The sequence below is a fragment of the Leptodactylus fuscus genome, chromosome 2, assembly GCF_031893055.1.
Source record: "Leptodactylus fuscus isolate aLepFus1 chromosome 2, aLepFus1.hap2, whole genome shotgun sequence".
Lineage (NCBI taxonomy): Eukaryota > Metazoa > Chordata > Amphibia > Anura > Leptodactylidae > Leptodactylus > Leptodactylus fuscus.
In genome coordinates this window covers 182,504,763-182,631,125 of record NC_134266.1, presented here as the reverse complement: position 1 = coordinate 182,631,125, position 126,363 = coordinate 182,504,763, and the positions used below count along the sequence as shown (strand labels likewise).

General features: G+C 42.8%; 2 protein-coding genes across 4 annotated transcripts; one reads left to right on the top strand and one right to left on the bottom strand.

The window, feature by feature from the left end:
* Window positions 1–13,867: 13,867 nt before the first annotated feature.
* NAXD (NAD(P)HX dehydratase) lies at window positions 13,868–55,747 on the top strand. Of its 3 annotated transcripts, XM_075265286.1 has the most exons (11): window positions 34,450–35,525; window positions 39,405–39,770; window positions 43,588–43,738; window positions 47,263–47,308; window positions 49,256–49,344; window positions 49,437–49,545; window positions 49,645–49,695; window positions 49,774–49,878; window positions 50,782–50,902; window positions 53,353–53,473; window positions 54,703–55,747. In XM_075265286.1, exons 1-11 carry the CDS (start codon window positions 34,910–34,912, stop codon window positions 54,851–54,853), a joined length of 1,926 nt encoding a protein of 641 aa, XP_075121387.1. In that variant the 5' UTR covers window positions 34,450–34,909; the 3' UTR covers window positions 54,854–55,747. The 3 variants fall into 3 exon arrangements, with proteins under 3 accessions (XP_075121389.1, XP_075121388.1, XP_075121387.1); XM_075265288.1 differs by lacking the exons at window positions 34,450–35,525; window positions 39,405–39,770 and adding an exon at window positions 13,868–13,950; XM_075265287.1 differs by lacking the exons at window positions 34,450–35,525; window positions 39,405–39,770 and adding an exon at window positions 13,961–14,061.
* Window positions 55,748–59,073: 3,326 nt separating this feature from the next.
* CARS2 (cysteinyl-tRNA synthetase 2, mitochondrial) lies at window positions 59,074–124,037 on the bottom strand. Its single transcript, XM_075265289.1, has 15 exons — window positions 123,794–124,037; window positions 121,304–121,354; window positions 105,850–105,967; window positions 87,032–87,103; window positions 85,618–85,723; window positions 80,667–80,750; window positions 79,719–79,848; window positions 74,533–74,666; window positions 71,723–71,790; window positions 67,552–67,618; window positions 65,734–65,872; window positions 65,472–65,595; window positions 63,575–63,673; window positions 59,979–60,224; window positions 59,074–59,166 (listed from the first exon to the last, which is right to left on the bottom strand). Exons 1-15 carry the CDS (start codon window positions 123,985–123,987, stop codon window positions 59,107–59,109), a joined length of 1,692 nt encoding a protein of 563 aa, XP_075121390.1. The 5' UTR covers window positions 123,988–124,037; the 3' UTR covers window positions 59,074–59,106.
* Window positions 124,038–126,363: the final 2,326 nt, after the last annotated feature.

Sequence of the window (126,363 nt, the reverse complement as noted above, 5' to 3'; positions counted from 1 at the left end):
ATCTGTGCCAAATTCAGCGCACTGTCAGCATAACATGCCCTATCTTATTGGACATGAAAGGTTCTCTTTAGTGATTTCTCAGTGTTTATAATGGCTACAACTCATCTTTCATGTAAACCACTTTTCTACCTGATATTAAACTGTTATATCTGTACATACTGGCAATACACGTTGAGGGACTGTATAGACTGTGTGCTTATATTTTGCTCAGGTGCCAAGCTTCTTGTGTGGGATCAAACACTAAACTTACTTTGCATATGTTTTAAATAGTGAAAAATATGTGAATGTATTAATATGATGGGTGATTATGGCCAGCAGAAGGTTTTCATGACTATATACCACTGCCCCTAGAAAGGAGAAATATTCACAGGATTCCTCTGACTCTTGGTTCACACTTGTGCTGGGGTTTCCGTTCTTCTGGTCTGCTTGGGGACCCAAAAAACAGAAACCCAATCCACTTATAGATATAATGGGATCCGCTGGGTTTCCACTTGAAAAATGCAGAACGAATAGTCCTGCTACATTTCTCTCCACATTTTTCAACTGGACTTGGGAAAGGAATTCCTGAACGGAATCCAAGTGCTTGTGTGAACCCAGCCTTAGTAGTTTCCAGCCTTTCCACATGGAAAAAAAAGCCTCCCATTGATTTCAATGGGTTCTGCTAGCTTTTTTTTTTTTTCTTTTCCTCCACTAGTGGAATTTTCCAGACTAGACTAGACTTTTAACATATACTAAGGCTTTATTCACAAAGATGTCACACAGCCATTTTTCAAACAAATTGGGCAGGGTTTATTATGTCTTCTATACCAGTTTATTGGCCTACATGGCATTAAAAAAAAAACAGATTTGTGAGAACAAATATATAGCTCCGATGTGACTGTCTGGAAACAAACTCAGGTATACAGTTGTAGTTTTTGCTGTGTATGTCTATAAGAATCTGTGATGTAGAGCAGAAATATGGTGTAATAATGGCCTAAACCTGGATGCATCAGCATTCCGTCGCAGCATCCCACATCCCGCAGCAATATCGGGCAGGACGCTTCTTTTTTCCACAGTCTCTGCCTCCCATTGAAAACAATGGAAGGTGGATTCCGGGAGGAATCTGCTCCAGATTCGGGGATGAAATCTGCTCCCAAATCTGTGGCAAATTGCTCCTTGTGAACATAGCCTAAGCCTGCTACACCTGTGTGGCCCCTTGTGATGAAATCTGGTGATACACATTGGAATCATATCAGTTGGAATAGTGGATTGGTTGATCATCTAATGTAATTGGGGTCTCTCAGATCTCCGCTTCTAGCATCTGTTTGGGTAGCCGTGGATCAGGCTGTTGAACCTCAACATGCCTCATCGTTTTGTTTGTTCTTGGAGGAGATAAGCTGCTAGATGTGCTGCCAGCAACTTATTTCCCTCGCCCCATTTAGAACCCGTGCACGTATGAGGGGGGCAGGAAATGATGGCTGCTGACCAAATGAGCATTTCACTCGATAGGTATCAGAAGTGTATTTCCTATTTTAAAGAGGACCTTTCATGGTCCGGGACACAGGCAGTTCTATATACTGCTGGAAAGCAGTGTGCTGATTTCAGTCAGGTACGTCCTTCTTCAAAGCAGCGCCTATCGCGCTGTACTGTGTGAGTGGGGAATAACGCCCCCTTCCTCTGCTCGCAGTGCTCGTCCATAGACAAGTATTATCAGGAGGGGAGAGGGCGTTCCTCCCTGCTCACACTTTACAGCGCGATAGGCGCTGCTTTGAAGAAGGACGTATCTGACAGACTGTGCAGAGCTACGGTACTGGGACCGATAGTGCTTTACTCAGGGCACAGATCGGGAAAGCCGACAGTGTGCTGAATTAAGCGTATTGCCAGCTTTCCAGCAGTATATAGAGCTGCCTGTGCCCAATCTGATGAAAGGTCCTCTTTAAACTGGCTATGTGAATTAAAATGACTGCTGGTTTAACACTCCAATTCCTTTATGAACGTGCCATATTAACATGGATAAATCTACATATGGATTGTAAATCAAATGTCTGACATCTCTGGGGAGACTAGAACATAATAGATAAAAACAAGTCAGTTTTTTTTCAAGGGAAAACTTTGGAGAACGAGGTTTGTTGAAGATCCCACAGAAACTGCTAGGTTCGGTTGACAAAATCTTTATCCAGTTAACTCTATGTTCACATTAGTGTTTGGATTTCCGTTCTTCGGGATCTCTTTGAGACCTGAAAAATGAAAACACTATCCACTTAAAAAGCAGTTACCCAAAAAATTCTACAGGGCCCATACACTATAATGGGGTCTGAAGGGTTTCCGCCCAACGTCAAACTTTTCTCTCCACATAATTTAAGATTGGAAGACGGAATCCCTGAACGCAAATGTGAATCTAGAATCCAAAAATATCATCTTTTCAGAAGATATGTTATTACTGCAATACTTTGTACAATTAGTCCTATGATTTGTCCCGTGCCCTAGTTTTCCTTATGATGTCAACTGGTAATGGTTGTGGAGACAACTGTAGCCTGACTTTCCGCTATGCATATAATTTATACGCTTCAGGAGTGATTAAAAGATGAGTAACAGAAACCAATGTTATGCAAATGTGCAGATTAATCTCGTGAAACTTAGTAAGAACTTCCATATGGCAGTTTTTGGTTGTATTGTGCATCTGTGCTTGTAAGCCAAAGCCAGAAGTGGGTTCAAAACCTGAAAGAGGTGCAATATTCATCCTACATCTGTGTAGGCTCCATTCCTGGGCTGAGCTGCCAAATGTTGATATTGACCAATACTGTTGTGTCTAAGTGGCCTTTTTGAGCCTAATTTTCCTGCAGTCTTTTCAGCCAAATATCTGAAGTTAGCAAAAAATGGGAATGTTAAAGGAAGGACTTATTTCTCCTTTCTGCTAAATCCTCTCTGTGTGGGGGGCCAAATAGGAGCATATAATACTGCCAGGGGACCACTGTGGAGCGCATTGTACTGCCCAAGGGCCACTGTGGGGCAGATTGTACTGTGTGGGGGCCCCTTCATTATTTATACCACATAGTATCTGTTTTATAGCAGACATGATATCAGTACAGGCTGTAATAACATTGCACAGTCACTATAAAACAGCTCATGTTCAAATGTACCAAATGCAAACTAATACCTTTCAGTACAAAGTTGTTTGTATTATTGAAAGCTCTGAAAAGCCCCATTTACACAACCATATATTGTAGGTCTGCAATTGTGGATCTGCAGAATATTAAGGTTAAATTGCCATGATGGCACTTTGTGATAATTTAGTGGCTTTTGGGTTGCAGTTTGGGCACTCGGGCTCTAAAAGGTTCACCATCACTGGTATAGGCTGATTTGCTGATATAAAAGAATGATTACTGGTATCTTCTCTTCTCTTCATGCATTTGTGGTCACAGAATTGTGTTTGTTATGCTTCTGATTAAGGCCCCTACACAGCAATATTGTTGGTCTTGAAGGAATTTTGGAGACTACCTTTTAGGTATTTTTTTTTTTTTTTTTTTTAAGAGAGAGGTGCATTAAACTGAGAACAAATGGGGGGGGGGGAGGATATTAGACAGTGGGGGTTGCTAGAGGGGAACATTAAACTAAGGGCAACTGGAGGAGGTCGTTACCCCATATAACTACTCCAATGGTTTAATGTTCCCCATTATACTATGTGGGCGCTCATTTATATATATATTTATATATATGTATGTGGGTGGAGCAAAATTTGCTGCAACGTGCATACTTTTCCTCTCTCTATCCATTGAAAGTTGGGAGGTATGCCAGATGCCACCTTGCAGAAGAGCCGGACACCACTGTCCACCACACATACTTCATAAATATCCCAAAAACCGCAGTGCAGCAATACACCTCACCCCCTGCAGCACCAAACAAATACCACTCTGCAGAAGAAAATTGTCCCCTGAATCTTCTCCTAATCCTTAATACTGATTAAGGATTTTATTTGAGACAGTCTCCTGAAATAAAACCTCACAAACTTGCACCAAATCACCTCACACTGACAAGAGTATGCTCAGTCTTGTGCTTCCAGTACCAGCCTGTGATGCCTCTGCCTCTAGATTCAGGCATTCAGCCTGCAGGCTTGCTACTGGGTAAGGCAGGGTTCACACCGTTGGATTCCGTTATGAGAGTGTCCGTTAAAAAAAAAAAAAAAAACCTAAAAAACGGACACTAACTGATGTTAGGGCAGGTTCACACTTGCGCCCAGTCTCCGCTTTAGGCAGTCCGTCGGGTTTCCGTCTTCTACCCGAGAAACTGGACAGGGGATGGAAACCCAGCAGTCAGTTTTCAAACTAATCACTTGGTTTGAATGGAGACTGCTGTGGTCCGATCTTAGACTCCGCCTCCTCACAGACGAGCCTCTGGCAGAACCAGCGTTGATTGGCCGAATGCTGTACACTGTATGGCATTCAGTTAATCAATGCTGGCCAATGCATTCCTATGAGAAAAAGTTATCTCCCACATAACGCAAGCTGCCAGCTGCTCTCCCGACTAGCAAGGACGAGCGGTACAGTGTATAGCATTCAGCCAATCAATGCTGGTTCTGCAGGACAAGTAAGGGCTGACTCACATTAGCGCTTGCCTCCTGTCCGGAAGAAGTCTGCAGGAAGACCTCCCGAACGGAATATCAGCGCAATTGCAAGTGCTGTGCAGTTAAAGCACATGGACCCCATAGACTATAATGGGGTCCATGCGCTTTAACTGCACAGCGCTCCTAAACAGTCTCCTCCAGCTACTCGTGGACTTGGTGACTCTCCTTTAGTCGAATAGTGGTTTCCCCTGAAACGAGCATTTTTTCCCTTAGACTATAATGGGATTCGATATTCGATCGAGTAGTCAAATATTGAGGCTCTACTCGAAATGAATATCGAATCTTGAATATTTCACTGTTTACTCATCTCTAGTAACGGACAATAGCCACGGACACTGCTGAGAGAATCCAATGGTAGTGTGAACATCCCCTTTACTGACCTGTGGATTCTTGGCGATTGTCATTACAGGTCCCTCAGCCCTTCTAGTCATAAAGGCTGCCATACTCCATGCAGTTCTTGCTTAGAGTCCAAGCTTTGTGCTGAAGCGGACACTATCAGCATCCTGCGCCTGACTAGACAAAGCTATGCCTTCCCAGTGACATCCACTGTACAGCTTAAAAAGCATTCCCTTAGTATATTGGATTGCTGTTGGTGAATGGAAAGTGTGCTTACATTTACTTGTCAGACACAAAGATATATTTGCTTATTGCTCTAGATGGACAGTATCTGTGGAAAGCTCTAGAAAAAAAGTAAATGGGGGGAGGGACTTAGCTTGGCATGTTAGCAGCAGCAGTTAAGAGCTCCTCACCGTGCCCCATCTTTATGGGTGTCCCCAGCAGCCAAAATGGGCAAAACCAGGACAAAGAGACCAGTGGAAGATCCTACTCCCTCCCAGCTACTGGATTTACTCATTTATGATTATTTTCACCAACGGAGAGGCACATGGATCCTCCAACAGTGAGACTGGCCTGGAGGTGCCAGCGCTGCCATCTTCTCCTCCACTCGCTCCCCCTGCAAGCCGGGTAGACAATGCTTCTTGCTCCATATGCACAGACCTGCACTCCACTGCCTCTGCTCCAGTACCTGCTCATCTGCAGAAGCTCTGTCCTCCTCGCCTACACAAGCCCCTGTTCTCATGCCTGACATGGGTCCAGAACAGTCACCCTGCACTTCACTGACAAGATCAGTGTCAACCCGGGAGCCACTGCTCACTGACCTTCTCCCCCCCCCCACACCCACACCTATAACATAATGGCCCAATCAATGGTCTCCATACAGTATAGGGGAATAGTGAAGGGCCAACTGTATGGGGGAAGGGGTATAGTGAAGGCGCCACTGTATGAGGGGGGAATAGTGAAGGGGCCATTGTATAGGGGAGGAATGTAATATGGGGGAGGACCAGTGAAGGGGCCACTATATGACCCATACAGTGGCCCCTTCACTGGTCCTCCCCCATATTACAGAATTAGGTTAGTACTCACCTGTCTGCTCCATGGTCCCGCTCCTTCTTGCTCCGGGTGTACTGTTGTGACTCACAGGCTCAATGAGGTCTGTGGTCTACAAGCCTGAGAATGATAGCATAGGAAACTGCATTACAAAATCGAGGAGAATCTGGCTGCATCACTTACCTCACCCCACTCCTGCTCGTGGCCTCTCCACTTCTTGCAGAAGCATGGGCCCTGTGTGATGACGTAATACGGTAGAGGGGGGCTGGCTAGGAGCGGGAAGAGGTAAATGAATGGGGGCCATTATCGCACTTCCACTGCCTATGAAAAAAGCAGATGGGTCCGGCAGGGCATGAGGAGCACCATGGGGAATTCACTGGTCCTCATGTGGACCAGTCCGACCCTGTTGCGAAGCTACAGCAAAGGGTGGTCGACCTGGAACAGTTTCATGCCTTGGCTTCTAGCTAAGCCCTACAACAGACCTCTACTGTCCATACCTCTCATTACCACAAACTCATTTTGCATATGGATGATATGGAATATCGTAATCACCGCAATAACCTCAGGATCCGCAGCTTACCTGGCCACACAGACTGCAGATTTGGTGCCTACCCTCACTGGCATTTTTAACTCAATCCTGGGTTGACCCCCTAACACTCACATAGAGATTGACCATGCACATCATGCCCTCAGTTCTTTGCTCTCTGTTGTCCCTCTAATGTCACCCTCTTTTTTGTTCCTCTTCCTATACATGCTTTCTGATATATACTGTTTGAACTGTAAGCCTGTTTGATTTGTTCCTTATTATTGTAAAACCTCAATAAAATTCTTAATGGGAAACTGAATATTCAATGTCTCCAATCATCTGTAGTCATTTGTAGACAGCTCATTTAGTCTATTTGGCTCATTCAGGCTGTTCAGATGGTGGTGTGATCACAGCAGTGTTACTGTAGGTTGTGACGCAATTGTAGATTGCCCAGCCAAGAACAAAGTTCATACTGACTTCATCAGCACATGACATCCATATGGTGGTATGATATATAGCAATCCTAAAGGGTTTTCTGGACTAAAAATAATGATGACCTATCGTAAAAATAGATAATCAATATTATATTGGTGATGGTCCAACACCTTGCATACCCATGAATCAGCCTGTCTTTGCAGCATATACACAGAGTATAAAACAGGAAGCTGACAACACTGTTCTATATATAACAGCAGAGTATGTGATCATTACAATGATATATTTATTTCCTAGCTGGACTGTTTGTGAAGACTCATAGCATATTTCAAACGTGCATTGGCCACCATTTACTTGCTATGCTTGTTACTCGACCTTATAGAGTTAATGTTATCTTTCCAATTACTTTCATCCAGGATATTATAAGTTCAGCTGCTAGAACGGCAGGTGGTCACAACAATCCACTGGAAAAGTAGAGTAGTATTATCTGTATCACATACAAAGGAAATGATGACCACTTTTATACAGGGTTGGACTGAGAATGAGAAGTGCTGCTTGCAACTGCTCTCTACTTTGGATGTATACCCTTGTTTATGCCACTGTCTTATGCATTAACACTTGAAGTGGTCTTCCTAGGTTTACAAAGGAAATATTATTATTCTTATCATCATCATCATCATCATCATCAGTAGTTGTAGTATTTATATAGCAACATTAATTCCATGGTGCTTTACATTTGAAAAGGCTGACACAATGCCAGTTAGCACATCACAAGAGGGCCTGAAGCACATTGGTAGAACACAGACACATGTAAACAGTACATATTTTCTGCTGAGGGTACTTGCAACTTTGTATTCATCTACTGATAACTGTCTATAGTTTTTATGTGTGGTAACTGGTTACCATGACAGTGTTGTAATATAGGTAAGTAGTATGATTCCATAAGAATGTTATGAGTCACACCTATGACACAAGACTCCCAGAACAATCATATACTGGTTCAACAGGTTGTAGATTAGATAATAGTATTCAATATATCATACTAATATTATAAATGTGAAAGTTTGTGTGTTTGGATTTTTGTTCCTCAATCACGCAAAAGCGGCTGAACGGATTAAAATGGAATTCGGCATATAGATAGTTTGCAACCTCGATTAAAACATAGGCTACTTTTTTATCCCAGTAAATGACATGGCTTCACGACTGTTCTGAATATATGTTCTCATACTATATTACACTGCTCTTGCAGCAGCTTATCTCTGTGTAAACCCTAAGCTAACTCTCAATGGATTTTGTACATGCATTTGCATATTATCTGATCATCTCCAGGCAACATGCAAGTCACAGAGTTCTCCTCAAGCGGAGCTGAGGGCGATCATCGACACCAACAACACACTCATTATATGGCATCCCAGAAAGCTGCTGAGATGCCAGAACAATCACATGCACGGTGCAAGGAAAAAGTTCAGCGGCAGGCCAGTCTAAGAGCTGCCGAAACGCCAGAGCATGCGGATCATCAATGCCAACAACACACTCATTATATGGCTTCCCAGCGAGCTGATGAAATGCCAGAACAATCATGGCCACAGTGCAAGGAATGAGTTCAGCGGCAGGCCAGCTTGACAGCTGTCAAAATGCCAAAGCAGGCGGATCATCAATGCCAACAACACTCTCATTATATGGCGTCCCAGCAAGCTGCTCAAATACCGGAACAATCACGGGCACAGCGCAAGGAACGAGTTCAGCGGCAGGCCAGCTTCAGAGCTGCCAAAATGCCGGAGCAGGCGGATCATCAACGCCAACAACATGCTCATTATATGGCGTCCCAGCGAGCCGCTCAAATGCCGGAACAATCACAGGCACAGTGCAAGGAACAAGTTCAGCGGCAAGCCAGCTTGACAGCTGCTGAAATGCCGGAGTAGAAAAACCCTCGATGGCAGCAATTTGCTGAATATAGGCGGATCATCGACTCCAACAACCCACAGATGAAGTCGCGGAAGAGGCTAGTCTCTTATATATATAAAAATGAGTTTCTGTCTGTCTGTTTTTTATGCGCAACCAAATGACTAGACCGATCTTCACCAAATTTGGCACACAGATACATCAGGTGTCTGGGAAGTCTCAACTCTGTCAAACGTACCGTTCCTGAGATACAGTATTCCCAAAACAATGACCTGCATCAGCCAATACAACCTCCAAGTCTTTCACTCATATTCCAACTGCCATACACATGGACACTCCACATGCACACAGCATTACTCCAGGTGTTTCCAACACTGATATCCAAACTGAGATACACACATCAGAGGATTAGATACACAGTTCAGTACACAGTATCGCACATCAGATGATTAGATACAAAGGTCAGCACACATCAGGGGATTAGATACACAGCTCAACACAGTATCACACATCAGAGGATTAGATACACAGCTCAGTACACACCATCACACATCAGAGCTTTACTCCAGGTTTCCATAACAAACCAGCAATTTTCTTCACTGCTGTAGGTCATCTTTAAAGGGGCAGTGCACTGTTGATGACACAGTTACACAAGGTCACATACACACAGCTTTACTCCAGGTATCCATAACAACCAATAGCAGGTTTTTCACTGATATCCAAACTGAGATACACATGATCACATAATGCTTATGGACACACACACAAACTATATACAAAATAGATAAGTGCAAAACTGGGCAATTCTTATGGGGACACTACACAAACAAAAAATGAAATCTACCGTGCAAAGCTGGGTCCTCCTGCTAGTACAAATTATTCTGCAATGTGCAAATTAACTTATTTTGGTCACTTTACGTTCCACAAAAAAAATAACAATAAAAAGTTATCAAAATGTCATACATAACAAACATTGGTACTAACAGAAAGTAAAACTTGTCTTACAAATAATGAGGCCTGACATATCTCCACCAACAGTACAGTAAAAAAAAGTTATAGGTGTTAGAATACGGTGATCCCAGGATATTCGTTCATTTTCAAAGAGTGACATTTTACTTGCAAAGACAGTAAAATGTAATAAAAAATAATATACATATGGTAATGCCTTAATCGTAATGTCCTGTCGGAGAAAGTTGGCATATAATTTTAAATGCAAAGTGAAAACGGTAAAATCTCACACATGCCGTATATGTGACGAGTAGGGATGAGCGATCGTGTTCGGAAAAAATCAGATTCCGATCGGCGATCGAGAAAATTTCACGATCGCGATCGGAATTCCGAACACTATCTGTTTATGTGGGATCGAGATCGGTGATCTTTTCCCACAATGCCTTCACGCTGAGTATATAGTGTATACTCAGTGTGAAGGCTCCGCTGCGGTTCCATAGGAATGAATGGAAGCAGCCGGCACACAGCCTTAACCCCCTGCGTGCCGGCTGCCTCCATTCATTCTAATGGGAGACTAAAGCTACTTACCTCCAGAGATGGCTGGTCCGCTGCTCTTCGCTTCGCTGCCAGTCCAGATGCAGTCCTCTTCTACTCGCTGCCCCCTCCCTGCCAGGTTAGGAGAGTGTGGGCGGGTTAGGAGAGTGTGGGCAGGTACAGGGCGGGGAGACGTGATGTTGCTCTGAAGGAAGCAGTAAAGAACTGTAGGAGAAGGAATAATCTGTAAAGAAGGGGGCAGTGAGAATGGGGAAAGGCTGATGACGCTGCGGTGCTCAGGTAACAGTGATAAGGCTTCCGGTGCTCCGTGAAGAGTAATTAGCATATCAAGAAAACCGGTCTAATTCAAAAACGGCGACACGGATCAATGAATGGAAGGTATGCCTGGAATAGCCTTTCTAAAGGCTATGTAAAGATATGCGTATTTAAAAATCAATATAGCCGATGATAGACTCCCTTTAAGGTTAAATTGCTGTGTTGGCACTTTACGATAATTTAGTGGGTTTGGGTTTCAGTTTGGGTGCTCGGTCTTTAAAAGGTTCTCCATCACTGCTCTAGAGCTTTATTATAGGGATGAGTGTCAAGTATACCCTCAGCATGATGTATTAATTTAGTGTACAGTGTTAAGGGGTTAAACAGAAAATCCTAGAAATAAATCTCAGTGTGATTATTAATAAAGAAGTGCTTCTCTTACGCAGTTTTAAGCAGCAGCTCTACAATGCTTGTCTCACATAATATTGGTTTGTTTTTTCATATCTGCAGGTAAAGTAGCGGACCCTGGAATGGAAGCACAGCAGACCTCATTATAGTCAATGGGAAGGTTTAGGCTTCACAACAAAAGCTGAAGTACCAATGTGACCATTATAGTCATGGTTCTCAACACAAATATTATATATAGAGATATTACATTGACAAGACGAGTTCTTATCAAAATTGTCACACTAGTTGTAAATATTTTTAACCTTGTAAGGGTGAGTTCACACTGAGTATACGCCAGCTTATTCTGAACGTAAAACACGTTCAGAATCAGCGGCGTATAAAGCAGTTCCCATTCATTTCTATGGGAGCCGGCATACGAGTGCTCCCCATAGAAATGAATGGGCTGCTTTTTTCACTACGAGCACTCCCATTGAAGTGAATGGGAAGCGCTCACGTGTACGGCTCGGCATGAGCAGAGCTAGCCGTACACTAGCCGTAACTCACCCTAAGGTGGTACATAAGCACAGCAGTCTGAATAGTCAGCCTGCTGTGCAGGAAGGGTTAATGCCTTCTCCCAACTACGCCCATGACTGTAGTGGAAGTTCAATATTAGTAAGGGTATGTTCACACGGCGGGAACATTTTCTGCTGCGTGAATTCGCGCGGCTAGCCACGACGGGATGCCGATGCAGTGCATTGACATCCCATCACGGCATCCCGCTCCTGATTAGGCCTGAATGAAGGGGCCTTAACGGGAGTGAGTCTCGCACCGCGGATGCCACGGTTGACTCAACCGCTGAATCCGTGGCAAGATAGGGCATGTCGCTTCTTTTTCCTGCTAGCTGAAAAAAATCCCTAGCGGGAAAAAAAAGTGAGCGGCTCCCATTGAAGTGAATGGTAGCTTTTTTTGCAGGTGGATTTGACACGGATTCCGCGTCAAAATCCGCATGCAAAAAACTTTGTGTGAAGAGATCCTAAAGTTTCTGTTCCACAATTTGTCATAGTCTGGTTATTGTTAGGTTATATCATGTTATGCTAGTGTCACCTTAACCCCTTCCTGCCGCAGGCATTTTTCCATTTTTTTACTTTTTTATTTTTCCATTTTTCTGTTTTCGGACACAGGAACATCTAAAGCAGTGGTTCTCAACCTTTCTAATGCTGTGACCCCACAATACAGTTCCTCATGTTGCAGTGACCCCATTCAGTTTGGAATGTGCATCCATAACGGGGTGTGTTCCAGCTGAATAGCGTTGCTGCCAACAGTAGTGCGACTTCTGAGTGGCTAAAGCCATCGGAAATATGTATTTTCTGATGGCTTTAGGCACACCTCCCAACTTTTGAAGATTAGAAAGAGGGACAAAATATGCGGTGAATTTAGCTCCGCCCACTTTTATGTTGACTCCGCCCATTCTCATTCATTTTTCATGTGCTCCCACACAGTATAATCCTCCTACAGTCACCTGTACATTATATGTCCCCTCACCATCTCTCCCCCAGTTTCATATAACCCCTTCATCTGCCCCCAGTTTCATGTCCCCCCCTCCATCTCTGCCACCAGTTTCATGTCCCCCATCTCTGCCCCCAGTTTCATGTCCCCCATCTCTTCCCCAGTTTCATTATCCCCTATCTCTGCCCCCAGTGTCATGCTGTACCCCCCCTTCATCTGCCTAGTTTCATGTCCTCCCATCTCTTCCCCCAGTTTCATGTCCCCATCTGTTCCCCAGTTTCATGTTCCCCCATCTCTGTCCAGAGCTTCATGTCCCTCCATCTCTGCACCCAGTGTCATGCCGTTCCCCCTTCATCTGCCCACAGTTTCATGTCCCTCCATCTCTGTCCCCAGTGTCATGCCGTCCCCCCTTCATCATGTTCCACCATAATGTTTAAAACAAAAAAAAACCACTTATACTCACCTTCCAACGCTCCCCCGCCGCTCTCTCCGCAGTCTATAGTTGTAGGCGCGATGTGACGTGATCACATCGCGGCTACACATGCAGAAGCTGCAGCGCAGCATTAAAGCAGGAGCTGGCTGTGACAGGTCCTGCTTTAATCGCCTGTGTGTTCAACTCATCGGCGTCCTTCGGGCGCCGATAAGTTGAAACTGGGACATACCTCCCACTGACGGGGATGGTTTGGAGGTATGCTTTAGGCAACCCCTGTGTTTTGGTCGTTTGACCCCCACCGGGGTCGCGACCCACAGGTTGAGAACCGCTGCTCTAAAGTGCATGTGTGTGTTTCACTTTATTTTTACCTTTTAATTGTGTTGTAGGGAACATGGATGATTTGCATTATTATTTATTTTACTTTTTTTTTTTTTTTCCCTGTAGTCATTAGACCGTCTCAGGGTCTTGAACCCCAGGGGGTCTGATCACTAATGCAATGCCTTACTATATACCTGCACTCTAATACAGGCAGCATACAGCAAGCTGTAATATAAGATAACGGCAGCCTGCCTGGAAGCCCTCGCTAGGTTCCCGCCTGTCATGGCAATGGATCGCGGTTGAACCAGTGGTTGGAGCGTTACGTACGCCCCTTGTATAGAAACTAATATCTAGGGGAGTTTCTTATGGCTGCCCTCATGTTTATGACATCGCTCACTGTGGCTACAGATCCATGGATGAGGGTCTGCAGCTGCTGACGGAGGAGGTGAGCCCTCCTGCCTATAACACCACACTGAGCAGCACCAGATCACTGCGGGCACGGCTGACAGGCAGCTGTCGCGCTTCACCTGGATGCCGCCATGTGATTGGTTCGCCCAGCAGATAGAGTGCATGCTTTGCCCGCCCCCACTTGGCCGTCCCTTCTGATTGGTTGGTCGCCGTGCCGTTCACTGGGCCTAGCACCGCTGCTGCTCTGAGATTCCGGAAGTGTCCTGATGGTCTTTGCTCGGTGCGCGGCTATAGGTAAGGAGCGGGCTCTCGTCATGTCGGCCTGGGGCTCCCTTGCTGCGTTCACAGTTGCGGCCACTGCGGGGGTCCTGGCCGCAGGTCTGCTGTATAGTCTACAGGAAGCAGGTACTGCCGAGGACAGGCTGCTAGCAGTGTAATGCAGGACACGTGCACTCATGACGTCTACTTATACGTCACCGAGCTTACCTCACCACCGTATTGTTTTACCTCACAGCCGCGTCTATATATACACACACACGCACATATGTGGTTTTTTCTGTAAGCACCAAGTTTGGGTCTATTTATTTGGTAGCCTAAACTCAGGTATATAATACAGTGTGTGTGTGTGAGTGAGTGAGTCTCAGTACTTCCCACTGTATTAGTGCCCTGAAAGACGGTTATAGAGGGAGTACATAATAACAGTATCAGGGCTCGTTCACATCTGCGGCCCGGCACTCCGTACTTAGGTTTCCGTTTCCTGCCTAAAACACAGGCAGGATACGGAAACCTGCAGGAGTCTATCTCACCCATTCATTTGAATGGGTGAAAGAGATGTCCGGCCGTGCGCGGCGGTGAGCGTTTTAGGCTCTCCGCCGCGAAACCGGGTTTTATAATCCGGACACAGAGTCGGACATGCAGTACTCTGTGTCCAGATAAAAAAAATCCGGTTTCGCGGCGGAGAGCCTAAAACGCTCACCGCCGCGCACGGCCGGACCCGGTCTATGGTTTCCGTCTTCTGGCATGCAGAAGACGGAAACCATAGAACGGAGACCCCAAACGCAGGTGTGAACCCAGCGTTAGATCTGCTGGAGTTCTGATACCCAGAACCCCCACAGATCAGCTGTATCCTGATAATGCAGCTCTTGGTATTCTTTATACATATCATATTACATACCACAAGGCGAGCTGCTCACTTTGAAAGCTATGTGTCAGCAATCTGTGGGAGACCTGCAGATGAATAGGGCATCAATGTTTGAAATCAGATAACCCTGTCAAGTGAATGACGACTCCTGGGTTTGTTCTAATCTCTTTTTTTCATCATGTCCACCATAGGGCGGGAAAGGGGGGGGCGTCATAGCTTCTGGACGCCCACCGCTGCCTACAAGCCCTCCTCCTCTTGCTTGTTCACTGCCTCCATCGACGGCGGTTTCTATTGAAATAACGTGCGTGCGCATTAGCGCACGCTCCAGCGCCATTTTCCCGTACAGAACATTGCGAGCTGGAGCATGCGCAGTAGCACACCGGAGGTAGCACACGCGTTATTTCAATAGAAACCACCAACGATGGAAGTGGTGAACAAGCAGGAGGAGGAGGGCTTGGAGGCAGCAGTGGGCGTCCAGAAGCTATGACGCTAAGGGGTGCACGGAACACCCTCCGTGCAAAGGGGAGGAATCAAAAGTGCCGAACCACTGTGTTTTTGCCGTTTCACCTCTGATAAAATAAAAAATTATCAAAGCAATAGACATTCTAGACTTCTATTAAAATATTACTATTATTATTTGCAAAGTTAGATTTTTGTTAAGGGGTTAAAACTATATCAATTTATCCCCAGAATCATACCAAAATATAGAATACAGATGACTTGTAGAGTGAACACCGTAAAACTACACCCGTAAGATAGTCGCACAAATGCACCTTTTCTCCAATTTCACCTCATTCGGAATTTTTCCAGCTTCCGAATACATTATTCTTCCTAATGGTACCATTTTTTATTCTGTACAATTTGTCCTGCTAACGTTAAGCCGTCATATGGCTCTGTGAATGGAAAAATAGAAAAGTTATGAGGTTTGGAAGGTGGGGAATTGCTGGGAAAGATTTTTAAAAAATCGTTTTTGAAAGAGACATCATGATGATCTTGATATTATTTTAAAAGGATCCTATCACTCACACATAATTTTTTCTAGGTACCAGGTCAGAATAGCCTTAAGAAAGGCTATTCGTCTCCTACCTTTCATCGTCTTCTCTGCGCCGCCGTTCGCCTACAATCTCGGTTTCTCTCGGTATGCAGATTAGCTCTCTTGCAGCACTGGGCGCGTCCCCAATGCTGCAAGAGAACTCTCTCCAGCGCCGCCTCCATCTTCGTCAGCAACGTTCTCTTCTTCCGGCGGTGGCTTGTAACTTCTAGGCCTTGGGCAGAGCAGACTGCGTATGCCCACAGGCCACGAGAAAATGGCCGCTTGCACAGTATTGCAAGCAGTCACAGGCCACAAGAAAAAACAGGATTGTAGGCAAACTGTGGCGCAGAGAAGACGACGAAAGGTAGGAGATGAATAGCCTTTCTTAAGGCTATTCCGACGTGGTACCTAGAAAAAATTGTGCGTGATTGATATGATCCCTTTAAAGAGGAGACTCTTATCTTTAAAATTAATCAAAGATTTCTTTTATAGCTGGATTGTAAGAAATCCGCAATAGTAGTAAAAACTACTATATTGCCACTACTAAAGTGCCACCCTTTCAGGATGTATGACGGATCCGTGGCAGGGAAAGGATTAAAGATATGAAGGATTTATCTCAAATCTGGCACATTTTAAGATTGTTTAGGCTGTTTGCATTGTCTTTCACACTAACTATGTATTTTGAAGGCTATAAAACAACTCGTGTTCCATGTGCCACTGCCATTCACAGACGCTATCGCCATCGGCTTTCCCGATCTGTGCCCTGGGTAAAGCGCTATCGGTACCGTAGTGCTTTACAGTCAGAAGGGCGTTTCTGACACTTAGCCAGGGACGCCCTTCTGCCCAGCAGCGCCTATCGCACTGTACTGTGGAGCGGGGAGGAACTCTCCCCTCCCCTCCTGATAATACTCGTCTATGGACGAGCACTGTGAGCAGAGGGAGGGGACATTCCTCCCCGCTCCACAGCACAGCGCGATAGGTGCTGCTGGGCAGAAGGACGCTCCTGGCTAAGTGTGAAAAACGCCCTTCTGACACTAAAGCGCTACGGTACCGGGACCGATAGCACTTTTCCCGGGCACAGATTCTGTCAGCTTTCCAGCAGTATATAGAACTGCCTGGGCCCAATCTGATGAAAGGTCCTCTTTAACTATAGCATATCTGCCGGCAGTTACTCCACTGTGGTCTGTAGTATTGCCAAAGTGGATAAAATATTAAAGTAATCCCACAAATTCAACTTTTGCAAAAGCTGCAGTTGGTCTTGGAGGAACACCTGAAGATGATACAGCAAAAACTACACAATATTAGGTTGTGGCAAAACATGACATTACCTTGTAGGGCTGTTTCTGCATTTTCCAAAGATGTCTGTCTTATTCTACAGTAGAGAATGAATCCCTGCCAGGAGAAGAAATACCCCTAAATCCCTTTTCTGCTTATTTTCATGAAAATGGAAGTTTCTGCTGACAGACTCCCTAAACTGTTCCATTGTCCTCGGTTGAGAGACTATGCCTGGTAATAATCCCAGCATCATTGCAAAACAAAGGCCTCTTGGAAGGTCGAGCATGATGTTAAAGGGAGCAGCCTTTATTGGGCTATTTCACTGAAATTCTGTCTTCCTAACTACATCAGGGAAGACAGGCTTGCACATTCCAGTGAGCGCCCTCTATTGGTTTGCAACACTGAAGCACCTGACTTCCTAATTACATCATGGAAGACAGATTTGCATATTCTTCCCATAGTCCATTGTTCTGTAGGCATAGCTTTCTATACATTAAACACATGCCAAAGGAATGTCACTTGACAAGGTCACATTAATACAGCTTTACTGCTATGAATGTAGCCTCTCACTAGTGGATAAATCTAGCCAGTCTAGAAGTCATCTGTATGCTTCTAGAACACCCATATTTGCTTAAGAAGAAATAAAACACATCCCTCAGTTTTATGTCCGAACTGTGATGTGAATGTAGTTTATGGATTGGGCACACAGTTGACCTCCAAGATCTGTCCATTTTTACAGCTTTCTAATTGTTGATTGATAACTGGTTTGCAGCAAATTTTGCCAATTTATTAAGTTGAAACTATTGTAAAATCCAGATACAGTATAGCTACTGCTGATTTCCCAGTGTAGAGAGTCAGTAGTGAATTTGACTGAATACTGCCACAGCAAAAAAAAAAAAAAAATTGAAAATGGATTGGTTTTGTAATGGAATTCAAAGGGTAATGGCTACAGCAGAGATCGCCAACCTTCAGCTGTCTAGCTGTTATGAGACTACACTTCCCAGTATGCACACTTGCTTGGTTACTCAGAGTTCCTACAGAAGTGTCTGGGGCATTATGGGAATTGTAATTTCATTATAGGTAGAGTGCTGAAGGCTGGCTGCTGTGGTGAAAACTTGCTACATAATTTGAGATACTGTGGCTTGAAAACCCACAGCAGAGGTCAGTATGTTCTGCAGGTCTTTTGTGCTGTGGCTGATCGTACTGCACATGTTCAGTATGCTTGTGTATTTTGCACAAGTGAACACTCCCTGTTGTCAGTGGACCTCATTTGCAGAAACATAAAAAATGTTATAAAACTGTTATTACACGCTACTTGTCGGGTGAATCTCAAAAAAAAAATAAATAAAAATAGTTTAAAACGCATGACATATCTAATTCACATTGCTGGTACTGTTGCTTTGGGACAGGGAATAGCTTATACTTGGATTCTGTATTGGAGGGGTTCTCCAAGGCTCAATATTGATGGTTTGTCATTAGGCTAGGACATCACGTACAGTACATCATTTCTGTAGGGAAGTAGACTGAAACCAGTAGGAGATTTTAAAAGTATTTATCGTTTGTTTGTTCATTTATCATTTTAACAGATTCCCTGCTATTAGTAATTTTTTACATTTTCTTTTGCATTTTTAAAGCTAAGACATGCCCCCAGAGCACATTCCCTTCATTTCAAATGGGGCTTGAAAGTTGAATAACAGGCATAATTGAAAACTGTAGAATTCTCTCTGCAAAGTATAACCAATTTATTGCTGACTGACTCCCTCTAAAGGGCTTGTCCAGGAATTGAAGGTGACAAAGGAAGTGACACACCTTCAATTGCTTTTTTATTTTTTAAATAATATAGCACAGTATTTGTGCAGTATTGTACTGTTAATTGTGCCATTAGTTTGAAGTTTTCTGGAACTGTGATGGTTAAGACCTAACCTTAGGGTAGACTATCAAAATTGGATCTGTGAGGAAACGACAGCTGACAACGCTACTGATCAACTGTATGAGGCTGAAGCCCCACGTGGCGGGAATGCACTATCACATCACTGCCAACAAATGTCCCTCGATAATATATACCGTATTTTTCGGACTATAAGACGCACCTAGGTTTTAGAGGAGGAAAATAGGGAAAAAAAATTTTGAAGCAAAAAATGGTAAAATATTTAATATATGGGAGTTGTAGTTTTGCAACAGCTGCAAGGCCACATTGACAGGTGACCCTTCAGCTGTACGGGGATGCATAGAGTGTTTTTTTTTTTGTGGGGCCAGCTGTACTTTTTAGTTATACCATTTTGGGTTATACCATCTATTGCTTAGATCACCTTGTATTGAAAAAAAACCCGGTGGTTTATGATATATATATATATATATATATATATATATATATATATATATAATTTTTATTTATTTATTTTTTTTTTCTAGGGACAGGAGGTGATTTAGAACTTTTATTTATATTTTTAAAGCTTTTTTTTTTTTTTTTTTTTTTTTTTTTTTTTTTTTTTACTATTTTATTCCCCCCCGGGGGCTTGAACCTGCGGTCACTTGATTGCAAGTCCCATAGACGGCAATACAACTGTATTGCCGTCTATGGGACATTCTGTCTATTAGTATTACGGCTGGTCATAGAGACCAGCCGCAATACTAATACAGCAGTGACAGGCCTGGGAGCCTCATTAGGCTCCCGGCTGTCACCCGAACAGGTCGGCTCCTGCGATATCACCGCGCAGGAGCCGGCCTGCAACTCTACAGGTACAGGGCCGGTGGGGACCGGCCCCGGGGGAGAAGAGGCCGCCGATACTGACCCGGCATCCGCTGTACTAGAGAGGCGGATGCCGGGGAGGGATAGACGCCAGCACAGGTGCCGGGCCTGAGACATCGCTGCGCTTCCTGCTGCTGGCTTCATGCAGGGCAGAGGAGCACAGCGATGTCTCAGGCCCCGGCGTCTATCCCTTTCCGGCTTCCGCCTCTCTAGTACAGCGGGTGCCAGGCGCCACATTCGGACTATAAGACGCACCCTTCTTTTCCCCCCAAATTTGGGGGGAAAAAAGTGCGTTTTATAGTCCGAAAAATACGGTACTGGAGTAAATGTAAAGGAAATATAAATTCCTTTGCTCTTTCCTCAGTGGCAGTTAGTATATGCCAAACTCTCCAAGATTACCTTAAATACTCTACCTTCAGTGAACCCAGAAACTTGAGTACATACTTATATATAACTAAATGCCTCATAAAATACCAAAGTGTAAATCAGTCCATGGAATAATAATAAATAAATAAAATGGGAAAAATGTGACTATTGAAGAAAGGGCAGTTTATTAAAGGGAACCTGTCAGGGCAGTCAGGAGGAATCGGCAAAGGAGCTAAGCACAATATTATATTGATTTGTAGGAAAAGATTCAGTGTAATGTGTCATTGATTCACAGAGATCTCAGCTCTTTCTTTGCTATATAGTCAAGGCGGTGGTCTATCAGTGATTGACAGCTATCTCTATTGTGAGGGGAAAGATAGCTGTGTTAAGATAAACATTGGTTCATTCAGCCATATTGGTCTGTATTGTCCATGTTTAACCTATTGTTAGCTTTCCTGGCCTTCTGAAGTAAGATTTTCAAAAAAATGTGGATTATTGAAAAGGTTTTTACAGTACGTTTTGTTGTTAAAAACCTTGAGAATGTTTCTATGTTCCCTGAGCTTCAGTCTCCTGTGAGACTAGTGATAAGACGTTATGTCTAATTAAAAGTGTTTTATGAAGTCTACAAGGCCACAACATCCATTTTGGCAGACTGTGCTAACCTGATTAGAAGCTAAGATGGCGAACTACATGGATATTCATGTGTTAACTCATGGATGCACGTATTTATCATCTGTAGACGCCCATTATATACTCTGACCAATTATAATACATATTTCTATGTTTCTATATTTCTATGATTTCTATTTTGTGATGCTTAAGCTGGCATAAAGCCATTATTTCCCTTTATAATCCAATGATAATTTGTAATAAACTCAGATCATTTTGTATACAGCATCTGAGTGTATGTCTGTGTTCTCTGACCACTCGCACACATCTTTCCCAGATTCGGAAACCGACAGTGTCTACCCCGGGGCATTCCCCCGACAGTAAACTTGACACTATTTACTCAGTCATAGAGGACCACCTCCTTGAATTTATAACCAAGAAATAGCAGAGATTTCAGTGAATAAATGAGAAGGTATACGTAATCTCTTTTCACAAAAAGATATATATAAATTTTCTCAGCTCCTTCTGTGATATATAACATGATGCCTGCAGGTGGCACTTCATTTTCATGTGACAGTAAAGTTAAAATAAGCATTAAAAATAATGTGCTCATGAGTTTACTTTCATAAGAAGTATTAATACAGTGTATAAATCAAATACTGGGAAAACACAAAAGAACTAACCCCAATGATTGTGATAAGAGGGTGAGGGAAGAGGTCTCCATTCTAGTAAACTGGCACTAGTCCGAGCCCTCAATAAACCTGATATATAAAAAATAAATATCCATTTTATATATATATGTACATCACGGCATTCAGACATCAGGACCAGCAACTCAGTGTTAAATCAATTGTGATTCTGTTCTGGACATTTATTTTATGTAGAAAGTCACTCCCTCTCCAGTCGTCTTTGACAGAATGTAGGGCTGCATATAAACTGGTGTGTCAAAACATGAAATGGTTAGCTAAACCTGTGCGTGTGTATGTGTGCATATATATATATATATATATATATATATATATATATATATATATATATATATATATATATACTGTGTGTGTATATATATATATATATATATAAATACTGTGTGTATATATATATATATATATATATATATATATATATAATTATACATGCTTTGCGAGTCTGCCCATCTACTGGTTCCAAGACAGAGATCTGAGGGAAAGGGTCCCACAAGGATTGTGGGGACCTATGACGCTCGGCATCGGGAGGTGAGGGATGTCCTGAATAAATCCTGGGATATCCTTAAGGCAGATGCTGATTTAAAGGAGGAGATAGGCTCAGGACCGAGCATCACCTTTAGGAAAGGAAAGAATCTAAAGGATCGACTGGTCCATAGCTGTTTACCGGCTGTGACAGCAAATACCACATGGCTGGCACAAGGGAGACCGCCGGGCACATTTAAATGTGGGAAATGCTCAGCATGCCCATTTGTGGATAAAAGCTTAAGCTTTCAGAGTGTATCGACTGGTACGGTATACCAATGCAGAAATTTCGCCAATTGCGAGACAGCAGGGGTGATCTACCTCCTCAGCTGTCCATGCCCACTGAATTACGTGGGTAAAACTATCAGACCGCTGAGGAGGAGAATCAGGGAACATGTCTGCGACATTGAAAATGGTCGAGACACCCCTGTTGCTAGACATTTCACAAATTTTCATTCAGGAAACGCCTCAGGATTACGTGTACAAGTAATGGAGGTGGTAAAACCTCATCCAAGAGGGGGAGATTGGGATACTTTCGTGTTGAGGAAAGAAACCCAATGGATATATAGAATGGAGAGTATGTCCCCCAAAGGATTAAATGAACAGATAGATTCTACATGTTTTGTGGAATAAACATACCGAACAGAGTATGATAAGGATAGGGTACCCAGTATGTTTAATAGTACTGCATATACACATAGTATAGCGCTAGGCAATCTCTCCCCTTTTTTAGGTCAATAATTATATAAATTGGGACCATACAGGTGGTGGTATGTTCTATAATGACCTCCCCCCCTTTTTGTTCTATTATAGGAGAGAAGGGGTGGGTAACAATTTAACAGCAATATTTATCCTCTTGTCTACCCGTCCGTAGTACACAATGCGTTACCTGTGGATTATACAGTGACATCTCACAGTTAATGAATTCAGTCTGTAATATCCCTGTTGGAAGGGACTTATTTCCTATAAACCTAATTCCAATGTCCAACGGCGACATCCTTTTGGGACACAATAGTGCATATCCAAAGGGGTGAATGTGAAGTTATACCCTGTAATTAATAGAGCGGCATATAATTCACAATGGGAGCTGTAACAGTGTTAATACACAGCGATATAAGTCTCCGACACTACATAACTATGTTTTTCAAAACAGTGGGATACAGAGTATCCAGTGGGGAAGTACATGGTATGATGGTATATGAGCAAATAGGATGAGCTGAGATGGAGATACTGTAACTAATATTGTATCATAAGTAGTGACAGCCCGTACAATGAGTCCATACGCATGCGTGATGGCGTGTAATGAGATCTAATGGACACGGTCCTACACGCATGCGCAGTTGTTGATGGACTGGCTGTCAGACGCCGCTCCGAGGAGAAAAATGTTTAAAGTTTATACCAGGACGGTATAAATGCCTGCCAGTTTTTCATGGAAAAGCGAGGTATGAACGCTGAATCGGTGGTGAAACTGACAAAATTCATCCTCACTCACAATTACTTCTCCTTTGGTGACTGCATCTATTTACAACGGACCGGCACCGCAATGGGGAGCAAAATGGCGCCACAGTACGCTAATCTATTCATGGCCAAGCTGGAGAGTGACTTCCTCTCCACCTGCACCATTAGGCCTCGGGCCTACTATCGCTTCATTGATGATATCCTAATCATTTGGACCGGGTCTGAGGAACAGCTGAAAACCTTCCATGAACAGTTCAACCAGTTCCATCCCACCATCAACCTGACGCTCAATCACTCCTTCTCCGAAATAAACTTCCTGGATGCAGTCATCAAGATACAGGACAACAAAATTGAGACATCGCTGTATCGGAAACCAATTGACCGCCCTACGTACCTAAGATGGGATAGTTTTCATCCTAAACACATAAAGAACTCCATTGTATACAGCCAGGCCATCAGATACCATCGCATATGTTCAAACCCTGCAGATAGGGATGAACACCTTGGGGGGCCTCAAAAACACATTCTTGAGGCAGGGTTACCATCCAAGAACAGTTGATAACCAAATCACCAGAGCCACCAGGATACCAAGATCGGAGTTATTAAAATACAATACCAAACAGGAGAACACTCGGGTACCCCTGGTTGTCACATACAACCCCCACCTGGAGACGCTGAGAGGAATCACACGCAAATTACATCCACTACTGCAAAAAGACAACCGTCTAAAATCCATATTTTCTGACCCCCCTCTCCTATGCTACAGACAGCCACCAAACCTCAGGAATATGATTATTAGCAGCTCTCTGTCACCTCCAACTAACAAAGGAACATTCCCATGTGGACAGAAGAGGTGCAAAACCTGCCCCCACATACTGACCACTGACAAGATAGAGATACCAAACTCTAACAGGGAATATAAAATCCCAGGTATGTTCACCTGTAACACACCTAATGTGGTGTATTTGATCATTTGCACCAAATGTTCCACTGAAAATCTGTATGTTGGAGAGACTGGTCAGAAACTCAGAATGAGAATTAATTCACATCGCCATACAATCAAACAACAGAGAACTGATCTTCCCGTGCAAAATCATTTTTGCCAGGAACACCACAGCATCATCAATGACATGAAAATCTTGATCTTAAAAGGGAGCTTTAAATCAAGGAAACAGCGACTGATTTATGAGTACAAGGTCATGACCCTATTCCAGACGTTGGACAATGGGATGAACATCTCACGTGGGTTTATGTCTTTTTATACACATCATTAAGACAGCCATTAAGATAAGAACTGGGGGATCTGGCAATTGATTGTTTGTTGTTATAAGTATATAGTAATAAGCCTCTTCCCCCCCCCCCTTCCCTCCTGTAATCCTAGCCCTGTGTCCTGTTGTACATAAATATGCAGCCTCTAGAAAGTGTTTTTTAGTTATATCTGAAGAAGCAGCTCAGAGGAAAGCTTTGAAACGTCATATTCTGTCATCATTATGAGTTAGCCATTAAAAAAGGTATCACCTACTGAAGACTTGCAAAGTTTTTTTGTTTTTTATAGATATACTTTAAAAAGGCTATTCAAGTGCTATTAGTTTGTAAAAAGACCCCACCGCTGCCTCCAAGCCCTCCTCCTCCTGCATGTTCACCGCCTCCATCGTCGGCGTTTTCTATTTAAATAACGTGCGTGGACAGTAGTGCACGCTCCAGCGCCATTTTCCCGTATAGAACATTGCGAGCTGGAGCATGCGCTTCAGTGCGCTGGAGGAAGCACGCGCATTATTTCATCAGAAACGATGGAAGGAGGAGGGCTTGGAGGCAGCGTTGGGCGTCCTGAAGCTATGACGCTAAGGGGTGCACTGAACGCCCTCCGTGCATGACCAAGCTCATTTGCATATCGATTTCTGAGGTAAGAACGAAAATGGGGTGAGGGGGTCTTTTTACAAACTAATAGCAGAACCTGAATAGCCTTTTAAAAGTATATCTAGTGATAGAGCCCCTTTAAACATTGACATGTCTTGCTTGTGTTTTACTTATTGCAGAGACATTGTACAATATAGATTACATTTTTACTCTCTTGTACTCAAATCCATACACTGTAGAAACATTTAATGTTTTCCTAGTAAAATTTGGTAACCTTGCACACACTACATCTTGCATATCCAAAAAAACCAAAAAATTAAAATCCAGCCATGAGTTGGAAGTAGATTGCATAGATGGGTTCTTGCCGGAAGGAGCCACCTTTTAAAGTAGAGCTCTCACAAACCTTTTTATTCTCTGGACTGTGAGAAAGGTACATGGTGTAAATTGTAGTGCAGGTAAAGTTCTTTTTTGGGAGTAATCTACCCTTTTCTGAGACACAGCTGTGTCATGTGACCAGCGATGAGACTGCAACAACACAGCTTCTCGAGTGTAAACAAGAAAATGGTTTCTCCATTACTTTCTATGAGAGCCTCCTTAAAGGGGTTGGCCACATTCAGACCAATATTGGCAAACAAATGTACAATAAAAAGATATACAATTTTCCAATATACTTTCTGTATCAATTCCTCACAGTTTTCTAGATCTCTGCTTGCTGTCATTCATTCTGTTACTTCTAGTGGATAAAACTCTGACCATGGTCATGTGATTTACAGTCCATGGTCATGTGATGAGTACACAGGTGTACAGCTGATTACCAGGCAGATGTCTGATTATTGTGCTGTGACTATAACGAGCGGGACCTGTGTGCTCATCACATGACCATGGGCCGTAAATCACATGACCATGAGCAGAGTTTTATCCTCTAGAACAGGGGTAGGGAACGTACGGCTCTCCAGCTTTTGCAAAACTACAACTCCCAGCATGCATACTGGCTCTGCTGTTCTGGGAACTCCCATGGAAGTGAATGGAGCATGCTGGGAGTTGTAGTCTCACAGCAGCTGAAGGGCCAAAGGTTCCCTACCTCTGCTCTAGAAGTAACAGAATGAATGACAGCAAGCAGAGATCTAGAAAACAGGAATTGAAACAGAAAGTATATTGGAAAATTATTCAACTTTTTATTATACAAACCATAACATTTGTCTCTCAATATTGGTCTGAAAGTGGCCAACCCCTTTAATGAAAGTCCAAAGTACAAATAAATGAAAAAAACTGACTTCCTGTCCACACATGAGAAGTTGTCAGTTATAGTACACAGTTATAGTGGCCCAGAAAAGAGTAGATAAGGGCTCGTTCACGTCTGCACCCGGGGTCTCCGTTATGCAGGTTTCCGTTACCTGCTTGAAACAGCAGGAGACGGAAACCTGCAGGCATTTTTCAAACCCATTCATTTGAATGGGCTTGAAAAGTGAGCGGCAGTGAGCGTTTTATGCTCTCCACGCCAAAACCTTTTTTTTTTTTTTTTTTTCCTTAACTGGACACAGTCGGACATGCAGGACTTTGTGACCGGTTTAAAAAACCAGTTTCGCCGCGGAGAGCATAAAACGCTCACGGGCGCTCACTGCCGGTCACAGTCTGACAGGTTTCCGTCTTCTGGCTGCAGAAGACGGAAACCTGATAACGGACACCCGAACGGTGGTGTGAATCCAGCGTAACGCACAAATAAGATTACCTGCACTACAGTTTACAGCCTATACCTTTCTCACAGGCCAGAAAATAACTTTTCATGCTGGAGTTTTACTTTAAATGCAAATTATGGGACTTGGTGTAAACTGTTGATGGATTGTCTGGAACAAGTGGGCCTAAGACCAATCCTCACTGAGAAAATGTCAGTGTCACTGATTAATAGGTTCAGCCAACTTCTGATGAGCATTGAATGATAGACCAGTCTTATCAGGAATTAATTGATCCCCCTAGATCTATCCCTGTCTATTTTCTTGAAAATGGATGCTGTATCTAGTTCTCTCGATTTAGTGTACAACAGTTGTAGAACCATCTCTGGATACTGTTTGTCTCTGGTACTGCCCATATGGGACAATGAGAAGTCTGTATGCTGTATGTAACTCTTACTTGTTTTTGGTGTCTGAAATGTGAAATACTGCAAGTTTGAACCCCCCCCTGTGAGGTCTTTAAAGGAGTTGTCCCATCTCAAGGATCCTATCTGTACTGGTAGCTTATGTAAATTGAAGATGTTTTTTCTAAATATATTACGTTAGAAATGCTGCTTCCTTTGCCTGCAATTTGACCTGATTCCTCCCATTGTTTACACAGCGTTGCTATAACCACAGACCTGGGAGATGGGACAAGTGACTTCACTTACTGACAATCTGTTCTTCTAATTGCACTTTGCTGATAAAGTCTTATCTCTCTATGTAAACACACAGATAACACTGAGTCCCTTCTCTACAAGAATGTGCATAATAGCTGATCTGCTGTGTTATGTGTCCCATTCAGAATGCAGGGGGAGGGAGAGAAATACAGGAAGTGAGAAGTAGACACTCCATGCAGCCTGGCTGATGAAGACTGAGATGGGAGAACCCCTTTAAATCTAAATATTCCACTATGTTCTCACTGACATGCAGTTAAGGCTATCAATAAAAGTCAGGAAACTCAAGGATGTACTCCTTCAAATCACCAGCACATTGTTAATATAGTAACACCAGAGCACAAAGTTCTTGCCAACCTGGGCAGAATAGTTGACGTATCTCAATATGGGAGGAATATGCAAATCTGTCTCCCAAGATGTAAATAGGGAAACAATGCCTCTGTTATGCTGCCCTCTATATGAAGCACCCTGAACATCATGCCTGACATTCTCAGAAGCCTTTACTGTATAATGTGGGATTTTTACCAAGTCAGTTTCTCAGCTACAGACGGCCGTTTCGGTCTGGTTGGACCTCGTTAGCGCAGCGTAGAGAGAACTACCTATGTCAAACTATGGCCCGCAGGCTACATACGGCCCGCCGAGGACATTTATCCGGCCCGCAGCATGTGGCCCGCGCCGCCAGGATCGCTCACTAACAGGGAATCCGATTCCCCAATAGTATCGCTGCAAATGCACATACAACTGAAAGCTTCCAGTGTAGGCCGACACAGGCACGATGATGTCATCGCTCCTGCAGTCTGAAGGAGGAGGACGCGCGGCGGTGGCTCTTCATGGGTAAGTATGATAGTATGAAGTGTTTGTTGTACTGAGGAGTATATAATGCAGTGAGGGGGTACTGAGGAGTATATAATACAGTGAAGGGGTACTGAGGTGTATATAATACAGTGCGGGGTACTGAGGTGTATATAATACAGTGGGGGGCGTACAGAGGAGCGTATAATACAGTGGGGTGTGGGGGTGTACTGAGGATCAGATAATACTGTGTGTGGGGGGTGTACTGTAGAGCATATAATACTGTGGGGGGATGCTTCGTGGAGCATATAATCTTACGTTTCTTTTTTTTTTTAAAACTATATTTCAGCCCTCCAGTGGTTTGAGGGACAGTGAACTGGCCCCCTGTTCGAAAAGCTTGAGGACCCCTGAAATAGGACCTTTTGCCATTCCCACCAATTCAAGTTCTTAGCATCTGTTAATCACTCCACTGATTCCAACACAGTTGGGATTTTTTCTTCAAACCCCATTGTTCTTGAGTAACAATTAGTTAGTTTTGATGCCTGATATGCTATTTAAGCTCTGTTATGTCAGGAGGGCAGTGTCAGGCAGGTGGGTGTGATTCAGATCTCCAATCGGAGGCAGCCAGTGTCAGAGCTCAGAATCACACCGCTTGTCTGCTCCTGCCTGACACCACCCTTCTTGCATTCAGAGTCTAAATGGCATATAAAGCACTAAAATTAACTGCACTGATTGGTGGGAGCTGGAGAATAGATTCCAACAGTGCTGGAATCACTTTGTTTATATATATTTTTAATATTTTATGGTCTACCTGTGTAAACTAGATTGGTTTGGAGTTGAATATTAGTGGTTTGTTATTCAATGCATGAATTTATTTATGTATGTATTTGCTTTCCAATTTTATGATTGATTTTGGTAGACAGGTTTATGATGATTAGACAGTTTACAACAATTAAAGAAGACTTTTCACGTCCTCATTGATGTGTGGTATTATATACCGCTAGAAAGCCGACAGTGCGCTGAATTCAGCGCACTATCGGCCCTCTGAGTATGCAGCCTGCTGCTGGAGATATCGATGACTTCAACTTGGCAAGGATATTTTCCCACTGTCAGAGAGGCGCACCTTACAGCCTAGGATCATCGCTAAGTGGTAAGGCCCACCCTTCTGACAGTGGGGAGAGATTGGCACCGATATCTCCTGCTTCATTGAACATACTGGGAAAACGGTCAGTGTGCTGAAAGGTCCTCTTTAAGAGCCTGTGAGCTGGTCTATAAATATAGAATTTCATTAATAGATTGTAGTTGGTCTTCAGTAGTGTTGAATGAATAGTATTCGATCGAATACCTCGCCGGCATAGGAATGCGTGTAATTGGCCAAACACCAAGGGGTTAAACGCATCAAATATTTGAAGCGTTTAACCCTTTGGTGTTTGGCGGATTAAACGCATTCCTATGCTGGCAAGGTATTCGGTTGAATACTACTCGCTCAACACTAGTCTTGAGAGCCAGTGTTTAGTTTTTCGTATTAGTTATTTTTCCATAGGATACGAGAGAGGGTACTGTTGCTCTCGACTACTTAATATTTGGTGGGGGAGTGAGAGTGGCCTTGTCTGGTTTGTTTGGACAAAAAAACAAAAATTTGCCATGTAGCCATTGGCTAAAGCTGGCAATATCCTACATATTAAATATACAGTGACCAGAATGGCCAATTTCAGTCGTTTCAGCTGACTGTTTGCCATGAATGCGAGTACGGAAATATTGTCTGAAATACTGGTGGCTAGCATAATAGGCCGATTTTATTTATCAGCCAATGTGCAGTCTGTGCCTTGCTTTTATTTCTAAAACCACTGACTGCCCCTATCAGGCAGTTTTGATGGTGGCATCGTTCGACAATGACCAGACAGCTGCATGATGGTCCTCTGAAGTCTAATGTGTATGGCCAGCTTAAATGGGTTGGCAGAGTTTTATTTCGTGAGTCTATAAAGCTAGGTTCACACTAGTGTTCGGGTTTTCGTTCTTGGGGCCCCGAAAAATGCAAACCCAATCTGCTTAAAAGTGTTTACTCATGGACCTTATAGACTTTAAGGACTATTCACCGATATATACATATACTAGCTTTTACCCGCGACTTCGTCTGCGGTGATTTGAGAATTAGGCGGATACAGACGTATGAAACTGTAAAAGTGCTTTAAAAAGTTTGGTGGGCTAGCAAATGTGATGTGATGTGTTATATTGTGTATGTCATGATACAATGTGATGTGTTGTATTGTGTATGTCGTGATACAGACAATGTGATGTGTTGTATTGTGTCAGACAATGTGATGTGTTGTATTGTGTCAGACAATGTGATGTGTTGTATTGTGTATGTCGTGATACAGACAATGTGATGTGTTGTATTGTGTCAGACAATGTGATGTGTTGTATTGTGTATGTCGTGATACAGACAATGTGATGTGTTGTATTGTGTCAGACACTGATGTGTTGTATTGTGTCAGACAATGTGATGTGATGTGTTGTATTGTGTATGTCGTGATACAGACAGTGTGATATGTTGTATTGTGTCAGACAATGTGATGTGTTGTATTGTGTCAGACAATGTGATGTGTTGTATTGTGTCAGACAATGTGATGTGTTATATTGTGTCAGACAATGTGATGTGTTGTATTGTGTATATAGTGATACAGACAATGTGATGTGTTATATAGTGGAAAGCTACAGTCCTATGAAAAAGTTTGGGCACCCCTATTAATCTTAATCATTTTTAGTTCTAAATATTTTGGTGTTTATAACAGCCATTTCAGTTTGATATATCTAATAACTGATGGACACAGTAATATTTCAGGATTGAAATGAGGTTTATTGTACTAACAGAAAATGTGCAATATGCATTAAACCAAAATTTGACCGGTGCAAAAGTATGGGCACCTCAACAGAAAAGTGACATTAATATTTAGTAGATCCTCCTTTTGCAAAGATAACAGCCTCTAGTCGCTTCCTGTAGCTTTTAATCAGTTCCTGGATAAAGGTATTTTGGACAAACAATTCAAGTTCAGTTAAGTTAGATGGTCGCCGAGCATGGACAGCCCGCTTCAAATCATCCCACAGATGTTCAATGATATTCAGGTCTGGGGACTGGGATGGCCATTCCAGAACATTGTAATTGTTCCTCTGCATGAATGCCTGAGGATTTGGAGCGGTGTTTTGGATCATTGTCTTGCTGAAATATCCATCCCCGGCGTAACTTCAACTTCGTCACTGATTCTTGAACATTATTCTCAAGAATCTGCTGATACTGAGTGGTATCCATGCGACTCTCAACTTTAACAAGATTCCCGATGCCGGCATTGGCCACACAGCCCCAAAGCATGATGGAACCTCCACCAAATTTTACAGTGGGTAGCATGTGTTTTTCTTGGAATGCTGTTTCTTTTTGGACGCCATGCATAACGCCTTTTTTTTTTTATAACCAAACAACTCAATTTTTGTTTCCAAAATGAAGCTGCCTTGTCCAAATGTGCTTTTTCATACCTCAGGCAACTCTATTTGTGGCGTACGTGCAGAAACGGCTTCTTTCTCATCACTCTCCCATACAGCTTCTATTTGTGCAAAGTGCGCTGTATAGTTGACCGATGCACAGTGACACCATCTGCAGCAAGATGATGCTGCAGCTCTTTGGAGGTGGTCTGTGGATTGTCCTTGACTGTTCTCACCATTCTTCTTCTCTGCCTTTCTGATATTTTTCTTGGCCTGCCACTTCTGGGCTTAACAAGAACTGTCCCTGTGGTCTTTCATTTCCTTACTATGTTCCTCACAGTGGAAACTGACAGGTTAAATCTCTGAGACAACTTTTTGTATCTTTCCCCTGAACAACTATGTTGAACAATCTTTGTTTTCAGATCATTTGAGAGTTGTTTTGAGTAGCCCATGATGCCACTCTTCAGAGGAGATTCAAATAGGAGATCAACTTGCAATTGGCCACCTTAAATACCTTTTCTTATGATTGGATACATCTGGCTATGAAGTTCAAAGCTCACTGAGGTTACAAAACCAATTTTGTGCTTCAGTAAGTCAGTAAAAAGTAGTTAGGGGAATTCAAATCAGGTGCCCATACTTTTGCACCGGTCAAATTTTGGTTTAATGCATATTGCACATTTTCTGTTAGTACAATAAACCTCATTTCAATCCTGAAATATTACTGTGTCCATCAGTTATTAGATATATCAAACTGAAATGGCTGTTGCAAACACCAAAATATTTAGAACAAAAAATGATTAAGATTAATAGGGGTGCCCAAACTTTTTCATAGGACTGTATATGTAAATGTGAGTGAGTAGAGTGAGGGCTACTCCTGAGGTGACAGTAAGGAGTGTGCAGGCAGGTTGAGGCAGGAAATGCCAGGCAGTGTGTGGGAGTCTATAGCTGGGGCTAGGAGTCCTGCTTTTGTGAGTCTCCTGCTAGGAAGCCATGTTGTTTAGTGGCACCAAAAGTAGCCTGTGACTCAATCCTAAGGGAAAACTATGTTTGTGGAAAATTGCACGCAAATCCGTCCAGGCGTTTTAGCGTGATTGAGGAACAAACATCCAAACTCACAAACATCCAAACACACAAACTTTCACACTTATAATATTAGTAGGATATATATATATGCGACCACCCCGGGAGAACCGTGCAGGAGGCTGGACTGTCACGGTGACCTTACAGGCACCAGAACTCCCAGGAGAGGTGCACAGAGAAATAGGCAGAGTCAGTTAGTTGTGACGCCAGTTGGAGTATTGAGACACCCGCTGGTCCCTGGGCTGAGATGGTGATGTGGGTGCCAGTGCTCTACTCCAACAAAGAGCTTTAGCCCAGGGCTTAGCTGCAAGGAAGGCAAGGTCCAGGCCAGGATCGGTACAAGTGCTCACTGCTTTATTGTAACAGGCATCTGCTGGTCACTTGTCCTGTAGCAGTGAGCTGTGGCACAGTGGCTTGTAGCCAGCTGACACCTTCCCATGTATTAGCAGAGAGTCTAAGATGTCTGTAGATCCAGCTTCTGGCTTACTGCAGGGGCTCAGTTACCTTGTAGAGGTAGGTGCAGGCTGCCAGGGTTGTGGCTCTGCTTAGCCTGATATAATCCTGTCCTCTTACTGATAGTGATGGAGGGCGCTGTCACAGCTTCTCTGTCCTGCTGCTGCTGTGGCAATCCTCACAACACAGTGTCTGAAACACGAGATGGCCTCTCCACACTTCTCCTTCCCTGGCTGCTTACAGAATACTACTTCCTCTCCCTGCTATGACTATTTCCTGTTCCAGCTACAGATCCACTCACTATAGTGTGTGTTGCTATGGAGACCACAGCTCACTAGGACAAGTGATACCAGAGAACAACAGCTTAACAACATTACACAAATGAATACAGAATAATCACATACAATCTATCATAACATGTAAGGCACTTCTATGGCCAAATAACCATTAGTAACTCCTGTGAGGGGGTTACATATATATATATATATATATATATATATATATATATATATATATATATATATATATATATATATATATATACACACACACACACACACATACTGACCACAGAGCAGGTACGCATTAGCCAGTACCTGCAAAACAGAAATTGGTGCTAGAAAAGGAAGGAACTAAGAGCTGTGTGTTTAAAAAAAACAAAAAACCCTCCTTTACAGTCCTGTAAAGAGCTGAGCCCGGTTGAAGTTGCTGGTCTCCCCCTCCATTCATTCCCTACCTATATGCAGCAGCCATTTGTGGTGGCGGCTCTGTACCAGTACTGCCATCACTGATACATTTCTACATGCTGGTGTGAGTGTAGCTGCTGTACATGGCCACTAGTCACGTGATATGCTGCTATGGACGTCTCCTCCACTTTTTATCTGCAGTGTCTTCTCTTATAGCCAGTGATTGTTTATACATAAGAACGTGCTGACAGGGAAAGACTGGGCGCGGTGACGTCACTGGCTCCACACACCCTCGTGCTTGTTTTTGTTTATAAGAATCTGTCAGCGTTTTGACTGTCCGAAGCTTTATTGACAAGTGACAGCATGGAACGTGGACCGTGTGACGGGGGTGTAGCGTTCGGCTCCCCGCAGGTTCCCACCAGTGCAGCCATGCATGAGTCCGGGAACTGCTCCCTGCGCCCGCCGCGCTGCGCTGTGTGACGGGGTCACTACTCTAGTGATGTGTGCGCCGGGCACGTCTGCTGAACAGAGCCGGTGGCCTCTCGGGGGTCCCGGCTCTGAGTGAGTTACGGCGGCGGCCGCATTTCCCTGCAGTGTCCGTGTGAGAGCTACGTGTCCAGTCCTCCCCGCTACTTGTATTGTGGGACTGTGCAGTGCTGACGGGCGGGATGTCGGTGTGTGTGAGGCGGCTCATCACCAGCACCCGGGGCTTCCTGTGGTCGGACATGGAGACCCGAGCCCTGCTGGACATCTGGGGGGAAGCAGACGTGCAGTCGGCCCTGGACGGTAATTTCCGTAACAGCCATGTGTACCGGGACGTGGCCGGGCGCCTCAGCGAGCTGGGCTTTGAGCGCACACCGGAGCAGTGCCGCATCCGCATAAAAGGCCTCAAGCGCCAGTACTACCAGGCCCGGGAGGGCTTCAAGAAAAACGGCCACGCTCGGAAGATCTGTCGCTACTACGATGAGATGGACCGCATCCTGAGTACACGGCCGGCCCCGGCCACCAGCGCCGAGCACCCCTGCGGCCCGCTAACCGAGCCCCCCGGAATTCTGCTCCTCCGCCCCGACCCCCCCTGCAGAGAAGAGCTTCCCGCAGACCCCAGGGAGGAGGAGGAGGAAATGGAGGACGAGGAAGAGCCCACTGGCTCCGGGGAGGGGGGACCCGAGTCCTCCCAAGACAACTTCACCGAGGACTCGGGGGAAGGATCTTCCTGCTACACGGAGCACCCCATCAAAGTAGAAGACGGGCCCTGCTTCGCCATCCCATTACCCCCTAACGAAGGTGAGTGATCCTCCAGCCATCACTTGTGTCTTCTGTACTGTCAGCTAACTGTCTTACCTGTCACTAGAATACAGGCTGTCAGCATGGTAACTACAGAACACGGTCTGTCAGCTGTCTCCATAGTTACAGCAGAGCAGCTTATAGGGAGGACAGCTCTTCTATAATCTAGTAGTCTCATATGGAACCATGCATGTCATCTAGGCACAGTGATCACATGTAGAGCCACTCAAATATTTATTCTATAAGAAGGAGAACAAAACAGGGCAGGAGACGGAAACCCATTTGAATGGGTTTGAAAAGTGTCCGGCTGTGAGCGCGGTGAGCGTTTTATGCGCTCTGCAGCAAAACCGTTTTTTGTTTTTTTTAAACTGGACATAGAGTCGGACATGCAGTACTCTGTGTCCGGTTTTAAAAAACCGGTTTCGCCGCAGAGAGCATAAAATGCTCACCAGCGCTCACGGCCGGACTCGGCATGCAGAAGACGGAAACCTGAGAACTGAGTGCCGAACGCTGGTGTGAACCCAGCGTAAGGGATAGACTAGTGCTCAGAGATAACATAAGTACCTGTAGGACAGAAATGGAGAAGTGCACTGAGGTTTATGTACAGGACTGTGTGCACTGTCCATGTGTTTGCCCTGTTTTTCACAGCTAGCACACTTGACCTTTTGTATTCTGTGGCCCTATGCATATGCCTGTGTATTATATCATGGGGCAGTGATCCTGGGGAAAGACTCAGGACCGGTTCTATTCCTGTTCATTTTTCTCCTCCAGCCGAGCATGTCCATTTTCAATCAGAGTGTGCTTCTGGTATAGATTAGAGCACAGGGGAGGCAAATTTATTCAAGGGATCCTATCATTAAAACTTTTTTTTTTTTTCTCATTAACACATCGGAATAGCCTTAAGAAAGGCTGTTCTTCTCCTCCCTTTAGATGTCTTCTCCGCGCCGCTGTTCGGTATATAATCCGGTTTTCGTCAGTATGCAAATGAGTTTTCTTGCAGCACTGGAGGTGGTCCCCAGCGCTCAAACAGCACTGAGGGCGTCCCCAATGCTGCGAGAGAACTCCCCAGCGCCACCTCCATCTTCTTCAGGAACATTTTCTTCCGGCGCAGGCTTCAAACTTCTAAGCCAATGGCAAAGCCGACTGCACATGCCTACCGGCCACAAGAAAATGGCCGCTTACAATACTGTGTAAGCAGCCATTTTCCTGTGGCGGCGGGCATGTCGGCTTTGCGCGAGGCCTAGAAGATTGAAGCCACCGCCGGAAGAAGATGCAAAGAAGAACCGTTCCTGAAGAAGATGGAGGCGGCGTTGGAGAGTTCTCTCGCAGCATTGGGGACACTCCCAGTGTTTGAGCGCTGGGGCCCGCCCCCGGTGCTGCGAGAGAACTCATTTGCATACTGACGGAAACCGGATTATATACCGAACAGCGGCGCGGAGAAGACATCTAAAGGTAGGAGAAGAACAGCCTTTCTTAAGGCTATTCTGACGTGTTGGTGAGAAAAAAATGAGTTTTAATGATGGGATCCCTTTAAGACTAACATATCGTAGGTCAGTCTTAATAAATGTCCGGACTAGCAGCAGGGACTGAGAGATTTATGAAGAGGTCACAATCTGTCAGAGGTCTGTGTCAGAATGGAATTCTATGCCAGTTAGGAACTAGAGTAGATTTGCATTCTAACTCATGCCAGTAAATCAGCCAGGCTGAGACTGTGGTGGGCAATGCACAGATTCCTAGTGCCAGAAAAGTGCCACATTATCACAAATTTCCCTCAGGGATTCGTCTGCGTATGTTTTTGCATTGTACTGTTCAGACACATCGCTGTTAGGCTAGGTTCACACTAGTTTTGGGATCTCTCTCGTTCGGGTCCACTAGGGGTCTCAAACAACCAAGAACCCATCTGCTAAAACAGCGGTTATCCCCCAGATTCATAGATTATAATGTGGTCCATCTGCTTTCTGTGTGTGGTGTTTTTTGTTTTTTTTTTCTACTGAAACCAGCGGAGAGAAAAGTCCTCCGTACAGGAGTTTTCTCTCTGCTGATTTTCGGCAGCTTCCTACAGAGACCCCAACACAAATGTGAACCTCACCTTAGCGTGTATAACAGTCATCTACTGCCATCTCCCTGTCCTATAGATACTCATTTTATCCCTTGAGCACTACTTTTTTTTCCTTTGTTTTGAATGTTCCTTTGTGTTTCAATTTTGGCTGAACCTTAGGTTAGTTCTGGAGTGGAGACTCTTCCCTCTTGATCTGATGGTTCTAGTAATCGGGGATCATATTGTTTGATACTTTGGGCCACTTAAAACTTGGAGGTGGAGTGGGGGATGCCTGTAAGCTATAGTGACCCCTCAAACAACCTAGGTATTTTACCTGATTGTCTTTTTTGGGAGAGCTGTATTTATTTTAATCAAATCTAGTGAAGTAGAACAGTTTTTTTTATGTGTGAACACCTCCCCAGCCTCCACTTTATTATGTTTTGGGGTCTGAAGAGACCCTACAGCAGGGATAGGGAACCTTCACTCTCCAGCTGTTGCAAAACTACAACTCCCAGCATGCATATTTGCTCTTCTGTTCTTGGAACTTCCATGGAAGTGAATGGAGCATGTTGGGAGTTGTAGTTTCACAGCAGCTGGAGAGCCAAAGGTTCCCTACCCCTGTCCTAGCGTATAATAGCAGTTTTGGTTCAGACATGTATAGTCCAAACAAAACTGCAAATATTGTAATAACTGAATCAAAAGAGCTGACCTGAACAAATTTATGTCAGTTATCCCGGCTGATGTTCGGTTTTGGCTATTTTTTGATTAATCGCCCAGCACTAGACTGACCACAGATTTAGCATATCAAGTTGATGCCCCATAAATATCACTAGTTGGGACTGTTTTCACTCATTAAAGTGATGGCAAATTGCTAGGATATGCCATCACTTTATGATCCATAGCAGTACAACTTTTGTAACCCCAACTGATTGAGAATAATGGGGTTCAGTGCTATTTTAGTTTAGTTTCCCCTTCATAGTGTTCCTCTACACATCAATGCTCTTAGCCATCTCACTATGAATGGGGCACAGACGGTGACAGGAACCATTCACCTCCCAGAGTTCGGAACTCCACCAATAATGAAGAGAAAACATTTCCTAGCAATGTGATAGGAATATTCCTTTAGACAGTGGCACTCAGTGATATGTCACCAATTGCTTCTGTTAAAATCAACAGGTGCTTTTTAGCTTTTGCACTACATAATCCTGTTCAGTCCGACTGAATGGTAAATGGACATACTGTGCCATGCTTTTTATTGCCCCCTATACACCAGCTGGTTGGTTTTCCTCAATACATCTATTACTTTACTCTATAGATCTTTAAAGATCACAAGGACAGTTATGTGAGATCTCTGGAGTGCTCCATTTCTAGATTAGACAATTATTATTACAGTTACATCCATTCCTTAGTTGCCTCTTGGTTTTGGTCATGGAAATGCTGGAATATTACTGTAACTGTACCTTGGTTCTCTGCATAATGACCAGACTAGACTGAAAATCAGCTATACAGCAGTAGGGGGCTTCTTACTAGAGAAGTGACATTTTCCTAATAGAGGAAAGGCGTAGTTGTAAAGAGACAAGTGAAGACAAGAATAAAGGAGGCCACAGAATTCTCACTGAGCCAAGATCACAAAAATATGTTCCTAGGCACAAGGGACCGTAGGGTGTCATGTCTGATATTCATATGAACTGTCTATCCCATATTATAAGCAAATTCAATATTCTCCTTAGTAGACTGTCTTCTCTTCCATGACTCTGATCTCTTTGCTTCACTACTAACTTTATGTTAAATGCAAATATTGCAGCATAAATAAACCATGTCTAACTTTCTTCCCCTCTCAGGTTATAAATCTGTCCATGGTAAAACAATTCCAGCTCAGGTACCTCAGCTTAAAAAGTCTAAGAAGCGCCACTTAGGCTTCAGTGTGGACAAGATGATGGAACGTTTTCTTCAGCAGAGCGTGAATGCAGAGGAGAGGTTTTACAAGTATGAGGAGCAACGGCTGCAGATTGAAGACAAGCGTCGAGAAGCCGAGCACAATCGAGAAATCCAAATGTTACAGATGCTGGGACAGTTGCTAAACGGCATATCCACCACCTCTCAGATAGGCGGGCATGGTCATGTCAGCAGTCCCATACGAGGCAATGTCAGGCCGTATGGGGACACAGTGCACTTTACTTCTGCGTCACCATTTTCTCCTCCAATAGGTATAACTAGTCAAAGAACTATGTTTATGTCACTAGCTGACTGTACATTGTAATCAGTGCATGATACAAAACCCGATTTTTGCTGCCCTATCTGAGAGCAGGATATTATATCAGCAGAGAATCTGAGCTCTGTGATATGTAACCTTATACAATTTGGAGAGTTTAAGGATGAGTAAATCCTGACAGGACTCTGATGCTGAGTGCACTATATACCCCACATATGTATAAGCCATCACTTTGTGTGTGTGTGTAGTAGTCAGAACTCAGTCTCTTTATTTACTCTTTTGTTTTTACCCTAAAATCCTGCTCCAAATCATAGAAACTAGAGATAGGCAAACCCCTCAAGATTCATTTTGGGTTCAGTCGTTTTGGGTCGAACAAATTTACGATTCACACCTTAATTTGTCTTAAAACATAGTGTAGAACACTCTCAGGGCTACTAGAGAAACCAGCCAGTTCTGTGGGCCAGGCAGTGTTAGGGCTAGTTCACACGTAAATTACAAGTGGCTTATTTTGGTCCGGAAGAAAAAAACGCTTCCTAATTAGGAAGCAGTTTTTGGACCTTGCCACGTTTTTTGGTAAAAACCGCTTCAAAAAACGCCAGGCGGTTTTCCCATCCCCTAAAGTGAATGGCCGCAAAAAAAAGCCTCGCGGTTTCGGTCGCTTTTTTTTTTTTTTTTTTGCAAAAAGAAAAGCTAGGTGTTTTCCACCTCCCATTCACTTCTATTGCCTTTCCTCGGGCGGAAAACGCCTGAAGAAAGGTTTTGTCGCTAGTTGTCTACATAGAGCACCATTGTATGGAGGCGGATTTTGAGGCGAAATCCGCCGTCAAAATCAGCCTCCATAGTCCCGTGTGAACTAGCCCTTAGTGGGGACCACCGCTGATAATAGCGGCATTAGTTCCTGTATCATCTATGATTCCACACTAGGATGCCACTGTACAGAGATTTAAAAATTGGTGGCAGTGGGTGAAAAGAAATTATAGCGGAATAACTGTCCTATATTGCCAATGGTGGCCCTGCAGTGTATAGACACTTTGACCAATTGACTGGCCCATTTGGCACATGCTTTGGTGCTAATCACAGGCGAGCTGCTTCTGCTGTTGAATTAAAATAGTATCAGTACCTCTTCTGTGGTAGCAGGCCTACCACTGATAATAGCAGCAGTGCCCCCGCTATCCTTTTTTTTTTTTTTTTTTTTTAAAACTCGTTTTATTGAATTTTGTACAACAAAACATACAATACCAGAATCATAATACAAAAAGCAGGATATGTATAATAAAATCTGTACAGGAGACACCAAACTTAAACTAGTAATTCAAAAGAAACAGTCAAAAACCGTTTCTGTGGAGTCCATAATGTATAGTTCCTGAAAGTCCATAAATAATCCAAAAATCCGGAAGAAGGTAAGCAGAAGATTCAGACGAACCAACCTGTATAGGACAAGGTAGTACAAGAGTCAGTCAGAGAGCAGAATATTTCAATCTGGTCAACTTGGTCCGAATAAGTCTAGGGGTACCGCAGAGGTCAGGAGACAGGTGAGGTCACAAGAATGTGAAGTAGGAGCACCCAATTATGTTATAAACGTGTCAAGGGCTATACGAAAGGAAGGGGCAGTATATTACGTCAACGGCAAGTTACACCAAAGACCCCAGACTGTCAAATTTGTAGAACATCCTCTACCTTTATATACCTTCACCAGTTTTCTCCATTGTGAGGGGGAGGAAGAGCGAGGAGCCATCCAGCGTAAAGCTTTGGCTTTCCTGGCTAAGAATAGAGCTTCCCGTAACATAATACAAGATTGGTGTGGCCATAGCTCCTTGTCCGGAATGCCGAACAGGAAAACGTCAGGGGTGAGTGGCACAGGGGTCCCAAATTTTTCAGACAATACACCCACAACCTCTGCCCAGAAATCTCTAATGATCAGGCAATCCCATATCATATGCCAGAAGTCTGAATACTCAGCTGTACAGCGTGAGAAGTCAAATAGCATTGATGTATGATAAACACCTGAAGCATTTTAGTTAGTCCAAGAAGAATCCTTAATTGTTTGATGTAGTCAAAAACCGAACAATTTGGGTCAAATCCAGTTCTCTAATATATGTGTATATCACAATGCTCAGCTTCTCTCCCTCCATCACCTGCAAGATCCTTTAGTAGAAACTGTATGGATTACCTAAAGAAAATTGGAAAAGACTAAATGACAGTTAAAAATATTTTGTTAATTAATAAAATATGTTTTGGTTTCTTTTTGACTTTCAAGTTCAATAAACTGAGTTTTCAGGTTAATGTAAAAACAAGGTCACTAGGTCAAATGTGGAGTGAGGCTATCCTGAGTAATGTGGCATACATGGTAAATTGTGCGTGTAGGGGTTGTCTCGTCGGATTTCCCTATGGTTCCCCTGGCGCCTGCACAGTATTTCAGTGAAGCCAAAGTCAACCCCTTTTATCTTTGTTCTCCTTTAGTTGCTTTTTGAGTCCCAGTTTATACCGCCTCTAATATAGCATAATTCCCTTATTGTGTATCAGTTCTGCATTGTACATGGAAGCAATATAGCTGAAAAACTAACATTTTATTGATTAGACATTAAAACATATAACTGCAAGACTATTGTTTCCCTTACTGAGAGGAATATAACTTTAATGTGGTACTAATAAATATCTTACATGCTGAAACCTAAAATTTTATACAATTTTCACCTTTCGGTATGTACACGTGGCCAAATATTCATTCAGATTTTGACACCTGCCAACATTTGTATCAAACCCAGGACTCGTTTTCAGTATCAGTCACGTGGTTTGTACATGCGTAGAATCTTTCACTTCAGATTCTGCTAATCAAATTGCAAATTTTCGGCAGATGTCAGAGAGTTTCCCAAGTGGTAGAGGGCTATTCTCTTATAAGAACAAAGTCCTGTTGAAATTGAGCAGCCTGAGGGAGAAGGAAGTAGCACCAGAGGTGTTTGTTTTCGACTTTGCCTTTTACCTAAAGAAGTATCTGTCTATCCTATATGTTTTTGTTTTTTTTGTTCTTGTTGCAAATGTAAAACGTTGAGAATGTTATGTAAGCTATCACATTTATGTCCGGTTACTGCTTTCCAGTCACACACATGCTGCTCGTACCAGAAGAAAATCTTATCTCTGGCCAACTTTACACAGTATATTACTGTTAAATCACATGTCTAAAGCAAAGTGAAGATAAAAATGGTCTGTCACCATTGCAATCTGTATGTGGATATAGATTTCTAGATATAGATTTGACGTAGGTTCATAGCAATGTGTTATAAATATAGCAAAGTCACTGTATTTTATATAGATTTAAAGGGTGCTTGCATTCCACATATGGGAAAATCTGTCAAACATAGGTAGGGAGAAGGCAGACTGGTGCCACATATTAGGCTGTGTTTACAGAGGAATCTGCTATGGGTTTGGGAGCGGATTTGGCCCACCGAATCCGGAGTAGATTCCTACTAGAATCCACTTCCCATTGTTTTCAATGGGAGGTAGAGATCGCAGCAGGACATCGAAAAAAGAAGCATCTTGCTTGCTAATCTGCACAGCAAATAAAGAGAAATTCCTTAGACAATCCCCCTATTTTGAGCTTACTGTTTTTTTGTTTTTTTTGTTTTGTTTTGTTTTTTTACCTATCTGCCTATTCTGCTATCTTAACTAATGCTGTCCTCAAAGTGTGAAAAGTGGTAAGTGGGGCTAGGCATCTCATGTATATACTGTCAGGCGGTCATCTTAATGTATGAATTGTTGCCTGTGATGATCAGGGCCTCCAGTAAAGACTCATTTTCTTGTTTTCCATATTTTAGTTTTGGAGAGATCCTTCTCTCTGCGCCCCACACGTCCAGCCAAGGACATGGAGAATGTATTCCAGCTGGTCAGAAATGTCATACCCCCACTTACTTCTAAAAAGCACAAAGGTCAAGATGGGAAGATTGGCGTTGTTGGAGGCTGTCAAGAGTAAGTACAACCTATGTATTGAATGGCTGTGGTTATCTTGGTGTACAATGTTCAATAATCAAAAGAAGACCTAATAGATGCTGGATTACCTTATAGTTAGGTAGGAAAGTATATCAAATGTACATGCAAGAGTAGAGAATGCAGCCCAAAATAGTATGCGAACACACAATGTGCCAGAGCTTCTGGACTATTGGATAAGGAAAGTGCTTTTGTAAAGTGTGTTCACACAGATGTTTTTTCTGTTTTTTTTTTTTTTCTTTTCTTCTATTGATGTAGAGGAGGAAAGTGTCACAGTCTTTGGAAAAATCCAAACTGTCTCCTAAAGTAAATGTCTCGGCCTTGGTTTTCTCACCAGTTTTTTTTTTTTTTTGCTAAAATATTAGTTACTAGCATTTACCCGCGACTTCGTCTGTGGGTCACGGTTGGGGACGATGTTGCGGCGCCCGGGGACCCCCCGCTGACTCACAAATCCCTGTTTTGCGACGACCCCTCTCGCACGGCACACCATGAACTCCTCCCCTCCGTGTCCTCCCTGCTTCAAAGCCCTGTGCACCCCACTGTCCCCCCTAATCCCTAAAGCCTCCACACGTGCCCCTCCACCTCTGGCAGGGCTGGAGCTTACTCCGGGTGGCGGGTAAGAGACAGAATTTGGCGGCGTTGGGAGACAGGGATACCTAATATGTATTTAATAACTTTTGTATGTGTTGTAGGGATAGGGGTGGTGAATGTTTTTGTTTTTATCCTTGGTTGCTGTTTTTTTTTTTTTTTTTTTTTGTTAAATTTGTTTGTGCATTTCCTACACTGTGTTTTGGGGTCTTGAACCCCAGGGTGTGTTATGAGCAACGCAATGCATTACAAATGCTTATGCATTGTAATGCATTTCATAGTACCAGGGCTTCTATTGCAGGCCGCATAGCCTGCAACGATGGGCGACATTAACCCTTCGTGCGCCTCGGTCAGCTGTCACTGAGGCGCCGGAAGGGTTAATGTCGCCGATCCTTGCGGCCACCGATAGGTAGTATGCAATTCCTCCGGCAGCGCGTGGGCGCTGCCATGATCGCTGTTATCGCCGGCTCCTGCAGGTTGAGGCGGGTGGCGGCGTCATGTTGCTATGGCAGCTGGGAGTTTTGCGCTGGCTCCTCAGCCTGTCACTCTTTCGCTTCGATTGCAGCCTATGGCAGGTAGACTGCAATTGAAGCGCCGCTTTTATGCAATGCACTGCATAATACCAGCGCTTCTACTGCAGGCTATGCAGCGTAGGCTGCAATAGAAGTGAAAGACTGATAGGCCGGGGAGCGCAAGGCTCCCGGCTGTCATTGCAACCTGACGCTGGCCCCAGAGACTCCTCCAGGTGCCAGCATGGAGAGGGGACATGGCTGCGCCCATGCAGCGACGGAGGAAATGTGTTCAGGGTGAATGTGGTTGATCCCTGGGGACACCGACCTAGGGCAAACCCCCTACCCATCGACCTGTATCCGCTGCACTGACCAGTTATTTGTTATGTCGGGTACACCATCATGTGCGCTCCTCTTTAGCCGTCCGCGAAGTGACAGTGTGTAGGCGGCCTGGGATAGCTGCGGCGTCGGGACCATGTGGGCTGCCGCCATCTTCCTCACTGTTTCCCTGCTCAATCGGCACGCGCACATTCAGCCCCCAATGTATGGTGCCGCAGCCCTGGCTCCATAGCCAGCCCACACCCAGCCATGCACCAATAGGAGGTACATGGACAGACCAGCGCTGGCGGAATGCCAGCTTGTACAGCAGAGCCGGAGGGTTCTTTGGAGGGTCATGGTGGCGATTTGGGGTGAGTGACCCACATTTAAAGTAGCCTATCCTTCCTTCCTGGGCAATATGTCTGTGTGTGTGAAATTTCAACAAAATCCATTCAGCCGTTTGGCTGTGATTGAGGAACAAACATCCAAACACACAAACCCACAAACGTCCAAACATACATACACTCACCGGCCACTTTATTAGGTACACCTGTCCAACTGCTCGTTAACACTTAATTTCTAATCAGCCAATCACATGGCGGCAACTCAGTGCATTTAGGCATGTAGACATGGTCAAGACAATCTCCTGCAGTTCAAACCGAGCATCAGTATGGGGAAGAAAGGTGATTTGAGTGCCTTTGAACGTGGCATGGTTGTTGGTGCCAGAAGGGCTGGTCTGAGTATTTCAGAAACTGCTGATCTACTGGGATTTTCACGCACAACCATCTCTAGGGTTTACAGAGAATGGTCCGAAAAAGAAAAAACATCCAGTGAGCGGCAGTTCTGTGGGCGGAAATGCGTTGTTGATGCCAGAGGTCAGAGGAGAATGGCCAGACTGGTTCGAGCTGATAGAAAGGCAACAGTGACTCAAATAGCCACCCGTTACAACCAAGGTAGCCAGAAGAGCATCTCTGAACGCACAGTACGTCGAACTTTGAGGCACATGGGCTACAGCAGCAGAAGACCACACCGGGTGCCACTCCTTTCAGCTAAGAACAGGAAACTGAGGCTACAATTTGCACAAGCTCATCGAAATTGGACAATTGAAGATTGGAAAAACGTTGCCTGGTCTGATGAGTCTCGATTTCTGCTGCGACATTCGGATGGTAGGGTCAGAATTTGGCGTCAACAACATGAAAGCATGGATCCATCCTGCCTTGTATCAACGGTTCAGGCTGGTGGTGGTGGTGTCATGGTGTGGGGAATATTTTCTTGGCACTCTTTGGGCCCCTTGGTACCAATTGAGCATCGTTGCAACGCCAAAGCCTACCTGAGTATTGTTGCTGACCATGTCCATCCCTTTATGACCACAATGTACCCAACATCTGATGGCTACTTTCAGCAGGATAATGCGCCATGTCATAAAGCTGGAATCATCTCAGACTGGTTTCTTGAACATGACAATGAGTTCACTGTACTCCAATGGCCTCCACAGTCACCAGATCTCAATCCAATAGAGCATCTTTGGGATGTGGTGGAACGGGAGATTCGCATCATGGATGTGCAGCCGACAAATCTGCGGCAACTGTGTGATGCCATCATGTCAATATGGACCAAAATCTCTGAGGAATGCTTCCAGCACCTTGTTGAATCTATGCCACGGAGAATTGAGGCAGTTCTGAAGGCAAAAGGGGGTCCAACCCGTTACTAGCATGGTGTACCTAATAAAGTGGCCGGTGAGTGTACTTTCACCTTTATAATATTAGTAGGATTCTTTTACACCGAGGATTTGCCTTTGTGACCAAGAACTTATTGTACAAAAGAAAAAAACACAATGTTAGGGGCCACTGGTAATAGAATGCAAGTCATGTTTTTTAAAAAAAATTACTTTGGGTCACACAAAATAAAATTTATTGCAGTGGAAAAATGTGTTTGATGAATTGAATGTGTTTGGCTTATGCACAAATGGAGTATGTGCATGTATACAGTGAAGGCAGACAAGGTGCAGTATGTTCCTGCAGGTTGTTTAAATATACAGTGTATTTATTATCTATTGTCATGCTAAACAATTTTTTTTTTTTTTTTATATAGATATACAGGTGCTCCGTACTTTGCAGCAATTTCAGCACTGAAAGTGGTATGTAAAAAAGGATATTGCACCTGTGAAGTTTTCTAAATCTTTCCTTTGCATTACAATTAAAGGTCTTCAAAGCTGATTATTCTAACTTCTACCTTATTATTTTTCATAAATACAATATATATATATATATATATATATATATATATTACAGTTTATTTTAGTTGAAGATATTACATTTTAGCACAAAATAGGTTTCCCATTAACATTAGATTTTAAAGGGTACCTGTCACCATGAAAATGTTGTGTTATCTGCAGGCAAGAGAAGCTGAACAGATTATCTATCTATCTATCTATCTATCTATCTATCTATCTATCTATCTATCTATCTATCTATCTATCTATCGGTAAAAGATTTCCTTGTTCCCTCTATGCTAAGGACTACCCACAGGACTTAATTTCTCCTAACAGTGGCTGGCAGCTATCTCTGTTCCCTCTATGTTCAGTTACTCCTGAACATAGAGGGAACCGGGAAATAAATGACAAGTGATACTGAATCCTTTCCCCACAAAACTAATATATTAATCTGCTTAGCTCCTCCTGTTCTTTAACATGCTGCCTGCAGATTAGATTGCATTTTCATGGTGAAAGGTTCCCTTTAATGGGGCTACACATAAGGGGGATTACATTACAAAATGTTACTTACCATTCCCTGCTGCCTGGTTCCCCGCTGCTCTTCCTATTGTCCAACACACAGACAATATTTGGAGATGCCCACAACTCTCCAAGTATTTCCTGTGTGTTGGGAGACTGGCAAAGGACAAGGGAGAGGTGAGTAACCTTTTGCTATGTTAATGCTACGTTCCCCCAAACTTTTGCTGTTATTGTACCCATATGTAGCCTTTAAATCTTTAGCTTAGTTTAAAGGGAGTCTATCAGCAGTAAAATCATTAAAGGGATTAAATCATTAAAATACATTTTTTTCTTCCCTAACATATAGGAACAGCCTTAAGAAAGGCTCTTCTTCTCTTACCTTTAGAGGTCTTCTCCGTGCCACCGTTTGGTAGAAAACCGGGTTTTCTTCTGTATGCAAATGAATTCTCTTACAGCACTGGGGGCGTCTCCAATGCTGCAAGAGAAATCTCCTACGCCACCTCTATCTTCACCTGGAACGGCCTCTCCCTCCGTTTTCTTATGTTGCTGGCTTCAAACTTCTAGGTCTGTGTGGTCAGCTCTGCCGTCGGGCCTCTGGCAGAGCCGACTGCGTGCCCGCGGCAATTTTCCTGCCCGACGGCAGAGCCGACTGCACATGCCTAGAAGTTTGAAGCCATTGCTGGAAGAAGACACAGGGAGAGGCTGTTCCAGGCAAAGAGAGGCGGTGCTGGAGAGTTCTCTTGAGTCCTGGGGACTGCCCCCAATGCTGCGAGAGAACTCATTTGCATACAAAAGAAAACCTGGATTTCTACCAAATGGCAGCGCGGAGAAGACATCTAAAGTTAGGAGAAGATACTTTAAGGCTATTCCTACGTATTAAGGAGAATGATTTAATCATTTAATGATTGAATCCCTTTAATAGACCAGGCCAGTATCTTTTTATAGTTCTGACAACCATTTTCCTATGCAAATGAGCTAAGAGTGCTTTGGAGTGTGTTCTGTGGTGGCTGAGCATTGCGGCAAGGTCTTTGCTGAATATTCCAGCAACACTGACATAATGGGAGCTTTTCCCCACCTCCTCCTGAGCAAGAGGAAGATCTTGCCACAATGCTCAGCTTCCCCACAACACTCCCCCGATGAACTCTTAGCACACTTACATAGCAAAGTATCTTATTGTAAAAATTAAGTGGCAGTTCTAAAAACACTCTGCTCATGGCCCTGAGTACTATAAGGTACTGGGGATGGGTTTTGGTGCTGCAAGATTCCCTTTAATTTTAATGCACTGAAAATTTCCTTAATGATGTACTAGAAATAATTTTTTGTTCTTATCCCACTGTACTTTGCTTTTCACAGGGTGCAGATTTGTCCCAGGTATTTTGTACCAAAGATGCAGCCAGTGTGATTAAGTCCTACAGTCCAGAGCTGATTGTACATCCGGTTCTGTAAGTGTTTATTTCTAATCCGCACTATTGATAACATTAATATACATTGTTTGTGTATATGTATATTGTTTGTGTATATGTTGTTCGCACAGCGATCATCCCAATGCTTTGCATGAAATAGAAAAATGGCTTCCGAGACTACACACTCTAGTAATAGGACCAGGTCTGGGAAGAAATGATTCCATACTGGATACTGCAAAGGTAACAATGACATGGGGGAATTAGTATTATAGGGCTCAATCATTCAATGTCCATGTATAATTCTTCTTGATAATATTAATAGTTGTGCTTCATTACCAGGGTATTATTGAGAGAGCCAAGGCAAAGGGCATCCCCCTGGTGATAGATGCAGTGAGTATGCCACGCATGATTCTGGGGGTAAATCTGTATTTCTCTTGGCACTAAGCAAATGTTACCATTATATTTTAGGACGGACTTTGGCTTATTGCTCAACAACCTTCTGTTATTCAAGGCTATCAGAGGGCTGTCCTCACTCCAAATTTTATGGAGTTCAGTCGGCTGTATGAAGCTGTGGTAAATATATTTATTTAGAGTTCCAATGCTTGATCATGGTTCATCCACATCTTTGGAATAAGTAAATACTTTAATTACATTCAATATACAATGAGAAATTGTATGTACATTTGGTTATAGTGATAGTCCTTACCAAATTCCTGGGCTGCAATAGAAATCTTAGATACTACTTGCAAGAGAAGGTCATTTTGGTGCTAATTATTAACCACTTCATGATTGACACATTTTTGAAGGGGGGTTTTGTGCATGCTGTTTTGTCGGCAATAATGTATTAATTTAATTCATTTCTTTTTACACATTGTGCCACTTTAAAGATCACCTTTCATCACCTTTACCAATTCTTTGCATCTGTTAATAGGTCCTGCTCCACTGATTTCTGACTAGACCCCCTTTTCCTGAGCAATAAGTGCAGTTAGTTTTGTGTCCAATGTACTATTTGGGCTCCCTATTGTCAGATTGGCAGTGTTAGACAGGGAAGGGGGGAGGGGTTATTCAGAGCTGCAGTCAGAGCTCAGAATAGCATCCCTTATCTGCTCCTGCCTGACACTGCCCTTCTTACAGGACAGAGCTTAAATAACATAGCAGACACAAAATTAACACCAATGGTTTCTCAGGAACGGTGGGGGCTAGAGTAAAAGTTCCAACTGTATCAAAATCAGAGGAGCTGTGCCTGTTAATAGATGCTAAAAGCTGAAGCTGGTGAAAGAATTAGCATACCATGAGACAAAGGCACTTTACTGCAGCACAAATTGATATTAAAGAAAACAAATATTTCTCGCATTATGCCACATTTGCACACAAGTGAATCTGAATTTAAGATCCAAGATGCATCTTTTACTTGAACAACTAATCTAAAGTGAAAGTGAAAATCTGAAATGTTTTTTCTTTATCTTATACTTCCAGCTCACTGAGCCAGTGGATAGTAGTGATCAACATGGAAGTCTTCTAAGGCTCAGCCAAGCAATGGGCAATATAACCATTGTTCAAAAAGGAGAATGGGATCTCATCTCAGATGGTGATAAAGGTTTGTACACACATTGCTCAAACCCATATACAAAAGAAAGTAGTAGTAGTAGTATGCAAATATCCACTCATATCATTGTATCGTTGTTGCTCTGTGACAAACCTTTACGTCCCTTTCACTCATAATAGAAAAAAAACAAACTAAAAAAATTAATTCTGTGGGCACAGGAACTCTTATTACACAGAGACCAAGGACTAGTCACCAAAGACAGGAAATGCTGACTCTGGTGGCGTAAAATCTCAGCTGCCATTATCAATAGCAATCACGGCATCAGGATGGTACAGGGGCAAGATCGATGAGAAGCTGAGCTACTGTCTCCTGAATGCCTTTTTTCCTATTGTAAATAGGGAACCTCTGTGCAATGTAGTTCAATCACAGGTTCATGTTCCCTTGAGAAATGTTTTAAAAGTATTTAAAAAATAAATAATAAAGTAAAAAAAAAAAAACATTTATTAAAAAAAATGTAAACAAAATAAGCAAACATGTTGGGTATCCCTACGTGTGTGCAAGTCTGCTCTATCCAAAAATGTTAGTTATCCCATACTATGAATGACGTAAAAACAAAATGCTGAAAAATTATTAGAATTGTGGGATTTTTCACACTGATTCACCCCCAAAAAATGTTAATAAAATGGTGCCGAATGAAAGTACAACTCCTCATGCAAAGTATAAGCCCTCACTTAGCTAGGTCTACAGAAAAATAAAAATAGTTATGAACTTTGCAAGACTGAGAAGACCATGCGGAAGGGTTATCAGGCAGGGACAGTGTTTGTGTGAGAAGGTAACCCACCCATTATGGGAATCTTGGTTGGATTTTCAGTGTATAGAAAGTCAGTGGTCCAAATCCATTGGCAACTGATCAAGAGAACAGACTATCATCACTGAAATAATTAGCTAAAAACTTTAAAATTGCAAAATGTAACTATTTATATTTTCATAAATAATTTCTGTACAAATCTAAATATGGTTATTTTTTTATAGGAATATATTTTTTTCCCTGATTCCACAGCTCTGGAAGAATATTGAAATAGCGAGTGAGAATAACAGTCATTTTTTGTAGAAATTTTATATTTCTGCTGTAGGTAATTGGCTTCAGTTATGTTAAATGAAAATGTAACACAGACCTTGGAGCTGAAATATGAATCTTATTTACAGTGTAAACTTGGCCTAGTTAATCTAAACATCTGCCATATATGCTATGGCGGCTGTGGCAGGTTACAAAATGTATTCTACCTATTACTTAGCCAACTGCGTGGTGGAATTTTGGAATGTCACAAGCCATATAAATAGGAGCTGAGCAGCCTGGCATGGCCACCACACCGTCTTCTTCCAGCAACTCCTTTAAATGGGTATTCCCACGTCGCATACTCACCAGTCTTCACTGCTGTAAAATCTTCTTTCTTTCTGGTTTCTTGCGTCATTTGGTGGGTGGGGTTTCACATGCAACCTGCCGTTTAGCTCCGCCCCCAAATCACCGTGTCGCTCCGCCCACCACATAGCGTGATCCTATGGGGTGGCTGAAGGGCCTGTGATGTCATCAAAGGTCCTCAAAAACACTATATGCACAATATTGGACTATGAAGTACAGGCAGGAGCAACTCCATTCTGTGTTACATACAGAGACTGCCTATCTCTGCCATAATGAACACAATTGAATTAGCTAGCCTGATAACTGGGAGAACAGAAGACGAGTTCAGAAATGAAAGCAGCTCCTCTTCCCTATCTGAGTGCAGGACCTAGGTCACGTGGTATAGACACAGGAATAGCTAGATACACAGGCTCGCTCCCGTGCACTTAGCCCCTCCTCCCTCCCCCCTCAGAGCAGCAGATACGTCACTTGACTTTTGAGCAGATCAGTTAAGGGATGTGTCAACAATGAATTGAATAAAGTAAGATAGTGGACAAACAAAGCAGTTTTTCTGAAGCATTGTATTTAGGAAAAGTCTTACATCCACATTAACAAGCAGTATAGATAGGATCCTTGTGATGGGACAGCCCCTTTAATGCTTTTACTGTGTATTGGAATTTTCAGAAGAAATGAGAGACTGTCACAATTTTAGTATCTGGTTGCTGAATTTGCTTTCCCAGTGATATACAGGCCTGAACCTGCACCCACTGACTGACGTTCTGTTATGTGGCACTAGGTTGGGGTCACAGGCGGCTGATCTGCTGATTTTATCCTTTTATATTACAAAGGTTAAAGGTATACTTGGTTGAAGGTAAACTTGCAGCGTAAGTTGACCAGCTGCTACTTGAAAACCGCAGATCAGTTTGTGCTGCAGGCTTTATTTGTAGAATGTAGTTGAGATTTAATAAAATACTGTATGTTACAATAGATTAGCGATTTACTACTGCATGTACTTGATGTGTAACCCCGGACTAACCAGGAGAACACTAAACCAATCCTGTTCACTAAGGCAAAATCCTAATTCCTCTATCTTCCATTGCAGTTTTAGTGTGCAATCATGAAGGTAGTAGCCGACGTTGTGGAGGACAAGGGGATCTCTTAGCTGGTTCTCTTGGCGTCTTGGTACACTGGGCATTTCTTGCTGGACCAGAAAAGATAAATGGGTACGTTATGTCAAATCTTGGTGTTATTTTTGTTCCGAGAATTTATCGTGTCACAGCCAGTTATAAAACACATTTCTCGTATTTCACTTGACCTAGTCACACAGTATTTATGTTTTTGTTTTTTGTTTGTTTTGTTTTTTTGGGGGGGGGGGGGGGGGTTGACTGTTTATTTAAATTTTTTTAAAAAATCATGAGAAATTCATGAAACTGGCTGTGAAAGAAAATGAACTATTTGATCAGTTTTTCATGGCCCCTTTTTCATCTGCATGGCTGTGTTAGGTTAAAACTGAGCTTTCATGCTGCAGCATCTGTATCTGGTGGCTACAGTGTGGAAACCCAGCTTAATACCTGATCACCCGGGACCTATCTGGTCTCATTATGGCTGGTCTGTACACAAGTATGTTTTAGTGATTTAAACAGCATTTTTATGGAGAAGATATTGGAAGCTCTTAGATGTTTCTCTTCTTTTAAATCCACTCCTCACTTTGTTGTGGAAATGCAGCATTTTTTTTGTTGCTAATTTTGCAGTGGTTTTCTGAACCATTTTTAGTTTGGAGGACATTTCACCACCTCCAGGTCCAGCCTAATCCCATAGTGAACATCAAAAATGCAGACGATCTGTGGCATGTAGTACTATATTCCTGGACTGGACTAGCTGCTCAGAGGTGCCAGAAGTTGGAAGACTCCATGCACCGCGAATATCAAGCAATTCTCAGAAACAATGGTTGTTGCAAAATATTAGTTCAGTAATTCAAAGTAAAGTAAAATATCAAACATTTTTTCAGTTGGTATGAGTCTTGAAAAGAAGCTGGCAGTGCTATTTTTTTTTCCAACCGCCTGCTGTTCTTTTTTTCTTTATCCAGTTTGTGTTAGCCATTTACAAAAGGTAAATTTGTGAATATACTGGAAATACCACTTTCAATTCCAAATCTAAAGAATAACACTCTGTTGTTGACTATGTTTAATTGGCTTAGGTTAGCAGACAGTTTTGAGGTTAGAAAATGCTGAATATTTTTTATAAATCAGTTAAACGTCTCAGGCTGCACCCTCAAACCGACAATAAAATCTTGAAAATTGTCGAGCAGATGTCTTATAAATATGGTATGTTTGTCTCTAGGTAACTCTATATATAAACACACCCCATAGTATCTTCTTCATACACTTAAATCACTATATTTATCTATAGGTGAACAGATGTGATTTAACCCTTTCATTGTACTCTGTTGCAGTCAAAATCCATTTGTGGTGGCAGCATTTGGAGCCTGTACTCTTACAAGGCAGTGCAATCATCAAGCGTTTCAGAAATATGGACGTTCCATGACTACGACAGACATGATTTCAGAAGTTGGAACAGCTTTTAGCAAGCTCTTTGAAACCTGATACTGCGTATTATGAACAATTGACTGCTTTCTTCATAGGACTAACCCTAGAATGCACAAAAGACACTTGTTCCTGTACAGTAGCAGTATGGGACACTATTTTCCTGCGGGGAGGGGATTAGACAAAAACCTATTAAAAAGGCTCCAGATTTTTGTTTAACCCTTTACCAAAAAGCACTGAATTGTATGGCAGATGATGATGAGGACATTCACAAAGGAGACCAAATAGTCTTCCTATAGTGGCTGAATGCTGCATTTACTGTAGTATGAGATATTATTTCATGCCTCCTTCAATTAACTATTGGTGCTCTGGCATTAAGTGTAGACTATCACAGTCCAGTGCTCGCCCTTGGTGATAAGTGCCTGCAATTAGGTTTCATTTATCTCCACTTTCTAATGAACCCTTTAAAATAGTGTCAGAGCTTCTAATGCATTGTTCTTAATGTATATCATAGTTTTTATGCAATTTTAGAAAATTCACTGAAAATTAGAATAATTTATCCAAAATATCTATTGTCTTAAATTTATTTGTCAATTTTTACTTATGATCAAAACCTACAGTTCTAGGTAACAGTTGTTTCAGATGAAAGTAAAATAAATACTGTCATTTTGGATATTTTTTTTCCATTATGATTATTTAATGAAAACTTATTGGTTTATTCATACAACCTAGTTCACCAGTGAAACTTGCTCTGCGTGTTAGCGGGTTTCTCCGACCTCAATAGTATGCTGGGAGACGGAGTCCTAACATTATAGTTGTCTGCTGAAAGGAGTCCCTGCTTTTAGCAACATACTGTCCCATACTATAATTGGTAGTGAACAGTATGTCACTGGGAGGCCGGGACGACTAGCATCACAGATAACTATGCCTGATGTTAATACTAGTACATTCGGCCAAAAACATGTCAATGCGTGGTTAACTGTACAAGGCAATAAAGCATTAATGGCTACTTGTGTGGTGTGCCACATACCGGTACATACCATGCGTTAGAATAGATAGTACTGGATCCACGACTGATATTGAAAGTTTTAAAAAAAAAAGACACTAAGATCATGTTGGAAAACCTATAAAATTGTGAACTACTTTTCTGTCTGCATGTTCCCTACGGAGACCGTGTGGGGAAAGCACACAGACCCCATTCATTGTCTGTGATCAATCCGTATGTTCTCACTGCACACCGCTTGCCAATGCGTTCGGTAGTCCGTTCGGGAGGATCCCCATACAGACTCCACCAAATGGATTACCGACGCAGATGTGAACCAGGCCTTAAACTACAGATCCTATTTGTAGGATTCTTAGATTGTAAGGAACAAATATTGGCACACACATCAAAAACCCTACAATTCTTGGCATAACATAAGCCCACACAAATCATCTCTATTATTGAGAAGACAAATTTGTGGTACGAGAGGAATTATTGGTGCATGAAAAATTCTTTACACTATTTCAAACTTGGTCTACTTTTCACAGGAAATCTGAGCCATATTTGTGCTGTTCGGCTTCATAAATGTGTCGGAAAATGCGACACTTCTCTGCCCATTCTGGTGGACATTTTTCAAATGTCTTGCCTTTTTTTTTTCTAGTGCACAGTTCATAAATATATATTAATACTGTGCACTATGAATTCTGGCGCAGACTTGGATTTATAAATGAGCCCTAATGACTCCAATAATACTTCAAAAAGCACCCAGAATTGGTGGAAACAATGGAGAGTTCTGAAATGGCCATCAATGAGTCTGTATGTAAATCCCATTGAACACCTCTATATCTTTCTCTCTAAATTTAGAGAGTATAACAGAGTGTCATGACACAAGGACCAGGCTTCAATTTTTGGTTGACCATATTTTTAAGAAACCCTCTTTAATTCCTACTTCCTGTACCACATACCACTACTCTTACAAACAAACATTCGAAAGAGGGACACTTTTATAAAAATTGTCCCATACAATCTTTAGTACTTGTGTTGAGCCTGGTGGGGCATTCTGGTGAACAGATTTGGGAGTCTTTTCCTTCATGGACATGGAATCTATGATTGTACCCACTTAACAGCACTTCAGACTATTATAGTCCTATGCATTGACGTATGTTATAAAATGTCTGTGGACCAATAGAACCATAAGGGGTTTTAGTTTTGGAAAAAAAAGCCCCATATTAAGGAGTCCAATATGGTGACAGTGCTTTGATTGATCCATGTCAATGTAAGTAAGCTGAGGAGGCCAGAGCTGTGAAAGGCGTTATTTTTGGTTTACAACTGTTATTGGTCAGTCGGGATTGACTGGTATCCACTGTAACTGTCACAGCTATCAGCGGTGGGACCAAACGGCCGTCTATGCCAGCTGATGTCACTGTCATGTTAACAGTTTAACTTTAGGACGAGTGTTCTTGTCCAAATGAGGCAAGTACCCATCGCTTAGGATGATCATCCTCAACAGTTTAAAGGGATCCTATCACTCACACAATTTTTTCTAGGTCCTATCTTTTGTCTTCTCCGCGCTGCCATTCGCCTACAATCCTGGTTTTTCTCTGTATGTAAATTAGCTCTCTCGCAGCACTGGGGGCGTCTCCAATGCTGCGAGAGAAGTCTCTCCAACTCCGCCTCCATCTTCATCAGCAGCATCATCTTCATCCTCTTCTTTTGGAGGTGGCGTGTAACTTCTAGGCCTCGGGGAGAGCAGACTGCGCATGCCCACAGGCCACAAGAAAATGGCCGCTTGCACAGTATTGTAAGAGGCCATTTTCTTGTGGGCATACGCAGAGGCCCAAGGCCTAGAAGTTACAAGCCACCGCCGAAAGAGGACCCTGCTAACGAAGATGGAGGCTGCACTGGAGAGAGTTCTCTCGCAGCATTGGGGACGCCCCCAGTGCTGCGAGAGAACTCATTTGCATACAGACAAGGAACGGTGGCGTGGAGAAGACAAAGTTTGGAGAAGAATAGCCTTTAAGTGTTCCGACATGTTAGTTAGAATTAAAAAAAAAAAAAAAGGGTTTGTATGATAAGATCCCCTTAAAAAAAAAAAATAGGAAAGGGCTGTAGCATGGCCATGTGACTAACAGATGGGGAAGGATCATAAACAGGTGTCTTCTAATGTCCACGTGCCTTTACATCCAGCAAACTTTGTTGCAGAAATGTCTGCTTCTGATAATCAGTTCTATTCAGTTTAATGGGGCTTGCAGAAGTACAGGTGCTTGCTGTTTAAATGACACCACATAGTCTGTTTGAGGCGCCCTTAGTCGGTATAGGACCGTGATGCGAACCTATGGCATGGGTGTCAGAGGTGGCACTCAGAGAGCCCTCTCTGTGGGCACCCATCTGTGGAACAGATTGTACTGTGTCGGGGCCCTTTCACTATTTATATCACACAGTATCTGTTTAATAGCAGACATATTACAGGTCATAATAACATTGCACAGTCACTATAAAACAGATCTGTGCAATGTAAATAGTGAACATTAATTGTTCAAAATTCTGCCAAATGTAGTACAAAGTTGTTTGCATCATTAAAATCTCTGTAAAGCCCTATCACACGACCGTATTTTGCGGGTCCGTAACGGCCCACATTTGTGGATCCACACAGTATTAAGGTTAAATTGCCATGTTGGCAATGGCACTGAGTTTTGGGTTGCATTTTGGGCACTCGATCTCTAAAAGGTTGACCATCACTGGTATAAGATAAAGGACTGTTCTGCTGGAGACTGCTACCCTATAGCAAATCTATGAAATATATGCCAACAAGTTATTACATAAAATTAATGAAATGCATAGTTTGATACATATTTACTTTCATAGGATTTCAATCACTAGCTTTTCTAGCGGATCGGCTGCTCTGAACAGTTCTCGCTCATCTCTAGTGTTGAACAGCATTGCTGAATAAAACTCATTGTTGACTCTTGGCTTCTGTGATCTAGATATTCCTCAGCAGCGCTGACTATCTCCAGATTTTTCTTCTCTCCACTATTCTGCTTCAAATGGGGCACTTTTTCCAATGATAGCAGAAATTTATCAAACTACTACAAGGGTAAAGAGGAAATTTTGCTACTTTTGTATTCCAAAATGAATTGAATTGGTTGCCAAAGGAAATTGCCTTGCTTTGTACTAGTGTTCACTATCCCAGCAGTATACTTATTTAGAAAAGGTGTAAGTGCATAAACTATAACAAATAGGACCAGTTAGTGATAACTAGAACATGTTCTTTAAAAAATATATATATATTTTAATTTAATGTGGAATACATGGCAGGATGTAATAAATAATCTCATTGTTCCTGGTTTTCTTTGCTGTTCTGTAGTTCCCATGTAGAAATGGTCCCTCTGTCCTGGAAAGTGAAATAATACAAGAGTTGTTACATCTCGTGCATATGTTTTCACTGTATTATTAGCTCTTAGTAGTAGCGGTTGAGTGTGATGAGGCTGTAACATACCGTATATACTCGAGTATAAGCCGAATTTTTCAGCCCAGTTTTTGTGCTGAAAAAGCCCCCCTCGGCTTATACTCGAGTTTTTTTTTTTTTTTTTTAGGAGGGGGGTCTATGACCAGCCACAATATCAATGTATAGAATCTCCCATAAAACAGTGCAAAAAAAAAGATTAAAAAAAAAAAAAAAATAAGAGTTCTAAATCACTCTCACTTTCCTTAGAATACATACAAAAGTAGAAAATGACTGTGAAACACATACACATTAGGTATCCTTGTGTCTAAAAGTGCCCAGCCTACTGAATATAAGGTATCTGCAGTGCTCCTGTTCCGTCGGGAAGGGGTTAATAGGAGCATTGCAGATCCCCTATATTCAGTCAGACTGAATTCCAAGTAGGGGAAGAAAAAAACAGTCCTCAAGCTCAGGGAAGGGGCAGACAGACAACCAAAACACCCCCTCCCCTTTCACAGCATCTACTGCACCCAAAAACTCCGACCATTTTAATTTTTGAAATTTTCCAGCAGCTGCTGCATTTCCCCCCTAGGCTTATACTCAAGTCAATAAGTTTTCCCAGTTTTCTGCGGTAAAATTAGGGGGGTCGGCTTATATTCGGGTCGGCTTATACTCGAGTATATACGGTACTTTATGTAAAACAAAGGCGTTCACTGAAAAGAGACATAAACCAAGTGCAATGAGTAGAGGAAGAGTCGTACCTTAATATTAATTCCAAACCCGGCTAAGTTCAGGCGCACGCCATCACAGGCCCTCATCAGAGGTTCCCTGTCTTTAATCATCTGTTTCCGCCTCTCTTTCTGCTGTGACTTTTCTTCTTTAGAAAGCTGCATGTCTTGCAGCGTCTCCTCAGTTGCTAGAGCATAATTTCGAACTTTGCTTCTGAAGTCTACAACTTCATCAACCACATTTATTAGAAGAGCTGAATTTTTGTCTCCTACTGCTGCCTGTAACAGAGTAAGACAAAATAAACTCAACATTCATCTTGTCTATTTCACTGAAATATTAGGCTGCGAGAATTATGTCCCAATTTGCCCCCAAAAAACGATGTACTAGCCTTGCACCACATTTATAGGGAGTCTATGACCAAAAAACTCCATTTGCAATTAGAACAGTATAGGGGCATTATCCTGAGCAGGGCTGTGGAGTCAGAGTTAGTTTTGGTTGGAGTCAGAGTCGGAGTCGGTAGAAATGTACCGACTCCGACTTTAAAATAAAGTATTAATATTTCAGAATTTAATTTTCATATGAATTTTATAAATGTTACTCAAATATATATGTTCTATCAAACTATGAACAACAGTGATAAGCAGTTCTGCTGGAGATAGACATTTCTTACTTCTTGTGTGTCACTGTTCTACACTTAGAGCAACAACTATATTTATTAGAATACAATTAGTATTCTAAGTGGTCTGATTACTTATATGATGGTGAGAAACTGAATAAGCACGATGTTAATAGTAAATTACAACAGTAAATTTATTGTTACGAATTGGCCATTTATGAAGGAGTCGGAGCCGGAGTCGGAACCTGATAAAATCCAGGAGTCGGAGTCACAACTGTGGCTTACCGACTCCACAGCCCTGATCCTGAGCACCATCATACCCTCAGATACACCAAAAAATGCACCAAAGCTGTTTTTGGAAATATTCAAATGAGACTCAAATGCAATGGGGCATATGCCAGAACCTCAAGTTTTCAAACTTGAATACTGAGCCCTTGGAGAGACTGGAACGCCTCTTTGTACATTTATAAAAACAGCTTTTTCAAGAAAGTGTTGCAGCTATCGGATAATCGAAAAGCATGATGGTGCCGTATAAGGCGTTATAAGTCGGCCCTATTGTTTGTTTTGCGTATTTTGGCATTCACCTGGTTCTGGCCTTTCTGGCAATGACTTTCTTCTGTAGCCCTACAAACTGGTGAGCTGATTATGATGATTCTTTTTTTCTAATTCAATCTGAAGATGCTTCACATGTATCATTTAATATCTGTTACTGATCTGTCAGAGACATTTTTAGACTGCAAGTTTATACTGTGTAAATAGTAGCGCACAATCTGTAGTTAGTACACTGCTCCAAAAAATAAAGAGAACACTAAAATAACACATCCTAGATCTGAATGAATGAAATATTCTCATTGAATACTTTGTTCTGTACAAAGTTGAGTGTGAGGACAACAAAATCGCGCAAAAATCATTAATGGAATAAAATTTACTAACCAATGGAGGCCTGGATTTGGAGTCGCCCCAAAATTAAAGTGGAAAAACACACTACAGGCTGATCCAACTTGATGTAATGCCCTTAAAACATGTCAAAATGAGGCTCAGTAGTGTGTGTGGCCTCCACGTGCCTGTATGACATCCCTACAATGCCTGGGCATGCACCTGATGAGATTGCAGATGGTCTCCTGAGGAATCTCCTCCCAGATCTGGACTAAAGCATCTGTCAACTCCTGGACAGTCTGTGGTGCAACATGATGTTGGTGGATGGAGTGAGACATTATGTTCCAGTTGTGCTCAATCAGATTCAGGTCTGGGGAACGGGTGGGACAGTCCATAGCTTCAATGCCTTCATCTTGCAGGAACTGCTGACACTCCAGCCACATGAGGTCTGACATTGTCCTGCATTAGGAGCAACCCAGGACCAACCGCACCAGCATATAGTCTCACAAGGGGTCTGAGGATCTCATCTCGTCACCTAATGGCAGTCAGGCTACCTCTGGCGAGCTGATGGAGGGCTGTGCGGCCCTCCAAAGAAATGCCACCGCACACCATTACTGACCCACTGCCAAACCGGTCATGCTGAAGGATGTTCCAGGCAGCAGATTGCTCTCCACGGAGTCTCCAGACTCTGTCACATGTGCTCAGTGTGAACCTGCTTTCATCTGTGAAGAGCACAGGGTGCAGTGGCAAATGCCAAGCGTCCTGCACATTGTTTGGGCTGTGAGCACAAACCCCATCTGTGGACATTGGGCCCTCATACCATCCTCATGGAGTCTGTTTCTAACCATTTGTGCAGACATACACATTTGTGGCGTGCTGGAGGTCATTTTGCAGGGCTCTGGCAGTGCTCCTCCTATTCCTCCTTGCACAATGGCAGAAGTAGTGGTCCTGCTGCTGGGTTGTTGCCCTCCTATGGCCCCCTCCTGGTATACTGCGCTTCCAGCCTCTGGACACTATGCTGACAGACACATCAAACCTTTTTGCCACAGCTCGCATTGATGCAGCATCCCTCAGGAGACCATCCGCAACCTCATCAGGAGCATGCCCAGGCATTGTAGGGAGGTCATACAGGCACGTGGTGGCCACACACACTACTAATTTTGACTACCTCATTTTGACATGTCTTAAGGACATTACATCAAAGTTGGATCAGCCTGGAGTGTGTATTTCCACTTTAATTTTGGGGATGAGTCCAAATCCAGGCCTCCATTGGTTAATAAATTTGATTTCCATTGATTATTTTTGCGTGATTTTGTTGTCATCACATTCAACTTTGTAAAGAACAAAGTATTCGATCAGATCTAGGATGTGTTATTTGAGTGTTACATTTATTTTTTTGAGCAGTGCAGTTGCAGCCCCCACCCTGCTCGACAGAAACACCGCCAATGACCTTGCCAGTGCAGTCAGCTTTTTTTCTGTATAGCAATTTCTAGTATCCACATAGGAGTCTTATGTGCTGTGTAAGGAAAAAGCAATTGAGAAAATCTCAGCCTTGCACAAAGATCACCCCGATGTACTCTCTATAATAGTAAAAAAAAAAAAAAAACTGAAGTATTGGGTGCTGCTTCATCTGTAATGAGTTTTTGACATATAATGTGACAACAGAACAGACATCATAAAAAAAAAAAACACAACCAATGCCAAAATTTATATATTGATCTATCTCAATATGTAAAGAACGAGATTGATGATATAGAATGAGTTTATAAAAGTAAATCAATAAGATACACATTTACCCCAAACTGGTGTGCCTAAATACTACAACTTGTCCACCAAAACAATCTCTCAACCAATCATACAGTTACAAATACAGAAAAATAAAGTTATGGCTCTTGGTATGCAATGATGGAAAAAAACCACAAAAAATGGCTTGGTCATTGGTCTCATTATGTTAAGGCTTAAAAGAAAAACCTCCATCATTGTATATATACTACAACAATACTCACTTTTACCATCCCCTTTATGGAGCCATCATTTGGACACAGATTTGATGCTTTTTTTTTTTTTTATTTACTTGCTTTGCATAATATGCTGCCATTTGTAAGAGGGTTAGACTATATAATACCTAAGGATTACCTGCTGATCCTGCTGAGAAATTCCCAAAAGATCCAAAAATTGCCCTACATAAGACACAATGGCAGCATAAACCAAGGGGCTATGAGTTTGAGGCATACCCTGCAGAAGATAAAAATGTATTGTTAAAATGACATTGACACTGTGTGGTTTTCTACCATGTGAGGTCAGAAATCAGTACGTATTTATTGATCGTAAAGTGTACATTCATCCAACAACTGAATAACGGGTTCTGTCCGCTAAAAAAGCGGTGACCCACGGAAACCCGTGGACCCTAGAGACTATAATGGGGTCTGCAGGGTTTCCGCCGGTTTTATACTAAATCTGGCAGAGAGAAAAGTCCTCCTTGCAGGACTTTTCTCTCCAGCAATTTTAACCAGAAGTCTGCAGACTTTGTGAAAAATGCTTAGAAAAAAATGCAATGCATTTCTGCAGTGGTCTACTCTGCAGCAGTTTTTTTTTGTTTGTTTGTTTGTTTTGTTTTTTTTTTTTGGGGGGGGGGGTTGCTGTGTTTTGCTACATGAGGTTGTAGTCTTAAATTCAGATTGCAATTTGATTCAATTTGCATATATTCTCATACATTGCAGGCTGCTCAGTTTCATTCAGTGAAATCTGTAAGATAAGGTCTCGTATGGCTTGCTCTGTAGCCCTATCTCTGCTCTCCTGAGCACTCAAGAGTTGAATTTTCAGTTAAATTTATTTAATTTTTAAACATCATTTACGTCTCAGGGGTTGTCTGGTTTCAGCAAATACATGTTATTTTTTGTATAATGAAAAGCAAACAAATTTTCTAATATACTGTACTTTCTATATTAATTCCCCATGCTTGTCTAGATCTCTGCTTGCTGTCATTCCTTATGTATTTCCAGCATGTAAAAATCCGTCCATGGTAACACTGTATAGCTACACAGGAGTCTTATGTACTTTGTGAAATAACAGCAATTGAGAAAATCTCTTAGACAATCTCATATGAAGACAATCCCGCTGTACTCTCTAAATGGTTCTCCACAGGTCAGACATTTGAATATGGCAGAATTTATGTCACTTTTATCTCCATCAGAAAGCGGGGATGCATGCTGCAACTGGAGAAACTTAGAATGGAGTTCTTCCTAAAATTGGTCAAAACTTTTAATATGGTCTCCTGAGAACTTCTGCACCAGCGTCTCCCACACGACCCCAGATTACATAACTCTTCATTATCACACTGCAGCCCTCTAGCATGCTTTTAATGTTTGCCCATACTTTGAGCATTACAGTGTGGGGGGGGGGGATCTGTTTTGTGCCCTAATTTCTAATAAGAACAAAAGGTTGACACCCTCCAGCATAGTGGCCAAAATGTTTCCGCTATGTAGGCCTATTACCCTGGTCCCAGCCGGTAGAATGCTGTGCTTGAGCCACAGGAAAACTTAGCAATGGATTCGGGATTGCTAGTCAAGCTATATTAATTCAAAAAACAAAATAAAACATTAGAGAAAAACGTTACTCGGGGCCCCCTTTTGAATTGGATTCAGAATATTCTATATTTTGTCTTTTCTCCTATAAATATATAAGATATAGTGTATACAATGCTTAGACAGTGAGCCTATAATGATACTGATATAATATATTAAATCACTGTATAATATAACATGTGTGGATTCCTTTCCTTAGCACTGTATCTGTATAGCACATCTTAAAGAGCAACAATCAGACATTTGATGATTTATTTAAAGCTTTTGTAATCCACATGACATTCTCACTGTATTATCAGCGGAGAGCTCTGCCAACTACTATAAAAACCACCATACTGAAGCACGAGCCTGGGCTGAGAAGACGTTAGAAGTAACGTGAACCCATAGGGCGCCCTTCAGCCTGCCGGCATGGACAGCTGCCATCTTTAGATTACATCCTGATGGGTTACCTTGGAAATGGTCTTAAGCTGTCGGTTGCCATGGTGAATGAGGTCCAGAACGGCATCGACAGCTCGTAGGGTGTCAAAGTCATCTGCAAACGCTGCTTTAACATTCACTTTTGTTTCATTCAGCCTTTATAACAAGGGAGGAAAATGGTTTTTTTGAGAAAAGAAAGACGAGGAGCTTTATTTTAGGAGCTTCACAATGCAGTGTATATAAATGAAGGCTAACAGGTTACTGGTAGAAAAAGAATGCTATACACTTACTGACCTCTGCCACAGTATATCCTCCTGTATAGGCTCACAAGTCAGCTGACCCCTGATATAGGCATTGGCATCATTCATGAAAGAGGAGATTATCTTAAGAGTGTTCCTGGCTTCATTCATGGAGTCCTTACTGTATTCAACAGCTAGGAATTCAGAGTAAAATAGGTCAAAGCAAAGCCGAAAACTGACAGAACATAATCGGATAATCTGCCGGACTACCATAGATGGAGTAGTTATTCCTATCGTGAAATTATACGATCTGGATTTCTAGCATATGTCACATAGCCTGGAAATCTAATTCACAGCATATCCTAGGATGTCCTGGGTCACAGGTGAGTGGTGCTAGCACCACAATATATAATGTAATCGTTTAAGGGGTTGTCCAGGAATCTCAGTACTTGAGCAGGAGGCTAGGGAAGGTGAAACAAAAAAAAAAAAAAAAAATCATACTCACCTGTCCCTGGCACACGCAACAGGGCTTGTGTCAGTGAATCAGGCAAGGAATCAATAACGTCACTCACATACATCACTGGTTTCTTTCCTTAGACCGCTGATTAGTGGTCAGAGGTCACATGCCAGGGACAGGAGAGTATGATTGTTTTGTAGGGTATGTTCACACAGAGTTGTTTGCAGGCGGATTTTGATGTGGCATCCGCCTGCAAAAATGGCTCCCATTGACTTCAATGGGAGCTGCTCGCTTTTTTTTTTTCTGCTAGCTAGCGACATCTTGGCGCGGATTCTGCGGCTGAGTCAGGCGCGGCTCGAGACATGCTCTTGTTTAGGCCCATTCATTCGGGCCTAATCAGGAGCAGGATGCACTACATCAGCATCCCGTTGCGGCTAGCCGTGCCAAAAACGTGTGAACGAGCCCTTAGGGCAAGAGGGGAAGATTTTGGCGCTGAATCCACCTGAAAATCTGCCCCCTCACAATAGAGGTCTATGTAGGCCGTTATTGATCTTTTTTCCACAGGCAGTAGGTTCCTGCTCACGGAAAAAAGAAGTGAGCTGCCCCTTCTTGAGGCGGACGACATGGCAGAATTTGCTGTGGCGCATCCTTGTCAAGACAATCCCTCCGGACTAGGCCCATTCATTTGGGACTACTCCGGAGCAGGAATCCATGACTGTCAGAAGCCACGACTGTCGTGGCAGGCGCATTTTGGTCCCGATTCTGACATGTTGCCTGCGTCAAAATCAGGACCAAAATACGAGGTCAAGTAGCCCTGTGTGAACTAGCCCTTAACGTTTCACCTTTCCCAGCCTCTTACCTGAGTACTGGGATGACACCGGAGTAGTGGACAGGTGAGTATGCTTTTAGGGTTTTTTTTACCTCCCCGGCCTAATTAAAAATAAAATTAGAGCCTGGATAACCCCTTTCACCTTTTTTCCATCTCCTGCTAATGGTTAAAGATTAAAAAAACAAACAAAAAAAACCCTCACCTATCCTTTAATTGTTTTTTTTTTTCCTACTCCTGGCCTAATAAAAAAATTAATTTCTTTAAGGTCGTGGCCACATGTTATTAAGCTGCATTTTTTTGCTGCAGAAGTTTTTAGAGCCAAAGCCAGGAGTGGATTGAATAGAAGGGAAAAAATATACATGCTTCCCTTATAGTTCCCATTCCTTTTTTTAGCCACTTTTGCCTTTGGCTCAAAAAAGCAAAGTTTTTCTGCAACGTGTGATCTCAGTCTACCATGACGATAGGCCATCATTTTCATCTGCCTGGCAAACCGCTATAAGTAAATTAAGTATGTTATTAACATAGTATATAATAATATATTTAAGTTTATTATTGCCAAACTCAACTACAATATATAATGAAAATACCTGATTTATATTTAGAGCGTAAGCAAAACATCCGGAATTCATCAGAGGAGAAAGACTGCAAAAATTCCTGAAGAGAAGAATATATATATAAAGTGATATAAACATGATAAACAAGCAACTATGTTGGGTCCTCCTATCACGTTTATAATGGTGTCAGTTTGACAGGGCAACACAGTATTAAGAGTGGGAGGCAGAGGAAAAGCGCGTTTGGATTAAATTGTACAGCCCCCTGCAATCAGGTACTTATACCCTATCCTTTGTCTATAATGGCACTATCCCTTTATAAGGAGTCTGTCCCCAGAACAAAGCATATCAAACCAGCTATGCAGATAGATAGGCTAGAATCAACTTAATCAAAGTGATGTTCCCCTTGTGAATTGCTGAGATATCACCATTATTTCCACATGTCAATGACCACATTGCCATTGCTTAAAAGAGGTAAGTATCAACATCCTTGTTGCTCCAAAGAACTTATCTGAATATTGACAAAAACTGCAAAATTTCAGCAACAGAGACGCTGATTCATAAGACGAACAAAATTTTATTCAGGCAACCCTAACCTATCCATTTTCAGGACTGGGTCAATATGCTAGTGACAAATTCCATTGAAAGATAGCCCTACCACCACCAAAAGAGCTTCTAAATCGGATTTTGTGTATGATTTTGCAGGGGTCATTAGTGGCAAAGTGAACATACCTCTTTATGTAGAAGTGCAATCTTGCTGCTAAAATTTTCGACCTGTATGCAAATAAGCTGTTCAGCTCTCATGGGTTGTGGCCATATCTGTGGCAGCACACATCAGGACTTATCAATCTTTATGGTAGGAGGCAGTGATGGATGGCGACCACAAATGCAGATGCTCTGCTAGGCCACTTTCACACATAAAGGGTACACCCTCTATGCCACCAACAGCCTTTACAACAGCATATAAGTGGTTTAGAAGTGGTTCTGGTGCTGAGACTCCCTTCAACTCTGCCAAAAAGCTGTTACATGACCTGAAGAGTGCTGTGCATACAAAGTGTACCAGAAATACTGCTGGACTGAAATTCATTTCCAGTCAGGGAAGGTTAAAAATTCCAAATGAACTTTGTTAAAACTTTTTTTTCCAGCTACAGGAAAACACTGGCAGAGAGGACTGCTACTGGTCAATAGGTCATTCTACGGTTCACTTATTCTTTTTTCTCCCTGCACTCCAGATGTGTACTTAATTTCCTCAATAAAAGTCATATACAGTATAAATGTTTCTATGTCATTAGTATATCTGGTTTTGTATGTTACTAATTGCAAAGTAGATAACATGGATATGATACTATGTACTTAGTAAACCACTACTGCAGAAAAGCAATAGCTCAAATTTTAGCCTTGTTTCAGGTAAATGCCAGGATTAAAAGTGAAACTCCTATCTTATTTTTTTGGGGGGGCTATTAGTTCAAGGGTGTTTGGTGAGCACTTTTGTAATATATGTTATTAAGCTAACTTTGTTTTTAATAGAAAACAGGCTGTAAAATTTTCCTTTTTAACCCTCCAACTGAGCTGTTACTAAGGAAAGTCTTTACACAGTTGAATATTGTACAAGAAAATAGAAAAAATCAGGGCACTCACCAGCCAGTAGTAAAATCCACCAAGCTTTAATAGTAATCCATAAAAATAGGTACTTGAACAGCATTTATTGAACAGCTTCATTTTTTCTACATTCCATCTACCCTACCCCCGTCTGTAAATGCTGTTCAAGTACCTATTTTTATGGATTACTATTAAAGCTTGGTGGATTTTACTACTGGCTGGTGAGTGCCCTGATTTTTTCTATTTTCTTGTACTATATTGGACTATTTGTCCACAGTGAGCACCACCTTAATGCCAGATCATCTAGTTTGAGATCCAGTTACTTGGTGTATGTTCACACCCACAGAACGGTGCCGCTGTCTTTGAACTTTTTTTGTATTTATCTGTACACAGTTGTATTGTGAATATGCAGAGCTGAAGCATTTACCAAAGGGAGGGCTGGTCACTTCAAATGACTGTATCTTTGGTTTTATACCACCAAATGGTTCTGGGATCCTAAGAATGCTGAGATTCTCAGCTTTTATATGATGCCAAGATTGAAATACTAGCTGTAACAGAATATGATATCAGGTTGTATCAATAGTTAAAAACCTAGTCGGGATTTTGAACTTAAAAGGGTTATCCAGCTTCCACAAATTATCTACAAATACATCCACAGCAATGCTAAATCCTCACTGTTCCCCTATGCACCCTTTGCTTGTCTTTATTTTCCTGCTGCTCCTTACATCACTGTTATTTACATGCAGTGAATCTGTGGACAACTACATTTCCCACGATTCATCTGTCTGCTCTCACTCTCTGTGTACCACTTTGAAATGCTCAAAGGGATGGGGTAGTGAGCATGCTAACATAATGTCACAGCTGTGGTCACTGACCTGAAAATAAATCAAATAAACGGTGCAGCATTTACACAAGATGTATATTAAGAAGTTAGGCTTAGTATAGAAAAATACCAAAATTTGAGCTTTCTGCAAAACAAATCGTGCAGTAAAGACCACTGAATATTAATTGCTGTTTAAAAAAAAATACACAAAAATAATAATGGTCTCCAAGATAACATGTTTTAGGGTTTATAGACCCTTTCCTCAGATCAGAAGACACAGGTGTGGACAATGTCTCCAGGGCAATGCTTAGATAATTGTGAACTCTACAGCCTGTTTTCTATTAATAGGAACTCTGATAGATTAATAAAGTATATTCCAATTTAAATTACATTTAGCAAAAAACAAAACAGGAGATAGAGCTTAAGTGGCAAAGGAGGTTAAATGGGCAATATTCAGCATAATAAGATTTTTCATAAGTTCTTAGTAGCCAAAGCAGTATATAAGTAGATGGACTTTAAACCACACATTTAACCCAGTGATGCAACATTTCTACCTATCTTAGCCTTTATTAAGTGTTGATTGTATCTGAGAATATTTTAAAAGGGAGTCTGTCATCAGGAAAATCAGTACCAAAAGGAACAGATTCCCAGCTTTTGGAATAGAAATACTAGTATGGCAATAATAATCCCACATCATGTTTTTTAGGCTTATTGAAAATAGTCATGCATGATGTTAAGGGGGCTGTCCTAAGAGGCAACGAACAGAGGCACTGTTTTCCTACTTACATCCTGGAAAACAGTTTTGCATATATTTCCCATACAGAGCTATATGTGAGTATCCTACAAGTTACTTCATGCACTCGAGTACTATGGGTATGAAAAGGATGACATAATGCTCCAGCAGGACAATGACCCAAAGTGTATGTCAAGATTAGTGAAGAAATGGTTCAATGACAATGGAGTAGAGGTCCTGGATTGGCCCCCACATTCCCCAGACTTCAACCCAATTGAACACTTGTGCGTAGAGTTGAAGAAAAAGCTGTATTCATACCCAAGTAAGTCGACCAGTATACAGCAACATTGGGAATATGTAGAAGAGACCTGGGATCCAATTTCAGTCTGAGAGCATGCCCGGAAGGATTCAGGCAGTGTTGAAAACCAAAGGTGGATTTACAAAATAATATAAATTAAAATTTAGATTTTTAGTGGCAAAGCAGTTACATGACAAGAACCTGCATTACTAATCATATGCAAAATAGTTGCAAGTAAAATTTATGTATGAGATAGCCAAGATGATTGTCTATCAAATAATGGTAATCTAATGTTCGAAGCTGTAGTGGATGGTGAGATATGGAGCATGAAAGTCAAAAGTTCAAAACAATGTTACCCTTTTACTTGTCATATTGTCCTGCTGACAGACTCCCTTTATGCATAGTCAAACAGTCCCCGTGAAATAAACTGAAGCGTCCAAATAAAGGGTCCCAAGAGTGATGGCACTCTAAATTCCCTATTTTTACACTTCTGATTATTTTCCTACCTGTAGAGATATATGCCAAGAAATATTTACTACCCTCTGTATTTTTAGAAAACCATTTATATACAAACAAATCTATGGAGAATGTTCAAGTCTAATAGAAAAGCAACAAAAATTTCCTAGTAAAATGTGAATCGCCTACATTTTCCACAATAACTTTCATTAATATGCAGCATATAGGTAACAACAAACCGCTTTATTAAAAGGTCGTGTACATATATTTTCCGAGATAAAACGCCTGCACAAATTACCTTCACTGTAATGTAGTTTTTCAGAGACTTGGACATTTTTTCTTCATTCCCTTTCAAGCGTAAATGCCCTAGGAAGTAAATTCATTATTTCAGTGTCTTGTTTTTGTCATTTGAAATGAATGAAAATAAAGAAGAGCCCATAAAGGTGAGCTGACACTGGAGCATGAGTTAGGACTCATTTACAAGACATGATCAACATATAGATCAAAACCCGTACAAGCAATAACAACAAGTCAGTAAAAAAAACGAGTCATATAAATGTATCTACAAGTGCTGTAAAGTGCCGAGTGAACCAGGCACAACGCTATATATGTCACCAGTACAGCAGGGTCACAAGGGAGTATTCCTCTAGCAGTAAACATTTTATGTTTAGAACGTTAAATTTACCATTTAGATGTGCTGGTAATACTAATCCTAAAAGGTACCTTTCACAACGTCCACCAACTCCAGGTTTTTTTCCCCCCATCCATTAAAGAGACCTTTCATTGCGATTCTTTTATACCATTGTAAAGTTAACGGTACAGATATCTCGGGAAGCATGGTAAATAATAGCAAAACTGAGAATGCCCTGAATTCAGCCTACTATCAACTTTGCAACAGTGTATAACATTCCCTGTCTTACACGTGAAATGTTCTATGCTTCTCCACTGATTCCAGAATACTTGGATTTTTTTTTCTAACCTTCACTGTTCTCAAACAATTAGTGTAGTTACTTTTGGTGCCCAATATGTTAAGTAGACCCTCTGATGTCAAGTGGGTGGTGTCAAGCAGGAGCAGGCAAGAGTGTGACTCAGAGCTCCAATCAGAGGCAGAGCTCATAATCACACCCCTTACCTGCCACACACCACCCACTTGACACTAGAGAGTTTAGTTATCAGACACCAAAACTAACTGCACTGAGTGCTCGGGAAAGGCGGCGACTAGAGAAAAAATTCAAAGAATGCCAGAAACACTGGATTGAAGCTTATTAAGGGATGAAAAGAGCTGGAGATGGTGGAGGTGATTAAAGGTCCTCTTTAAGTGCAACCCCCAAAATGAACTCAGTAAAGTAAGTGTCATAAAATGTCATAGGTAACATTAGTGTCAAGCTGATAAAACAAAAAAATAAACAGGACTACAGCTACTTTTCATGCACCTGTTTTTCAACACTTCTAAGTTCACCATTTTACAGCAAGATGACATTCACAGAAAATTTCTGCAAGAAATGGGTAGGATACAGGGCATGCTGCTGATCTGAGAATTTGTAGCTTCCCTAAAACCCATAAAGATGTTTTGCAACATAATACCACATATAAAACCCCATTTACTAGCAATGTACTGAACTCTGTTCTGGATTTTCAGTGAAGAATCCTTAAACATATCCACCATGTTCAAACTTCACCTAAAGCTAGTAATGTTAACATTACTAGTTAAAAGATTAGTAGCTACTGACAGTAGAAGACAATATCTTTCATACAAGGTGGAGCAGCTCTGAGCAGGAACATGTGGGTATTAGGTGGTGAAAAAGTGCCCTATAGGTACTTTGAGTTGAACAGGGGTACTCTTTGGACCTAGTCTGGATCATGTGCTGGCACCATTTGCTGTCATTACGGCATTCTCTGGACAAAGCCTGAACAGTGCATAGCCACGTAAGCACTATATGTAATGTATTTGTACACTATATGCACCCCATGACGTTCAGTGATCAGGAACGCTCCCCCAGTACTAGTCTATGGACGAGTACTAACAGGAGTAGGGGAGCCATTCCTCACCGCTGAGCGTCATGGCTGGCCAGTAAGGAATACTCCCTCTCACAGTACAATGCTATAGACGCTACTGTGAGAAGGGGCGTTCCTGACAGACTGTCAGAAACGCCTTTCTAACACTTAAGAACTATGGTACCAGCACCGATAGCTCTTCAGCTGGGATTTCAGCTGAATTCAGCGCACTGTCTGCTTTCTAGCGGTGTATTACACCGCATGCGCCCTAAGGACGTGAAAGATCCTCTTTAAGCTTTAGAAAACAGATATAAATCACACCCCATTATTTTCAATGTAACATCATATAATGCTGTTTATTCCTTGCAACAACTAGACATCACTTTTTATGTGTTTGAGGGCCCATCTAAAAGTTTTCTGGCTCACAAGTTATTTTCACATACAGAATACTAGGTGGTGCTGAGCCTCACTGGGATCTAACACCCTAGAATTAACGGCCGCTTATATAGATTTTACCTTAGTGACAAGATTCAGATATCATTGGTGCCCCCAGCAATGGGGAAAATACTCAAATGTTTTCAGACGTAAACAATTAAACTAGATTCATTATTTTAAATTCTTTTTCAACTATACAACACTTTGTTATTTTCTAATAATTAAGAATTTGAAATCTTAAGGAAATAAACTCTGTCTCCCTCTAGTGGTGTTGACACTGCTTTGCTTCAAAACTAAAACTGAAAAAAAAATGTTGACATCTGTATAAAATTATTTTGTGTATTTAGACTAAAAGCAGGGAAAGGAGTCAGATCCCAGTAACATGCAGAACCATTTTTCAATTACTTTTCATGGTTCTTTGTCGTCTTCTGTGATAAGATATCAAGCTGCAGCACATTAACCATTTGCAGTTCTGGTGAACTCTGCTACATCTCTATATAAGCCAACTATGACTTATTAAGGTGTGACAACCACCAACATGTGTTTTATTGCCATGATATATTAAACAAAGAATATACATATAAGAAGTTAGCATTGCCTGTTTATGAATGGACCTGGATGTCTTAGATCAATTTAGTTGCAATATAGTCAAGGGATTTACATATTAAGTAGACCTACCAGAATGGAGAAAATAGTTCCCCCACTGATCACACTGGTGATAGGCCTCACATTGAGCAATTTCATTTTCATGATGAGGGAATGCCAGATCGATTCCACCAGTGTGAATATCAAGCTGCTTTCCAAACACGGCACTATAGAAAGAATAGTCATATAAGATTACACACATATGCATCATTAGTTACAGTACATGTAAGCCATGCTTAACTTTATGCATTACTCACCTGAATCATGGAAAACCCTTCTAAATAAGCACTACTACTCCAACAAACTTTACATTAAAAAAAGGTAGATGCAATTATAACCTTTGTAATAGAACTTCAGAGTGAAATGCTTTTTTCTGCTCTTATCAGGCTGTTTCCCTGTTTCTATCCCATCCCGTTCTGCTAAACTACCTTTCAGTCTGAAAATAACTACTCTGTCCATCTTAAGAGGACTACAAAGTCCCATGATTCATGCCTATAGAAGACTATGGAGAGGGACTGGGGACAGAAGCATTAAGACAGACCAGTTTAGAATAATGCTGGAGCTTTCTATCACAGCCAAAGTACTTTATTCAGTACTAGAGATGAGCGAACAGTGTTCTATCGAACACATGTTCGATCGGATATCAGGGTGTTCGCCATGTTCGAATCGAATCGAACACCACGTGGTAAAGTGCGCCAAAATTCGATTCCCCTCCCACCTTCCCTGGCGCCTTTTTTGCACCAATAACAGCGCAGGGGAGGTGGGACAGGAACTACGACACCGGGGGCATTGAAAAAAATTGGAAAAAGTCATTGGCTGCCGAAAACAGGTGACCTCCATTTTAGACGAATAGTGGATTTCAAATCCGGGTCATATGAGAATGTGAACTTTGTGACTATGAGACAGGGATAGCTGTACAGGCAGGGATAGCTAGGGATAACCTTTATTTAGGGGGGAATGTTATTAAAAATAACTTTTTGGGGCTCTATCGGGTGTGTAATTGTGATTTTTGTGAGATAAACTTTTTCCCATAGGGATGCATTGGCCAGCGCTGATTGGCCGAATTCCGTACTCTGGCCAATCAGTGCTGGCCAATGCATTCTATTAGCTTGATGAAGCAGAGTGTGCACAAGGGTTCAAGCGCACCCTCGGCTCTGATGTAGCAGAGCCGAGGCTGCACAAGGGTTCAAGCGCACCCTCGGCTCTGATGTAGGAGAGCCGAGGGTGCACTTGAACCCTTGTGCACCCTCAGCTCTGCTACATCAGAGCCGAGGGTGCGCTTGAACCCTTGTGCACACTCTGCTTCATCAAGCTAATAGAATGCATTGGCCAGCGCTGATTGGCCAATGTATTCTATTAGCCTGATGAAGTAGAGCTGAATGTGTGTGCTAAGCACACACATTCAGCTCTACTTCATCGGGCTAATAGAATGCATTGGCCAGCGCTGATTGGCCAGAGTACGGAACTCGACCAATCAGCGCTGGCTCTGCTGGAGGAGGCGGAGTCTAAGATCGCTCCACACCAGTCTCCATTCAGGTCCGACCTTAGACTCCGCCTCCTCCAGCAGAGCCAGCGCTGATTGGCCGAATTCCGTACTCTGGCCAATCAGCACTGGCTAATGCATTGTATTGGCGTGATGAAGCAGTGCTGAATGTGTGTGCTTAGCACACACATTCAGCTCTACTTCATCGGGCTAATAGAATGCATTGGCCAGCGCTGATTGGCCGAATTCCGTACTCTGGCCAATCAGCACTGGCTAATGCATTGTATTGGCATGATGAAGCAGTGCTGAATGTGTGTGCTTAGCACACACATTCAGCTCTACTTCATCGGGCTAATAGAATGCATTGGCCAATCAGCGCTGGCCAATGCATTCTATTAGCGTGAACTGAGTTTGCACAGGGGTTCTAGTGCACCCTCGGCTCTGCTACATCAGATTGCTACATCTGATGTAGCAGTGCCGAGTGTGCATCAGATGTGTAGTTGAGCAAAACTGACTCAGCACTGCTAAGTCTCTGCATTCGCATAGGAATGCATTGGCCAGCCTTCGGCCAATCAGCGCTGGCTCTGCCGGAGGAGGCGGAGTCTAAGGTCGGACCTGAATGGAGACTGGTGTGGAGCGATCTTAGACTCCGCCTCCTCCAGCAGAGCCAGCGCTGATTGGTCGAGTTCCGTACTCTGGCCAATCAGCACTGGCCAATGCATTTCTATGGGGAAAAGTTAGCTTGCGAAAATCGCAAACTGACAGGGATTTCCATGAAATAAAGTGACTTTTATGCCCCCAGACATGCTTCCCCTGCTGTCCCAGTGTCATTCCAGGGTGTTGGTATCATTTCCTGGGGTGTCATAGTGGACTTGGTGACCCTCCAGACACGAATTTGGGTTTCCCCCTTAACGAGTTTATGTTCCCCATAGACTATAATGGGGTTCGAAACCCATTCGAACACTCGAACAGTGAGCGGCTGTTCGAATCGAATTTCGAATCTCGAACATTTTAGTGTTCGCTCATCTCTATTCAGTACTTCTCTATAGGGCTGTTTCTGAGTGAGAGAAAAACAGTTACAGAGAAAATCCCCTCTACTTACTGTGTGCAGTATATAGTAGCTAGTTTTCACCCACCAGTTTAGAAAGAACTACAAACTCCACATACACCATGCAGAGTTCAGAACTAGTAAAACTAGAGAATATAAGCCATATAATGACTGGAAATAGTGTTACACAAACAAAAAGACTTATCCTGAAGAGTCACCTGAAGCAGAGGTGTAGCTAGCCGGTGGCCACGGGGGTTGCAGCAAACACAAGTTACACAATCAACTGCATCAAGGTCTTTAACCCTACCCTTCCTTTTTAGCATTTTTTTTTTTTTTTTTTAATACAGGCTTTGGGATATTTCAAAGAGGACCTTTCACGTCCTCATAGATGTACGGCATTATATACTGATAGAAATTAGACAGTGCACTGAATTCAGTGTACTGTTGGTTTCCCCAGTATGTGCCCCAGTGCTGGAGATATTGGTGCCGTTAATTACCAGTCTATAGAAGAGTACTGTTAGGGGGGCCGGTCCTGACAACCTAGCAATGACACTGAAATTGACATCACCAATATCTCCAGCACTGGGGCACACACTGGGAAAGCCGACAGTGCACTGAATAGCAGTACCGCACATTTAGGACGTGAAAGGTTGTCTTGAAAGCAAGGGGTAAATTATAAATTGCTGGGACTACATTAATAGAAAGTGGCATTGGAGCCATAATTTATAAGAGAAGGCAATATAACAGTATTAAAGGGGTTATCTAGTAAATAATAAAGTTTACCATTGCATTCCCTGAACTAGTAAACTTTTTTAGGGGATATCGTCACTCCATAAGGAGAGAACCACCATTAAGGTGAGTGGAGTCTTATTAAGCCATGAGCGCTCCACTGTGCAAAGGAACATGGGTACTGTATCTGGTATAATCCCAACATCATTGCAAATAAAGGCCTCTGAGAAGGTTGGCATGATGTTAAAGGGAGCGCCCTCTATAGGTTTGTTTGACTGAGACTGTCTTCCTAATTACATCATGGAAGATAGACTTGCACATTCTCAGTCAGCGCCCTCTATTGGTGTGTATACTTGAGGCACTGACATCCTAATTACATCATGGAAGTCAGATTTGCATATTCTTCCCATAAACTTTTTTTTATTAATATACACCCTCATACCCTGTTTACTACAAGTAGCTTTAGACCCAAGGATTTATAAATTTGTTTATTCTTGTTTTTTTTTTTGTTTTTTTGTTTTTCATTTCAAGTATAGGAAAAGGACGATAAACTTATATTTTTAGATTCGTTTTTTTTTCCCAATATTTATACAACTGTATTGCAGCCTCAATAGCTATATTCCTACATTAGGCTCCGAGCTGTCATAGGAACAGGCAAGATCGCAGGCGCCACCTTGCAATGGTAAAATGGGGCTACCTGAGCTTCAGGGGGAATACCTTAAAGCAATGTCTGCGATCAGAGTGAATTCTAGTCATGGGCATTAACTCCAGGTTTCTGCTGTCTAGACCCGACTTCTGTGCCATTTATATTAATAGAAAGGGTTGGGGAAAAAAAGCACAAAGTGGTATTACTCAGGGAGATTTTTATATAGTATATGTTATATTTAGGGGGAGCAGCAAGATGGGGACTGTGTAAATGAGGAGAATGTGGGTCTGGTGCCTGGAAAAGAGAGAAGCCAAAGATGTCTGTGTTACAAACTTTACAGAGAGAAGCCACAGGTAGAAGAAAGGATCATGTAGTGCAGACAAAACAAAGACGTCACATATAGTTTCCTTAAAGGAGTCCAATTTCAGAACAATATTAAGAGATAAATGTTATTTTTTTGCAGAATGAAAAGTTCTACAATTTTCACATGACCATGGACCAGATAACACATGACCATGGACCAGATAACACATGACCATGGACTGATTGTTACCCACCGTAAATAAGCAGAATGCAAACAGAGATCTGTTAAGCCATGAGGAATTGATACAAAAAGTATGTTGGAAAATTGTATAACTTTTAATTGTACAATTAATGACATTTGTCTCTCAATATTTGTCAGATAATGGTCGGCATAATCCTGTACTTTAGTGTCACTGTACAGCGATAATACCAGCATACCTCAGTTGAGGGGCCCACTTGGATATGTTTGCTCCGCCTAGCTACACATCTGACCTGAAGAAACAGTTACTAGAGATGAGCGAGTAGTATTCGATCGAGTAGGTATTCGATCGAATACTACAGTATTCGAAATACTCGTACTCGATCGAGTACCACTCGCTATTTGAATGTAAAAGTTCGATGCAGAACCAGCATTGATTGGCCGAATGCTATACAGTTGAAGCCGATGCCTGGCAGAGTGAATTCAGAGCCGGAAGATGCTGCGGAGACGCTACAAGGAGAAGACTGCTCAGAGGATCCAGCCCGACCCTCACTTGTGGACTTGGTAAGTATAATTTGATCGAACGTTGCTTACCCCTGAAACTAGCATTTTCCCCCCATAGACTATAATAGGGTTCGATATTCGATTCGAGTAGTCGAATATTGAGGGGCTACTCGAAACGAATATCGAACCTCGAACAGTTTACTGTTCGCTCATCTCTAACAGTTACACTTAAAATTTATGTATATGTAAAACACAAAGGTAATTATTTCAGATCACTAATCACCATAAAAATTATTGTTTTATGCACCTTGCAATTGTGGAGCACTCAATGTGCCAGCCAGGCCTTCCTTTACCCCATGGGGAGACCCATTGTGGCTCATCTGGTTTAGCAGTCTTCCATAAGGCAAAGTCTCTGGGGGACTTCTTGTCACTTATAGCTATGATATAAAGAAACAACAATAACCACAGTTTAAACTCAATTTGTTTTTCTTAGCAGTGGACATTAAAAATTACAATCTTAAAAGTTTTTTCTTTTTCTTTTTTTAATTAGGCCTAGAAAAGGTTGAAAAAAAAATAAAAAATCCAGACTCGCCTGTAACTATGCTCCCATGTTTTTTTTTTCCGGTCGAAGTCCTTGATGCATTTGACTGCTTAGGCCAAGCGAGGGCTTCCAGACAAACAAGACAGCAGGACCGGACTGCGCTCGGAGACACCAGAACACCAGGGACAGGCAAGTATGTTTTTTTTTTTCACCTTCCCTGACCTAATATTAAAAAGGTTTATCATGGACAACTGCTTTAAGAACCCTATATGTACATTCTGGCAATCCACATGCAAATCATCCAAATAATTCTCGGTTCACTGTTCAATTCTGTCAAATGGACATTAAAAGGGATTTCCAGGCTACAAATATTGAAACACAGGACATAGTATGCATATGCAACCACTGCTTCCTTCATTGTAAATGGGTCTGAATGAGGAGAGTTCGTCTATCTTACTCTCACAGACAGAGAACAAAGCGGTGTTCACAAAATCACACTACTGCTCCATCTGCACACGGGACTCAGAAGCCTGTTATCACGAATGGTGAGAGTTTCAGTGATGGGACTTCCAGTTATTATACACTTAATACCTATCTTGTGGAACAGAACAGATGTTATCAAGAGCCCTGAAGACAGTGTCAGTAAATATAACTAATAAATGTATGTGTTGGTGGCATATTTTGCCATTTATGACTGGCTTCACGTTAACTGACCTGGCTCGGTCTCCATATCTGAAAAAGAACCAATAAACTTTCCATATCTTTTGCCAACTGACTGGACATCAAAATACACATTTCCTGTAAAAGGATAAAGAAAGGGCAGGTAAAACAATGAATGGATCACCAAAATAGTTCAGTGCAATGTAAGAGTGCATTCACATCATGTACTTTTCATTCATTTAGCAATCCATGTAACAGATGGGGAAAAAAAAGATGCAAACGAATAGACATCCATTTGTATACAGTCAATGTTTTTGGTTTTTTTCTAAATAGATCGGTGTGGTATACTACTTTTTTGATGGACAAAATAAAAATGGACAGGAACGAATCTATGATCACTAAATGTAAACAAAAAAATAAACGCAAGCAGAGATGTAGAAAACTAAGGAATTGATATAGAAAATATAAAATTATATTGGAGAATTGTATAACTTTTCAGTATACAAATAATAAAATGTTTTTGCTGAAACTGGGCAACCCCTTCAAACGCTTCTATGGGAGGGGGGGGGGGGTGTTTGTATCTGAACGCCCAAAAAAAAATTGGTTAGAGTAAAATTTTAACGATGACATCATGCACATGCATTTTTATATAACACTAAGAAGCAGGGCTGTGAGGAACAGCTTAGCGTCATCGCTGGGCATTAAGGAACGCCCCCTGTGACAGTACAAGACTATGTAAAGAGTACTGTGGGAGGGGGGTGGTCTTTCCTCATAGCCCAGCGATGACACTAGACTGTAAGGAACGCCCTTCTGTCAGTGGTCAGAGATCAGTACTGAAACTAATAGCCACTCTCCAGCCAACAAGGAACATAACGGGAAAGCTGGCAGTGCACTGAATTCAGCGCACTGTTGGCTTTCTAGCGGTTTATAAAACTGCATATACATGAGGGCATGAAAGATCCTCTTTAAATATAGCTATGTGCCTGAGCAAGCCCTATTAATGTACAAGTTCTTGACTGTAATGCACATTTCGATTTCTCATAACTGTCAGTCTCTGTGTCAATTATTTCCTTTATAAAACTAAATAGACATTGCTTTAGTATTGCATCTAGTATTACAAGAATATTCTAAAAGTCAATAAATTCTTCTGGACTATGAATCTCACAAGAGACATGCACACTAAATATAGTTATTTTATTAGGTTCACCTCTTTGTTAATGCAAATATCTAATCAGATAACCAAATGGCAGTAACTTGATGAATTCGGGTGAACCCACACATTGCAGCACGCTATCTATCACATCTATTGCTTTGTCCAAAGTCCCAACCAACTGGAGTAGCAGCACGGTGGCTCAGTGGTTAGCACTGTAGCTGTGCTGGATTCCTGGGTTGGAATTATGCTAAGGACAAGATCTACAAGGAGTTTGTATGTTCTTCCCGAATTTACATGGGTTTCATGTGGTTGCCTCCCGTAATCCAAAGACATAATGAAAGGGAATGTAACTGGTTGTAAATAAAGGGTAGCTGTTGTTCTAACAACTATTGGTTGGCAGCTTAAAGTTTATGGCCAGGTTATTGCTCAATTAAATTTTTAGATCACTTTTGATCTTCTTGTCGAAATAGGGTAAGAAAGCAGATTTCAATGCAGGGGTTATCAGAATGGAGCCAACTTTTGTTAATAAAGCATATTCCAATATTTATTAATAACACAGATAAAAATCAAAAACTGTTGGAAAGTTTAGTTATACCTTAAAGGGGTTGTCCATTTTCAGACCAATATTGAGAGACAAATAAGTTGTACAGTTTTCCACTATACTTACTGTATCAATTCCTCACGGTTTTCTAGATCTCTGTTTGTTGCCATTCATTCTGTTGCTTCTAGTGGATAAAACTCTGACCATGGTCATGTGATTTACAGTCCATGGTCATGTGATACACACAGGTGCCACTCATTATAGTCACAGCACAGTAATCAGACATCTGCCTGGTAATCAGCTGTGCACCTGTGTGCTCATCACATGACCATGGACTGTAAATCACATGACCATGGTCAGAGTTTTATCTCCTAGAAGTAAAAGAATCAATGACAGCAGGCAGACATCTGGAAAATTGTGAGGAATTGATACAGAAAGTATATTGGAAAATTGTACAACTTTTTTTTATTGTACAACTTTTTATTATACATTTGTCTCTCAATATTGATCTGAAAGTGGACAACCCCTTTAAGTCTATTATAGCTGGGGAAAAGCATACACATTATTCCAGTGGTCAGCGCAGATATTCACAAGCACATCTGATGCTTCTCAAGGAAATTCTAATTTAGCTGAAAGTCATTGTGAATATGCAAGGCATGTTGCACAGTTCCTGTACTACAAATTAATTCTCAGCTCACATAGCTATGGTGTCTCTGTCATTGTCAGCCATGTTATAGGCCATATTTTCTCAAACATATTTCATGAATACATTTTCTAAATTGCAAACTTGAAGAAAAGTACAACGTGATAAGCCTCTTGCATCTTATTTACTTTAGTTATTTACATTTTCACTATTTTCTTACAGTATTTCCTTCTTGAATCACTTTTAACTACTTTAAGTCAATCAGTCATAGAAATATTCTGTACTATGGACAGCATATGATCATCACAGATCTGATGCTCTATTATACCAAACTGCACGAAAAAACGTTGACACTATTTTACTATCCTTGAAGAAATGATACATAGTTATTAGAGATGAGCGAACAGTAAAATGTCCGAGGTTCGATATTCGTTTCGAGTAGCCCCTCAATATTCGACTACTCAAATTGAATATCGAACCCTATTATAGTCTATGGGGGGAAAATGCTCGTTTCAGGGGTAGGCAACGTTCGATCAAATTATACTTACCAAGTCCACGAGTGAGGGACGGGCTGGATCCTCCGTGCAGTCTTCTCCTTGCAGCGTCCCTGCGGCATCTTCCGGCTCTTCATTCACTCTGCCAGGCATCGGGCCTGGGCAGAGCAGACTGCGCATGGCAGAGTGAATGAAGAGCCGCAAGACGCCGCGGGGAAGCTGCACGGAGAAGACTTCTAAAGGTAGGAGAAGAACCAGCATTGACTGGCCGACTGTATAGCATTCGGCCAATCAATGCTGGTTCTGCATCGAACTTTTACATTCGAACAGCGAGTGGTACTCGATCGAGTACGAGTATTTCGAATACCATAGTATTCGATCGATTGAGTACTCGATTGAGTACTGCTCGCTCATCTCTAATAGTTAAGTCTGCTGTGCTCACAGCAGAAGGTGGGGAGAGTACAGGGCTCATGAATACTGTAAAATCAGATTTACAAATCCACTGTGTTCTTTCTTCTCAGCTATTACAAAAATTGAACAATATTTTTGTGCCATCTGGTATAACTGTTATGAGAATATAGGTCTCTCAAGAGCAATGTTTTCTTGACATGTTTGCTTGAAATTTTCTATGGTCACGCAAGTCCAGGAGTCAATGTGAAACAAACAAGTCCCTTTACAGCATCAAATTGCTGAAGCATGTATGTAAAAGTGTCCAAACACAAGGGTATTACATACAAAGTACATTTGTCTACTTGTCTGGTATGTCAATGGAGAAACAGGTAGACTGCTCGGAAAAAAAAAAAAAAGAAAAATAATATCACATGCTGTATGGACAGATGGCACTGAAACAGCCACTAAAAAAGGAATTAAATGCTCCACTTCACTATGTTTAAAAACTGAAAGAAAATTTAGGAAAAAAAGGTGATTAATACATTTTCTGGTATTTTCGCTAACACATTTTTGTGGCTAAAAAGAAAAAAGTACCCATATCTCCTCTTCTGCCCGACCAGCTGAACATCATTATTATTATTATTATTTATTTATATAGCACCATTAATTCCATGGTGCTTTATATTTGGGGGTGACATACAGTACACAGAATATACAGGTAGATATAATACTAACAATGACCAACTGGCACAGTGGGGTAGAGAGCCCTGCCCGCAAGGGCTTACAGTCTATGAGTGAGTCCAAGAGTGCAAGGAATGTCCTGGACTACGGCTACATCCACAATGCTTAAAGGGGAAGCCCAATTTTAAAAAAAATAAATAAATAATTAAAAATCAAACATGGCTGCTTTTTTTCTAAAAACAACGCCACACCTGTACACAGTTTGTATCTGGTATTGCAGCATAGACACTTGAATAGAACTAAAGTGCCATATCACATATAAAATGTGGACAGGTGTGGTGGCGTTTCTGTGTTTGGTTTGAGCAGAGATCACAATGGATATGGATGGTAGTCCATCTTCATTCAGAATGATTGTGCTCAGTTTGTCTTTGCCTTTCCCATAGCTGTTTATTAAATGAGAGCTACATAACCATGTATGTGCCAGCCTGACAGGTGAAGCATATGCAATACATAGACAAATTTAGGAAAAACAAAGATCAAGGTACACCTTGGAAATGTAGCATTACCTATTAAGCATACAGTCACATGCTCCACAGTAAGGACTGCCCAATCTGGCCATGGAAAGCTGAAAATGTAATGGTGCTATTGGCATGCATATCTTGAAAAAAAGGGCACCTAGGAGGTGGGTGAAGCCACATGTACAGTTGGTTTATCGGCATAGTTGTTCAAGTTTAGAAAAAAAAAAAAAAAAAAAAGGAATTGATCAACCGCTACCTTGCCTGTCACTTTCCCTCCATACAGTTTAGCGTGCATGTCCTTTCAATTGAAAGAGACCAGTTAGATACTAAGCCACTACAAGACACCTCTAGCTGTGGCTCATCTTCCCTGGGAATAAAAGGATTGGAGATCCGATGTCAGATGTCAGGGGAGAGTCATGAGGCCTCCCAAACACATTAAATACTTGGCTGGTCCTGCCAAAATCAGCAGGAGTGGACAAAATGCGTAGTATTTATATAAAGGCCAGCTAAAGCCTACAAATAGATGGGAGACACGTTAGGTGCTTCCCAATACCATTGTCACGTATGAAAGTTATAAACCCTTACCATGTGAGGTAGCATAAGCATGTCCATTAGAAATTATCTGCTCTATGAAAGATATGATCTGTGGAATGTGTTCAGTAACTCTCATATATATTGTGGGAGGGAGAACCTACAGAAAGACACAAGGACATAGTTAGAAATAACTGAAAAAAATTGCATTCCTCTACATAAAACAATTGACCAAAATTGAAGTGACATATGTAGGAGATATTGGCAGAGAATACTGTTATTAGAAGTAAAAATCCTGAGACAGGTGATTTGTGAGGGGCAAACAAACAGTGGAATGAATTAGACTGTCACCTTGGCCTTCCCACCCCATCTAAGACTAAGCAAGTATACATTGTGCTTAGTGTGCCAAAGTAAATTCAAATGTTTCCAGCAAACATAAGCAAGATTAAAGGAATTCTCCACCTAAAATGTGTATTTCTGTCAGTTTGCTGACTAATCTTTAACTTTTTTCTGCATTAATGATATTGTGCAATGCACGCTGTGTAAATCTTGTTACGGCAATGCGTTCATCCGGCCTATGTTCTGGGAAATCTCTGTGCACATATAGCAAAAGTATCCATAGGCCTTCATACAATGATGGAAGCTAAAACAGTGTCCTTCAGTCCTCAGTGAGGTTTTTGATTTTCATCTTATTCGTGTACAGGAAAGGTATAGCCAACTGAACTTTCCTAAACAATGGGCCACCACTAAAAACACATCATGTGTTATAGGTTTTTTATTAAAGCGTAACTGCAGCTGTTTCTACCTCTCACTGAATGTTACTGTGAATGGAGTACGGGGCTGTGTAAACGCTAGACATTATAAAACATACTTCCTTGCTTTTGGTGACATATGACAGTAGAGATTCTCTTCTTTCATATGGCAATAAGGTTAGAGTCAGTGTCAATAAATTATTTCTAGAGATATCACTGGCTGAGAACCCACTCGGGATAAGGATATTTATATGAAGCTGTATAATACATATGTTCTAAATGCACTTAAAAAATACAGGATTTCACAGAACGGATACATAATTTGTTAACAAAATATTATATTATTATTATATAATATATATATTATAAAATTATTAATGACACAAATACTGCCAGAAAATCAAAAGTTGGGCGAAAGTTTAGTTTCGCTTTGACAATGTAACCAACTGGCCACATATGCCACTGTATGGCTATAGAATGAAATACATCAAAGCCTTCTGTCAGTGGTATACACTGTGTAATATTCCCTATGTGTACCTCAGATAAGATGTAGGCAGAACATAAATGAGGTAAAATTTCATCCCTATTAGCAAGAACCACGGGCAGGAGTGCACAGAAGACAAAGGAGTAGATATGTGATGCATCTAATGTGTAACATATCTCCACTCACACAGCTGCCATTACCAAGCTTCACACCCCAAACTCCCCATGCTTACCTTCAAAGACGTCATGTCTTGTTTAAACTCCTGTTCATATGTACGAGCCAAAGACACGGTAGACAAGTTAAGCTGTTGCCAAAAAAAAGACAGAAATATTTATATACAGCCAAAATATCAGTGCACCAGGAGCATTAAACAACAGTCCACACTTGGGCCACATGGAGCTGAAACCATACAATACCAGACATGCTACCCATGAACAGGAGTGGTGTGTTTTCCTACATATACACACACAAAAAAAGCAGCAATTTATCTCTTTGCATATTTAAATAGGTGCTGCACCACTGATTCCGATGCAGTTGGAATTTCGTCTCTAGCCCACACCATTCCAGAGATAATATACAGGATATATATATATATATATATATATATATATATATATATATATATATATATATATATATAAATAAGAGTCCCCACTATTATTGATTATACACTGCCTGTCAAGAGATGGTTAAAAACCTGCACTGATTGCTCAGGAATGGCGGGTTATTACACTGCCTGACAACACTGTTAAAAACCGTGTCTTATCAGGCAGTGTTATAATCCACTCTTCCTGAGCAATCAGTGCAGTTAGGGGTAGTTCACACGGAGTAGACGCGCGCTCATTTTGGCAAAATACACAAGAATACACGTGTAAAAATAAGACTCCCATTGACTTCAATGACATTTTTTTTATACGTGTAAAAAAACACATCAAAATACACGTGTAAAATGTCATTGAAGTCAATGGGAGTCTTATTTTTAGACTAATTAGACTAGTCAAATTGGCAGTCTTTGACTGAAGCAGATAGCCCAGGAGCACCCACCTGACACCACTCAGGAATTACTCAGAAAAATGCAACTGTGCCCCAGAAACGGTGGGTGGCACCTTCTGAAGGATGCAAAGATTTGGTGGAAGTAGCGAAAGGACCTCTTTAAATAGTTCATCTAGTATAGTTTGTGAACATGAGAACAAGCTATTGTCAAGAACATGCTATTTTCCTACAGGAACCTTGTACAATTCAAGTAAAAAACAAAACAGGCTTATGATCAATGAAATTTAAAGTACATACTGAAAGATGTTTGTCTTCAATTGTTATCATTATTTGCAATAATTATTCATTGATTTTATTCAGTTACTTGGTCCTTTGTACTTGTATGTTTTCATTATTATAGACATCCACCTTTTTGATTTTTCTTTATTAAATATACTGTAAGTGTACTATTGCACATACTTTTTGTCTACACTTCTGAAAATGACTTCCACTGATCAAAATGTAAAACACAAGTGTTTTTTAAAAAAATGCATACATTAACATAAGTAAAACCGCAGATGTGTAATAGAACCCTTTGAATGTTACATTTTTGTCAAGTGCAGACTCAGGGATTAGTCCACATTATGTCTATCCTCTCCTTGTGTATTTCTTAACACATTATACTTATGTTACATAATTTGTACACATTTTTAATGTATCCATCACTTTCAGCTACAATGTATTTTTTTTTTTTAACCTCAAACCTTGCTATGAGATAAACTGATATGTAAACTGGACTGTCTGGCTATGAGCTTTCCATGACTGCCTAGTTCAAGATGAAAGGACAAGTATTTATAAAACTGAGGAGTCTTGCTTCATCATAGCAACAGAGCTATTACAGCTGTGAAACATGATTGGATGTCTGGTTAAGCCTTTGTACACTTTTTTATGCAAAGATGTTTTTTAGCTGCAAGCTGTGAATAAAATGTGGCACAATGTCTTCACAGCTATTCACGTACTTTCTGGGACTCTTTATATCCTTTCTAAACTTCACAATCATCTTTACTCTAATTAGCCCTAAGGGGACAAAGGGCATTTCTTAACCTAAACAACTGCATGTCCGTCTGCAAAGCAGTACATTCAGCTTTAACCCTGAACTAAAGAAAGACTTTCCAAAGGACATGGCTAGTTAGTACCAGCGAGCTGGCCATACATGCACACACTATTTAGTTGCTAATACAGTCAATTGTGAAAAAGTGTTTTTTGAGCGTCTATGGTAGCAAAATTATTTTTTCAATGACCAATGCCCGGAAAATTGTGATTTTATTTATTTTTTTAATTATTTTACTTAATTTTTTTTCTATTCATTTTATTTATTTCTATTTACACTGTGTCCCTATAAAGTCATAATAGACCTTTGGTGACACCTAATCACAACTTTGTTGGTGGGGGAGGCTGATTTCCCATGCACTGGGTCTGGTACATTTAGCCCCAGTTGTAGGAGGAATACAGCCTCCTGCCTATTACTATAGAGCTGATCTGGGTCCTATAGTACCCAGCAGCTCTAACAGAGTCTGATCCTGGCAAATGATGTGACCGCCAGGTCAGAGGGGAGCCGCATCATGGTCGCGCCCATAGCTGTGTACACAGTAATTGGGAAGGCAGGGACAGTAATAAACCTTCCCTGCCTTCTCTAGGGGAGCTCAGGTTGTAGTTACAGCCAGTTCCCAGTTTCTGAAGCTGCTGAAAACTACAAGGTTGTACTGCTATATCCTTGCAGACAAGGGCACCATTATATCGACGTATATACCCAATTGGAGGTCCGGAAACGGTTGAAGAAGACCTTTCACCACTTCCATCAATTCAAGCTGTTAGCATCTGTAAATAAGCACTGCTTCACTGATTCTAGTGTAGCTGGAATTTTCTCTCGTCTCCACTATTGCCGAGCAACAAGCGCAGTTAGTTTTGGTACCTGATGGGCTATTTAAGCTACACAATGTCAGAAAGGCAGTGTCGGGGAAAAGGGGGGGGATGGTTTAGATCTTCAATTTGAGGTAGACAGAGTCAGCGTTCAGAATCACAGCCCTCGTCTGCTCTCGCCTGACACTGCCCACTTGACAGTACAGAATCTTAATAGCATATCAGACACCAAAACAGCATTGATTGGCAATGGAGGGGGCTAGAGAAAAAATTCCAACTGTGCCAGAATCAGCAAAGGAACACTTTTTAACAGGTGCTAACTAGAGATGAGCGAACAGTGTTCTATCGAACTCATGTTCGATCGGATATTAGGCTGTTCGGCATGTTCGAATCGAATCGAACACCGCGTGGTAAAGTGCGCCATTACTCGATTCCCCTCCCACCTTCCCTGGCGCCTTTTTTGCTCCAATAACAGCGCAGGGTAGGTGGGACAGGAACTACGACACCGGTGACGTTGAAAAAAGTAGGCAAAACCCATTGGCTGCCGAAAACATGTGACCTCTAATTTAAAAGAACAGCGACGCCCAGCTTCGCGTCATTCTGAGCTTGCAATTCACCGAGGACGGAGGTTTCCGTCCAGCTAGCTAGGGCTTAGATTCTGGGTAGGCAGGGACAGGCTAGGATAGGAAGGAGAAGACAACCAACAGCTCTTATAAGAGCTAAATTCCAGGGAGAAGCTTGTCAGTGTAACGTGGCACTGACGGGCTCAATCGCCGCAACCCAGCTTTCCCAGGATCCTGAATGGAATACACTGTCAGTGTATTCCCGTATACCCGATATATACCCCGATACCCGTTCCAACGGTGTGCCCCCCCACCTTCACCCCAGAAATACCCTGCAAGTCCCCTAGCAATAGAATTGGGGCTATATACACCCACAATTTTTACTACTGGTATACAGTGCCATTGTCTGACTGGGAATTCAAAGAATATATTGGGAATACAAATACCCTCATTTCTTGCTACTGCCATATAGTGCCAGTGTCTGACTGGGAATTCAAAGAATATATTGGGGTTACGTGCACCCACAATTTTTACTACTGGTATACAGTGCCATTGTCTGACTGGGAATTCAAAGAATATATTGGGGTTATAAATACCCTCATTTCTTGCTACTGCCATATAGTGCCAGTTTCTGACTGGTAATTCAAAGAATATATTGGGGTTACGTGCACCCACAATTTTTACTACTGGTATACAGTGCCATTGTCTGACTGGGAATTCAAAGAGTATATTGGGAATACAAATACCCTCATTTCTTGCTACTGCCATATAGTGCCAGTTTCTGACTGGGAATTCAAAGAATATATTGGGGTTACGTGCACCCACAATTTTTACTACTGGTATACAGTGCCATTGTCTGACTGGGAATTCAAAGAGTATATTGGGAATACAAATACCCTCATTTCTTGCTACTGCCATATAGTGCCAGTTTCTGACTGGGAATTCAAAGAATATATTGGGGTTACGTGCACCCACAATTTTTACTACTGGTATACAGTGCCATTGTCTGACTGGGAATTCAAAGAATATATTGGGGTTACGTGCACCCACAATTTTTACTACTGGTATACAGTGCCATTGTCTGACTGGGAATTCAAAGAGTATATTGGGAATACAAATACCCTCATTTCTTGCTACTGCCATATAGTGCCAGTGTCTGACTGGTAATTCAAAGAATATATTGGGGTTACGTGCACCCACAATTTTTACTACTGGTATACAGTGCCATTGTCTGACTGGGAATTCAAAGAGTATATTGGGGTTATAAATACCCTCATTTCTTGCTACTGCCATATAGTGCCAGTTTCTGACTGGTAATTCAAAGAATATATTGGGGTTACGTGCACCCACAATTTTTACTACTGGTATACAGTGCCATTGTCTGACTGGGAATTCAAAGAATATATTGGGGTTATAAATACCCTCATTTCTTGCTACTGCCATATAGTGCCAGTTTCTGACTGGTAATTCAAAGAATATATTGGGGTTACGTGCACCCACAATTTTTACTACTGGTATACAGTGCCATTGTCTGACTGGGAATTCAAAGAGTATATTGGGAATACAAATACCCTCATTTCTTGCTACTGCCATATAGTGCCAGTTTCTGACTGGGAATTCAAAGAATATATTGGGGTTACGTGCACCCACAATTTTTACTACTGGTATACAGTGCCATTGTCTGACTGGGAATTCAAAGAGTATATTGGGAATACAAATACCCTCATTTCTTGCTACTGCCATATAGTGCCAGTTTCTGACTGGGAATTCAAAGAATATATTGGGGTTACGTGCACCCACAATTTTTACTACTGGTATACAGTGCCATTGTCTGACTGGGAACTCAAAGAATATATTGGGGTTACGTGCACCCACAATTTTTACTACTGGTATACAGTGCCATTGTCTGACTGGGAATTCAAAGAGTATATTAAGAATACAAATACCCTCATTTCTTGCTACTGCCATATAGTGCCAGTGTCTGACTGGTAATTCAAAGAATATATTGGGGTTACGTGCACCCACAATTTTTACTACTGGTATACAGTGCCATTGTCTGACTGGGAATTCAAAGAATATATTGGGGTTATAAATACCCTCATTTCTTGCTACTGCCATATAGTGCCAGTTTCTGACTGGTAATTCAAAGAATATATTGGGGTTACGTGCACCCACAATTTTTACTACTGGTATACAGTGCCATTGTCTGACTGGGAATTCAAAGAATATATTGGGGTTATAAATACCCTCATTTCTTGCTACTGCCATATAGTGCCAGTTTCTGACTGGTAATTCAAAGAATATATTGGGGTTACGTGCACCCACAATTTTTACTACTGGTATACAGTGCCATTGTCTGACTGGGAATTCAAAGAGTATATTGGGAATACAAATACCCTCATTTCTTGCTACTGCCATATAGTGCCAGTTTCTGACTGGGAATTCAAAGAATATATTGGGGTTACGTGCACCCACAATTTTTACTACTGGTATACAGTGCCATTGTCTGACTGGGAATTCAAAGAGTATATTGGGAATACAAATACCCTCATTTCTTGCTACTGCCATATAGTGCCAGTTTCTGACTGGGAATTCAAAGAATATATTGGGGTTACGTGCACCCACAATTTTTACTACTGGTATACAGTGCCATTGTCTGACTGGGAATTCAAAGAATATATTGGGGTTACGTGCACCCACAATTTTTACTACTGGTATACAGTGCCATTGTCTGACTGGGAATTCAAAGAGTATATTGGGAATACAAATACCCTCATTTCTTGCTACTGCCATATAGTGCCAGTGTCTGACTGGTAATTCAAAGAATATATTGGGGTTACGTGCACCCACAATTTTTACTACTGGTATACAGTGCCATTGTCTGACTGGGAATTCAAAGAATATATTGGGGTTATAAATACCCTCATTTCTTGCTACTGCCATATAGTGCCAGTTTCTGACTGGTAATTCAAAGAATATATTGGGGTTACGTGCACCCACAATTTTTACTACTGGTATACAGTGCCATTGTCTGACTGGGAATTCAAAGAATATATTGGGGTTATAAATACCCTCATTTCTTGCTACTGCCATATAGTGCCAGTTTCTGACTGGTAATTCAAAGAATATATTGGGGTTACGTGCACCCACAATTTTTACTACTGGTATACAGTGCCATTGTCTGACTGGGAATTCAAAGAGTATATTGGGAATACAAATACCCTCATTTCTTGCTACTGCCATATAGTGCCAGTTTCTGACTGGGAATTCAAAGAATATATTGGGGTTACGTGCACCCACAATTTTTACTACTGGTATACAGTGCCATTGTCTGACTGGGAATTCAAAGAGTATATTGGGAATACAAATACCCTCATTTCTTGCTACTGCCATATAGTGCCAGTTTCTGACTGGGAATTCAAAGAATATATTGGGGTTACGTGCACCCACAATTTTTACTACTGGTATACAGTGCCATTGTCTGACTGGGAATTCAAAGAATATATTGGGGTTACGTGCACCCACAATTTTTACTACTGGTATACAGTGCCATTGTCTGACTGGGAATTCAAAGAGTATATTGGGAATACAAATACCCTCATTTCTTGCTACTGCCATATAGTGCCAGTTTCTGACTGGTAATTCAAAGAATATATTGGGGTTACGTGCACCCACAATTTTTACTACTGGTATACAGTGCCATTGTCTGACTGGGAATTCAAAGAGTATATTGGGAATACAAATACCCTCATTTCTTGCTACTGCCATATAGTGCCAGTTTCTGACTGGTAATTCAAAGAATATATTGGGGTTACGTGCACCCACAATTTTTACTACTGGTATACAGTGCCATTGTCTGACTGGGAATTCAAAGAATATATTGGGGTTATAAATACCCTCATTTCTTGCTACTGCCATATAGTGCCAGTTTCTGACTGGTAATTCAAAGAATATATTGGGGTTACGTGCACCCACAATTTTTACTACTGGTATACAGTGCCATTGTCTGACTGGGAATTCAAAGAGTATATTGGGAATACAAATACCCTCATTTCTTGCTACTGCCATATAGTGCCAGTGTCTGACTGGGAATTCAAAGAATATATTGGGGTTACGTGCACCCACAATTTTTACTACTGGTATACAGTGCCAATTTCTAACTAGGAATTCAAAATGCGCAAGGCTCCCGGAAAGGGACGTGGACGAGGCCGTGGGCGAGGTCGGGGGAATGGTTCTGGGGAGCAAGGTAGCAGTGAAGCCACAGGGCGTCCCGTGCCTACTCCTGTGGGGCAGCAAGCATTGCGCCACTCCACAGTGCCAGGGTTGCTTGCCACATTAACTAAACTGCAGGGTACAAACCTTAGTAGGCCCGAGAACCAGGAACAGGTCTTGCAATGGCTGTCAGAGAACGCTTACAGCACATTGTCCAGCAGCCAGTCAGACTCTGCCTCCTCTCCTCCTATTACCCAACAGTCTTGTCTTCCTTCCTCCCAAAATTCCGAAGCTTTACAGAACAATAACCCAAACTGTCCCTGCTCCCCAGAGCTGTTCTCCGCTCCTTTCATTGTCCCTCAACCTGCCTCTCCACGTCACGATTCCACGAACCTAACAGAGGAGCATCTGTGTCCAGATGCTCAAACACTAGAGTCTCCTTCATCTCCGTTCGATTTGGTGGTGGATGACCAGCAACCCACCCTCATCGACGATGATGTGACGCAGTTGCCGTCAGGGCATCCAGTTGACCGGCGCATTGTGCGGGAGGAGGAGATGAGACAGGAGTTGGAAGAGGAAGTGGTGGATGATGAGGACACTGACCCGACCTGGACAGGGGGGATGTCAAGCGGGGAAAGTAGTGTGGATGTTGAGGCAGGTGCAGCACCAAAAAGGGTAGCTAGAGGCAGAGGCAGAGGTCAGCAGCTTAGGCGAAGCCAGGCCACACCCGGAATCTCCCAAGATGTTCCAGTTCGTACCCAGCCCCGAAAAACTCCCACCTCGAGGGCACGTTTCTCGAAGGTGTGGAGTTTTTTCAAGGAATGCGCCGAGGACAGATATAGTGTTGTCTGCACAATTTGCCTCTCGAAATTGATTAGGGGCTCTGAGAAGAGCAACCTGTCCACCACTTCAATGCGCCGTCATTTGGAATCCAAGCACTGGAATCAGTGGCAGGCAGCAACGGCAGGACAAAGGCCGCCTGCCGTTCACGCCACTGCCACTGCCTCTGCCACTGCTGACTGTGCTGGCGATGCACTCCAGAGGACGAGCCAGGACACCACTTCATCTGCCTCCGCCACTTTGTTGACTTCTACCTCATCCTCCCCTGGTCCTGTCTTATCTCCTTCTCCTGCACCATCAAAGGCACCATCAGGCGTTTCTTTACAACAACCCACCATCTCTCAGACATTGGAGCGGCGGCAGAAATACACTGCTAACCACCCACACGCGCAAGCCTTGAACGCCAACATCGCTAAACTGCTGGCCCAGGAGATGTTGGCGTTCCGGCTTGTTGAAACTCCCGCCTTCCTGGACCTGATGGCAACTGCGGCACCTCGCTATGCCGTCCCTAGCCGTCACTACTTCTCCCGGTGTGCCGTCCCCGCCTTGCACCAGCACGTGTCACTCAACATCAGGCGGGCCCTTAGTTCCGCGCTTTGCACAAAGGTCCACTTGACCACCGACGCGTGGACAAGTGCATGCGGACAGGGACGCTACATTTCACTGACGGCACACTGGGTGAATGTAGTTGAGGCTGGGACTGCTTCCCAAACTGGCCCGGTGTACCTCGTCTCCCCGCCTAACATTCCTGGCAGGGACACGAGAAGAACACCCCCCTCCTCCTCCTCCTCTACCGCCTCCTCCTCCGCCACCGCCTCCTCCTCCGCCACCGCCTCCTCCTCCGCTGTTAGATTGACCCCAGCTACGAGTTGGAAACGTTGCAGCACTGGCGTTGGTAGACGTCAGCAGGCTGTGCTGAAGCTGATCAGCTTGGGGGACAGACAGCACACTGCCTCCGAGGTGAGGGATGCCCTCCTCGATGAGACGGCAATATGGTTTGAGCCGCTGCACCTGGGCCCAGGCATGGTCGTTTGTGATAACGGCCGGAACCTGGTAGCAGCTCTGGAGCTTGCCGGACTCCAACATGTTCCATGCCTGGCCCACGTCTTCAACCTAGTGGTGCAACGTTTCCTAAAGAGCTACCCCAATGTTCCAGAGCTACTGGTGAAAGTGCGGCGCATGTGCGCCCACTTTCGCAAGTCGACAGTAGCCGCTGCTAGCTTAAAATCTCTCCAGCAACGCCTGCATGTGCCACAACACCGGCTTTTGTGCGACGTCCCCACACGCTGGAACTCAACGTTTCAGATGTTGAATAGAGTGGTTGAGCAGCAGAGACCTTTGATGGAATACCAGCTACAAAACCCTAGGGTGCCACAAAGTCAGCTGCCTCAGTTTCACATCCATGAGTGGCCATGGATGAGAGACCTTTGTGACATCCTACGGGTCTTTGAGGAGTCCACAAGGAGGGTGAGCTCTGAGGATGCGATGGTGAGCCTTACAATCCCGCTCTTGTGTGTTCTGAGAGAATCCCTGATTGACATCAGGGATAACTCAGATCACACAGAGGAGTTAGGGATAGCATCCGATCCGTCACAGCTGGAGAGTAGGTCCACACATCTGTCCGCTTCACTGCGTTTAATGGAGGAGGAGGAGGAGGAGGAGGAGGAAGAAGAGTTGTCCGATGATGTGATGGTGATACAGGAGGCTTCCGGGCAACTTCGAATCGTCCCATTGTTGCAGCGCGGATGGGTAGACATGGAGGATGAGGAGGAAATGGAGATTGAACTTTCCGGTGGGGCCAGAGGAGTCATGCCAACTAACACTGTGGCAGACATGGCTGAGTTCATGTTGGGGTGCTTTACAACCGACAAGCGTATTGTCAAAATCATGGAGGACAACCAGTACTGGATCTTTGCTATCCTTGACCCCCGGTATAAAAACAACATCTCGTCTTTTATTCCGGTAGAGGGGAGGGCCAATCGCATCAATGCTTGCCACAGGCAATTGGTGCAGAATATGATGGAGATGTTTCCAGCATGTGACGTTGGCGGCAGGGAGGGCAGTTCCTCCAGTAGGCAACCAAGTTCTCACCGGTCCACACAAACGAGGGGCACACTGTCTAAGGTCTGGGACACCTTGATGGCACCCCCTCGCCAAAGTGCCGCCACGGAGGGTCCTAGTGTCACCAGGCGTGAGAAGTATAGGCGCATGTTGCGGGAATACCTTTCCGACCACAGCCCTGTCCTCTCCGACCCCTCTGCGCCCTACACGTATTGGGTGTCGAAGTTGGACCTGTGGCTTGAACTTGCCCTATATGCCTTGGAGGTGCTGTCCTGTCCTGCCGCCAGCGTCCTATCTGAGAGGGTGTTCAGTGCAGCCGGTGGCATCATCACTGACAAGCGCACCCGTCTGTCAGCTGAGAGTGCCGACCGGCTCACTTTGATAAAAATGAACCACCACTGGGTAGAGCCGTCATTTTTGTGCCCACCTGTGTAAAGCACCCCAACATGAAACTCCATGTCTGTACTCAACCTCTCCAATTCCTCCGCATCCTCATACTCATCCACCATAAGCGTTGCACAATTCTGCTAATACTAGGCTCCCTCCACCCTGATTTCCCCCAACTCTGCTGGTTAGAGGCTCCCTCCACCCTGATTTCCACCAACTCTGCTGGTTAGAGGCTCCCTCCACCATGAATTTGCCCAAACTGGGCTGTTTAGAGGCTCCCTCCACCATGAATTTGCCCAAACTGGGCTGTTTAGAGGCTCCCTCCACCATGAATTGGTCCAAACTGGGTTTTTTAGAGGCTCCCTCCACCATGAATTGGTCCAAACTGGGCTGGTTAGAGGCTCCCTCCACCATGAATTTGCCCAAACTGGGCTGTTTAGAGGCTCCCTCCACCATGAATTGGTCCAAACTGGGCTGGTTAGAGGCTCCCTCCACCATTAATTGGTCCAAACTGGGCTGGTTAGAGGCTCCCTCCACCATTAATTGGTCCAAACTGGGCTGGTTAGAGGCTCCCTCCACCATGAATTGGTCCAAACTGGGTTTTTTAGAGGCTCCCTCCACCATGAATTGGTCCAAACTTGGCTGTTTAGAGGCTCCCTCCACCATGAATTGGTCCAAACTGGGCTGGTTAGAGGCTCCCTCCACCATTAATTGGTCCAAACTGGGCTGGTTAGAGGCTCCCTCCACCATGAATTTGCCCAAACTGGGCTGTTTAGAGGCTCCCTCCACCATGAATTTGCCCAAACTGGGCTGTTTAGAGGCTCCCTCCACCATGAATTGGTCCAAACTTGGCTGTTTAGAGGCTCCCTCCACCATGAATTGGTCCAAACTGGGCTGGTTAGAGGCTCCCTCCACCATTAATTGGTCCAAACTGGGCTGGTTAGAGGCTCCCTCCACCATGAATTTGCCCAAACTGGGCTGTTTAGAGGCTCCCTCCACCATGAATTTGCCCAAACTGGGCTGTTTAGAGGCTCCCTCCACCATGAATTGGTCCAAACTGGGTTTTTTAGAGGCTCCCTCCACCATGAATTGGTCCAAACTGGGCTGGTTAGAGGCTCCCTCCACCATTAATTGGTCCAAACTGGGGTGGTTAGAGGCTCCCTCCACCATTAATTGGTCCAAACTGGGCTGGTTAGAGGCTCCCTCCACCATTAATTGGTCCAAACTGGGCTGGTTAGAGGCTCCCTCCACCATTAATTGGTCCAAACTGGGCTGTTTAGAGGCTCCCTCCACCATTAATTGGTTCAAACTGGGCTGGTTAGAGGCTCCCTCCACCATGAATTTGCCCAAACTGGGCTGTTTAGAGGCTCCCTCCACCATGAATTGGTCCAAACTGGGTTTTTTAGAGGCTCCCTCCACCATGAATTTGCCCAAACTGGGCTGGTTAGAGGCTCCCTCCACCATGAATTGGTCCAAGCTGGGTTTTTTAGAGGCTCCCTCCACCATGAATTTGCCCAAACTGGGCTGGTTAGAGGCTCCCTCCACCATGAATTGGTCCAAACTGGGCTGGTTAGAGGCTCCCTCCACCATGAATTTGCCCAAACTGGGCTGTTTAGAGGCTCCCTCCACCATTAATTGGTCCAAACTGGGCTGGTTAGAGGCTTCCTCCACCATGAATTTGCCCAAACTGGGTTTTTTAGAGGCTCCCTCCACCATGAATTGGTCCAAACTGGGTTTTTTAGAGGCTCCCTCCACCATGAATTGGTCCAAACTGGGCTGGTTAGAGGCTCCCTCCACCATGAATTTCCCAAAACTTGGCTGTTCAGAGGCTCCCTCCACCATGAATTGGTCCAAACTGGGCTGGTTAGAGGCTCCCTCCACCATGAATTTCCCAAAACTTGGCTGTTTAGAGGCTCCCTCCACCATGAATTGGTCCAAACTGGGCTGGTTAGAGGCTCCCTCCACCATTAATTGGTCCAAACTGGGCTGGTTAGAGGCTCCCTCCACCATGAATTGGTCCAAACTGGGTTTTTTAGAGGCTCCCTCCACCATGAATTTGCCCAAACTGGGCTGTTTAGAGGCTCCCTCCACCATGAATTGGTCCAAACTGGGCTGGTTAGAGGCTCCCTCCACCATGAATTGGTCCAAACTGGGCTGGTTAGAGGCTCCCTCCACCATTAATTGGTCCAAACTGGGCTGGTTAGAGGCTCCCTCCACCATGAATTGGTCCAAACTGGGTTTTTTAGAGGCTCCCTCCACCATGAATTTGCCCAAACTGGGCTGTTTAGAGGCTCCCTCCACCATGAATTGGTCCAAACTGGGCTGGTTAGAGGCTCCCTCCACCATTAATTGGTCCAAACTGGGCTGGTTAGAGGCTCCCTCCACCATGAATTGGTCCAAACTGGGCTGGTTAGAGGCTCCCTCCACCATGAATTTGCCCAAACTGGGCTGTTTAGAGGCTCCCTCCACCATGAATTGGTCCAAACTGGGCTGGTTAGAGGCTCCCTCCACCATGAATTTGCCCAAACTGGGCTGTTTAGAGGCTCCCTCCACCATGAATTGGTCCAAACTGGGCTGGTTAGAGGCTCCCTCCACCATTAATTGGTCCAAACTGGGCTGGTTAGAGGCTCCCTCCACCATGAATTGGTCCAAACTGGGCTGGTTAGAGGCTCCCTCCACCATGAATTTGCCCAAACTGGGCTGTTTAGAGGCTCCCTCCACCATGAATTGGTCCAAACTGGGCTGGTTAGAGGCTCCCTCCACCATGAATTTGCCCAAACTGGGCTGTTTAGAGGCTCCCTCCACCATGAATTGGTCCAAACTGGGTTTTTTAGAGGCTCCCTCCACCATTAATTGGTCCAAACTGGGCTGGTTAGAGGCTCCCTCCACCATGAATTGGTCCAAACTGGGCTGGTTAGAGGCTCCCTCCACCATGAATTTGCCCAAACTGGGCTGTTTAGAGGCTCCCTCCACCATGAATTGGTCCAAACTGGGCTGGTTAGAGGCTCCCTCCACCATGAATTTGCCCAAACTGGGCTGTTTAGAGGCTCCCTCCACCATGAATTGGTCCAAACTGGGTTTTTTAGAGGCTCCCTCCACCATGAATTGGTCCAAACTGGGCTGGTTAGAGGCTCCCTCCACCATGAATTTCCCAAAACTTGGCTGTTTAGAGGCTCCCTCCACCATGAATTGGTCCAAACTGGGCTGGTTAGAGGCTCCCTCCACCATGAATTTCCCAAAACTTGGCTGTTTAGAGGCTCCCTCCACCATGAATTGGTCCAAACTGGGCTGGTTAGAGGCTCCCTCCACCATTAATTGGTCCAAACTGGGCTGGTTAGAGGCTCCCTCCACCATGAATTGGTCCAAACTGGGTTTTTTAGAGGCTCCCTCCACCATGAATTTGCCCAAACTGGGCTGTTTAGAGGCTCCCTCCACCATGAATTGGTCCAAACTGGGCTGGTTAGAGGCTCCCTCCACCATTAATTGGTCCAAACTGGGCTGGTTAGAGGCTCCCTCCACCATTAATTGGTCCAAACTGGGCTGGTTAGAGGCTCCCTCCACCATGAATTTGCCCAAACTGGGCTGGTTAGAGGCTCCCTCCACCATGAATTGGTCCAAACTGGGTTTTTTAGAGGCTCCCTCCACCATGAATTTGCCCAAACTGGGCTGGTTAGAGGCTCCCTCCACCATGAATTGGTCCAAACTGGGGTTTTTAGAGGCTCCCTCCACCATGAATTTGCCCAAACTGGGGTGTTTAGAGGCTCCCTCCACCATGAATTTGCCCAAACTCTGCTGGTTAGAGGCTCAATCCACCCTGATTTTCAAAACAAATGTTGGTGCCAACCTCAACTTACTACAAGGGCCAAATTCACTGCTGGTGACAAGCTCTCCTCACTGCAAGTGCCAAATACACATGTTTCAAGGTGTTTTCCTACTGTCAGAGAGGTGGTATTGAGTGTGTAAAGTGTGTAGTTGTTAGGCTGTGATGTTGGGGTAATAGAGGGTCTTTGGTGTGTTAGATGCCCCCAGACATGCTTCCCCTGCTGTCCCAGTGTCATTCCAGAGGTGTTGGCATCATTTCCTGGGGTGTCATAGTGGACTTGGTGACCCTCCAGACATGGATTTGGGTTTCCCCCTTAACGAGTATCTGTTCCCCATAGACTATAATGGGGTTCGAAACCCGTTCGAACACACGAACATTGAGCGGCTGTTCGAATCGAATTTCGAACCTCGAACATTTTAGTGTTCGCTCATCTCTAGTGCTAACAAAATGGAGTTGGTGGAGGTAGTTAAAGCTTTGAACATTATGGTCCTATTAAAATAAAAAAATAAATAAAAAAAAAACCCATACAACTAGCAGTAATAATCGTTAAAGGTGTTTTCTAAGCGTAAAAGAAATACAAAATACAATCTATGTCTGACTGCTTGCCAGATTAAAGAAGTTGTCCAGGAATCTGATACTTATACCCTGTCTGTAAGATAGGGCATAAATATCTGATTGGTTGAGTAGTAAGAGGTGGTACTGTACAAATATCAACTGTACAGAGCCACTTCCAACACCTGTATTATACACAACACAGGGCCAGAAGCACTTGGTTCCATGCCCATGTGTAGTGGCTAAGAGCAGATAATGCAGCTTAGCCCCCATTGAAGTCTGCCAAACCCCCAACAATTAGATATTTTTGGCCTATCCTAGGCATAATCCATACATACCAAATTCCAGGACAACTGCTTTAAGCCAACAAGACATTTTGATCTAAGGATGAAGAACCTGAAAAAGTTTTCTCATCTTATAAAGTGGGGGTATACTGCTATTTTCTGATGGGGGGGTTAACCTCTAAGACCCCCACCAATCCTGAAAATGAAAAGTTTGGGTTTAGCATTGTACTGCGCCTTCTGAGTTTTACTGAATGCCGCCATGCTCCAGTTGCCTGCACAGCAGTAGCCAGAGTGCCGCAGTGCAGAGGAAAAATAGTGAAGGGGTTACAGCACCAGCACTGTATTCCTTATATTCTCAGGATCTACATTGTTAAAGTGGCAGTCAGATACACAACTGGAAAAATTACTTATTACTAAAAACAAAGGATTGAGAACAGATGTAAAAATAATGGGGCATATCAATTATACAGTAGGTTGAGCAGCTGTCTAATGGTGGGGACACATGTGCAATATTAAATAAAAGAAATTACTTTTCTATTCCAAATAAAAACGCTAAGGCTATATTGCTGTTATTCCTCTGTGATGCTTGATCTCTTCTTAACACGATAATAACTGGCCTCAACAGCCTGAAGGGAAATGGAAATGTCACTAGTTACTAACAGCTACAGTATGTGAACAAGCCCTAAATAACTGCACTGTGTCATATGGGGCAGCTCACTCTGGAGACCATTACTAAATGCTGCTCATTGATACAGTAGTGGCAGCTACACACCAGGATCACTGTAACAGGAGACCTCTATCATTTCAGTGCAAATCTCTTGGAGAAAATCTGCATCATTGATTTACCACTGAAACCGGCTTGTCAGTAACTGAAACTGAAAAGTGCAGTAAGCAGAACAAAACCAGAAACAAATTCTTTTTCATCCTTCTAATTCTACTTTTTCACACTGTGTATCAATGCATTAACTGCAGGCATTTTTACCTAAAAGTTGAGAAAATACAAAAAAAAAGTGATATATGAAAATGTAATCCGATTCTTCTGCCACATCTTCAGAAAATAACTACTAGTAGTAATGTATAATGCAACGTCATCTTTACCATATTTCTTTTAGTTTATTCTGTGGTTATAAATATATATTCCCTCCTTCCCGCTGAGATGTTCATCTCCTGACCTTCCAATTTCTGACTCATCAGGATAGTCATACTATGCAACTATTTTTGATGGTGCCAGACCAAAAATGTTCCAGACAGATAAAACTGGAATATTATTTAAAGAACTGCACAGAAAGGTCATTTACAGTATATACAGTAGATCCGTTACCCTTCTGTGCCCATTTTTATGCCATATGATCACTTGACTTCATGAAGACCTAATGTGATTTAGCCTTAATCCCCATGTAGCAAAAATACACCATTTGTGCCTCTGCGAAAACCACATTGTTTTTTGTTGCATTTTGCTATATGAGGCCTTAGCCTCACAGTTTTTTCAGCTGGGGGTTACCATCGGCCTGTGTGACCTAGTGTCATCCATATTGTGCTGCCTGATGATCATCCTCCCAGACCACTAACTAATTTTGATGGGAAAATGTGATAAAAAAAAATACAAAAGGCGAACAGCCAGTATAACAAATGCTATTGGAGAAATTCAGGAGGAAAGAGACTGTACTAGGAAAAGCAATGGAATGCTTCTTTAAAGGGAGCCTGTCAGGCAGAAGATGCAGTCTAATCCGTAGGTAGAATCTTATAGAAGCTATGTAAATTGATACATAGTTTTGTGGAAAAGATTCAATATAACTTGAAAAGCTGCTAGCGCTCAGGAAAGGCCTGCAGCACTGCTCCGATACAAGTAATGGGAGCAGCAGAACAATTCCCCAACAGCACCACTATGCAGTGGATGGGGCTGCTGCGCTAACCCCATTGCTTGCATAGGAGTGCTTCTGCACATGCTCCCTGTCCACTAGCAGCTTCTGCAACAGCTGATCTGTGTGGGGTCCAGGTGTTGGAACCTGACAAATCACATACTATCCTGTGGATCTGTTATCAGCATAAGAAACAATCTGGGTCTGGGAAAACCACTTGGAATAAAGTGCCAGACCATATGGTGACAAGTAGGAATGCTGTATCTTTCATAGCTCATTTTAAACCCTTCCCACAATACCAATTATTCATTTTACCATTTTCATTTCTTACGCCCCACTTACCAAAAGTCAAATTTTTGGTATTTATTCTATTCACAGAAATATAGGAGGGCTTTTTTGCAGTACAAATTGTACTGTATCATGGCACTATTTAATATTTTGTACAACAAGATGAAATTGGATCACAAAATTAATCTATGTCAAATATTTGATTGCATCACTATATTATGACTTTTTTATATTTCTGTTTATGGAGCTGTGTAAGGTGTCTTTTTGGCAGGGCAAGATGTAGTTCTGTATGGGATTAAATAAGTTAATATTTTTCTAGTTTAACGTGTTTTGATTTGTTTTTGTTTATTTACTTTTCTATTTATTCTAGGGAAAGAAGGTGATTTAAAATTGTATATTTTTTATATTATTTCTATATATTTTTTTTAACTTTTTTTTTCCAGTCTTCGCTTTCTCCAGGTCCTTGAACCTGTGAACATTATATCACTTAACAGTTATAATGTTGTGACATGCCTGAGAGCTTTCAGAAGGCTCCTGGCTACCATAGATACCTAACAGTTACTGCAATCTCGCCACACGGGAGCCTTTTGAAGTGGGATTTAAGTAAAGGTAAAGGAACACCTTAGATGGCTATGATCGCAGGCTTTGCTGTCAGGTCTCTGCTGAGACATGGGGGGATAGGCAAGTACCCCTCTCCTGGCCCCTCATTAGTTTTTCAATTATCCTTTAAAGAAAAAAAAAATCAAGGAGATGGAGTCGAATATTCTTGATGCAGTTTGCTTGTTCTACCACCCTAGTATTGACTATAGTGAAGGACAAGGCCTAACATCCATTTCACAATCTTCATGAAAATCAGGATTGTGCTTCTTTGAAACGGAGAATTAATCAATTTCATTCAGTTATTTGCTCATCCCTACTATATGCTGAAGACAAGCTTTAATACAGCAAAAGAGAGTCAACAAGTGAGTGCTTGCTTGTAAACAGGACATTTCGGACTTGTTGCAAATATGTGGCCTGATAATATGGCTGTATATAGCATACTATATGTAGATTGCCACTCCTGCTACAGAAAACACATTTCTACAACTAATGTTGAGCAGTTATGGAATGGTGAATGCTCATATTCTGAAATAACACCCCAAGGCTATTTTGCTGCTATTTCTGCTGTTCCTGCACAACTGTCCATCAACAATAATTGTTTTTGTGAACTGATTATATTCCATAAAAAGCATCTTTAAGCCATGACAGACCATTACTGTAAACAGAAATGTAGGTATCCGCATATTTACCTCATTGGCCCTCTTGATTATCTTGTCATCAATATCAGTTATGACCATTACCATGACAACGTCAATGCCAAAATACTGATTCATAATTCTACGAATGATATCAAATCGAACGTAGGAACTGGAAAAAAGAAGAAAAGAAGATTGGCAATCTTTACATTAAAGGGAGCCTGTCACCAGGATAAAGCATTTAAACCCACAACACAGATAGGTCAGCCTCACCTAAATTTATTCCCTATGACAATTTATGCCTCTATTACTGCGTTATTCACTTATTTCACAATATGTATATGAGCAGCCTGGACCACCAAAGGCAGCTACAAACAGTTGCTTCAAACTGCTAGGGTGCATTCACATGGAGGAAAATGGTGCTGAATTTGGTGTGGAATCTGCGTCAGATTCCGCACTGAAAAAAATGCATTCTACTGACTTCAATAGGTTCATTTTTCTGCTAGCTGAAAAAGCAACCCATTGAAGTCAATGGGAGGCTTTTTTTCAGCACTGAAATTCCACACCAAATTCCTCACCATTTTCCTCCGTGTGAATGGACCCCTATGCTCCACACTGCTCTAATATGCCCTCCCTTCTTTTAGTGACAGGGCCAGGGAGTTATGTAGAACTGCAAAAAAAACCCTCCTATATAGAAATGTTCTCATGTTCACACTAGCATATTAAAGCACTGTAGGGTGTGGTAGTTTGGAGCAATGAAGTCGCCCTCACTGCTCCAGATTGCTTATTTGCATGTTTTGAAATAATAAAATAAATAAATATCTCAACAATGGCGGCACAAATTTTTATGGGGGAAAAATGAGTTACATTCAGGTGAGTCTGACCAACCTCACTGTATTACTGGTGCCAGATTCCCTTTAACACACTATAGTTTATAAAAGCAAAGGAGAAAAATAAAAAACACACATAGTTACTTAGATTGAAAAGCAATACATCAAGTTAAATATATCTCCATCATTACACATGAGTAATAGCTCAATTACTTATAACCTTCAATGGCAGTTTTTATTACAAAATCCCTTTTTTTAAAAACTGTCGTCATGTATTCCATAGTTTCACTACTCTAACTGTAAAGAACCCTTTTTTTTTATCCCTATCGCTTTTCTTCCGCATGTAAAGTACATCATGCTCTTTATATACTTTTGGACTACATAAATCATGTTCTAGTTCATATATTTTTTCATACAAGTGAATGAAATCACCTCAAAAGGTGTCTTTTCTTCAAGCTGCAAAAGTCCAATTTTTATAACCTCTCATTATAAAATATACCTCCCATCCCATTTACTGATCTAGCTGTCCACCTTTCAACCTTTTCTAGCTCTGCAATATCCTTTTTAGTTGAATCCTGTTCTCTGTATGTGGACTTATCTATGGAGGGGAAATATTACATTGTTATTCACAAACATAATCTTGAGCTTTTTCCTTATATACTTTACAAGAAATCAGTGCATTACTGGTGCAAGGAGGGATTTATCAATAAGTATTTTGGTATAAAATAAATAAATAAATAAATAAATAAAAAAATGTGTTGTGAATTCTCAGAGGTGAGAAAAGTGGGCAGGTCTAACCAGGAATGGTGAGGCTCATAGGTATAGCTTCCCCTTTTTGCCTTTAAGGCTAAGGCCCCACGGGCCGTAATCGCAGCGATAAAGAGCTGCGGAAAGAACTGCGGCGTGAAAGCATTGCAGTTCTTTCCGCAGCGCTTTTAAGAGAAAGTTCACAGAGTTTACCTCTGTGGGCCTTCTCTTAACATTATATCTACGGGAAAGCCGCCGGCGTTTCTGTAGATATAATTGACATGCTGCGATTTGCAAAGCCGCAACGGCTTTGCAAATCGCAGCATGTACGCGCTGCGATTTCTTCCACAAAGTGGACATGGGATTCGCATGAATCCCATCCCCTTTGCTTGCACAGTAAAACACCGCAATTTTTCGTGCGGCGTCTCCGCAAATCGCGGCATTTACGTCCCGTGGGGCCCCGGCCTAAAAGCTGACCTTTTTAATTTATTCCTACATTGATCTCCCATGACATAGCAGCGGCAGTTATAAATTCTTGTTTATTGTCTTTGCCTTACCCTATGTATGGCATTTTCAGCCGAGGGATGGGTTAATTTATGTGACGACCGCCTCAATACTAGCACTAAGATCTGAGACCTCATGTATACAGTACCTGAACATTGAAGTGAATCCTCTGGAGAGAAGAACTTCTCAGCGATGACCATTATGAGCAAGATAAGCCCCAGCAGAAGGGGTTGTGGCACACACGTGCGTCTCTTAAGGGGAGTCTGTCAACACCTAAATATTATTAAACCAGCCCCAGTACCTTATTGTGCTCTGTTTCGTGAGCCCCATTGCAATGATAGCAGCAAGATCTTCCTCTTGCTCAGGAAGAAGCAGTGAAAACTCTCATTATGTCAAGGTTGATAGGAGGGGTATTGAGTGAGTGGAAGATGTTGCTGACATGTGTCATTAAAAAGTTAATAAATCTGGCACATTTTATTCCAAAGGAATTTTGGTATATGAAATACCAACCTAAACAAATCTGCCCCAAAAGTCTGTATTTCCCCATACACTTCCATTACATGTCCATTTGTATCATAGGTTATTGTCTAACAATACTGAATCAGAGAGTTTATTTAGGTTATTTATTTTTTTTACTGATCAATAGAAATAACCTTTAATGTCAAAGCAAAAACAAATCTTTAAACATTAAACTGAAGGTCACTTTGTATACTCTAAATAATGGAAAGCATCAGTATTCACTCCTTCAAATCATTTAGCAAAGGCATCCTTAGCAGAAATTGCAGGCAGCGGTCTACGTGGAAAGCTCTCCATTAGAGGTGAGCTAATTGATTTGCCTGTTTTGTCCGATTCACAAAACCACACAATAAAATAAGAAGAAGCCCATTTGCTTATTATTCCACTAAATTCACTAAAAGCGAATTTCAAACCTGGCAAATTCATACACCAATACATCTGAATAATCATTGGCTCAGGTGAAGAATAATCTTTCTTTCGTATGTCCTTGTGCTTAAAGGGAGTCTCCCAATAAGGTGAAATATTTTAAAGGGGCTCTATCATTGGAAAAAGTCATTTTTAACTAATCACATCCTTGCATAGCCCTTAGAAAGTCTATTCCACACCTACCGTTAGTATGTAGATTGTCTCAGTGGTTTCTGAATAAGTCAGTTTTTATTCATATGCTAATGAGCTTCCAGCCAGCACAGGAAGTTCCCAGCAGCACTCGTCTCTGCTATTATCTCCTATGTGTGTGCAAACAGGAAGCTGAGTCATCAGCAGCAGCAGCCTGTGCTGTATACACCCATAGGAAACAATAGCAAAGAGGGTGCATGATGCATCGTGCACCCAGTCTAATAGCATATGAATAAAAACAGACTTATTCAAAATCTACTGAGGCAATTTACATACTAAAGGTAGGTGTTGAATAGCCTTTCTAAGGGCTATGCAAGGATGTGATTCTACCACTAAACAGCTATTTTTTTCTGCTTTAGACGTCGGAATAGCCTTTAGAAAGGCTATTCATCTCTTACCTTTAGACGTGGTCTCCATGGCGCCGTTCCTTAGAAATCACGTTTTTTACCGGTATGCTAATGAATACTCTCGCAGCAGATGCCCCCATCGCCGTTTGAGCGCAGTGGCCCGCCCGCATTGCTGTGAGAGAACTCATTAGCATACCAGTAAAAACCGGGATTTCTAAGGAACGGCGCCGCGGAGACCACGTCTAAAGGTAAGATATGAATATCCTTTCTAAAGGCTATTCCAACATCTAAAGCAGAAAAAAATAGCTGTTTAGTGGTAAAATCCCTTTAAAACAATAACAGTAAAAATCACCTTATGTAATGCCTTTTATCCCATGAAACTTTATGCCACCACTGCCAAGATGTTCATTTATTTCACAATATGCAAATAGAAAATCGGGAGCAGTGAAGGACTCTCCATTGCTCCAAAGTACTTATGCATTGATTAAATATGCTCTGATTCCCCCAGTTCTTTAAGTGACAGGGCAAGGGAGCAATGCTGAAATCTTACCTGGCCCTGTGTTCTCACATTCACATTGTTGTATTAGTGCAGTGAAGGGCAAAGACGTTTAGAGCAATGACGTGCCTTCAGTGCTCCAGACTGCTCATTTGAATAATATATATCTCTGCAGTAGAAGCATGAATTTAACATTCAGATGAGCCTGACCTATCTATTTATCTATCTACAGTATCTACTAATTGTATATGACTAAGGAATACCGGCGTTCCGACCTTAGGATCCCTGCTGATCAGGAGAGTGAAGGGATGAGGATTGTTTGGCTTATTTTCTGTACAGCAAAGTATCCAGCCACCTTCTGTGCAGGGAACTACATCACCATTACTGTGGAGCTGGAGTCATGGATAGGGAATCAATCCAGAAATAGTAATATAATTAACTTTTAGTTACACTACACAAATATTAAAATTTTATAATTAATACTAGCTGGTACCCGCGACTTCGTCTGCGGTGATTGTAGAAGTGGGTATATACAGGCGCGGATAAGGTTTTCGTACTGTGTATAAGGCATGGGATATGAAATGTAACTTTGTATCTTGTTGTTGCTATAATTCTGAGAATACGTGAGACTTTTGTGTTGAAGTTAATTTGTATTTGAGCTGCTATACGGTGTTGTGAGAAACTTTACATAGTGACTTTGGGACAGAAGTATTTGAAGTTAACCCTTTCCCGCCGATGGCATTCTTGGATTTTCGTTTTTGACTCCCCTCCTTCTAAACCCCATAACTTTTTTATTTCTCCGCTCCCAGAGCCATATGAGGTCTTAGTTTTTGCGGGACAAATTTTTCTTCATGATGCCACCATTATTTATTCTATATATTGTACTGGGAAGCAGGGAAAAAATTCAGAATGGGGTGGATTTGAAGAAAAAATGCATTTCTGCGACTTTCTTACGGGCTTTGGTTTTACGGCGTTCACTGTGCAGCCAAAATGACCTGTCCCGAGCCGGCAAGGAGAGAGGACGCGTCTGCTGGAGCTCCCGGCATCTGCGGCCTTCTCCTTTCGGCATCTACCTTCTACTTACCTGATCCTGGTCGGTGACGCCCGGCGGCGAGTCCCTGGATCCCGGCGGTGCCTTCTGGACCCTCATTTTCGGCCTTCCTCCCGGTTCTGTTGGCCTCGGAGGCTTTGCGGCCTACCCGCCGGCCTGTCCTGCTGCGCCATCTCCACTTTCGGTTCCCTCCTGTGGATCGCGGCGGCCGGCTCCTGTCTTCCATCCCTGCGCTGTGGCAGCGGCTGCTGTACGGAGGTGAGCGGTACTTCTTCTGACCCCCTGTGTGCTGCCTCCGGAGTCCGGTGTCTGCTCCTGGCCTGTGTGGGACCTGCTGTGCGGCCTACATACTGCTCTATTGGGACTGGCAGTGGCGGCGGCCATCTTGTGAAGCGCCTGTGCTCTGCGGCTTCAGGGGGGTTGGGAGAGTGTTGAGCCCCTACACTACCATCAGGGGGGCTCCTCTCCTTCCCCCTGGACTTTTCTGGACATTGCCTCCAGCTCCCCTGCCTGAGTGACATTACTTTCAGTGAGTGTTGAGCCCCTACACCACCATCAGGGGGGGCTCCTCACCTGCCACCTGGACTGGACTTTACATATTACTTGGCCTGCTCCCTGCCTATTCTGGTTGAGCCCTTTGTGAGTGCAGAGCCCCTACTCCACCACCGGGGGGGGCTCCTCACACTGGGCTCCCGTGGACTTATAATTGCCTGTGTGTCCCCACCGCTGGCTACTTATTTCACGATGTTGGATTGAATCGCTAACAGTGTCACCTCTGGCGGCTCTCAGCTGATTGTTAGGCTTCTTGTTATATGGCCCCTACCGCCCTGTTGGAATTTGCTGCTGTCTGACCTCCTGCACTGCTCCGCGAACTTTGTCCCTGTCGCATAAGTTTGCCCTCCAGCCTCACCGACTTCGGTTGCATCCCTGATCTTTCCTGCTGTTTTTACTATGCCTCGGAAGAAACCATCCTCCTCCAAAACCCCTAGGAAGCTATCTGACTTCTTCTCGAGCACCATGTCGCATTCGATGCCTTCTTCACCTTCAGGTTCCCGCTCTCCAGCGAAGTCGCCTTCACGGTCTGAACTGGTGGACTCTTTGCCTGAAGAGGGCTCTCTCTCAGCCGATCGTCTCCCCCTGCTGGCTGATGGTGGTAAGAGAAGTTTTGTTGTGTCTCCTCAGGGTTCTCCATCTGGCAAGGAACCGGTGTGTAAACGGGTCGCTGATGTCCTACCTGCCTCTGTTGCTACCTCTGATTTTGTTCATTCGGACATTTCTGATTTCCCGGCCTCCTCAGACCCTGTAACGTGTGATACATTGAAAGGGATGCTTGTTCTTCTACAGGCGGGGATTAACAAGACTGTCTCCTCTGCGGTGGGCAAATTGCGACAGGATATTGATGCTTTGGGAGAGCGGACTGACCATCTTGAGAATAAAATGGAGGAATTTTCGTCTGCTCATAATGACCTGGTTGACGCTCATAACACCCTGGAAGCGGAGGTCAGATGGCTCAAAATTAAGGCTGCTGACGCTGAGGATCGGTCTAGGCGCAACAATATTAAGATCCGTGGTGTCCCCGAGGATGTGGCATCGGAGGACTTGGCGGCCTATGTTCAACGCCTCTTTAAGAAAATTCTCCCGCAACTTACTGAGCTGGAGCTCACCCTGGATCGAACCCATCGTATTCCAAAAGCAAACTCTGCTCCTGTGGATGTCCCGAGAGATGTGTTAACGAGAGTCCATTTCTACCAAGTTAAGGACTCGATTCTTGCGGAAGCCAGGAAATGTGGCACCTTACCAGCTCCGTTTGCATCCATTTCCCTGTTTCCCGATTTATCCGCAGCTACTATGCAGGCCAGACGTGAGTTGGCTCCCATCACCAAGATCCTCAGAGACCGGGGCATACGGTATCGTTGGGGCTTCCCTACCAAGCTGCTGATTCCCCGCAATGGGATTTTCCATTCTGTCCCTGATGTGGAGGCGGGCATGTCCCTCCTCCGTAAATGGAAGCTTGCCCCTGCTGACTCTCATTCATCTGTGCCTGAATCCTCAGTTCAGCCTTCTCATCTTACTAAGGAATGGACTGTGGTGGGCGGTCGTAAGTGAATCCGTTAGCCGCTTCGGCGGACTGACTTGCCTTGCCTAATGTTATGACTTTATTCTTTGATTTAGGTGACCTGTGTGCCTTTCTAATACTCACTCTCGCTGAGTGTTACTGACCTGTTTTTCTCCCCCCCCCCCCCCAGCTGATTACTTTTGGTTATTCGGTGTTTTTTGACACTATGCTATTTTGTTTGCATTCTTTGTTCTTGTTTTATACCTGGATTGTTGTATGGTTATTATGCCTGTTCATACATACTCTATGCATCCTTGTTTTTCTGTGTAGCCACCTGGGTCTTCCGCCATTTTTCTTTAGATTATCACTATGGTACTCCGTATCTCTTCACTTAATGTTAGGGGTTTGAATAGCCCCTGTAAACGGAGTTCTGTCTGGAGGGAGGCCCGTCGCCTTCGCTGCGATGTGCTCTTTCTCCAGGAGACTCATTTTTGTGTTGGCAAAAGCCCTAAGTTCTCTAATCCCTCTTTCCCTCATATATATCAGGCTTCTTGCAATGCTAAGCGTAAGGGTGTTCTTATTGCTGTGCGGGATTCAGTAGCCTTTTCCCTTGAATCCACTTTAGTTGATCCCGGGGGTCGGTTTTTGGGGCTTAATTGCCTTATTAACAATGTTAAGTATACTTTAGTAACTGTTTATCTCCCGAATCGTTCCCAGGCGCAGTATTGGAAATCTGTGCTTTCCAAGATCCGAACTTTTGCTACTGGTATGTTGATCATTGGTGGGGATTTTAATTGCTTGGTAGATAATTCTCTAGACTCCTCCAACCCCAAGAGACGCTCCCCTATATTGTCTTCCTCTTTGATTGATCAGGGCCTTTATGACGTCTGGCGTTGTCAACATGGCGGGGAACGAGATTATAGTTATTTCTCCTCTTCGTCCTCCTCTTATTCCCGTATTGACTTTTTTCTCACTGATAAAATTGGGCTGTTGCAGACAGAATCTACGGATATTGGGCTGATCACCTGGACTGATCATGCTCCAGTGTCCCTCTCTCTACATGAGAAGTTCTCCACTGCTATGCCTACCCAGTGGCGCCTGAATGAGTATATCCTAGATCACCCCTCTTATGATGAGCACCTCCGTGAGGCCCTGAGGGAATATTTTTCCCTCAACTCCCCCAACGTATCAGACCCTCATGTGCTCTGGAATGCTCATAAGGCATATATGCGAGGGGTGCTTATTCAGGCGTGCGCGAGGGCAAAAAAGGAACGATCTAAAGACATAGATGCTACACTCCACTCCCTGTCCTCCCTCTCTGCAATTAATAAGCTTAACCCCACTCCCTCTGTCTCTGCGGAGATTAGGCAATGTCAACTCCGATTGCAGGGCCTTCTGGCTTGTCAACAGGACCTAGCTTTTAAGCGTTTTCAATGTCAGGCCTATGTGCATAATAGTAGGGCTAGCGCCTTTTTAGCTAGAAAAATCAAACAGTCGCGTCCTAAAACCCGTATTGCTCACCTTGTGGATGACTCGGGTACTAAAGTAATTGACCCCCGCCTTATTGCAGAGCAGTTTCGCTTATATTACAAGTCGTTATACAATCTTAGGGATGATCCTCAGACGTACCGACCATCTAGGGAAGAAATCGATCGATTCTTAGATTCTGTGGCCCTGCCCCGCCTTTCCCCTGCGCAGTCTGCCTCCCTAGCCTCGCCTATCACTTTGTTTGAAGTTACGGAAGCTATAGCCTCACTGAAGCCACTAAAATCCCCTGGCCCAGACGGCTTTTCAGGGATCTACTACAAGAAATACGCAGATATTTTGTCCCCTTATCTTCTAGCTGTGTTCCGGAAGGCAGCGGAGGAGCAATGCTTCCCGGAGGAAATGTTGTCGGCCACTATAGTGACCATCCCCAAACCCGGCACATCTCCCACTGTCCCGGCTAATTTTAGACCTATTTCCCTCCTGAACACGGATATCAAACTGTACGCTAAAAATCCTTGCTGAGCGGTTGCTCCTCCTTCTCCCCCAGTTGGTCAGTCCTGACCAGGTGGGTTTTGTATTCGGTAGGCAGGCGCCAGACGGCACACGGAGGTTCATAGATCTTATTCAGAAAGCCGAAAAAGATGGTACGCCTTCTTTGCTTCTGGCTTTGGATGCTGAGAAGGCTTTCGATAGGGTCCACTGGGGTTACTTAGACAGCCTTTTGGATAAGTTTGGTATGGGGTCAGTCTTTAAATCTGCTATTCTGGCTCTGTACTCTCACCCGTCGGCTCGTGTGCTCTCATCGGGCTTCCTGTCTGAGTCCTTTCGGATCTCGAATGGTACTCGCCAGGGCTGCCCTCTTTCCCCTATTATCTTTGCGCTTGTGATGGAGCCTCTGGCGGAGTCCATTCGGTCGGCGGGAAATATTGAGGGTATTACTGTGGGTCGCCAGCAGCATAAAATCGGCTTATATGCTGATGATGTCATACTGGCCCTGACTTCCCCTGGTTCCTCCTTGAGTGCTGCTACGGAGGTCTTAGAGGGATTTGGTAAAGTTTCTTATTATAAGGTAAATTCCTCCAAATCACAGATATTGCCTGTTCTCATTTCTCCCTCGTTGAGACGGGATCTTAGTTCTCAATTCCCCTACCAATGGAATGACTCCCGTATAACTTATCTTGGCATCTCCCTGACGGCCCCTAGTTCTGATCTGTTTTCTGTCAATTACATCCCCCTTTTGACCAAAGTTACTTCTCTTCTTGCCTCTTTCTCACAGCCAATGTTGTCTTGGGCGAGCAGAATTGCTATTGTCAAAATGATGGTGTTACCCTTAATCTTGTATATGTTCCGTACAGTCGCTATCCCCCTCCCTGACTCATATTTTACCAAACTTCAGTCCATTCTTTCCAACTACATTTGGGAGGGTAAGAGATCCAGGGTCCGACTTAAGGTGATGACACGCCCTTGGTCCCATGGGGGTGTGGGTGTCCCAGATGTTAAAAAATATTATATGGCGTCTGTCCTAGATCAACTTAGGGTCGGGTGGGATGAGACTTCTAAATGGCGCTGGGCCGAAATTGAGGAATGCCTTCTGGATGCCCCGCTTATGAGCATTTTACGCCCTAAGGATTCAAGTCTGCCCGTCACTTCCCCTCCCTTACTGAGTATTAGGGCCACGGTGTCCGCTTGGCGTTATTTTTTGTCATATACTTCCAGAGAAGACCTGGTCCCTTTATCAAAGCTACCCATACTATATTTAACCTCCTTTCTCCCCCAGCTGCGACTCCGTGGTTGGGTCTCTAGGGGTCTCTATAGAGTGACACAGCTGTTTACGGACGACGGGTTTAAGTCGTTCTCCATGTTACAGGAAGAGTTCCAGCTCCCTAAAACGGACTTCTTTAAATATTTGCAGTTGCGTCATTTTTTTCAATCCTATGAACCCTCTAGATTGACCTTTCCCAGGCTAGCCTTAAAGCTGTGGAATAGGTCCTCGCCTGTTAGAGGTGGGCTGTCTGTGTTTTATGGCTTTTTCTCTGTCCCCCCGGAGCGGGTCAAGCCTCTTCACCTGCTTCGTTGGGAGACGGACCTGGCCAGAACTATCCCTCTGTCGGATTGGTATGCGGCAGCTGGGTTTGTTAAACGTGTATCTAAGGGGGCAGCACATTGGGAAACGGCTTTGAAAATTATGCTGAGGTGGTATAGGACTCCGACCCAGTTGGCGCATATTGATCCTTCTTGTTCTAGACTCTGCTGGAGGGGATGCGGCCAAATAGGTTCATTCTTGCATTTGTGGTGGGACTACCCACCATTACGAACCTTCTGGATAGCGGTATTTCATTTCATGTCCACCATGGCTGGGTTTGATATCAGTCCCCTCGGAGATGCAGGTCGTCCTGGGTCAGATCGTGCTCGCAGCTCGGGCCATGATTGCTCGCCAGTGGAAGTCCGCTCTTTGTTTGACCTTAGCTGAACTATTTCACCATGTGAACTTGGCATGTACCTTGGAACGTTTGTTGTCTAACAAAAACCATACTTACACCAAGTTTCGATCACAGTGGTCTCTCTGGATTTCGTATGTGGAGTCTAATAAGGGTGTTCTTTCTCCTCGGCCTCAGGCCGCCCCCAGGGGGTCCCCTTGATTACTATTTACCTACTATGTTATTACCCCAGGTGGCTTTATTTTATTTTATTTTACCGTTTTCAATTTTTCGGATGTATTTTGTGTTTTTCTGGTATTGTATTCAGGTATGTGGTTATGTTGTTTATGTCATTGTTTGGTTTTCTTGTTCTTTTCTGTTCCTATTCCGTCTCCCCTATTTCTCTTTTTCTTGTTTCTTTCCTGTTCCCTTCTGGTTGTGTTCCCCTTTTCATTCCTTTCCTGTTTTCTTGTAGAATTGGTGTCTTTGTAGCATTTGTATATCTGGTCCTTTGTTCTTTGTATGTTCGGTCGTGTCTGTGTCATTCATGTATTTGAGCTACAGCCCGGAGTTCCGGCATGCGATTCCTATTCTACTGCTTGGACTTCTTCTTATGTTTGTAATTGCTTCTTTTTATTATATTGTAAAAGCTTTCTTCTTTTCAATAAAAACCATATTTAAAATAAAATAAAATGACCTGTCCCCTGTATTCTGTGTTTCGTTATGATGCGGGGGATACCAAATTTATATGGTTTTATTTACATTTTGACCCCTTAAAAAAAATCCAAAACTGTGTTAAAAATTTTTTTTTGAAAAGTCGCCATATTCCGACAGCCGTAACTTTTTTATACGTGCGTGTACGGGGATGTATAGGGCGTCTTTTTTTGAGGGACCGGGTGTACTTTGTAGTTCTACCATTTTCGGGAAATCTTATTGTTTTGATCACTTTTTATTCAAATTTTTATCAGAATCAAAACAGTGAAAAAACGGCGGTTTGGCATTTTTGACCATTTTTCCCGCTACGGCGTTTACCGAACAGGAAAAATATTTGTATAGCTTTGTAGAGCGGGCGATTTCGGACACAGGGATACCTAACATGTATGTGTTTCACAGTTTTTAACTATTTTTATATGTGTTCTAGGGAAAGGGGGGTGATTTGAATTTTTAATCCTTTTTATTTGTTTGTATTTTTTTTTTTTTACTTTTTTTTAACTTTTTTTTTTTGCATTTATTAGACCGCCTAGGGGTATTGACATGGGTGGGCAGTGTCGCGGATTGTCAGAGCGGTGGGGGTCGGCAAATATGGGTGCTCCGGGGCGTTAAATACTCCTCCTGGAGTATTGGTAAGGTGAGGGGCAAAGTGGTAAAGTATATGTATATGTGATTGTGTGGGGTTAGGGGCGAGGCTGTAGAGGGCAATATGAATTTTGTGGCTTGCTATGGTCCAAAGTGTGTGAGATTGCAGAGATGGTGGTGTGAGTTTGGGTTTTGTGGGGGTCCTGGCACAAACGTATGTGCGGTATTGTGACGAAAAGTAGCCTATTGCGCAATCGGGTGTATTAACTATGTTTGTGGAAAATTTCAGCCAAATCGGTCGAGCGGGTTTTGCGTGATTGAGGAACAAACATCCGAACATCCGAACTCACAAACCCACAAACTTTCACATTTATAATATTAATAGGATTATGCATAGTTTGTTGCATATTTACTTTCATAGTAATTAAATCACTGGCTTTTTCATGAATTAAAGGATCTTTCCTGCTTCTGACTGACTGTGGCTGTCAGCATTGGAGTCAGCAGTTTGGCCTCCTAACTCCCCAGCTCTACACAACACAGCCCCATTAGACTGATGGGGAAGTGTTGTAATTACCAGCATAATGGTTAACCAGTGAAATACTGTGCCCAAAAATAATAAGAGGAAATCACAACATTATCCCAGCATCCAATGAAAAAATGATAAATGTTAAAAAGCAATGCCAGAATTTATGTTTGTAACAATTTTCCCCTGAAAGAGTTAATAAAATGTAGTCAGTAAGTTATAGTCACCTCAAAACAGCGACATTAAAACAATGTATCTCAACCCACAAAAAACCAAACTTTCATATGGCTACATTACCATAAAAAAATATCAGGGTACAATCCAGGCTCCAGAACTGATCCTCCAGAATGAAAAATATTGGAAAACTTAGTTTACCCAATTTAGTCTGCACAGCTTACATATTCACTTTTCACCCTTTGCGGTGTATTCACATTTGGAAAATTAATATTCATTATTCCTCTTGATAAATTCTTGGAGGGGTGCAGTTTTGAAATTGAGGTCAACCAGGATTCTACTTTACTGGCACCTCAAGGGTTCTGCAAATGTGACATGGCATTCAAAAGCCAAATAGCGCTTCTTTACTTTTGTGTCCTGCTATGTGTCTAAACAGCAGTTCTGGAGAACATACATGACATGAACCAAGAATAACCCACTTAGTGTCATAATTGGGTATAAACCACTGAAGGAAAAAAAGCACTATTTGGCTATTGGAGTGTATATTTAGATGGTTTGGTTTTAGGATGCCATGTGTCTTTTGAGGGGTCCCTGAATGTCAGCAGAGAATATCCTGACACGTGACCCCATTTTGAAAACTGCACCCCTCAAGGAATTTACCCAGGGGTGTGGTAAGCATTTTTACCCCAAAGTATTGCATTAAAGGGGCTCTATCACTAGGAAAAGTAATTTTTAACTAATCACACCTTTGCATAGCCTTTAGAAAGTCTATTTCACACCTACCTATAGTATGTAGATTGCCTCAGTGGTTTCTGAATAAGTCCGTTTTTATTCATATGCTAATTAGACTGGTGCACGATAGATCGTGCACACCTCTCCTATTGTTTTCTATGGGAGACTGCTGCTGATGATGATGACTCAGCTTCCTGTTTGCTTCACACACATAGAAGATAATAGGAGAGAGGAGGCTGCTGGGAACTTCCTGAGCTGGCTGGAGGTTCATTAGCATATTAATAAAAACGGACTTATTCAGAAACCACTGAGGCAATCTACATACTAAAGGTAAGTGTGGAATAGACTTTCTAAAGCCTATGCAAGCATGTGTTTAGATAAAAATGACTTTTCCCAGTGATAGAGCCCCTTTAACTCATTTTCCAGAAATTAATGTGCAGATTATGGCTAAAGGTAAAAACTGAAATTTATTTCTGAAATATGGAATTTAAGTGTGCAATATTTTATGACCAGCTTGTTTCAGAGACGAACACTCCAATATGTTGTATCCCGGAATATCCTGCATAATGGTATTTGGAGTGTGTTCTCTGTTGGCACAACATGACATACTGTATTTCTGGAAAACTTGCAATTTTAACTTTTCACTTTTAGCTTTTTGGATGCTAAAATAATGCAACACTCAAGGGTTAAAAATTCTAACTATGCTCATTTTTAGATTCCTTAAAGGGATCCTATCCCTCACACACAATTTTTTCTAGGTACCACATAAGAAAGAAAGGCTATTTTTCTCCTACCTTTCGTCGTCTTCTATACGCCGCTGTTCGCCTAAAATCCCGGTTTTTGTTGGTATGCAAATTAGCTCAATCGCACCATTGGGGCAGGCTCCAGTGCTCAAACAGCACTGGGGGCGTCCCCATTGCTGCCAGATAACTCTCTCCAGCGCCGCCTCCATCTTCGTCAGCAGCGTCCTCTTCATCCTCTTCTTCTGGCGGTGACTTGTAACTTCTTGGCAGAGCAGACTGCGTATGCCCACACGCCACGAGAAAATGGCCGCTTGCACAGTATTGTAAGCGGCCATTTTCTCATGGTCTGTGGGCATGTCCAGTCTTCTCTGCCCGAGGCCTATAAGTCGGAAACCTGCGCTGGAAGAAGAGGATGAAGAGGACACTGCAGATGAAGATGGAGGCAGCGCTGGAGAGTTCTCTCGTAGCATCGGGGATGCCCCCAGTGCTGTTTGAACGCTGGGGTCCGCCCCCAGGTCTGCAAAAGAGCTAATTTGCATACCAAGAGAAACCGGGATTGTATGCGAACAGCGGCGCGGAGAAGACGACGAAAGGTAGGAGAAGAATAGCCTTTCTTAAGGCTATTCCGACGTGGTACCTAAAAAAAAATTGTGTGTGAGTGATAGGATCCCTTTAAGGGAGTTAGTTTATAAATAGGGTCATTTCTTGGGGAATTCCATTTTACTGGCACCTCCAGGGATCTGCAAAAGTAAGATAGCGTCCAAAAACCAGTCCCTCTAAATGTACGTTTCAAAAGCCTCAGCAGTCACGTGTGGTTAGGACTTCCGCCACATATCAACACTGGACCGAGAAGACTAGACTGCACTGGAGCATCGGGAAAAGTTTTATTTCTTATTGTTTATTGATCAAAATCAAAGTAAAAAGATCATAATTTTTATTGGGCCATAATCGCTAAGCACTAATGGTAACTTACCATGCATGTCCAAGATGTGCGTGATCATACACTGTTGGTCCACAGCTATACCTAAAAGGAACATATGAGATTATATTACCATGCGTTTACAGAAGACCTTTCATTTAGTGACAAATGTACCAAGGAATAACATTAGAAAATCAATGGGGCTACTATATTAAAGACCAGTGCACCAAAATCATCGAAGAGGACCTTTCACGTCCTATACTGCTGGAAAGCTGACAGTGCACTGAATTAACCGTACTGTCACCGCCAACGCCTAGGTCAGTGGCAAGTGTACCAGAAAATGGCCAAAAAGTAACAATTTTTTTGTGCAACAAAGCAAGTGTCAAAAATGGTGACTTTTGGCATGATTTGTATACCAAAAAATTTGCAAGTGCTTATTCAGATGACAAGGCTGTGTATTGGCCATGAAAAAGTTTATATCTAAGTGTAAACCATTTTTACAGATTCCTCACAGACTATGGAGAGATTTGTGAAATGGCTCAAGAAATGGCATGTTCTATTATTTAACTGTTGAGCAATGGGATGCATTATTTTCTATGGGGCAGTGTGCTGTTTAAATGGACATCAAGCACATGGTTGTTTAAAGGGGAAATGTCGCCACCTTCACTAACTCCAGTTCTTAGTATCTGCTAATAGGTGCTGCTCCACTGATTCCAGCACAGTCAGAATTTTCTCTCTAGCCATCACCATTCCCAAGAAACAAGCACAGTTAGTTTTGGTGCCAAAGTGCAATTCAAGCTCTGTAATATCAGAAGGGCGGTGTCAGGGAGGGGGTGTAATTCAAAGTTCATATCAGAGACAGCCAGAATCACACACCTTGTCTGCTCCTGTCTGACATTGCCATCCTGAGAGTACAGAGACTGAATGGTATATCGGGAACCAAAACTAACAGCAGTGATTGCTTGGGAACAGTGAGGGCTAGAGAAATAATTCCAACTGTGCTAGAATCAATGGAGCAGCATCTATTAATTGATGCAAAGATCTGGACTTGTTGGAGGTGGTAAAATGATTCTCTTTAAGACTGTTGTGTGAGTAAACACTAAGGGACAATTTAGACGTCCATAATATAGCCATATTATATTGTCTGACCTAAACTTACAGCACCGTAGAGCCCTAAGATTCCTCTAGTTCTGGTCAATGGACCTGCAGTTGCCATGACGCTTGTGGCTCTAACATAGATGCTAATATATTGGCACATTATGAACAAATGAATGTGGCCTAACTTTAGAAGTATAGAAAAAACAATCAAGGATTATAAAGCTAAATATAGAATGCATTACCCTTGGATTTACTTTACCCTGTTATTTTGATGGTCTGCATTATATAACAAAGTGATTAATTCGAACAGTATTAACTTTTGGGAATGAGCAGCAATACTAAGCACAGCCCCTGTTATATGTACAGCACTGTGCTTACTATCCAGCTGGTAGGTAGGGCTCATTGGTGTCAGATCCCAACTGCTCATATATTGATGACCTATCCTAAGGTTATCATTGCATATGTCCCGGAAAAACCCTTTAACATTACCACTCTTTTGTATTACAAGTGACATAGATGTTTTCCATCTCAGCATAAGAAAATTCTGCAATATTCTAAAATAATTTCAATTCCATGCCATTTTCAAGATGTCTGCTGGGATGTGAAACACTTGAGGACAATTTTCCAGCCTGTGCATGTATTCTTAGCGTCCAGGTGCACAGCTCATTCAATTTTGTTATTATAGTACAGGGGTAGGGAACGTACGGCTCTCCAGCTGTTGCAAAACTACAACTCCCAGCATGCATACTTGCTCTGCTGTTCTTGGAACTCCCATGGAAGTGAACGGAGCATGCTGGGAGTTGTAGTTTCACAGCAGCTGGAGAGCCGAAGGTTCCCTACCCGTTATAGTACATTATGGTATGTTACTAGGATGGTGAGTGGTCAGACCCCCAACAATCGGTAACGTATAACTTATCTTAGCTATATATTAACTTTCTTCTGATTATATTTGTTTTTTTTTTAGTAACATTAGGGCTTACATGTGCCATAATGCACTGCTTACTCGCTGTATGATTTGTAGTGCTGGGTCTTGGTACTGTAGTGCTGTCCCATTGAAGGGCTTGTGTGCTTAGCATTACCAGGAGCTTTGCTGTCCTCAAACACTGTGGAGGTCTTGGCTAATGAACTCTCTTAAGGATAGGCCATCAATCTTAGAAAGTGGAAACCCCCTTTAAGGTAGGGCTGATATTATTTGTCACTGCTGAAAATTTGCAGCTACAAAAAAAAACACATTTATGGAATTCATTATTTTGAAAAAATACTTTTCTACTACTGTACATGCAGCACTTTCTATCTGTATTTTTACAGTGTAAAATTAGCAGCATATACCAGCCATGGTCACTAAATGTAGACCTAACATTATGCAGAGGCCAGGTTTTATTGTATGCACATATTGCCACTTCCTTCCCATATTACAGATACAGTACAGGCAGAGAATAGTCTGACCATGTTGCTAGCGCCGGTCTGTGCAGTGTGAGCCCTTCCTTCCTCCTAGTCAGGCTGTTGTACACTTGTAATTCCGTCTCATATCCACTAGGGGGCGCCCAATGTCCAGCAGCAGAGGTACATAAAGCACCGGCCCGAACCTTCCCGGTCAGCCCCTGGAGCAGCCTGCAGCCGTGCCGCACTATACTCTGCATTTTCCCGCCGACACCCCAGGACTCTCAGAGGCCTCTGTGTAGTCAGCAGTACAGTGGCCGCAGCGCCGTCACAGGCTCCACATGCAGTGGCAATGACACAAGCCAACCTCCTACCTAAAACCAAACCTCTTCCTCCGCTCCTCCCACCATTTTACCCTTTCGTTGCCGTAAAGAAATCGGAGCCACATATGGTAAAACGGCTAAAGCTTTGGGTCAGCTGTTAGCAGACATGCTTTGTGTATATGGCAGCCCGGGACACTGCACCAGGCTATACTTCTCTATCAGAGAGCTGTATACAAACATGGGGATAAGCTCCTCCTGACTAGCAGACATGACAGGAGGCGGGAGGAAGGACTGTACAGCTACACCCAGCTCACACTAGCTACAGCCTCCATCTGCTGCCTCTTACTCCACAGACCTGGTGGCAGCTGGTACTGAGTTCTCCAGGACTGTCAAGGCAACAACTTGTGCAGGCATCTCACCTTCATCTATGTGTGATGGCCTCAGTACATAAAGCTTATGGGTAGAAGGTTTTGTCCACCTAAAATCAAAAACTCACAGTGTCTGAAGAGGATTTCACCCCGAACATCACATTACCACACAAGTTACGGTTATAGAGGTTGTGTGGCGGCAAACAAAATATTGCAGCCACATAACCTAGCAGAGGTGCTATGACATCCCTCTATGAGAGTGCCAGCCCTATCGGGCCCATTCACACAGAGTAAACGTGTGTGTATTTTGGCAAAATACACGTGTAAATATAAGACTCCCATTGACTTCAATTACATTTTACACGTGTATTTTGATGTGTATTTTGACGTGTTTTTTTGCACGTGAAAATAAATGCCAATGAAGTCAAAGGGACTCTTATTTTTACACGTGTATTTTTTGCCAAAATACATACGCGTTTACTCTGTGTGAACGGGACCTAAGATTGCCACTTGGCCAGTAAACTACCATTGTTTTTAAAATATATATATATATTTTTATTTTTTTTGACAACAGTATTTCAATAAGGGCCCCTTCACACGGCGTAAGCGCGCCGCTCATTTAGACACGTATACACGTGTCCGAGCGCGGCGCTTCAAAACAGAGCCCATTGATTTCAATGGGAAACGTGCGTATATTGGCATATACGCGCACTTCCCATTGAAATCAATGGGCTCTGTTTTGAAGCGCCGCGCTCGGACACATGTATACGTGTCTAAATGAGCGGCGCACTTACGCCGTGTGAAGGGGCCCTAACATTCCACCCAGATCCAACGAGATAGTACATGTCCCCGGCGGCATGTATTGGTTTCAGCTCTGTCTGTGTCCTCAGGTTGCATACAATAGTGGACTATAAAGCAGCTACCTGCTCCTCCATATTCATACTGTCTGCTCTTTGATAAAGGCAGTTGCTATACTGACATGACAATATCGCACCTGCTGTGCTGAGGTGAAGATAAGACATTTCTCTCTTGGAATGGTGAGGTTTTTTATGGCATGAATTCTGCAGGGGGGCTGCTAAGGATGCTTTACATTGTGTTGGGGCATAAAGAGCATAAAGAAAAGTTAGATAGGGGAGATAGGCTTAGTGGCTTAACACAAATTTTTGTCCCTCTTCATGTCAGTTAGCCTCTTATATTTTGATACAAAGGTATTTTTCACGATTAAAAATTTTTTCTAGGGTAAAAATGTAGATTTGGTGACAACAGAAAATGGTACAAAATCAACTGGTGCTCTCCTCTCTTTCGCTTTACCATTAAAACAGCAGGTCCCCAGTACTCTCCATTGGTCTCTGGTTCTAGAGCCCTAGCAGTAAAGTCAGTGATCGCTCACATATTCACGGAAGCCCAGTCACTCGTGTCAGTAGTCATATATCGTAGAATGGTTACATCATCAGTATAATGTGGGTTCCCCCACGTCCAAACCGCGGCACAACAGATGGGGTATTTGTGCCCCTGTGCGTGTTTTAGGACAGGTGGAATTTTAATTAATTAATTAAATTCAACCCTGACCCCCTCCTATAAGAAGGTAAGAGGAACCTCCTCCCCTTGTGTTTTTTTCTGTCCTGTGTGCAGGACAGGTGGAAGGAGGTTTCTCTTACCTCCTTATTTGTTTCTTTTTTCACTTTAAGGAACAGGTTTACCTGTCCCTGTGTCGGCTCCAGGCTTGTCGGTGCTCCGGCATCTTCCTGGCTGTTTTCCCCCGGGCCGGCGTCTCTCTCTCTCTGTTCGCGCTGTGCGCGAGCTCTCCCGGGCTCCGGCGGAGTTTTTTCCTTCTGCGCATGCGCGGCTTCTCCGCTGGCGCATGCGCGGCCGGCTGGGAATGCCGGCGGCCGGCCGGATGGGGCGTCCCTGCTCCTCCGGCCGAGAATTAACCCTCTCCCTCCCT

Excerpts from the sequence above, each read along its gene's own strand:
- CARS2 (XM_075265289.1), bottom strand. The coding sequence starts at position 123,987 with ATGCAGAGTATAGTGCGGCACGGCTGCAGGCTGCTCCAGGGGCTGACC. Across the intron at positions 80,751-85,617 it reads TGCTTATGCTACCTCACATG|GAAATGTGTATTTTGATGTC; the intron begins GTAAGGGTTTAT and ends ATCCTTTTACAG. Across the intron at positions 59,167-59,978 it reads GGTTTGGAATTAATATTAAG|GACAGAGGGACCATTTCTAC; the intron begins GTACGACTCTTC and ends TTCACTTTCCAG.
- NAXD (XM_075265286.1), top strand. The coding sequence starts at position 34,910 with ATGTCGGTGTGTGTGAGGCGGCTCATCACCAGCACCCGGGGCTTCCTG. Across the intron at positions 49,696-49,773 it reads TCCCCCTGGTGATAGATGCA|GACGGACTTTGGCTTATTGC; the intron begins GTGAGTATGCCA and ends ATTATATTTTAG. Across the intron at positions 50,903-53,352 it reads CATCTCAGATGGTGATAAAG|TTTTAGTGTGCAATCATGAA; the intron begins GTTTGTACACAC and ends CTTCCATTGCAG.